General features: G+C 39.3%; 3 protein-coding genes across 3 annotated transcripts; 2 read left to right on the forward strand and 1 right to left on the reverse strand.

The window, feature by feature from the left end:
* Positions 1–50,322: 50,322 nt before the first annotated feature.
* PDC (phosducin) lies at positions 50,323–53,571 on the forward strand. The gene is made up of 3 exons (XM_074152287.1): positions 50,323–50,383; positions 52,183–52,343; positions 53,044–53,571. Exons 1-3 carry the CDS (start codon positions 50,323–50,325, stop codon positions 53,569–53,571), a joined length of 750 nt encoding a protein of 249 aa, XP_074008388.1.
* Positions 53,572–58,042: 4,471 nt separating this feature from the next.
* ODR4 (odr-4 GPCR localization factor homolog) lies at positions 58,043–76,605 on the reverse strand. Its single transcript, XM_074152007.1, has 13 exons — positions 76,481–76,605; positions 75,925–76,056; positions 75,564–75,659; positions 74,337–74,443; positions 73,583–73,619; positions 73,289–73,429; positions 72,111–72,206; positions 71,528–71,593; positions 70,010–70,138; positions 69,238–69,328; positions 67,415–67,600; positions 60,422–60,514; positions 58,043–59,206 (listed from the first exon to the last, which is right to left on the reverse strand). Exons 1-13 carry the CDS (start codon positions 76,577–76,579, stop codon positions 59,139–59,141), a joined length of 1,341 nt encoding a protein of 446 aa, XP_074008108.1. The 5' UTR covers positions 76,580–76,605; the 3' UTR covers positions 58,043–59,138.
* Positions 76,606–78,038: 1,433 nt separating this feature from the next.
* TPR (translocated promoter region, nuclear basket protein) lies at positions 78,039–120,771 on the forward strand. The gene is made up of 51 exons (XM_074151268.1): positions 78,039–78,241; positions 79,922–80,026; positions 80,499–80,572; positions 81,954–82,050; positions 82,414–82,517; positions 83,196–83,360; positions 84,001–84,093; positions 84,204–84,284; positions 85,746–85,833; positions 86,362–86,502; positions 87,267–87,358; positions 88,174–88,371; positions 88,796–88,903; positions 89,448–89,674; positions 90,535–90,698; positions 91,085–91,224; positions 91,310–91,458; positions 91,761–91,923; positions 92,351–92,485; positions 93,210–93,350; positions 93,520–93,688; positions 94,196–94,362; positions 94,944–95,096; positions 95,738–95,854; positions 97,334–97,537; positions 97,619–97,803; positions 98,257–98,404; positions 98,804–98,941; positions 99,641–99,772; positions 100,042–100,174; positions 100,545–100,753; positions 101,123–101,269; positions 101,668–101,866; positions 102,495–102,700; positions 103,780–103,841; positions 104,751–104,959; positions 105,259–105,531; positions 106,354–106,502; positions 107,349–107,432; positions 108,982–109,182; positions 110,455–110,586; positions 111,116–111,206; positions 111,673–111,857; positions 112,673–112,741; positions 113,911–114,005; positions 114,481–114,587; positions 115,386–115,481; positions 115,687–115,843; positions 117,400–117,518; positions 118,009–118,107; positions 119,040–120,771. The coding sequence occupies exons 1-51, from the start codon at positions 78,091–78,093 to the stop codon at positions 119,093–119,095; spliced, it is 7,107 nt and encodes a 2,368-aa protein (XP_074007369.1). The 5' UTR covers positions 78,039–78,090; the 3' UTR covers positions 119,096–120,771.
* The last annotated feature ends 14,367 nt before the right edge of the window (positions 120,772–135,138 follow it).

Below are 135,138 nucleotides of genomic sequence, written 5' to 3' on the forward strand. Positions count from 1 at the left end.
ATTAGAAGCAAAGCTGGCCAAAAAATGGGGATTTTGTCTTGTGAAAATAACACAAGGTTTTGACGTTCTTCCTGAATGTGTACATGTGCGTGTCCAGCTCTGCATGTGTGCCAGTGTAGCTGCCCCCTCAAAAGGCAATGCACCCACAACTGTGGGCACCTCCCAGTTGAGATGGTCCACTGGGTTGTTGGGAGGTCACTCTTCCTTTCGATTGGAAGTGGGGATAGGAACCTTCGTCTCTTCTATGTGCCAAGGGAAGGCAATGCACCTTCTAGTTGCCATCAATTGCATGCTATTGAAAAATAATATTTTTTTTTTACATTCCTACATAAACTTGCCACATCATCCAGCCCAGAGGGTCTGTCAGGAGCCACACGGCTTCTGCCTGTCCATTCACATGTTTCATCTCGGAGGAAGGCTTTTTTTCCTTCCCCCGCAGCTGCTCACAGAGAAAGATGGTACACGCTCCCAAAATCACCATCCAGCCCCTGTGCACATCTGGGGAGCAGGGCTGGATCTCACTTGACCCACAGGGCGCGTGTATAGTCATGGTCCCCCCACGGCGTGACCACAGGGTTCAGCTCACTCTTGAGGCACTTCCTGAGAAAGCTGCAAAGGGCACATTTATGAGAACTAAGCATCATTGAAAAAAAATCTCCCCCTTTTTTTTCCTCCAGAAGCCATGTGCTGCCTGCTCAGCTGTGCTCCACAAACAGTTGCTCACCAACACGTGGACAAATACTCAGGCGAAAGAGAGAGAAAGAGAAACTTCTCCAACTTGTCTGAGTTGAGCACAGTAATTCTTGTGAAAAAGGTGAATTTCTTATACAATGAGAAAGCTTTCCATGCCTAAGTTCTGAGAAGTGGTTATGAAGAAAATCTTTCTCAGAAAGATTTCCTTAGCAGTACTGCATTGTGGAGAAGCTAGGTGGAGGTCAGGGGTACGTGAAGCTTTTGTGCCACAAAACCTCCCTCGCACCCTAAAAGCCAGGATTGCTTTCCCAGCCTTAGTGCTGCTCTGCAGTGTAAATCCCCCCAAATCACTTCCTCCTCATTCCTCAGCTTTCAAGTTGTAACATGGAGAGACACCTGACTTCCTTGCGAACCTATGGGGACCTACACACTCGTGGTACCCAAGTGCCACCACACAAAGATGGATGGATGGATGGATGGAAATAGCTCTTGCATTTTCTGTAGGTCACAATGGCATTACACCATTCAGAAGATTTTAGCAGGCAGATAAAACTCAAAAAATCAGTTTTCCCCACAAAAACTCCTTTGGAGTTTTTTGCTTTGTGTTGTGGACTGTTCAAAACATCAGGGGTGGACAGGTTAAACACAGCAGAACCCAACATGTGCTGCACAGTCAGAGCTCTTTGGAAAGAGCTTAATTAATTTTTGTGTTTTTCCCTCAAAAGCCTCCATCAGAAGTGCAGCTGATCTGCAACAGCTTTATTCTGCTTTGTCAGACCCTTCTCCCAGAGGGAAGAGTGCAGGATATTGCTCTCATTAAATCCATTCCACTTGGTATTAGACTCTGGAAGTTATAACTTTCAGTTGTACTTTCAGCCTTCTGGCTAGTTATTTACCAGATGTATTTAACTTAAATCTGTTCCTAACCGTAGCTCTACCTGACCTTGCTGGTGATGTTACCGTGTCACGGTGAAAATGGGGGTTTGCACTGAGACACCCTCTTGATGTGAGAATTGTAAAAGCAACAGTCCAGAGGCCAATGACTGATGATTAATTTATATAGCACAAGGAATACAAGTGCTGCAACCCTCCTGTATCCCTCATCCTTAGCAGAACATGAGGAGGAACTTCTTCACTTTGAGGGTGGCAGAGCACTGGAACAGGCTGCCCAGGGAGGTGGTGGAGTCTCCTTCTCTGGAGACATTCAAAACCCACCTGGACAACTTCCTGTGCAACCTGCTTTAGGTGGACCTGCTTTGGCAGGTGGGTTGGACTAGATGATCTCCAGAGGTCCCTTCCAACCCCATATCATTCTGTGATGCTGTGACCAGCACTGGGGTGAGGTAAATTTTTCGTGTTCCCAGTCACCGCTTCCAAGTTACAACATTGCCCAAACTCTCCATCACTCTGCAGCACTGCAACTTGCGCCATTCATGTTGCTCAGAGGAACACACCTTATATACAAGGGATTTTGCACTAGCCTAATTAAAACTCTGAAAGTCAAATCGCAGAGTTACTGTTCATCCTGTTACAACTACGCCAACAATTATGGCATCTCTCGTCCCGCACTGGCTCTCCTTTGCTGGGGGTCACTGAATAACCCCTTGCTGTTACTAGCTGTTGGCTAAGAGATATGGCCGTGTGACACCTCATTGCATTGTGAAGCTGACCAAATGCTACAACAAACCAAACAGTAGTCATCCGGTCCGTGGAAAAATGCTTTTGTAACAGGACAAGCTGAAAACAAGGTCTGGGCGGGCTGTGTCAGACTCAGATGAGGCTGAGAGGTCAGCCTCAGACTTAGTACGAACCCTGTTATGAGCAGAGGTGACCACATGTTTAACTGGGCTACAAGAGCTCATAGGAGCAAAAGGCCCTTGCAGGAAATTCCCAATTAAAAATTCTCTCACTGACTCATTACCCAATGCTGTATTTAAAGGCCAGAGGGGAAAGGTGCTGGGGCTGTTCCCATCAGGCTTCATCTGCAATCAACAGAGGTCTTAAGAATTTCTGTTTCAGAGAAAACGTTGTTTTGCCCTTTCCAAATCAGAATAACAGAGACCCATTAAATACAGGCCTTATGTGGTTTGTTGTGTTTTGTATTTTAATATTTTATTATTTTAATCTTAATGATGCACGTTGAGTAGTATGTGATGTAACAAATCAGCCAGACACAAGGAGAAACTCTTCAGGTAGTAAAGATGCTCCAGTCTGTACTATTGGCTGCATTACTGCGTAAAACCGAACTAGATCAAAAAGGAGAGTATTAAAACACACGATCATAATAATGAGAGAAATAAAATTTCATTGCTGCCACTGACACATCGTACAGAAGATAAAAAATATGAATGTGAAGAATGAGTAAATTGAACTCCACCTTTTCAGTCATACATGAGAGTTATCTAAAACTTTTTTTTCTTCTGCAAATATTTTCCCCAGAGGAAAAATGCAAAAAATTTGCGATTTCACAGAAAAAAAAAAAAAGGAAAAATTAATCAAGACAACTTTCAACAAACCAATTATTTCAGTACTAACTTCTTGACTGGGTTTTGAGGTGGGATTGTTAGGAGCCCTAGCATTGCCTTGCTGGCACACGCACCCTGACGCTTTGCCATGGCTGCCCTGTGCCCTTCCCCGTAACGCTCCACACCATGGCCAACACACGCCAGCCCTGGCTCATCAGCCTCGCTGGCAGCGAGCATCGTTCGTGGGACCGGGCTGGTGGGGCACAGGGAAGAGGCAATCTCTGGACCACCTCGATCCCAGGTGTCTTCTTTCCTGTGCATTCACCACCCTCCGTGGCCTCTCTCCCTCCACTGACAACGTCCACGCGTGGGATGCAAGCCCTGCCAGAAAGCTGCGGGAGGGCAGGGTTAGCATCAGAAGCTATAATTAAACTTCAGAGCCCTGTGACACCACTCTCTAAGCATGTCTGACAAGAATGCCACTGCGGGTCCTCCAGTGTGGAGTGTCTGTAGACGGATATTTCCGACGGTGCCTTGGAGCACGACGAGGTTGTGTGGTGGAGAGCCCTGCTGACATACACGGCCCTTCAGCAAACGCCTGTCATTATGGGCTGCCGAGACTGTGAAGTCAGTGCAATGCCGTAGGGGGGTTATTTTATTTATTTATCCTACTATTTTACTTTTTCTTTTTTTTTCTTTGCAAAGGGAGAGTGTGAGTCTGTCAGAGAACAAAAGGTATGGTTTGCAAGCATGGAACAAGGGAGGACAGGCAACCCAAGTTAGCCCAGGACATGCCTCAAAACGCTTTGTAGAGATGTGTGAGGCCATTCATACTTGCAATTATGTTTTTTTTGCATTTATGTTTAGATCCCTTGTTGCTCTTTGTTTTTTTTACATGTCTTGGACCAGCTGGGCAGGTGGATGCAGCTCTTTGTATGCACAGTGCAAGGAAAATGTCAGACTTTGAGGGATATAAATAGACATCAGAGCTGGGTTTTGGTGTCTATAATGCTTGCCTGAAATACTAGCAGGGGAAAAAAGGCATCTGTCATCATGTTTCATTCATAAATGGCTCTCTTCTGGAGAGGGATGGCAGAGGAGTGAAACAGGTTCATGAAAAACACATATCAGTTTCTTTACTTTCTTCCACATAGCAAAGGCATTTTATGCATTGCCCTATTTTGACTCATTTTTAGTGCTTCTCTGAGCCTACGCAGCTCTTCCTAGTCAACCTGAATCAACCAGGAAATCTTGTCGAAAAATACCCATTCCTCGGAAGGTCTCAGCATTTCCCACGTTACACTGGACAAACATCATCCCACCCTGGCGCTTCTCTCTCCATCCCCCTTCACAGCCCCAGCAACAAGGAGAAGACTTGTGAAAATGCAAATAAGGCCATCAGGAAAGACAGTTTGTTTTCAGATCATGTTTTGTGTGAGGTTTGCAGTTTAAATTTACCCAATTTCTTCCTCTTGTAAGTGCTACCCTGCTAAAATTTGGAAATTATAATGTGCAGTCATTTGTAAGGGAGATAAAAATCACATCTAAAGGAGGTACTTTTTAGTAATGTAAGTGAAACAGAGGCAGGAAAGTGAGAGACTATAAAATATATACCAAAAAAAAAAAAAAAATCAATCTCAGTAGTTATTTTCTAGATTGAGATGGTCTAAATACTGGCCTAAGTACCTGGTGGCCTCAGAGGGTAGAGGTAACTGGGCAATTCAACACAAGAAATAAGACTCCACTGCAAATGCTGTGCCTCTCTGCACCATGCAGTCTGCAATCACTTGTACATACACCGTGTAGTCAGCACATCATCATCCCACCATGAAAGTACTTTTCCTTGTGTCCCTGTGGCCACACCGCACTATTTGGAAAGGCAGGCATCGGCGTAACAGCCAGGCATGTCATGGTGGCTCTAGGCTGGAGGCACATGGGCTTCTCTGCAAGGGGCAATGGCATTTCCCTCAAACCACAGGCTGGAGTCCGAGGGGACAATTATGAAAATGTTTTGTCATCCTCAGTTCTGCCCTAGGCTGGGAATAGCCCACATTACAGAACTGAAAGTGGATGATGGAAGAAAAATAATCAAAATCATCAATAACATTTTATCATTCTTAGGAGAGAGAGTATATTTTCAAAACAGCCTGCTGCCCCTGGCAATTGAGGCTCAGACTGAATAATTCCTATGACAGTTTATCTCTTCCCACCCACCTTATTTTTGCTGGTCAAGTTGCCTGGAGGACACAGGCATCCTGGAGGACCAAGGCAAGTACTCAGACTAGCAGCTGCCACACATTAAACGGTCTAGGGACTGTCTGATAGAGGCTCATAAGGAGATGAGAAGTTTTCTACTTTATTTTCTTTGTTGGAAGGACCATTCACACACTACCAAGTAGCACAAACTGATCAGAGAAGAGAGAAACTTCAGGATGCCAAAAAGCCAGGTTCCTAGAAGTCAGGCGAACAAGTATTTCCCTTTCTATATCGTGGCCACAGAAGAGAAGTTGTCTGGACAATGTTTTAGGGAAAGAAATGCCTCAGACTATGTAAGCCTCATGAGGTTTTGGATAGAGACTGTGCTACAGAGGTAGCACCAGAGTCCTTACGAAGATGTATTTTTCTGCAGACAACAGCAATTCTGGCTGTGATGTTCCACCCAACTCCTTTTCTCCCTTTCATACTTCAGCAACCATTGACTCTATTGCATTCTCTGACTTTCTCTCACTTGGGATACACCAGCTTTTGAACCGTCTCATCTCCTGGTATCTTCCCCCAGTGTAGCCTGCAATAAGCATCCATTAAATCAAGAAAACTAGCCCTCGAGCAGACTAGAAAGTTTCATAAATCCCTGCTTCTAGATGATTAGTCAAGAATCTGTAGCAAAAGAGTGAATTTGTTGCAGTCATGACCAAATTCTGCACTTGCGGAACGTGGTACAAACAGATTTCCAGGACCAGCTCCAGGTAGATGCTGGAGGGCCACCGGGGTGAGGAACATGGATTAAAGAAGACCTATGTGTCTCATAGGCATATGAAAAAGGTGTACTTGTCTCAGACTCCAGCTCGCTCCTCCCTACACCACTGTTCATGTTCCCAAATAGACAGGAAAGCATATATAAATGCTGCCTACGTGGAGACACAGTAAGCTATGGGAGTTGTTTCTCTGCTTTCTCTCCTTGCTCAAAAAAGGATCTTTGCTTCTTTCCCACCTTTCTTCCTTATTTCTTTACACTTTACGTTGCTCTGTGCAATGGTGGGGGGTGGGGAGGGTGTGAGAGCTCTTTGATTTCACTGTTCCTGAAAAACTAAGAATAGATATTCCTGCCCCTGATATGAACAAGAACCTGTTAAATCACATACATTTGAGTAATACAGTTGCAGGATCTGGTATCCATTTCCTAGGAACACAGGAAGCCTTTTTCTTAAAGCCTTCCAACATTTTATCTGTTAAACACGAGAATGCCACTCTTGAATCACACTGGAGTTGAGGCAAAATAAACAATCTCTTTCATAAAGTAAGAAAGTCCAGAGGGAAAGCTAGCGTGAGTAGAAAGTAAACTTCCTTGTTATGCAACTCATCTTGCCTAACTTTTTAAAGAAAACCTTAAGAACCGAAGTTAAAATGGCAGATGCAGAATGATCTTATTTCCTGTTTAACATTTACTCTCTCCAGCCACACAAGAGCTGTGTGTGGCTGATCATCAATGCAGACTGGTACCTCATGCACGCACAGCACTCAATAGCATACAGCCGTGTCAACATTGATTTAATGGTGTCACCATTTTAACACCTTTTTCTTGTCTCCTCCCAGAAAGTTGAGCAACTTCACTGTTTGTTTTGTTTGTTTTTTTTTCCTAAGTGAGGTACGTTGCTTGCACGCATCTCAGTAAGCCATTCGAGCAAATCCACTTACAAAGATAGCATTACTGCATCAAGTGTGAGGAGTGAAAGTCTCTTTTCAAAGCTGTTCAGCTGTCTGCGCGCCGGGTTTCTCGCCGGCAGACACATGCTTTCAATCACCACTCACCCACTACCAGAGCAGAGCCAGCACCCCCACTACAGACTGCCAAAAATAGACTGAAAGCACATTTTGAGTACCGCATGGCAGAGCTGGGTTAAAGTCAGGAGCAGCGTGGTATTTGTCTCAGTACAGGAGGATCTGTGAGAAGCAGGGCTGAGGCAATCCTGTTCCAGTCCAAAGCAAGGTGCTGCCTGTGCCTGGAAGCATCTTACCTGTTAGGATAGAGCATCTCCCTGGCCCTGCTGAGTTTCCAGCAGCACGCTTAGCCTCTAATTTGAGAAAGTAAAAATACAGTCTGGCACGCCACCCTTGAAATACAGCCCACCCATCTATTATGCCAAAGCCAGTACTTATAGTTTCCCTCAAAAAAGGTCACCGAGTACTCTGCAGCATTACACAGCGTGGGACTGTGTATCCACATGGGATGTCAGAAAACTCACTAAAATGAGAACTTAGTTCTATGCAGAAGAACCGTATTTCTGTAATTCACAAAACCTTCCTTAAAGCTATGGATTTCCTTCTTCATGCATTAAGCAATGATATGAGAAGTCCTCTAGATCTCCTGTGATGTCATCTACAACCCAGCCACCCTACTGAAGCTTGCAACTCATAACAAAGTCAAATGAAGCCCTTGTGATGGAATGACTTTAAAAAGCTACATGAAGAGTAAACCTTCTAACACCAGGTGAAGAGGAAAACAGCCTTCCTTGGTATTTTAATACCTATACAACCACAGCTAGAAACACACAGACTGCAGGTTATGTGCACGGCCTCACAAGCCAGCTGAAAAAATTTGATGTTTAATAATCAAAAAATTTAAACTTTGAATTTAAAGGGGTGAAATGGCAACAGTAATTTCCTAGAACAGTTCCAAGCTCCAATTTGGAAAATGCAATTTGCCTTTCACTGTGACTACAAAGAAATATAGTTGGATATATTTCTCCACAAGACTTTCATCGCTGTGCAAAATGTTCATCATAATCTTCTTCACTTGTCTCCTGTAACAGGTTGACGTGGAGTCCCCCTGGTTGGCTAGCCCAGAAAGCACCTTCCCATTAAAAGCTTTGGTCCAAGCCATTGAAGCGCATGAAAGTGAAGATCTATCTCAGACCATGTTTTACTGTCCAGAAAACTGGCCTTGGACTAGATAACAGAAATGGTGATAAGACCGCATTACAATTCCTGTAACATCTGTGTCTTATTGGGATCGTAATGGAGCTCATCCTCATGTTCCCAAGCTCCTCGAGGGACAGAAATGGCATGGTCTGTCTGCGCTGAAGTTTCCTAAATATTCCCCAACTCCTGCAGACCTTTGCCCACCTGTACCCCTCATGCTGGGGTACCCCCTTGTCGCCAGCCCCCAGGAAGAATTGTCATTTCCCATTTCATCTTGCTTAGAGAGTCCCTTTTCAACTAAATGTCAGCTTTTTTTCAGTCCCCGGCATCAATCAGCCCTTTCACTCTGAGAAACGAGGTCAGGAGAATAGAAAGGCTCCCAGCCACAACTCACCATTTCAGACCATAGTTGACTGCTTTGTGGGTTCTTCGGTTCCTCTGGCAGAAAACCACTGTAATTAAGTGTTAGGAGTCTGATGAGGAAACCTTTCCCCACACCAGAGGAAGGAGTCTTCACTGGCCTCTTTCTCTCACTGTTTGACAATGCACCAAAGTCACAACATAAAAAGCCTTGGAATTTTCCAACATTTCTGTATCCTTTAAAGGCAAGAAAAGAGCTTTTTAGGAAAAAAGATTACTTTAGTCCCCCGACATTCAAAATGCAGCTGGAGGAATAATTTTTAGCAGTTTCCTTCCAGCAAGCATCTTGTGCCAATGACGTTTTTGGAGGCAAAAAGGAGCATAGAAGATTAAATAGATATTAATTGAGATTAAATAGATATTACCTATTGTAACACTGGAAACCCAACCCTAACTTGCTGCCTCTTGTCTGGCTGCCTTATCACACTTATTTAGGCGATTATGCTGTAAAAAGTGGCTGAGGGAGGGGGCTTTCTTTCTGCTTTCTTTGGTGGTTGTTTTTGTTTGTTTGTTTTTTAATGTTCTCACTTTGGAGGCATTTCCAGAACTTTTTCTCAGCAACTGGGAATGGATTCCTAAACTCTTGGAAGAGAAAAGGTGGATGAGGGTCTGCCTAATTCATGGATGTCAGCAGTAACAGTTCTTCACACGTGGTGGCTTTTGTAGACAACTGTCAACCTGAAGAAACCCATGACTGCACTCCAACTTGTCACAATTCCCTTTTCATTTCATAGCACCCACGACAGAACAGCTTGACAAGTCGGGCTGTCACCAGCTCCTCAGTAAAAACGAGAAGACTTCTTGTGAAATTTTTTAACAGCTCTTAGAAATACATCCCCTCTTTGGTTTCTCTTCTGCCTTTTGAAGTTCCTTTTCTCAGTCTGAAAATTCAAGTTCATGTCAAATTCAGGTTTTATGCCAATATATTGACCTCAAGCCAGGAAGCGTGGCAGGGAGGATGGACGGTGTTACAGCACCATGACACTTTTAAATTTTCCAGATTTGGTTCAAAAGTGTAAAGAAGAGAAGCCTGCTTACAGTCTCTGACACCCTTGCTATCATACACACGTTAATCTTCAACAATAGTCTTCATATGAATTTGACAAAAGGTCCAAAAAATATCCATAAATGTGAACATAAAAATAACTGGAACATATTTAAAATTTCCCACCAGTTCCAACAGAAAAGCAACTTATCAAAGCAGTCTTTTAACCAAAATTTGCGAATCTTGGGGAGGGGGGAAGGAGTGGGAATCAGTTCTAAGTTAGCTTTAATGGCCAAAATAGCTTCCCCACCAGGGTTATTGTTCAAGCAACAGCCAGCTTTTAGGTATTCGCCTGTCAGTCTATCCCAAGCTTTCTGTAGGAGCTGTTCCAAAATGTTTCACTGCTTAAGCATCCTGTGAAGTAAGAATTATTCCTTTTGTACTGTGAATTTATACTTTCCATATTCCATGTAAGGACTGTAACTAATGGACTGTGTACTCACTCAGTTTTTCTTTAATCCACCCACTTTACCACAGACAGAGCCACATTAGAAGTAGAAATGACCCAAAAGATAGAGCACGTGTTTAGGATACAGAGATTTGACATTCAAGTCCATGCCTACATAACACTGGAAAATTCCAAAACTGGTTGTTGTATCCCTAGATGGAGGATGAAATTTTTCAAATGCAAAAATTTGCAAGAGATGGGAAAATGGACGCCTCTCTGCTGAATCTTCATGACCAGACACAGACACCTATAAAGATTCAGTCATATCCTCCATCTGAAATACAACGTACACAAATGACAAGCCTGAGAGAACAAAAACTTAGTGTTTCCACCCTGAGGTCATAGCTCAATTTGTTAATTAACACTGTGTTTGCATTCAGGGACTCTCTGCCACACTGCAGCTTTTTCTGTCTGAGTTGTTATCCCACTGATTGACAGTTCCTTTATGGTCCTTATTTTATCATGGAATATCTTTTACTGTTAATCACATATTGGCATGAAGCATACGCTACTGATTATAAATTGGGCTGTATTTAATAGGAGTGCTAATATTTGGTTTTGGTGAAATGCAATGAGCTTCCAGCCCCATCTATTGGTGCAAAAATGTTATTTAAGTGAAATTTGAGGGTTGACGTAAATACAAGGAGTGGAAGAACACATAGTGAAGGAATACAAGATGATCTTCAAGTTCCCTTCCAATACAAACCATTCTATCATTCTATGATTTGAGGTATTTATAAGTGACTTAGCTTCAAGTGTTGCTTGTTTACTTGGATTTAATTTTTTTTTCACAAACTTTAGTGAATCTATGAAAAAGAAACTTTTGGGAAACGTGTGCCCCAACACCTTTCACAATTGAAAATCCCAAGTTTCTCATTAGGCAATATTTTACTCCTATTTTATAAAGGTGAAAAGCAGGAAACAGAAGCATAAGAGGTATTTTAAGATTTTCCAAAAGTGACAAAACAAAAGAGTTAAGACAACTACATAGAAATTGTAAAAGGCCGGTGCTACCAAACTGATGGCACATTCAATGATCTGAGCACTTCAGCAGTCCATTCTGTTCAGCGAACACAATGTACTTGAATTAAGCTTTGGAAAACTTTTGAGAAATAAATATCTTTACCCCTAAGATGCTTTTCAAAGATGTCAAGTGGCTCACCAGAGGATGGAGCAGCAGATGTGAACAAAACCAAGCTCCACAGAAAACCAGCAGATCATTTCCCTGGACTTTCCTAAGAAAACAGCAGGATGATTGGTCTCAGGGTAGCAAGAGAGACATTCAGACTCACACAGTCACAGATTAGTTACAACAGGCTGTTTTGAAAATAACTATTCCACTAAGATTCCACTGCTATTGGAGAAAAGAAGGCTCCGGGAAGACCTTACAGGAGCCTTCCAATACCTGAAGGGGGCCTACGGGAAAGATGGAGAGGAACTCCTCTTCCTACAGGAGAGGAACTCTTTATCAGCGAGTGTAGGACAAAGGGGCGGAGGTTTTAAACTGAAAGAGGGGAAATTTAAATTAGATATTAGGAAGAAATTCTTTACACTGAAGGTGGTGAGACACTGGCCCAGGTTGCCCAGAGAAGTTGTGGATGCCCCATCCCTGGAGGTGTTCCAAGACCAGGCTGGATGGGGCTTTGAGTAATCTGGTCCAGTGGGAAGTCTTCCTGCCCATGGCAGAGGGGTTGGAACTAGATGATCTTTAAGGTCCCTTCAAACTCTAACCATTCTATGATTCTATGATTCCATAAGATTATATTTTACAGATTAAAGCATTTATTATTTATTAGTACAGAAAAAAGATAAAGTCAGGCTGCACACCAGTTGCCCCTCAGTTGTGATGTCCGGTACCCAGTGATGATGTTGGCCACATTAATTTTCAGTATGATTTGGAGTTCTAATAATAAAATCAGCTACCTTTAAACTGATAGTCTAGAGATTGCCTAGCTCTTATACCAGAAAAACTGAAGAAAAAAGGAAGCCATGGCTGCAATTGGTTAGGAATGCTTGGTAAAGCAAATTAGATACAGGCTTCATATAGAGGTTGTAGATGTCCCATCACTGGAAACATTCAAGGCCAGGTTGGATGGGACTCTGAGTAACCTGATCTAGTTGAAGATGTCCCTGCTCATTGCAGGGGGGTTGGACTAGATAACCTTTAAAGGTCCCTTCCAAACCAAGCCATTCTATGATTCTATGGATTTTTAAAATCTTTTTCTAGAATACACATTTCCACGCATGACACTTGTATCTTGCTTCTGAGGGGTACAAAAGAGCACCAGACTTTTTGCTGCTCTGTGGTCACAGCGATCTGTTATCCTGGAGAACAGCAGAGGCCACACCATGGAGAGAATATCAAAGCTGACATACACACACGTCCTGATAAAATTAACTAGTTCTTTCTCCCTGCAGAGACCTCAAGAGTACCAGTTCCTATTGCCACTCAAATAAATTTGTCCTCTGAAAGATCTTACATTGTATTTATCCTCCAAATATCCATCTGGAAACAGTGTTCTGCCCTCGACTTATTGACTTAATTTCATCACTATCAAACAACTTCTGGTTTGCGTTTTCAAAGCAGAAGTTCATTCCAATGGAACTTAAAAGTTCTTCAGGGTAAACCACTGAAAGTAACCTCTTTGCAAAACGACTTGCCCAAGATTTAATCTTCCTCTATTACAATTACTTTTGTTTCATGAGAAAAACCTCATAAAATTGTTACAATTGACGCTAGTTCAAACCACACATTAATTAAAAAAATGAAGGAATATTTCTATTAAATATGCTTTTGTAATGCAAGGTCTATCTCTTGAACCACAAGCAACTAAAAATAGCAAAACAAAAAACCTTTGGGGCAAGTTTTGCCTTTCAAGTATAAACATCTTCAGATTTTTATTCGACTCTCAAAATTCCTCTGCTCTAACCCCCTTCTGTTTATAAGGCAAGGAGCCAATAGAAAACAGATTTGTAATTAAAATCCTTGGGATTCATGCAGTCGAGCTATTTATTAATATCATCGTTAGACATTGAGTTAGCATAAGGATACCGCTGTTCAAGCTGTATCACCATATTTTTTAATTCTTCTGTTTGCATTTAACTCTTCCAACCATTTCAAAATTTACAAGCTAATGAGAATTGGTTTATTACTGGAGAATTAAGGTACCCACACAAATACTTTGTCTTAAAAGTCTAATTTTTTTGTACTTCTGAAGAGCTTCTTTTTTTCTATTTCTTTTATGTGTGGGAATTCCACAATTGCTTATTCAGTTTATTATTTTATTTCTCTTGGAATTCTTCTAAAAATTACAGCCCTTTCCAATAAAGACCTTATTTTTCTTTTCCTTTTTATTAAGAGATTTCCAACCAATTTGGAATCAGTATACCGATATATTGTTAACAAAGCGGAATCTGTTTCCAGCTACAAATACTAGCTAAAAATGAATAACAGAAAGGTAACTCTGCACAAATGAAAAGAGAAATTCATAAAATATAAAACTTTTCTGATCAGATAAAAATTAAGTTGAAAGGGAGTTAAGGCTGATATTCTAAAACCATAACTTTGTGTGAAAGTTGCTACCCCAAAAGTAAGCAAAATAAAATATGGAGATATAAATTAAATGCTTAAAATAAATACATAAATGAAATAAATTTCTTTATTATAAAGAAATAGTTTTAAAGTCCATTTTAACACAAAATTCACACATGGTAAAGTATAAAAAAACAATCTATCTCCTGAGAAATTTTACTTACGGCTGTGTTTGAGGCACAAAACCTCAGTCCCAAATCTCATAGACATATATGAAGTATTTTCCGCATTTTTCCCTCTTACAGCTTTGGGTTTTTTTGGTGTACAGACTTCCAGCTTTGGTATATAGAAAGTACTTCCAACAAATTTCCATCAGTCTCAAAGAAAAGTGCTACCAAGGAAACAAATTTGAAAATTTTACTTGCTATATGCTCAAGACATTATTGATACCCTATATAGACATCATATAGCAATAGCAGAAAAATAATGTAAAAAAAAATAATATCTACTGTTAAAAATGTTCTATAATTTAAGACAACCACAAATAGACTAGCAGTAGGTGAATCAAAATTTGATCCCAGTTCGCTATGCTTTACAAGTGTGAATGACATTTGGATTGAAGAATTCACACTGAAACCAAAGGAGGAATAAAGGCAGCTGTAGTGAAACTTCTGTTCTCAGTGATGCCCAGGGAAAGCCCTGTGTCAGAGTTTTAAGAAGAAAATTATCTCCCCATTTCTCTCTAGACTTCCTTCTGCATGTCTGTAGGGAACACATTAATAATCTCCCTCTGAAATTTTATCAGGAAATTATCAAAACAAATAGGAATACTTCTCAATGTTGTTTTCTCAGTGGTGTTTCTAGACAAAGTAATGATGCTCGAGCTGGCCTTAGCAGCTGTTACTACCAGGCTGTGAGATCTTTCCCATATATATATACACGGGCCATAAGGAAGGAAAGGAGTCATGAGGCAATGCCTGATGAAATACAGTGCAGCAAGGTTCGTTCCAAGTTACGTTCCCAGGAAACTGAGAGGAGATTAAATCTGTATGGGTTGTGACATGAGCAGACTTCCATTCAGGTAAGCTGGCATCTACACGTCGCCGTATCTTAAGGATATGGCAGATTTGCTGACTTGACACAGGGAACTCTCCAGGTAGGGGTGTCACAAATACCTACAAACAAAATACCCACCGCAGAGAGCAGCAGCCAGAGTAATATCGGTTGTGGGGAGTGGCTCTCTAACACCTGAAAAAGATTTGTGATTACAATGTTAAATATCTATAGTAAGACAAACATTAAAACAAATATTTGGGGAGGTTTACAGCCAGAGTAGCATAAATGTACTTTGCAACCTTTCCTCACTGAAAAATATAATTGGAGTAATTTGGTCTCATACTAAAATGGGATTTGCTGTATTTCAGGGAAGGGATTAGAGTATAAATTCTTCTAATTTACACAGGAAGATGAGCATCATGCTGCTTTATTCACGTCTTCTCTCACACTCCCTCTCTTTCTAGTTCTCCTAATTTGAGTTTCAGATTCAAATAGCTGAGATTATGGAACAATTCATTCACAGGATGAGGAAAAGAAAAAAAAAAAAACCCCACCGGAGTGTGGTTTGGCAGGGCATGTTCTGTCTTTAAAATGAGGAGGATTGTTCAAAATCAAATAAACTTATGCAAGCAATTAGTGCAAATTCCTATAATCTTAGATTATTTCTCTTTGTTACTGTTCAACTGCAACAGACTAGTCAGAACAGGAATTTTCCTTTTTATGGGTGTTGTTTAAGGCATCTCTACAGACACCTAGAAAACTCACTCATCAGAGTTACCAAAGCTGCGTTAGGATTTTAAGAACAATAAAACTAAATTTGCTGAACTGGCTGAAGTTTAGACTGAGAACCAATCTTAAAAACAGCAGGAAGCCTATTTTACGAGTTCTCTTGTGCAAAGTCAAGTGGAGATTAGAAGAATTTCATGAAATGAAATCTGATGTAGATGGAAATTATTAGGAGAAACAGATTTATCTTCATCTTATTTTCATAATGGCCAACAGCGCTCTGGCTGACATTTCAGAAAATTCAACCTGTAATCTCAAATTCCTTAAAATTTGAGACATGCTTTGGGAAACAGAGTGATTAAATCCAGGTTTCTTGTGTGAGTTGGATCCATTCAATCAGGACTGCAGTGCAGGGATTTCCAGGCATGGGCCACTGAGTTCAGAAACACTGCCCGTGGGCTCACCTTGGGCAAAGCATCAGGTGGCCAATATGATCCAGAAAGCTGATGCAGAGCTTTATACCTATAGAAGACCCCTGAAGATGCCACCATGTTATCAGTTTCCCTTGCCCTGCAGACAGGAAGAAGCAGCAGAACACCTACATGACATTCACCTATGTACCGATACCAAGGCAAATTGACAGTGTAATTTGGGGATCCTTCAGCCTCAGAACTGAAAGCTAGAAGCTGTAGTTACAGCTACACCTGCGCAATGTTTTCTAAATCAGGTACAGACACCCCAGCAGCAATGAAGAATCATAATTTCGTTTGGTTTCAGACATCTTACCGTAGCCTTTGATACAGAGTCATCAAAAATTAGTCTTGGCAACTAACTAATTGCTTAGAAGTATTCTATTAAATTAGTGTGAAATCTTTCAAATAGGTTGCCCTCATAATGTCTAAAATACATTAATATGGAATGGGTAGTCGGTAATAAAAAGGAACCTGTCACCTTGAGCTTAAGATTTTGTTTGCTGAAGGCGTTACTGTAAGCTGTGATTTGAGGTCAGGTTTCAGGTTAGGAACATGGGGTCAGAAAAAAACCCAAAACAGAAGCACCTGCATTATTTCTGTAATCTCTCTGACGATTATTGATGGACCTTGTTCAGCCTGCCTTGACTACAAATAAACACCCACCCCCCAAAACAAAAAAGAGGTCTGAAATCAAAAGGAATAACTAACCTACATTTTATTAAGATGTCACTCACCCAGCTATGCTTAGAGCTAAGACAAAAGTTAGACCTGGAAGTCCTAAGGGATGTCTATTAGCTATTAAGGCTTACATTGCAGAAGCCAGAAAGTGATTTGGCCACAGGAGGCACAACTAGAAAGCATCAGAGGTTGCCCAGTTACATCCCCATGAGACTAACAAGACTAGGACTTGGAACTGTGAAGCATCTCTCCAGGCAGTCAGAAACCTGATCATGAAAATGTTAGGGCACACATGGATTAACATTATTTGCATCAAACCTTTCATAAGAGATTTTCCCCTTCCTCTCTATCAGTTACCCTTCTGCTATCACACATTTAGAATTTTATTTTTTTTTAATAGCATCACTTGGCAGGTAATTTATAAAGCAAAATGAGCAACAGTAAACCATTTACTAAAACTGTTGCTGAACAGGGAACAAATTATCTGCTGTGCCACAGTAAGACAAACAAGTTGGACTGAGTGGCCCATGCATAAACACTAATCATCACATTAACTCAATCTATTTTATTAATTATTACTACAGTAAAGTCCACATGCTGCTTGTGTCCCCTTCTGCCTCTGGAGATATGTTCCTCTGAAATTAATGAGCTCAAATCTCTCCTCTTTAAAACCTGTTAATGGTCACCACCTGGCTTGTTCACATTAGACCCTTTTGAAAATTTGGAGAGATACTTCACCTATCACCCTACTAATTCCAAGAATTCAAGTAAGTCCCCGTTCTCTGAAAATGAGTCATCAGTTTTTCGTCCACCATCATTGTTTCCAGTCAAAACATTTGAGAAAGGAAATTACAGCAGCCAAGATAATCAAGCATTGAGTTCTTGGGGTGGATATTTTGACACCTTAAATTTTACCATGGAAATTTGTTCTGCTTGAATGAATCAGCAACCTGGAAAAACCCAAAATGAGTAAAAAAATACTACAATAGATTGTGATTCATGTTTTCACTCTTAAGTGGCTACGTGCATTCATGCCGTACTAAAGGACGCGCTGTGAAGAAAAGCACTGCAGCAAGCAGCTAGCAAGGAGAAGAAACCCAAACTAGCATATAGATCAGCAAATGAGTGTGACACATCCACCGGGTTTCAGAGCTCCAACGCTGAAGAAGTGCTTTGACACCATAATGATGAATCTTGTAGGAAAATAAGGGGACAAAGGAAGAAAGAGTAGCTGAAGTCATCTTTTCATGGCAGGACTCTCCTCCTAGACATTTGGCAACATGTTTTATTCCCCAGGACAATGTTAAACACTAAACATAATGAATAACAGAGTCTAGAGTTTTTGCAAGCCCCATTTAGCATTTAAAATGGTACATCCTTTCATTTCAAGCCTAGAACAGAGTAGTACAGGTAGACATTGACTTATCACCATGCAGAATCTTTGTGCTGGCCAGTAAGATGCTGGGAAGCGAAGAGGCATTGTATTGGTAGGGATGGCATAGCTGACTAATGGCACTACATCTGAAGAGAAAGGATTTACCATTTTCCCTATGATTTCCTAGTAGGGAAGGAGAATTTAGAGAATTGCTTTTGTCAGAAACACGCAATCACTCTAAACGTGCTTTGCTTATACCATCTTCAACCCACATATTTTAAAGTGCCTACTTGTGCAACAGAGGCTGGTTGTTTTATATCATGACATGAAAATACAGATCACACCTTTACTGCATGATGTAATACAACAACAGTTGGCAGCCAGCTCTTGCAAACATCCATCTTGCCAAAACGTCCAAGGTAATTGCATCAATCACTGGCTCCATATAAACAACAAGGTCATAATTGGTGGTGGCGTGGTCTGACAACCACCATGAATTAATTTACTTATGAGACAGTGTCTCTTAGTCTACAAACTACAGTCATATCTCCTGAAAATCTGCATAATTTCATTGACCTCATCAAAATTCCACCTATTTTGGGCTGAATTGGACCTGCAACTCAGGCTCACGCAGAGCAGGGAGATGTGACTCCCTCAGTTCAACCATCAGCCATCAAGAAGGCCTGGGCACGCAACTCACACATATGTGCCTCCCTCCTGCCTCCCAGTGCCTCCTGGGGACAGCAGCCAGCAGCTCTCCTCAGAGAAGGTCAGACCTCAAATGTCAGACAGAATTAAAAGAAAGTCAATAGGGAACAGGGTTGGGCCAAAAAAACATTCGTAGACTGCACGCATGGCAACATGAATTCCACCCTCCTCAGTTTCCCCCTGAGAAACAAAATATAAAATAACTTTAGGTTGAGGTGAGGATTAAAAATGCCCAGGATGTTGGGTTTGTTGATTATTTTCACTTGGTGGGGTAAAGGAGTTAGAAATTTCAGAACCATTTGGACATTTTTAACTGAAAAGTTTCACTTCAAACACAGCAAAATCGTTAAGATGTTTTTTTAGTTGGTCAAAATTAAAATGAAAAGATTGTCCAAAGGCATCAGTGATTTCAAAATTAAATAAGAGATCTTCATGTGGCACTGACTTAAGCCAAAATCGCTTTTTGATGTTTTCATTTCAACAAAAAGCATTGAAGATGTTTTGACTCAAAAAAGAAAAAGCTCTTTTTTCAAGTTTCAGTTGCCCTCCTGAACCATGTCTCTCTTCTACCCAACTCTATGGTAACAGGACCTGTGAAGTCCACACAGCATATCGATTGGAGCAACTAACATAGCAAGTGTAGTTTGGATCAGGGGTTTTTCCAGCAGGAAAAAAAAAAAAAAAAGGTAGTATTGTTTCCGTTTCAGAAGTCCACAATCAGCCTACTAGAACAGAGGAAAAAAGAGAATTAAATGTCCTTATTTTAAAAAATCATAAGTTCATAATGTTTCTTCAGGAATCCCTCTGGCATGCAAGACTGGATTCATAGCTAAGATGGTTGCATTGAATTTTATGAAGATACTCAATTTTACATGCACTCAGCTAACCTAGGAGATTAAAGTACTTTTTCTTAAAAAAAAAAAAAGAAAACCAAAAAACAAACAAATGAAAAAAAACCCAATACAAAACAAAAGATGTTTTCAGAGCACAATTGTTTCTTTTATTTCAGAGACCAAAGTCATAGCAGGTCAGTAAGAAGAGAAGCAAAAATAGAAATTGCTATTTTTCCTTGCACTGGATTCCTAAAGGTGCCGAGGTTTCACAAGCAAGCAAAAGATGAGGTTTCTTAATAAAAAGTGCACTCCTGGGCTGTTAAGTGTAAAGTTGCACCAATGTCCTTTATTGATCATTGGCAATATCTGCTCCAATGTTCGTGTACAAGAATTACAGGACTAACTGTTTCTAATTTTCTATCTGGAAAGTAACTCTTCCCCACAGAGTTTATAATAGTTCAGGCAATTTTAAATCCCTCAAGAGGCTCAGCCGGGAGGGCCACCGAGGGGAAGATGCTGCAGACACTGCTGTCCCCTTCCTCGTCCCCGCTCTCTCTGTTACTAACTGCGGCCCGATGCATCACGGCCAGGCAGACAAGCCACGCAGGCATGACTGTACTCTGATGTGCTCCAAGGTACGCACATTTTTGCACAGCTGTACATGTGTGGTACAGAAAGGCAAGGAAAAACCGTTCTGGCATTTGACATTTTGGGAGCGGGGAGGAAGGGCTGCGGTTTTACGGGTTTCTCCCCACCCCTTCACCATCACCCCCCGTGGTCAGACACCAAGCCTGTTTTCCTACCGTCTGGATATCAGGGCAGCAGACGCGAGTGCCAGACTGGTTTATGATTTTGCCTAGCAATTATCTTCTATCTTTTGATAACATGCTGTACCCTCCTCCTTCAGAGTCAAGAGCTTTCCTAACACAGACGTTCTCTGAAGCAGCTCTGGAAACTGCTATCCACTACAGTTTGGGGTTTCCGTCCTTTTTCTTTAAATATTTATATTGGAACAACCTGTTGAAATATGCAAGTATATACAGAAAAAGCCTTGAAACTGGAGAAGACAGCCAGTTCTACTTCCTTTCATCTACTTGTTTTCTTGCTGCAGCAGAGAGAAGCCAAACTACAGGGCTGGAAGGAGTTCAGGCTTAAAACATTGGAACATGGTTTTTTCCATTACTAGATAGAGTTTTATCTATCAGTTTGGAAAAGATTCTCCAACTCTACCAGTGAGGTTAGGAGAAGGTCAGTAAAAATGAAAGAAAGTCTCCTTCCAACAACGCCCTGCTTCAACTATTTCATTTTATGGAACTACATGACAAACTCTAAAGACAGAAAAAATTCAGGAAAAGATAATGACTGCAATCTTCAGTAACAGCTGCATAATGTATTTAACTTGGAGAGGGGTAATGTAGAAGAAGCTTTAAGCCATCTTCATGGTCCCCTAGGCCCAGGCCAGATGTTCCTGTTCAGTCGTGTAACGTAACTCATAGCATCCTGCTATAATTTAAGCCAGTTACTGGTGGACCCCAGGGGCTGCTGGAGACCATTGCAAGCAGCAGGTGTTCCCTTGCAGCATCTCTCTCTCTACCTGTTGCCAAGATGGAAAGAGAATGGAGGAAGATGATGATGTCTTTTTAAAGCATTTAATCTATTTTGAATTGCTTGTAAAACTGTGATTCTTTATTACATCTGGAAACAGTAAGATTTTCATTTCACCTCAAGCCTTCATTTCCCTTTCATCCTCCTTTGAGGGACTTGCATCAACTGCACAGCATTTCCTCATTAGCTACTTTTCACTTGGTACTTAGAAGTCCCATTACTTGAAAGGACTACATTTCTGCAACATCATTTCATTGATGTTTGTCTTGAGATAAAAATGATCACTGTTTCACATAAACCAAAAATTTACACAGTTTTCTGTCTCCATGTAGTTCCTTCAGTAAATCATTTGCAGGCTATCAGCACGCCCAATCCAAGGTGATTGCTGATACCTCCCATTCAGCTGACACGCTCTTCAGAAATCTGTTGATCATAGCTGTGAATATAGCTGAAATCTGACTTGATGCTTTCCTCTTGCTCCTGGTAGATGTCCAATAAGGGAACAGTGTGACAATAAACCCCCACCTCCCTGGATTTCTCCATTCAGAGCATCCCAGCATGGCTGTACAATGTTTTACATATTCAGCTTCTCCTTCACACACAAAATACAAGTGTATATCCTGGTGAGATTTCTCTGAATATATTCAGTTTACTTCAGATACTCTGGACTTCATGAGTCAGCTGCACTTCATGAACCACTATTTATTTTAAGAGGTTGATGACCTGAGGCATTAAGCATGTTCCTCTCTCATCTAGCAGTTGATGACAATGAACTTTTAGTTCATCCATTCAATTACACAGATCAGGATTTCTCAAAGGAGGCTAACAGAGTTAGGTGGCGAGATCAGTGGATTTCAATGGGTACTCAGCACCAATATTACACACACATCTTATATTCTTTGGTATGTCCTAACCAGAGTGCCGTCTTAGAAGTGAATTCATTGCTTGTGTCATAGGCTTCAGGTTCCTGTCTTAAAAAGGACACATGCGGCTACATAGATCATACACAGCACAGAATTCTAAAAAGGCAACTCCTCTTAATATCTAAATCTTGAGATGGGCAGGGGTCCAACTTTTCCTAAGCAAGCCAGTGTCAGGTGAAAGGTTGCCATAATAGACAATGCCATCACACTTGGGGATCCTACTCCAAACTAAGGGAGAGTCTTGACCATGTTATGTCCTTCTATCTTGTCAATCTGTATTTTAAGTTCTTTGGGCAAAAGATATGAAGATCAGATCTAACCTGGCAAGTTCAAAGCCACAAAAATCTAAGAAAAAATAATTCCTGCAGTTTACAACCTGGATGTTTCTTCCAGCTTTAAAAGCACTTTATTTTGCTAGAGGACGTCACTGGTGAATCAGGAAACTACTGTGCTAAGTACATATGAAGAGGAAAGCCCTCCAGATCCTTTCCCTCCTACTGGATAGTAAGTATCTTTTTTTTTTTATGGAAGAGAAACTGAGATTGTAATAGATCTGAGATTATCCAAGCAATCATTATTGATAAAAAGATGCATGATAATGTGATTGATGACGGAAGAAATATTGCCAAGATTGATTCCAATATGCATTTCTAAAGCCTCTTCAGGAAGTCATGTTAGAAGGACCCATGTCAGAGGTTGACAGGTCCGCTTATGAAAATCTATAAAACATTCATATGACCTCAGATTTTTAAGGAATTTAAGTGACTAAGGATACGGTTGGAAATTTACTTCAAATCATTCTCTTTCCTTGGATCCAGCATGTAACTGTTAATCTAAATAAACTGTCTTGATATAGTCTGCAGCTGAACACAGCCTGCTGCAATGGCACAGGGGAGGATTTCTGAACGGAGGAACACGCCACTCCCACCATTCCCACTATTCAGGAAATAAAACTTCGTGAGAGACATTCACAGACATTAATTCTCACATAGAAAAGCTAATGGCTGTAAGTGTCCTCCCTGGCCAGTGAAAACAAAGTAGCTGTTTTGTATTATTTTATGTAAAAGTTTTTTAGAACTGCAAGATTTTAAGACATAATTTTGATTAGGCTACAGGGCTGGTATAGCAAAGATCCAAACCAAACCCTTCGAGGTTTATGGAAAAAGGAAAGAGCCTTCAGCACAGACATGTTAACATCACATAAATCAGGCAAGAATCGGAGCCAACGCAAGTATGATTTCAGAAACACATTAGTTCAAATAACTGAGAAAGTGAAAGCCCCAGGACACAGAGAAAGCAATCTCTTTCCCTTAAAATTTTGAATCTGCCAGATTATAGCACTGTTTGGCTCAGTGCCATTTACACCATCCCAGACTAGGCAAGAATGCTCCTCCTCAGGCAATGATTGGCAGGTTCAATAAAGGAACTCTTTCAAAAGTCAAATGAGGTTAATATAAATACCCAAAGAAATCAGAAAAGACCAGCGGACTATTTATAGTCCATTCATGTATGTTTAAGTTTATGAATCTACCATACCAGTGAAACAAATTAAGTCAATTATGCTTTTACTTTAGCAGTACCTGAGCAAAGTCAAAGACTATGCCGAAATTTCTTGGACTGATCAAAACCTTAGTGCTACCTCTCGATAAACTGTTGTGCTCTCTACCAAAAACCACCAACTTTGAATTCCCAATGCAAAATTTAATTATATCTTGCCTCCTTCTCTCTTAGATTAAAACCAGTACATTTACACAAGATAACATCCAGCACATCTGACTCTTGTGCCAACTTCTCATTCTAACTGAAATAACTTATTGTGCTCCAGCATTTCATGAATAAATTCCCAAAATTGTCTTCTAACACAAATTTTGCTCTATAGTTTTTGCTATTATGAAAAAAAGAAATGTTGCATATCCATGAAAAGGGGTCAGTAAAAGAAACATTCCGGACCCATGTGAGGGGGAGAAAAGCTACCCAGAAGACAGTCACTCTGATGAGAAACAATTCACCCCAAGAAAGTCCAAAGGAAGTTTTCACTCAGAAAAGAGCGGAGTCACACTACAGCAACTAGAACATGATATTTTTTTTGTCTGTCTCAGCAAAGACAGCACAAAGTGGACATAACTAAGTTCTACTGCCTAGAGTAGCAGAAGAGGGCTGAGACAGTACTGAACCCTGTAAGACAGTGAGACCAGACCAAGAACTCAGGAACTAACATCATAACAACATCAAATCAAGTCCTGAAAATAGGCTACAGATGCCTGGATGCTAACGCAAAGACTACCAGCCAAATCTCTCCTCCATCATATGGCTCTATCTGCCAAAACTTAATAGATGGCAACAGTTCCCTTGGATGGTGCAAAAATGGGAATTTGGACACCCATGTCTGTCCTGGATTGAGGTAAAACAGAACCAGTTTTCTTTTAAGTAATCTTACTTTTCAGATAAGTCTCTTCTAGCTGAACTCTCTGAAATTAATGGCATATTTTTCAGACTGTGTCTGTTTCTAGCAGATGGCATCTGATGTTCATAGTTAATACCAAGGGATGGTATGCAGACAGGCTCCTGCTTATGCTTATTGCTATAACAGCCAAAGTCAGCTAACTTTCTTATGTACCAAGTTGGAGGGTCTGAATTGGAAGACAGTAGCAGGGTTGCACCTGTGGGGAGGAGCGGACAGGGCAGGTGACCCAAAACTGACCAACAGGGTATTCCATCCCATAGACTCCCTGGGATGCCTTGCCACTTGTGAACCCCACTCACAGTATGGCTGAAAGGTACAGATAGATGCAAACTCCTTTTGACTATATGATATACAAGATTTGAGCATAACCTTGTGCCCTAGTTAATCTGAGCAGGTTCAAACTTCTCCGTTATTAGCAAATTCAGAGATGTTACTGTCTGTATACGTGCACCTTTATTTTCTTCTCTCCATTTGGTAGGGATAGCATCCAACTATTGCTTTTTAAAACCCTCTCAATAGAAAAATGATCCCTAGAGGCCAAGAACCAATAATAGATTTTGTGGATGAAAGTGTCATTTTTAATCCAATATCATTTCACAAAGATGTCCAAGAAATGCCGTAAATCCATCAGACAGCCCATCACTAGCAAAAAGCATCATGAAATACTACTATCATTGCTAGGAAAGGTTAGGTGACATAATCAAGCTTAAAAGCTTTTTGAGGAAATCCCTGTCTATTCATGAGTGTTAAAAAAGAAAAGTGTGTTTAAAAAAAAAAGACAGGCAATAAAAACTTTCTTAAGATGTTTTGGTTTTAAGTTCTTCTCTGTTGAGACAATGAAAAATTAATTGATAAACCAATGCACTTAGCTTTCATAAAGACCTTTTCATTTTCAAGGTCTTTATCACAGAATCACGGAATTGCCCAGATTGGAAGGGACCTTTAAGATCATCAAGTCCAACCATCAACCTAACTCTGACAAAAACCATCACTAAACCATATCACTAAGCACTATGTCAACCCATCTTTTAAATACCTCCAGGGATGGTGCCTCAACCACTTCCCTGAGCAGCCCATTCCAATGTGCAATAACCCTTCCAGTGCAAAAATTTTTCCTAATATCCAATCTGAACCTCCCCTGCTCTAAGGCTTCTGTTTTGACCATAATGTGGGGAAAAAACACTTCCAACACTTGTTTCTGTTGAATGTAATAGAGCAATTGATCACTATTATCTTGAAAAGATCTAGAAAAGCATCATTTGGAACGTATGATTCAGGGCCAGTATTTATCTTTAACATTTACTCAATCTGCACTAATTTCATAATCCGGAAGCAGAGAACCAAAGCACACAATAAAAATGCCTGGTATTTGCCTTTAACAGAGTTAAAAATCAAGAAAAGGGATATGGTTATTTGAACTAAGAAAAACTAATAATCTGAACACGGTTACTCTGCATGTCCTTCACAGCAGAGTCTCATGGAGCATATGCGGTTGGAAAGCTTTGTGCAGCTTTTTTCTGTTTCTTTTCATAGAAACAGAATCGTATCAGCATCACGATGCTGGGCACAGGCGATGCCTCACCATGCCGCCAGTTGCCAGAAGTACGTTGGCATCAGCCAGTGAACATGTCTTGTGCTGTGTCTTCCCGACAGTGTCATTCCCGACTCGCGCAATCAAAGAGGAAATCAGATTTCCTTACTCAACCACATGCACAAAAAAGAAATTTGAATCTCAAATACCCAAAGCAAAGTTTGCACAAAGGACCTAAAAGTGCAAAAAATCTTTGCAAAACTTATCTAGGAGTCCACATGAATAAGGCACAGTCTGTTCACACAACTCACTGCACCAAAAGGGCAAATATTAACTGGAAAAGTAATTTTCAATGAACTACACACTTATTGTAATTTTTCAGTTCCTCCAAGGAATCAGAAACAACTCAAGAACTCACAGTCTGCTATGTCTAATATGTATGTGGAACATGAACATATGTAGGTGATATATATATATGACAACGTAAAACAGCATGTACGTCCGAGTCAGATATTCTTCAGTAAAAAGCTAATACAGAAAAAGCACATCCCAGCCAGAATTTCAACTCCCAGAGAACATTTTCCAGGACTCCTGTTCAGGAAACAAAATTATAGGTTTACTTATCCACTGAAAATACTTAGATGGAAGTTACTGAGAAGCAGTAACCATGGAGCCCAAATTATGCCATTTTTCACTGTCATTTCCCAGAGTTTAACAACATTATGCTGCAGTGCTTTTATTTCTAAGACATGGACAGTGCAGTAAGCTGCCAAGAAACATCTTTGCTGGACATAATGACTACTTGGCCTCCATCTGAGGGGGAGTGGCTTAGTGTAATTAAACTCTTCCATGACGCAGGGGACTGGACCTGATGACCAACAAAGGGTTCCTTCCAAATATTTTTCTGTGATTATATGCTGATTAAATACCTGTGTGTATCACTAGCTTATTTCCCCATTTTGCTCAAAATTCATCGGGCAGGCTTGGATCTGCATCACTTTATGACGTCCAGTATTATATCAGAACCTATGAATAACTGCCCACCTCCTTTCTGTGTCTGTCCCAGTTGCTTCTGGTTTGGTTTTTTTTTCCTTCCCCCTGGTTTTATAATAATTTATTTTTCCTGTGTTGTAACCATAGCCCTTGCACACAGACCTCCCACTCGGCCCTGCATGCAGAGAGCCAGCACAAGCAGCGTGCCATTCCCATGGTATATTCGCCAAAGATCTGCCAAAAAGACGCCTTTGATAAACTGCAAAAAACCCACAACATCACCACAGGCAATTAAAGTTTCACTGCTGCCTATGGCATTCAACTTTAAATAAACTTTGGAGGAGCAGCTGGCCATTGGAGAGAAATCTGACAAGGAGCTTGAGGAGACCAGCAAGCAAGCACTGCACTTCTCTTGCTGTTAGAAATGGCTTGTTTGGGTTTTCTTCAAAACACGCAAATGGAAGAGAGGTCCAAAAGACCTTTTCTGAGGTCTCAGTGACATTGGTCAGTGGGAGACTTATCGTACAGCCACTGTGGCTCTCTACCATGACACCCATGTGGACACTGATTCTTGGAGACAGCATCCAAAGCAAGGGGAGGCACATAGCCTGTCAGCAGGAAACAGCTGTTTCAGCTGCAAACTCTTTGGACCAGGAACTGCAACATCCTGTATTCAGACATCTACTTACTTATTGCCTGCAGCTAGCTGTCATCTTATCTATTGTCTACATGGCAAATAAATAGCTACATAAGATTACCTGCGTTGCCTGGGCTCTGTTAGGGGAAAACTTCCTATTTTCTTTTAAAGCTTTCACTGAACCGTGCATGCAGCTCTGGTTAATCCCTGGGAAGGAAAACAAACACGTGTAAGATGTCTGTATTTGCCTGCTGAAAGCTTTAGAATAATGGGGTGACTGATGGGTCAGTTTACTTGATTCAGTTTTGAACCTGACCCTTTTCTCTGTCCAAATATTTTAATCATGATACACATGTTCACAACAGATTTCTGGAATGCATCCTTTACAACTAGTCCATGGTGAATGAACTGGGACTCCCAAGTTAGTAACATCATTAATAATACCATATTGATCAGGTTCAAGACCATCTGAGGAACCTGAACATACAAAAATTTATGGGACCTTATGAGATGCATCCCAGGGTCCTGAGGAAGCTGGCAGATGTCCCTAAGTCACTCTCCATCATATTTGAAAAATCACAGCAGCCAGGTGAAGTCCCCCGTAACCAGAAAAAGAGCCATATCACACCCATTTTTAAAAAGGAGGACTCTGGGAACTAAAAACCACTCAGCCTCACCTCTGTGCCCAGTAAGATTATGGAACTGATCCTCCTGGAAGCTATATCATGACATATGGAAGGTAGGGAGGTGATTAGAGACAGCCATTGATTTTAAGCTGAAAGAGGGTAGATTTAGACTAGACATTAAAAAGAAATCCTTAACTATGAGGATAGCGAGACACTGGACCAGGAGGTCCAGAGAAGTCGTGGATGTCCACTCACTGGAAGTGTTCAAGGTCAGGTTGGACAGGGCTTCAAGCAACCTGATCTAGTGAAAGATGTCCCTACCCATGGTGGGAAGGCTGGAACTAGATGATCTTTAAAGTCCCTTCCAACCCAAACCACTCCATGATCATATTGAGGAGTGGCAATATGAGTGACATATATTACGGCTTTGGAAAAACATATATGGCAAATCCCTACAAGGAGACAATAGGAGAATTGCTTCATCTGGCTCCGAATTGTCGTTCTATTTTAGCAAGCAAACACTACCGCCAGTAAAGAGAGACAGAAGTTTTATTACGTGGCAACAAATTAGTATAGAGACTTAAGTGCATTGTTGAACGGTTCCCAGCCTCACCCTTTACCCATTGTTCTGGTGAAAGAATTTTCTTCCTACCTGCACCAAGACAGCAGAAATTAGGGGGCGAGGAACCATTGCCATGCCTTAGGTAAGAGTGCTCTCTTCTGGCTACACGTCTGAAAGAAGAAAATCACAACTAATCTTCATTTGCCGAGACGTAAATTGAGGAAGTCATGCATCATATTGTCCTACGCATTTCATTTAAAAAAAAAAAAAATAATAAAATGTTAGGACTTGCACTCATGCAAACAGGGTATTTCAACACGATGAGAACCCCTCACCCCACTGCCAAGACACTTAAGGAGGGAAAAAGAATATCAGAATAGATGTATAATCACTTTCAGCTGAACACTTCCACAAATACAGTTCCAAAAGCACTAGTTGCACCATGCTTTCCGCAAACATTTCATTAACAATCATATAAACTTCATATAAAGTTCATATAAACTTCACAACGAATGGAATACTGTCGAATTAAATCGTTTTGATTTTTGTAGAAAAATGGTCACTCTTCAAAGATGGATTAGGCCAACTTAATGGAACACACAGAACTATTAATGGTAGTTTTTCTTTTATCTACATGTGTGAAATACAAGAATTCAGACTATTTTGAAGCCAGGTATACTGCTCAAACCACTTCTAACCATCACACACTATGAAGCTAAGGAAAGCTTATTTTATTAAACAAAGTTTCTATGTCTTGATATGATAACCTAGGATTTTTATCCAATCTGTAAATTCATTTAACATTTCTGCTTAAAAAACATTTAGACAGTTCAGTAAACTGCAATGCACACAACCTAGGGGTACTTTACAATAGAGTTGAGGAGATAACTAGGGGTGGTGCAATCCACACGATTCTTACCTCAATTTCCATGTGAAAGCATGCAGAAACTAATTCAAAGTAACATTTTTTAAAGTTGTTTAGGTAACACTAGCTATGGTTCATTTAAAGAACATTTGAGAAGACAGTCTTTACAATATACAGCCTGCAGTCATGGTATTTTGAGTGACTGCTTTTATACTTTCCTCATCCAGCACTCATTCAAAACTACTCTACAGACTTTATTTCCCAAAGTATCTTCCATAATCTCAGGCAACTAGTTCATGTAATTACTTTCATAAAGCCACAAATGTTGCTGCCATTGACAAATAATGGTAAATAGGTCTCATGATAAAGAGGGAGGGTTTCATTCTACAAGCTAGTAAATGACTGCATAAAATATATGTAAGATGATAACTACAGATATAGTTCTCACTCTGAATGGTCCTCTGTATTCCTCTTTTAGATATGCAAATACTTTATGAAATGTCAAGTTGTTGGGTTTTTTTGAAATACAATGTTTGATCTTTTAAAATATATTAAAGATAGCAAAACCTAATGAAGTACCAAAATACCTACTAACATTTTCCTTTTCAGTTGCATCTTTAGAACCCCAAAAGAGATCAGTGTGCCATTATTAACCTAGGGAAATGTGTTGAAGCAGATAGGAAAGCCAGCTGCCTGTTATGTGACAGATATCACGGTGTTTCTGGAATACCACTCTCCTCCTTTTCGAAGGCAAACACTGACCTCTATGGGCAATACGTAATGGTGCAAAATAGATTTACTAAAGAAAGGCCAGATGCGTTTGCAAAAATATTTCAAAAATCTTTGTGCACCTTTCTGTAAGACAAAGCATTACACTGAAGTAGGATAAGGATAAGGGTCTTTTCTCTGGATGCAGTTATGAACTTCAGAAGCAGTTATATCCCTCACCAAAATGGCTGTCATCAGTTTTATATCGTCCATCTGTGGAATAGATTTTTCCTGTAAACAGACTTAATTCAACAAGCACTACTAATACCAAGGGAATGACTCACAAAAATACCCCCTCAAAGCTCGAACCGCTCCAGATTGCGGCCTCGCACACTGAAGGTGGTCCTGAGCCCCAGTACGATGAGGAAACACGGGCGTCCCAACTGCACGCCAACGTTTGAGATCTTCCATGCTAAGGTTGTGAAGGTGGTCCAGCCCTGGCCCCAGGGTTGCACCAAGAATGTAAGGATGGGCAACCAGGATGAGGGAGCAGATGTCATGGTGGCAGAGGATGGCCAGTTGGGAATATAGCTTCTCCTTGTCCCTCTTCAAAGACAGGGCACTGCATTCAGGTGCAGAATCACCTCTTTCTGTATGACGGAGACACCAGGAGAAAAACCAAGACACAAACTATGACATAAAACACAAAAAATAAGAAACAGCAGTGCATGAGCAGGAAGACGGAACAAGTCTTATCCCAACAGCACAAGGACAGAGCAGTCTGGCCTATTCCCCAGCACCTTCAGTACCATTGCCTGGTTGCAGGAGGCTGCTTTGAACTCCTCAAGGAAAAAAATAATTAAATGGGCCAAATTTTAAGGCTTGCTATGCCTCAGAGCTACAACAGGGCAAGACGCTACAGCTCCATGATGAACAGGACATGGGAAATACATTGCTCCTCTTTCTGCTCTTTATTTTAATCTTCCTTAAGCTAATGACAGGGATGCAAACAAATGGAGTTTTCCTAATTGGTTTAGGATCAGTTTCCATGTCAAGATTTAATCCACCTTTTTGCAACAAAGGGCTTTTTAAGCCAATGATGAACAACTGCAATTTCATAAATATTCTTGCAAGTACAAATTCTTCATCATTAGATAAAAAACTAACACAAAATAACACTAGTAATCAATTTTAAAATAGATTTTTTTCTGAAATCATGGCATATACAGTACAGCATGCTAGCAGGAAAAAAAAAAAAAGTAATTTTAAATTAAAGATATTAAGGGTATGTTTTAACCTAAAACTGTAGACATGATACTTCATCAAAAGTAAGGACGGGGGAAAAAAGGAAAAAATAAAAAGAGAAAACCTAAAAATGTACAAAAACTTACCTGCTGTACAACACTGTAAACTGTGTCAAAATGTCATTTTTAGGCCTCACAAAACTTTTTGGACATACTCATTTAACATGTTATCTCCACAAGGCATACTGGGCATACTATACGTTTTCATAGGGTATAAAATTTCTTGCTTTTGCCCTTTGGAACAGAGATAAGTGAGCTTCCCGATTTAATGGGATCTTCCATTAACATTAACAATTATCTCATTAAAAAGTTTTTAAATATTGCATAAGGAAGTGAAATAAATGAATTACCTGAAATCTCTGACAGCTAGTGCATGTCAGGTAGGAAATAGCTCAGGGCAGGCTTAGCAAATAGAGACATAGTCAAGCAGGAAACAAAAACAGGCAAAGAAAGAAAGAACAAATGTAAATAAACTTCTACATAAATGCTAGAAGTTGTGGGGAAAATATTACTGAAGTAGAATATCTAATTTACAGTGGAAATATCATTTCAGCTTCTCAAGATTGTGATTATTTTTTTTTAAATTGGGACACAATGCTTGGAGACCCGTGACCCTTACTCCTGGGTGCTGCTGGTACCACGATAATACCCCATCAAACCTAGGTTAGGAGTCCCAGCATGAGGACATTTTCTCCTGGGCAGCATTCCCACATTCTCCACCTCAGCTATACCAAATACACAGCCACTGTTCCAGCTGTCTGCAACTTAAATTTTGAGCTACAGAAAAAAAAATACAATAATGCATAGCTTTTTCTTTCATCGCAATAATCTCAGTGAAAAATTCTGGCAGGTCTCCAACACATTTACGATGTTATTTCTGAGGATAAACCAACCTTTAACATGAAATTGAGTTTATTGATACAGGGGAAAACCGATTTCTCTTATCCTTGTTTACAATCTTATTTGTAAGGAAATACCCTCCCCCCCATTTTTCAACTAATTTTCAACTGATCCTTAAACAACTGTTACAGTGTTAACAATTTAAAAAATTAATCAAAGACTGGCTGAGGTTGGAGGCACCTCTGGAGACCGTCCAAGTCCAACCCCCCTGCTCAAGCAGGGTCAGCTAGAGGAGGGTGGCCAGGACTGGCTAGTTGTGTTTTGAGTATCTCCAAGGAAATCCTCATAATCTGTCCTTTGCCAGTGTTCAACCACCTTCACGGTAAAAAAGCATTTTCTTATGTTCATGGGAATTTCCTGTGTTTCAGTTTGTGTCCATTGCCTCTTCTCCTGTCACTGGGCACCACTGCCCAGATTCAGTCTTCTTTATAACCACCCATCAGATATTCATAACCGTTGATAAGATCCCTTTGAGCCTTCTCCTCTCCAGGCTGAGAACTCCCAGCTCTTTTGGCCTCTCTTCATATAACGGATGTTCTGATCCTTTAATCATCCTTGTGGTCCTTCACTGGACTCACTCCAGTAAGCCCACATCTCTCCTGTACTGGGGAACCCATGACTGGACACAGCATTCCAGATGTGGCCTCGCAATGACATGGGCCAGCTCCCTCAGCAATCATGGGTGCACCCCACATCCCATGGACTTGACTACATCCAATTTGTTTAAATGTTCCTTAACCTGATCCTCCTTCACCACGAGAAGGAGGAGTCTTCCTTGTGCCAGACTTTCTGGGCTCAGGAGGATGGGGATTAATTAAGGCTGGTGTTAATGAGGACTCAGACCTCTGGCAAGCTTTCAGTTTTACCAAGGGTCGCTGCTGGGTGGATAAAAACAACTAGCAGTTAACTGAAAGCTCGTCGTTACTTTATCACTAATAGTAGTAACAAATTACACAAAACCTCAGTTAACCTAAGCTACCAGACAAGTGCTCCAGCAACCCCTTCAGAGCCAGGTTTCCAAATGCTCTTGGTACCCTGCAAGTCTTGCTCACCATATGCATGGGGCAAAACCCCTCACATTGCACCTACATAACATGTTCTCCCTCTATATATGTTTTTTTTTAACTGGGTCAAATTTGCTGATTTTGGTGCAACAATAAACTATCTCCATAAGTGCATAAGCACTTTGAAAGAGCTGAAAGCTAACAATGGACTAAAACTGGGAACCCATAAAAGGAATGCAGTTCACACTAATTTTTTTTATTAGCTTTACCCCATCAGACGTTATGAAATTTGCAGTGGGATAAGCCCACCAGCTAATTCAGGGTTTGAGTAGAGAGGAAGACCTCTAAAAGAAATGTGCCGTGAGACAGAGCAAACCACTTCAAGTACAACAGTTCCCAGCTTCCCATGGCACATCACTGGCAGCATTTCCCAGTTCTCCTTGACTGCAGAACCAAAATGAGAAACTAGTTCAAGGGGAGGAGGACTCTCAGTTAAGGTACCTCACTGCACTCTGGTCATTTCCACACTGCCTCACGAGGAGACGCCTGGCCATGGACACCAAAGTCAGGGTCCCCTCCCTTCCTCACCTCTGTTCATTACTTATCAATACTTCCACAGAGCCACTATCCTTAAGCTCATCTGAGCAACAGCGTGAGAGATGGGACCTCCTTGGTTGCAAAGCACCCAACTATGTGTAGGAGCCACAGCTGCAGATGTTCAAATACAAGTCTTCCATTTAAAGCTGCTCTGAACTTAACATTTCTTAATGCCACATAAGGCACTTACTGTTTTCCATAGAATAAAATTCTCCCTCTTTGTCATTTGCACTCTGTAAGTGCTTATTTTTTTAAATTAATGAGTAGCTAGGTATGACTGATTGATTTATTTAAATATTAGCATGATTTCCATAAACAGTTTTATCCTTTTTATAAACAGGAGTCCTATCACAATTCAGAAATATTTAAAAGGCCATCAGGGTTGTAAGGGTAGCTTTCCTGAGTACCGTAACGGGCTCTAATACCGTGCTTATAATCCATCTGTATATCTTCAGCATTTTTAATATGCCTTGCTCTGCAATACCAAGGTGCCATCTGCATCTCTTCTTCAGGCTCAGTTGTTTTTCTCCCTTCCCAATCATATCTATGCACTAAATCCTTTAAACCTCTATCCAGTCTGCAACTTCATTGGCTCAAACTAATAAACAGAATTTTCTAATTCCCTTTTGATAATCCTATTACCTGTCCAAAGCTATTTCTGCAAGGGTCATCACTACAGAGATGTAAATCTGAGACCAGGTCTATCTGTGGTCAGTTGTAATCCAGCTCCTCTCACGGAAACCACCAAGGACATTTGTCAGCACGCGGAAAAAGCAGAGCTGAGCGACTGAGCCTCTCAGGTAGTGATTTGTATGTTGATTGCCTTTCAAGTTTCATTTTAGTATGGGAATAGAATACGGTGTTTCAAAAATAGCCACACTTGCTAAGATTTATTAGCAGTGTATTAAGCATTCTAATAGATAAACTTAACTCATACGGTCTCTCAGAAAAACTTCACCTTTGGCCTCAGGCTGAAATGTAGGTTTTGAGATAAAAACTAATGCCAGATTTCCAGTTATTAATTTGTCAGGCTGTTTTGATTAAACTGAGAATAACAAGCTACAAGAGTCATTGTTATGCGTGCTTTAAATAAATAAAGGTTTTGCTCTAGTATAGACAGTAAGTGGTGCTTCACTCCAGATGCAGTAATTTTGGGGAAAAGGAAATATATTAGACATCTGACTGCTGAACAGCTGACAGTGCCCAGACTATTGGAAGTGACACCTATGTATAATTTAACAGAATTTATATATTCCTTGCATGGAATCCTCTCTCTCTTTATTTGACTTTGTCATTGATTTAATTCAAAATGGGATTTCTGCTCTTTTGTAACCTGTCTTTGAGTAGTAACCTGTATATAAGAATCTGCAAGAGAATATAAACAGGTCATTTCTTCTGCAAGTACTGGGATGAAGTTCTGTGCTCTGGTGAAGGGCGAGTGAAGGGTTCAAATGTCTGGGATGATCCCAAACAAATTTTCATTTGTGGGTCCATTGTTTTCAGAGCCTCCAAGAAACTCTAAACGCTAACTTTAGGATAAATCCTTCTTACCTGGATATCTAATTTCAGGCTCAGAATTGTTTTCTTGCAAAAGAATGTTTTGGTAAGTATAAATATTAGTGTGAAATAATAATAAACCAAATGTATTGGACAAGAAATTTCACTATGCAGCTGGTGTGACAGCAATGATTTTAGGCAGGTTGAGAGTACATAACTAAAGGTATAAATGATGTGTTACATGAAAAGATGAAGAAAGTGCCCCTGTCTAGCTGGTGAGCCTACCTACTTTGAGGGCATCCGCCATCAACAGCAATGGAAAAAATCACCAGGTCCACAGTTCAGTGGAGATGCAGGGACTGATTTACTTACATACCAGTACTTTACTGTTCTCAGTGGCACTTCTTTGTCATTTATACTCACATTTAGATTTGGCAGTGGACGTAAGAACAGGTTTTTTTTTTTTATATATATATATTTTTTTTTTTTTTTTTTTTTCAGTCCTGAGAAAATAACCATAACATGATCAAACGAAGAAAATTTAGTATATATAACAGCCCACTAACCCCCCACTTTTTGATACTAAGAGATTCCTTTCTACAGCTGAGACCCCCCAGAAGATGAGCATGTTGTGAACTGTACAGGTCTAAGTGGTCAAGAAACCTTGGGGCAAAATTGCATTTTGGATTCTTCCTTCCAACCTGCTTATACAAACAATATGATCTTCTCAATCAACAGCTTTACAAGTTTTCTGCAAGTACTTGAAACTTTTTTGATAGGAGGGAACAGTTGGAACATGAAGTCACTCTTCTGCAACTGATATATACCAGATTGCTAGAATTATACGTGAATACTTTATCCTATTTCAGAATAGGATTTTAAGCTGATCTATGTTATAAATATTAATGTCTAATCCTAGCAATTCTAATTGAAGCACAACTAAAATCATGGGAAAATGCATTAGGGAATGAAAGATAAAATCAAAATAATACAACTTGAGAGCAAATTGCATAGCTAAAGATGATTGTTGTATGCCAATATATGCAACTACTGGTATCTGGTGATAAAGGGAACTCATCACTAGCAGCAGTGGATCTTGAAGCATCCACGGGGTTCCCTTATTCCTAATTTACAAAGTGCAAAAACCCTGCAGGTATTTTACATCTTCAAAATGCTCGTGATGCCATCTGTTCACATCTTCATCTCAAATGCAAAGGTTTTTTTCCTGGTTGAATTACATTATTAAAGGACATCCCTGCTCCCTTCCAGGTCTCCAAAATAACAGAGCAAAGAGCACCAATTCAGAAAAAAGGGGTCTGACTGATACCATCAGTAGTCCTGCCTCAGTAGGGAAATAACTTTCAATAAACATTGAATATTCAATATGAATTCAATATGAATATTGAATAGACTGGATTACAGGGATTAGACAGATCAGTTGTGCAACTAACTGCAGGTACAGGAGGCTGAGATTCTCACTATATGCAAAAGCTTCAGAATAATCTTAAATGCAGAAGACGCAAGAACTTATAAAAAGTCTACATCACTCTTACATTTCCACCCTGTCACCCTGTCTTTTAGACCTATTGTCGTCTTAGACCACTTTCAGATAGCCAATGGTATAAAACCAGAATAACAAACCCATATTCCACAAGCTACCTCTGGACAGAAACTCCTCCTACAGCACTCTGGTTAGACACTGGTGAGCAACGAGAGAAAAGAAAAATCAGGTTGCCTCCATGATTTGGTATGTTTAACATGGCAAAAGGACGCAGGGAACTCAGCTGGAGAGTCTGGTAACTAGCTTTCAATGCCATCCCATCTTAAACTATATAATAGGATTCATTTTAAGTCATACGGCTTACCACAATTGGACTGAATTATAACCTTATGTACTGATACCATGTACAAGTAGAGTTGGTCAAAATTAGGGGAATAGCACTTCCTGGGTAAAAGAACAGAAATAAAAACGAAACAACACAAAAAAATCCCTTTCAACTATTTCAAGTGAAAGACTTTTTGAATTCATGACACCTCTTGTATTAATTCTTTTTTTTAAGCTGAAATTAAACATTTCAATTTTTCATTGGCATTTTCATTTCAGACAGACATGCCAGATAAGGGCAACAACAAGTAGAGGAAGTATGATAAGCCTGAAAAATAGCTCCATATATTTGCCTGCCAAAACAAGAAACTGGTTTTTATGACCCAGAATCCTTTCCACTCTTAACAGCTATAGATAATAGAAGAAAAATAAGGGAAGTACATTAAATCGCAGCAAGCAAATGCCATATAGTTTTTCTCAATGCATTCAATCAGAAGAAGGGATGACAATACTGCGGGAACGGTGGTTCCTGCAGAGAGCTAAGCTAAGCTTTAATGAGCCATCTCGGCTGCTCCAAGAAAAGTACCTGCTACCTTACAAAACTCCACATGGTCAAAGCCCCTCCAAGAAATTTGCAAATTACCATGCTTGTTGTCTAAGCCATCCATCCAAATAAGGCTCTGTGAACTGTAACAGCAGCAGAGACTTCAGCCTAAACTCAACCACGCTGGCTGGCAGATTCAGCTCTTGGTCTCTCTCAGCCTCATAGAAAACTGCTGGCTAACAGGTATTGCAGAGAGCCAGGTGAAATTGTGGTACCAAAGTTGTTCTTAACAAAAACTATTTTGCTGATTTTTTTTTAATTGTTTCAGTGTTGATGAGAACTTCCACAAAAGCAGTATCTTTGTTTTTAAAACATTAAAACAAGAATTTCAAATGCCAGCTTGAAATTAAATTTGTTTCTATTTGCATATCCTTGCCATTTCAGTAGTATAAGTCATTCATAATATGACATAATAATTAAAATATTCTGAAATTATTCCATTTATGCAATATCTTAAGGAGAGCTGCTTTGCATGGAACTAAACATTTTATCTTAATTTGAGATGAAAGCATATTATAATAAAGTCTTCTCATTTTGACACAAACTATCAAATAAAATAATTGCAGTTCTGAGTTTCTTCATAACTGTTGGAATCCTATTAAAATAGCTGCCTCCAGTGGTGTCCAAAGATAACCACACATTCCCATTCCTCCTTATAGCAGGGATGCTGTCTATGATTAAAGCAGTAAAGATACTAGCTATTCATTTTCTCAGAAATCCCTTCAGGAAGGTCTTTATAAATTTTGAATAAATTGAACTGAGGTTATTTTGAAAGAAATTATGAGATACAGCCTCAGATCTTGCCTCTTTGAAACTACACCAAATGATGAAATGACTTCACTGAAAATTTCAAGTTAAATCCAAGCAAATCAATGCTGTTGACCATTACGTTCAGTATTGTTGTCCTTTGAACTCTCATGATACGCAAAACTGGTCATGGGGAGACCTCATTTCTTTCTCAAGAAGAGATCCCAGAAGGTAGCATTTGGCAACTGCTCACCTTCAATCTCTTGTATGTTGGATGCTGTCCAGGTTTATTTTATTACTTATCACACGTGGTTGCAGGCAAGAGGCACATTTGAAAATACAGCCTAGCTAAAAACAAGCTTGCTAAGACTTAAGCCAAGCAGGATGAAGTAAACCCTCAGAAAGAGTTAGCAGAAGCCAGGCTATATCAAGAAGAGGAAACACGCCAGCCATTGACCATCTGAGGTCTAAACACAGTGCCTTTAGATCTTGGGGACTTCCTCGGGGCCCATGCTACAGCCACCTCCAGGCACTCCTTGCTCTTCAGTACACCGCCTCTCACAGTGAATGCAAATTTTTGTTTCCATTACCTGTGCCTTCATTCTCTCAAGATTAGTTAAGTAAGTCCTGTAGTCTTTCCAAAAACAGTTTCAGGCCACTGAACCAAGTTGTCAGTAATCCACAGTCTATGGTAAACACAACAGTAGAATGCATTTATTCAGATCTTACTTAGATGATGTAATAAATAATTTTTAAAAGTTGCTATTTATTTAAAATACAGTATCAGTCATTTTAGGACTTTATAATTTTATTATTCTCTTCTGGTTAGTATGAATATTGATGCATCATCCAAAACTCTCCTAAAATATTTAAAATATATGAATTAATATAGATTTGCTCTCATACAGACCACCTAGTGTTTATCGACTGCTAAATAGCTAAATGAATTATAATTTTATTTTCTTTAGGGAGCTTGTTGGAACACATCAATAAATGTGGCTCTTACAAACCGATTCACATTTGAACTGTTCTGTTGGGACAGTTAATGCTGTAACAGATATTTATCATTTAAATCCAAACAACTGACATCAGGCTAATCTGAAATAGCATGTTTTTTCCTCTGATTTATGATACTCTCTAGTTTTGTATCTGAGTCTAATTCTTCCAAAGGGAGAGCGAGCGCCCTCGCATGGATTCACATCCTATTCTTTAACACTGGAGAATCCACAAATACAGCTCCTTCAAGTGCTGAAGCCACAGCAAAAAGCTTTTAGATTTTTAGGAAAAAAGATCTTAGAAAAATCAAATTTCTTTACTTCTACCACTGACAGAATTCCTCCCCATTCCTAAATACAGCACACTGCTGCTCCCATCACCTCCCCTGTCTGCTCCAGCTAATTCCACAGCTGCAGAGTCTGGTTCCACAGCGGCTCAGGTTTAACCAAATGCTGCATTCTGCTGCAAAAACAAAACTGAAAGAAGGAGAAAAAAACCACCATCACAACACCTTCAGTATCTCTTGTTCTTACTTCTTTTAATCCTATGGCCAGATGCTGCAAACAGAAGAGGTCAGGACCTGGCTTATCACATCAGCCACAATAGCAATGAGACAGGGCGACTGACACTTCGCAGCAACTTCCCCCAATATAAGGAACGTTGTGTTCAGACACTTACCACTCATTTCCTATTTTGTTCACTAGAAACCCACGCTGTTGAGTATATTTTCCATTTACCCTTAAGATTAGCACTGAAGACCCAAAGGATACCTAGGACCACAATACCTTTCATACTGTTATTTCTTGGGTTTTGCATAAGCCTTTTCACATCATGCAGGTGCTAGTAATGCTTCACCTGGGCTTTGCTCCAAATTTTGGCTCTAGGAGGTAAATTAGCATTCGAGTGCTGTATTGGTGTGCATATCCTGCTGGTGTGCACATATGAAGCAGATTAAATGAATCAGAGGCACTTACAGTAAGATGTTTTCTGATAAGATCATTTTGTTCCCTTCATTTTACTTTTTCCCTTTCCCTTCTTTTCCCCTAACCCTCCCCTAAGCAACCAAGGTTCCTGGTACCTCCTGCTGCTTGTAAAAACAAGCTCTTTTCTGCTGATTCTCTTTTCTTGTGCTGAGATGAATGTTAGAAGCCCTCAAGAAAAGATCACTGTTAGATGGCTGCAGCCAGGTTGGCTTCTTGATACAACTGACCTATGGTAGCCTGATCATAGGGAAGGCTAAAATTTATGGAACTGATTTCAGGATAGAGGCATGGCAATGCCTGTGAAGGAGTCTTAAAAACAACTAGCTGTGCACAGAAAAGCTGGCCCTGAATTTGCGCTCCAGTTTCTACATAAACAAAAGCAAGTCCCAGGAAAACGATTTACTATGCTGTTTATCTGAGCTATGCTTTGGAGCGGGATAGGAAAAGCATGTGTTTTAAGCCATTGACCTTTTCTCCAAATTGTGACATTTTACACATTCAGAGAAACTTCTATAAATGTCTTAGGTGCTGCATAACTGCACTCCCAGTTTTCTCGGGTTTGGTCTGCAAAGGAAGCAAAACCATTAATTCTAATTTTATGCAGTTGTACAAGCCCCACATAAAGCTGTTTACAAGTTAGCTGGTGAAACTTCACCATTTATAATTAAGAGTCAGTCATAGGATCCAAAATAAAACATGAAGCCTCCGGAACGGTACCAATGGTTTAAAAGATCTGTGCAGGAAAGGGATGAAACCAGGAAGCCATGGACCCACTGCAGGAGCTACAGGTCTCCAGGGATTCTTCTTCTATTTTGAATATACTGACCTGACTCAAGATTGCCTGTGCCCTCTTCACAGTGGCTTTACTGCTTTTTGACAAATACAGATATACCAATGTTACATGTGCATCTTTCCATTTAAGATAAATATGGAAATTAACCTGCAAACTAGCAAGTTTCAGTTTCTGCATCCAATAGCTGCACACGTAGCTACTGTGTTAGTCTAAGTGTCAGGAGAGAAGAAAACCACTTTTTTATTCATATCCCTGCACGCATTAGAAACATTAGTGGATGGCTGGGAGGAGAGATCACAGAACTATAGAATCATCCCACATTTACGTAGTGCCCCTTCCCATATTAATAAGAGTGGCTGAAAGCTATTAATACACTATTAAGTGGATATTCATTCTGTAAGAGCCAGGAGAATGGGAGATACACACCAGCCTAACCCAATCACCTATGTTACGCAGCTAGTCTCTCCAGCTGAAAAAGGCAATACAGAACCATTTTCTGCAAAGCCATCTGGAAGGCTTACTCCCACATACTGCCTAGATAAAGTTGAGAAATAAGAGCTTCCCACTGTTGGTGCCTTAAGTTAAACGCCTGTAACAGGATGATGTAAACAACTGACACTGTCAACTCTTCTAAAACATGGAGATGTTCTCGGTGGAGTCTCAGGACACTTTGCCAGAAGGGTAAGAAAAGGAATGGAAGAACAACAAGCACCTGGCAGTCACAAGCAAGCCCTTTCTGCTTGGCTCTGCCAGTCATACAGGAACAGCTTCAAGGCAGCAAGCTGGAAGACAATAAATTCTTGAGAGCACAGGTTAAAGGCCTCTCCTTCATCAGTGTCTCTTTTCTTACCACAGTACAGTCTTACTTGGTCTGCTCTTCCTTACTTTACTCTTGAATCATCACCACAAGACATATGTAAATCTAATTAAACTGCCAAGAAGTTAATAAATACTCCCTGTCAAGAGCTACTGCCCTAGCTTGCCCAAAGCATTAGATGCTGCACTCTGTCCGACCAGGGTGAGTCGGTCCAGCTGCAGAGAAAGGTGCTGAATTACACTGAATTACAGTGTTAGAGTGTCAGAATCGGAAGATAATATAACTTTTCAAATGATGGGAAAGCAGCAAACAAAATCTTCACACATCTCAGAGGACGCATGTTAATGCCCAGAGAAAGCCAGGAATGAAGAACACGTGAATTTGAAAGCTGCCCTGAACAACTTTTTTTTTTTTTTTTTTTTTTTTTCAAATTGTTAATTTCTCTCAAATCTGAGAGAAAGACTGTTTAGGAGACCTTGCACTTACAGGGAGCCTGTTGGCTAGGTCAAGCCTGGCTTCTGCAGATAATGATAACAAAACGTAGATATGAAGAGAGCAAAAGCAAGAATTCCTACTAATTTACTTTTACAGTTACAAGTACACTTTTGAAAAAAAAACTTCAACGAAGTTAAGAAAAAAAACAACCAACCCACACCAGAATTAAATATTATAGTTTCTGAGACAAACCTATTTTGCTAACTGTTTTCTGTGGGCAATTTTTTGCACATATGCCTAGGAGGCATTCTTAGTCAAGCCCTACCCCAAGACAAGGGATGTTCTACCAACTTCACAAGTTTTGATTCCTCCCAGTCCTTCCCTGCAGGCACCATTTTATTTTTATTTTTTTGATGGAAAGGAGTAGTAAGAGTCTTTTAAAGTCCCTACAGGGTACTACCTCTTCTAGATCTTTAATTAACCTCACAACAAATTTTAGTTTCTTCCCTTTTCCATGAAATGCTGGCCATCACCCTCTCTAAACACCCGCCTCCAGTCACTTCTAGAGTTACAGCTCTGACATAAGTGATTTTTGACAAATTATAGGGATTATATGCACTACCAAACATCTGTTGAGCTTGGAAAAAAAAAAATTATATAAAATCTCTCCCCTGGGCTTCTGCTCTTCATCATGCCATTGCTAATTACAGCAATAAACTCAAACCAAAACTCTAAAGGACATGTCAATTCTAGCAGGTATACAGATGTTTACATAGAGTTTAGAAATTAAATATGTACTTAAACATCAACTGAAAAATCTGCCCTGACTTTCAGGGTACCGTGGTGAAATGCTCAGTCCATCTGCCAAATTGGGCCAGGCATTGAGGTTAAACATGGATTGAGGTTCATGCCCTTAAATATCTGCATTTGAAAACGCTGGCTGTTCTGCTTTTGCTTCAAACAGACATTTTCTTAGCATCCAACCATCCTCCTCTTCCACCCCACTTGATATATCCAAGTTTAGTTAAAAAGAAAATAAATGAATAATAGGTTTCCTGACAGAATAAAAAAAAAAACCCACCAGATGAATTCATCACAATAGTAACAGCTATGTAGTTGTTACTCCAACAAATACGTAACATCCTCCAAAAATTCAAAGCCTGAGTTTCAAAGGACATTCACCATTTAATATACAAAATTAAGCTCTCTCAAATAAAATATTTTGATAATGATATTTGACATTATTAATGTCAACTAATATTTTTTTCTGAAATAATAGAACAAGTCCTGTTTTGAAATATCTGCATTCTGTCTTTCCGTACAAAACATAGTGGTACTGTCGTAGAAGTGAAGCTGATTGATGCAAAAGACGTTAAGCTAACTCCCCATTTCAGAGTGAAATCCAGAAATAAATGTGCAATCTATAAAAGATGAATAATTTCTGATACACACCTATAGCCCAAATTTTGAAAGACTTAAAAAAAAAAAAAAGGGGGGTGGTGGGGGAGAAAGGGGTAGGGTTTTTAATCCTACGATTTTTTTTTTAACCTGACACAATGCTGAAGCTGCGGTGGTCACACAGGGAATTTCCTAATTGGCAAAGCCTTAAGGATAAATGAAACATTGGACTGCATCTATTTAAAATGTTTCCAGCTCACAAATAAAGAACAGCGTAACTCTCCTAAAGCGGATAGAATGAATAATCCAATCCCATAACCCTCTCATCAGTCACAGTGACTCGCAGCGAAGCTGACAGCTCTCTACGTCAGCCCGTTCTGCTTTAAGTTTTTCTCCTATCGTATGATCTCTTCTTTAAGCAAATAAAGTCCCGTTCTGGTGGTTTGAAATCATGTTTTTTTGCCCAAACACAGTCATCTAATCACTACACGATACACCATGCTTTTGCTTTAGGTAAGCCCAGGAAATTTCTATTTACCCATACAATAAGCCTGTCTTTGCACACCTGGGCAACACAGCGCCGGTGTGAGCAGTCAAAGCAGGTGACTGCGGCTCTGAAGGCTGGCTCTTAAATCTGTATTTACCCACCCACCTCAATGTAAGGGACCTGATTGTCTCTGAATGCAAAGGGAGCTGCAGGTACTCTGTATTTTCGACTAGCAGCTACGTGGCTTGGTGCCTGATGGTCATCATCGGGAGCAGATCACTAAAGGTGCTTAGGGCTTTTGGCACCCTCCGCGATGCTCTGGCAATGGGTCTAAAATTCTGACCTCCAACCTTGACAGTGATTTTGCTTACGTAAAGATGCTAATGCCTCTTGCAAATCTAAATGTATACATGACCAAGGATGGATAGCGCTCTAGCTTCTCCCCACCCCCTTTTCCAGGAACCAGCTGAAAAACACTTGGTTCATATCACACTGACGTTCTCCAACCCCCTAATCAAATGATGTCTTGTTCCAGATCCATGTTATTTTACCTGGCTCCCCCAAATTCCAGAAATCTGGACATTTAAATCCATAGTTTCTCCTTCACTTGGCTTGCTTGCTAAAGAAGCTGCCCGTCCGCTGGGTAATTTTGGTGGCCATAATCAGAGGGAACAAGAATAAACAGGGAAGGAATTCTGCAAATGGAAACCAGGAAAAACGAGCAGAGAAGCAAGGCTCAAATTAGCACTTGGGCAGAGGGAAATGGTGTTAAAATTCAGACACATTTCCTAAGAGCTCCAGGCACATGTACTGGCTGACCAACTGCCCACACATAGCTAGAAACATAAATGTGCAATCACATCTCGCTGACAAAGATCATTTACTTTTCATTCTTCCGTTTCCATGAGTCCCTAGATTTCACCCTTCCCAGTTCATAGGCAATGTCCCACCGATTACTGGGGATTAGCAGCATACGGCTGATTTATAGCCTTATGTAAACCCAGACACAGAACAGCATTTTTGGCAGGATCTGCACATATGGAGAGCAGCAAATTTTTGCCTAGAGCATGTTTATATTTTGAGAAAAATATTGCTCATGTTTATTTACTAGTAGGACTACTATGGACTAAGTAGCAAAAGCTCTTACTTTAGAAATCAAGTTTCATTTATTGGTTTTGCCCTTTACAGAATCCATCTCGTCTTTTACAGCTTGTACAGATATTAATTTTTTTTATTTCCCTCTCTTCTGTAACTATAATTTACCACTAGAAGACACTATTTTTGTATTTACAGCTGTAATATATTACAAGGAATAAGTAAGCCTTCATTACAAATACACAGGTACAGTGCTTTCTTCCTGAGCTACCTCACAAATTCAATATGCATAAGAGAAAATAGTTTTAAAACTCCCCAAAATTGCAATTTAGGGTAAATAGAAAACTGTCTGTGAAGGTCAAAGGCACAAAATACTTTCTAATAAGTAGAAAGCATTCTTTCACATTGGATGAAAAGCAACACTTTATTAAATGGTCATTTCTACCCTGTATTAAGGCTGGCCCATCTGTTCTAATGACAACAGAAGGATGAACATCAGTAATAGGAATTGCTACTCTTAAGCTACAACAGAGCAAAGCTCATAAAAATTAAATGTTAAATTCAGGCGCATATACTTAGAATTTGACTTTTCTTGCTGAAGAAGTGACTTTTGGGACACAAAAAGGTCTCAAATCTCCTCTATGAAGAAATGTAGTTTTTGCTTTCTTCACTCAGAAAGTCTGACATAAACACAGGAAAGTAAAGAAGTTATAGAATGATCAGTCTTTTAAAATATGTATGTGAAGTCACCATATGCATTACAAAATACGGTCTAATACATTGATGATCTGCTGACCTGATAAGGAAAATGAAAATGCAAAGTATCTTCTAAATCAGCAATTTTTCCCCCCGCAAAGATTGCTGTTCATCTGGCACGTCACGTGCTGTTAAAAAGGCACAAAGGGAAAACTTGAGATCAGTAGCAATGCAGCTGGTGTCCTGAAAGCTCTGTTGGTACTTTTTCAGAATTAACAGACACAAACAGCTTTAGCAATGACATTTGTTATCACTTTACCATCACTGCACATCATCCTGCGCTGTTGTTTGATTTTACTACCCTCTAAAAAGATATTCTGTTTTCACTGTGTCCTCTTACTATGAGCAAGTATTTAGCAGGATTGTGAGACTGCACATTTACATGGCGGGGGGGGGGAGCCAGATTTAAAGCAGTAAGGATTCTATAAGAGATGATTGCAATGGCCAGGGATGTACATTCTCCAGCACGCAAGCCCATCCCTATCGAATGCAACCATCGCCACACAGCTAAGTGCTGCCTCAGACCTCTGCGCTCCACAATGCTCGTAGGCTGACTCAGGTTTAAGGGGGTTGTATTAACAGATGACCTTAAATTTCTATAAGACAGCACCATCCATCAAGTAATTAGGACAGAGTTGCAGCTGGGTGTGCAAACACTAGCACTGTGGTCTGTAAGAGCAGCCGCTCTTACAAGAGCTGCTGTCTTGCGCAGAAGATGCCTCTGGCTGTTCCCGCTGATGGGCACACCAGAGCTCAGTGCTCCTGTAAAGCTGGGGAGGTGGCAACTTTAGATCTGAGACATCGTATGATGGGTTGTTACCAACAGCTGTGTTATGCTGTCTTTACTTTCTTAGCTTTACTGTCTCAGCATTACACATCGACATTTCCACATGGAGGCACTTGCACAACATGCTCCAGAGCCAGTAGCATCCACATTTCTCCAAATATCAGGAACCTAACATTGGAAAATGCTGCATACCCACCATATAAAAGACCACCACCATGCCCAAAGCCAAAGAAACCCATCCCAAACCCCCAAACAACCAGCAACAACAACAAAAAAAAGGCTTCACAAGGAAGTGGGAGAATTTCCTACCCTGGTGATTGCCCATTTTGCCCACGTACTAAAAACGCAAGAGCCTACACCTTTTTCCACCGCGCTTCTTGAAAGGAAGAGTTATGTACTACAGCAGAGCCAGCTCATCCTACAGCCCAGCTTCCCACAGATCACCTTGCAGCTACATGTTCATATGCCCTTGTCCTCAGGTGCCTAATTGGGAAACACCTGGCTTGGACGGCCTCATTCTCACAGCACAAAGATAAGAAGAATAAATATTTATAACTCGACTACGCAGAAAGGAGAACGGTTTGTGTGAGTTGCTCCAGGCTCACAGGCTGACTCAGCAGCAGGGCCAGGATTAGGTTTTAGGAGTTCCCCACTCCCAAGTCTATGGTCAGCTTACCAGCCTGTGCATCGTCAGGATTGTTGCCTCATGCCACGCTGCAGAAGAATGGTGAAACACAGCTTTCCGAGCTGTTATGATTCACCTAATCTTTTCAGATTTATTAGGTACAGCGGATCAGTAACATAAACTTTATGGAGAGCTTTCATTCGTTAAGCAATCAGTTCTCATCCCTAACGTTTCACCAAAAGCGTGTTCAGTTTTCTGGTTCAAGCCTGCAACTGCTTAAGTTTTATATCCTGTATTTTTAGTGCCTTTCAAGGCTAAAAACTACGACACAGCAAAGCATACAGAGAATCGAACCCCCTCTTTCCTCATGGAACAGAGAAAATCCTCAGCATCAGCAGAGAGAAGAGCTTTTTTTTTTGATGCCCATGTAAGTCACAGGAATGCCTTACAAGACTTAGACCCAGCATATCCACATAGCTGTCCATCCCTGACATGGCAAGGATTTTCAGTTTTGCCTATGTGATAAGGGATTAGTTTCATATTTCTATTTCAGAATTGACTCAACAGCAATAAGCTGTCAGCAATAAGCTGACAACAACATATGTACAGAAAGAATTTATACTAAAAATGTCTAATTCGTTACCTGCTTTTCTTCTGAACTTATTTGCAATGCTTCCTGTAAGTTTTCATTATTTGTCACAAGTACACGTGTGGAAAAATTTATTTGCACATTTAGTAAACAACTTTAGTCCCTGTACACAGAAGAATCAGATTCTTGCTCGGACATTATTCCACTTTATCCCTTGATGCTGGTATGTAAAAATGAAGGTGCACTTCCTCCTGTGCATATGTGCTACAACACTAGCATCACTCTATTCTAACACACCAGCAGCTTTTAAATATAGCATTCATGGCTTGATAGCATCTTAGCGTTTGCTTCAAGATGTGATTTACTGTGAAGTCAAATAAATCTGAACAGCTAAGACTAGTCTAGACTAAATGGGAGCACTCAAATCATTTGTCTTAAGACGCCTGTGGACAGCGATACTTTATCACATTAGAATTACAGTTTTTTACTAAAAAGGAAACTTGTGACTGGTGTGCAATATGAGAAAACACTCAGTACTGTATGGTGGCCGAGTTCATGCAGAAGGCGTACTCTATCAACAGTGCAGTAAAAATGCATGTGAAGAATCGGTACTTTTCTCCCCCAGTATATCCTCCTGAAACAGATAATTATCTTCTCAAGAAAGCTGCATGACTTCAAGAACATTTACTGTGACTTTCAGGAACCAGCAGAACATCAGCCTGACCTTGAGAGCTCAATGCTCTGGCCAAACTCTGCTGCACTGTAATGCTGCAACTGGGCTCATCTTGTTCATGGGAATAAACGAAGGGAAACTTCTCTTCCTGCAAAGACCAGTGATTCTACCTCACCCCTCAAAAACTCCACCATAACAGATAAAAAGGGTGTTGCTTGAGTACTCCTGTATCGCAGTGCCCTGTGATTGCCATCTGGCTCCTTGGGTTGCCATATTTATAGAATGGGTGGAACAGGAGAATGATTTTGATTTATAACGCCTGTAAATTTTTTTGTTTTGTAACAAACTCGACCCAACCAGTACAAGCAGTCTAGCTCCAGGATGTTCAGAGGTCTCTTGCCCAACAGGTTCAAATACTTGGGTCCATCTTTCTGTATGAGAAATCAGCAGTTCGGACAACCCTTGAAAATAAATACTTATAGCACCTGGAAAATTAATAGGTTCCCGATTCCAAGGGGGATTAACAAAAATAATAATAATAATAATAAAAAAATTACTCACTGCACATTCCCATTGCAAAAAGTTTTACAACCACTACTTCAGACCATGTTCCAAATACTCTCTGATGACTGAGAAGGAACAGTAAAATGAAGAATCTCTCGCCAAGGCACTTTCAGTAAGAATCTGGCCAGACATCTTTTTAAAGAGACTGACATATATCCTAATTGCTTTTTATGAGATGAGAAGCTCTACAATTATCATGTGTATTTTGATCTTCACTGACACCTAACAGCTGCAAGAACTTACACACTGCACCGTACCTGCTGTGAGAATATCCCTTTTCTATCTTACTATTAATCACTCTCCTTTTTGAACTTGCAGCGTCTCCTACTCCAGCCAGCAATATGGAAGAAAATGCCAACACCAGCTTCGAAGAAGATTTTGAAGGACAGGCGACACATACAGGCAAGGAAACTAACTGCATTTTTTTTTCTAAAAATAAGCTAAACTGTCCCTGTCCACTGGGGAAGCCCTGCCAAACCCCTTGCACGGAAACATAGGCTCCAAAGCCAATGAAAGTGTATTTTGGACTAAGTGACACCCCTCATGGAAGGGCGGGTAACACCAAACTGATCTTTATGCCAAACTTCCTCATAACTGAAGCAAATGGCAAACACAGAAGGCAACTGAAGAAGCCACCAATAGCCATGGCACAGTGCAGGTTGTCTCGGTTTATTGCTTCAGTCATGAACAATGGCCTGTCTTCTCCTGGGGAAAAGAAAAGAAAACAAAAGAGAAAAAAACCCACTCTCACGCTAGAACTAGGTTATAAGGTTTCACTATAAAGGCAGAATTATTTTTTCCTTCTTATAGAAGGAACATTCAGTGCTAAAAGTGAACCTATAAATCCTTTTGGCAAACACAGCATAGCATTTAAAAGCTTTAAAAGCATCCTTGCTCAGAAAGACAATTCTTTTTAATCCAGCACTCAATCACCATGATTTTTATGAGTACTGACATTGTATTCAGCTCTAAAGACTGGAATCACTTCATTCCACCCCACCAACAAGTAACTATATGGCAATCATTCCCTCCCTGTGCTCCAAGGGCTTCTTTTTCTTTGTGCTATAATAAATGTAGCTCTTGTAATAACTCTTTCTGGGCTTCTTTCCGAATGAGCCTTGCTGCTGTTGGCTGAGATTATTTTACATACATAAATATATATATTTTTTTTACATATATATATATATGGACCCAAATGTGAGGCACTACATCCACGCCTAGGCTCCAAAATAGTTTTGGAAATCAGGCTACTGTACTGTTATCACTATGCCAAGAGGTTCAGGCTAATTCTTGTTTTGGAATCTTGTTTGCAAAAAATCAGGTCACCTTCCCTTTCCACTGAAGGGGTGTAGTGCCCTTAGCCATCACTTCAAGATGTTGAAATTTAATCCAAAACAGAGTCTTGGCAACTGGCAACACCATATCTCTCTCACAAGAGGAAGAGCTGCTTACCTAGCATTTTCTAAATTTTCCACAGAAATAAACTTCAGTCTGAAAACACTAAAATATTCCTTGTTTTTGCTTTATAATCTAAGATGTGGATTAAAATGTTTCATTTTGAAAAACACCACTGGAATTTTGAAATTATTTTTTTTTCTCTCCATTTCAAAATTCAACTGCTTTAATCAACCAGCTCCAAAGACCAAGATTTGCATTACAATCAGAATTATCATAGCATTTCCTTACAGGTTATTCTTCCAGCAGAACACGTATGGGCTTAAAAAAAAAAACGTAACCAAAAACCCAAAACAAAACCTTGTGTCCTGTATTCTTGATTTTATTATAAGTCCTTAAGCACGTATTACATATTAAAATACACTGCCTATAGAGAAATGCAAATATACTTCTGCAAAACACTAGCTTTGGCCAACATGTCAGTTTTAACAAGGATAAGGATGTCGAAACCTGTTAACTACTCATGTAGTTCACCAAAATCCTTTTACAGGATTCTGACAGGAATCAGACCACCAAAGTGATCAAGGCTAGAAAAAAAACCCAAGCTCTCTTTCTTTCTTTCTTTCGGAATGTAATGTAACACATTGGTCCCAAAGCTCTCATTTTCAGCACTCCTGGAGAGTGCTCTGGAAGGAAGAGGGAAGACAGATAAACTGCGGCACAGAAGGACAAACCAGCAAAGAGCAGAAACTTCTTAAGACAGCTCCTGTGGCAGCCAGTTTCTCATCTAACTTCATCTCTCTTAGGGCCCAAAGGTGTGATCAATGACTGGCGGAAGTTTAAATTAGAAAGTGAAGATAGAGACTCCTTATCCTTGAGCAAGAAAGAAATTCTTAGACAAATGTCTTCACCGCACAGATCTTTCAGTAAAGATGATAAAGACACCAGAGAGAGATTCTGCCGTAAGGTAAGAGAAGAAAAGCAAAGTAAGTTAATTTTGATTCTATATAAAACATACCGGTTATAAGCTAGAAAATCCTGAATTTGCCCGACTCGCTTCCTTTGCAATTTAGCAGAGTTCACACAATATAGACAGAACAAATGCATGTCCAACCATCTATCTAGTCCTCTCTCAAGCAAAGTCTAACTTCAGTAAGATAAGCAGCATATTTCACAACAACATATCACACAACACAGAATTTGACCTTTCTTCCTCCCTTCCCTGTCTCAATGGTCTGTCCTAACTTGAGGCAATGGAAAAATTTTAACATGTTTAAAAACCTACTAGTCAGGACAGAGCTCTGAGCCTGAACGTCATTCATTACCATTTACCAGTTCTGAAAAGGGGGGACCCAAAATGCCAAAATCCACAGGAATTAAACTTGGACACCACTACAGTCACTGGCAAAATCCCCACTAACTCTGGAAGATCCAGAAGTTTTTTTTTCCAAATAAGGCAACTGTCTTCAGTACCATCAAGGCCACATGCAAGTGTTGAGACAGGATCTTCACCCATCTCTTGAAGAGACCTTCCAGAGTCACTGTAGGAAATGACTGCACTTCTGGCTAAGCTTTCCATGTGATGTTCTTTAGACAACTTAGTCTCTTCCTGTTTCATCGCTAACAGGTTACCACTTATTAATATAACATTCTCTCAATATTCACAGATGAGCATGCAGGAGTATGAATTAATTCACGATGAGCAAGAAGACGAAAGTTGCCTACAAAAATACCGCAAGCGCTGCATGCAGGATATGCACCAGAGGCTGAGTTTTGGGCCAAAATACGGTTATCTGTGTGAGCTGCAGAACGGGGAACAGTTCCTTGAAGCCATTGAAAAAGAACGTAAAACTACCACCGTCATCGTCCACATTTATGAAGATGGCATCAAGGGCTGTGATGCTCTTAACAACAGCTTGACCTGCCTGGCGGCTGAGTACGCCACTGTGAAGTTCTGCAAGATCAAGGCCTCCGACACAGGGGCTGGAGACCGCTTCTCAAATGAAGTGCTTCCCACTCTACTTGTCTATAAGGGTGGGGAGCTTCTGAGCAATTTCATTAGCATCTCTGAACAATTCAACGAGGAGTTTTTTGCTGTGGATGTGGAGTCCTTCCTAAATGAGTATGGGCTGCTACCTGAACGGGAGCTTCCAGCACTGGGAAATGGCAACACGGATGAGCAAGATGTTGAGTAATAAGAGAGCCATAGTCCTCACTGTCTCCCTTTCCTCTTCGTTATGTTGTAAATCAGTCTCAGTAACACCCATCTCATTTAGAGAAGGCCACCTTTGCTAACTTATTTGTAAGATATATATATATATAAAAACATCGCTTAACTGTTAGTACATGTATTTTACTTAAAACACATACAACAGGCAGTCCTGTAAATAATTACTTCTGCATCAGCCACAAGTAATAGGAAGAACAGGAGATGGTACTGGTGATCTCTAAGAAATTAAGGGAAAAAAAATAAATTAAAAATTGAGGGCCCACGTGTCTCCAATAAGCACAAGAAGAGCTTAACTTCAACAGTGACAGGACTGATCCATCTCTTTGCATACACAAAAAGCCACATCTGTGCTCTGGAATTACGGCGAGTCCTGGCTCCTCTGATTCACTTCTACTGACTTCAGTAGGAACAAGATTTCATCCAACAGTTTTAAGGACAAACAAATAGCCCAATGTCCTTGCACTCCTAAATGGCTTAGGTATCTAGGACATTATTTTATGCTTCTGCATTTAACTTCCAATATTCATGAAAATAAAGAAGTTAGCTCAGCGCTTCTATAAGTTTGTCATCCAAACAGCTAACACAGACGCATTACCAGCTAATTTCAGTTCATTGTTGCTCCATATTTTGAACAGTAATATTTAAAATGTCTGTGAGTTACTGAAAAAGTATATTATGCTTATGTAATAATTCTGAATAAACAGCTCTCAAAACCTGCCATTGGAAGCGTGAAATATATTTGTAGTATATAGCCATAACCTTAGAAACACATGAAATATTAGTAAGCACTCACTAGCCATTTACTAACTTAAAGTTTTAAGTTTTGCCGAAAGGATGCTGCTGAGAACTGCAGTTTAACAATTTATCTGAGAAGAAAACACAGGGTAAACTCACTATATACCTTCCTCTCTCTCTGTGGGTGTAAAAAAATCCACATCCTCTAGTTCTGATACAAGACAACAAAACATTAACTGGCAAAGCTGAAGGCTGAATTGTACTCTGAGGACAGAAATATCTGTATCTTACTCTGAGGATAGAAACATCTATATCTTAACCCCACACAATTTTGCTGATAACATTTGAGAGAATCAGAATGCTAAAGATTATTTTCAGTACTTATATGACTCGCCAGTTTTTATTTGATATGATAGTTTCACATTTTGCTCATATTGGAGTGCTTTGGGTCAGGATCCCACCATGGAAATGTCACCCTGCAAAATTCTGCATGTAGATCAGTAAAAATTCAGCATTGAGTGGCCAGCATCGAGCAACCATTGCTCCAGTGATATAATCCATACAATAAAAGCAAATTCTTATCACTCTTTTAAATACATTTTTTTCTCCACTTTTCACTCACTTGGAAAATTCACAGGGGTAGCTGAAAGTTACACTACTTTCCAACAGATCTGCACAACAAAATAATTCTACTCAAAAAGATTTCGGAAATATAACCCTGCAAAACATCACTCAAGGAGTCATGAGATACCCTTTCAAACAAAATGATTTAAATACAACTTATGCCTTGTTTTAAATAATGGTTAAATAATTTTTTTTTATTTGTCCAATTCTAAGGACTATTGAAATGCTACTGAATTTTTATTTTTAATATTGTTTTGCCATGGATTAATACAGAGCACCAGAAACCTCATCTCATTGTACACTAGGCAATACGAATGAAGTTCCTTAGTATCTCTTAACAATGTACAATCTTTTTCAACTTGTAAAACAATGCATGATTTTATTCCACCAAGAATTCAAATAGCATCTTCCCAAAATGTAATGACAGCAAGACTGTCATAAGTTTTTCTGACAGAAGTCCAGGTGGAATAAAGCTTTTCCCTTAGAGCAGTCCTTTTTTCCCCCCTTACAGCAGCATGATGTTTACCACTCAGCTAAGATCACCTTCATCTTAACACTTCATTTGCATCAGTAGGTCAACTCTTCAGAAAGCTACCATTTGCAGATATACCTAACATTATGAAAATCTCATGATCTTAAAACAGGTTATGTAGTAAATAATGAATTATCTTCTATTACAAGAATAACCAGCTCCTTAAGTAGCAAGACAGTTGTGCTGCATTTTTTGATGAGATGATTTAAAGAAGAGGCATGAAAAAATTTCTGTCCTCTACACACCAGAAAAACTCCATGTAACGGGCAGGAACTTAGCATTCTTGAGAACTTTCCTTCTTTGTCAAACTTCGTTCAAAAGTTATTAGATTGCACATCAGCAGCCTGATCACGTTAAGCTTCACTTCTTTGAAAAAGCAGGCTGAAAGCAAAAAAAACCCTAACAAACAATAACCACCATAGAAACTGCATTTATAGGTAGTTGTAAGAAATAAGCTGACACCCCAATTTAAGGACAGATTATGCATGCTTAAGCAGGATTTCCTTCAACCTGTAATTAAAAAAAAAAAAACCACAAAGAAAAAGAAAACACACATGTAACACCAAGCCTTAACAGAAGCTCATGACTAATGAAGTTGCAAATAAAGCTCTGATCTCTGCAGTCATCCATATTTCTACAGAAAAAAAACCACCTTAAAACAAAAACCAAAACTTAACTCAAACATCATCCTTCTGTTTGAAGACACTTGAATAACAAAAAGTAAATGCTTTAATAAGCACACGAGAGCAGCCTTCCTGCTACTCTCGGCTACAGTTACTCCTTTTGACTCAATGTCACAGAGACCCTGAGTGTCCTCAAATATTCTGATGCAGACAAAAATGGAGGAGAGAGAGGAACTAATTCTCAGTTGTGTCACTGCTGATCAAACTAAGAACAGAAGCTCTAGTAGATGCATGTATGTTATACTGAATGCTACCCTTGATATGCAAGGAATTATAAAACTCATTTTACAAGACCACTGAGGCTTTTTAAAAATACATTTTAAAACTATGCAGTTTTACTACATAGTTTATATAGTTTACTACATAGCACAGAAAGTAAGGTGTCTGTAAAATTATTCCATAACATCAATTTTAGAGCTACACCTAGAAGAGCCAGATTTTCAAATGTGGAAATCCCAATCATTCCTCTAGACTCTTACATATTAAAATAAAAATCTATTTGCAGTCATGTATACGTGTTAACAAAGCTCAATTCCAGCCACAATGGAGTTTTCACAAACTGAGACTCAGAAGATTACATAGGTAGTAGGAAAAGGATATATCTATATAAAACCTGAGCAAAAGTTAAGTAGCATTCTAGAAATACTTATAAAAGGATGTTTTCCTTTTTTTTTTCCTTACATGCATGTTTTTTGTTTTTGTTTTTTTTTTTTAATTACATAACTCATTTTCTCACATTATCAATGGCTACGAGTAGAAAAAGGATGGGAAACAAGACGACAATGAAATCCCCTCTTGATTAATTCTGTAATTCTTAGACAAGCGAGAACCTGCTTTCTTCTACATCCACTATTTCCTCACGGCTAGAAGTCTCAATCTGTAGATACAAGTCAAATTACTCACTTTTTCTCTGACAGAGTTAAATTATTTTCTTTTTGCAGAGATGGTGGTTAAATGCAGTCTCCCGTATGAAAGCAGAAATCTCATCCAAAGCAACTTCTTTCTTTGCCTTCTTCCAACCTCAAATTAGAAAATTAGACTGCCACAGATCCTTGACACCTAGTTAGTTATAAGCTGAAGGATTCATTTCACGGTCTAGAGTAACACCATAAAGAAAAGGACCATTTACCAAACATTGAATAACCTTGCATGGGGAGAAGAAAGACAGAGTTCTTTGCTAGGGAATCCATGGGATAATACCTCCAAAACAACCTCTACTTTTTACACCACAGGTGCCAAACAAGAAGAACTATTGGGAGAGCATTTCGTGACAATTTTCTTCTCTGGTGCAAGATATTTAGCATCTCAAATTTTGTACTTCATTTTGATGGTTGAGTTTCGAGTAACAGGCAACTACTGAATAATCATGTTTTATTTTACCTCCAAAAGCATAACCCCCAATCCCCACCCACTCCCCCCAAAAAAACCAACAGAAAAACACAAAAAGAGAAAAAAACAAAACTTATTTCTTCTCATTACTCCCCTGCTCCTTCTTCTAATAGAGACTTCAGCAGAACAATTTTTAAACCAACCATATTTTGAAGCACATTACAAAATTCATCTCATTTTCTAGATAGCACTCAACCTCCTCTGGAATGAACTGCTTCTGCATAATGCCATTTTGCCTATTGATTCCACCCATTTGCACAGAATAACATGCATCTATAAAACATGCAGCACCTGAAGGACTTACCTGAAAACAGTGCCTCCATTGCAACATTCACTTTCCTCTGAGAGGCCCCACTTGAGCAATACTGAGCGCAAAAGATCAATACTGTATTCCAAAATATAATTACAATACTAAAAGCAGATCTTTTTCCAAGCAAGTAAAAACAGAATACACAGATAAGGCAATGATATTTAAGACATCTTTCTCATAATTGCTTTTTATTAAAAGTATCCCATCTTAGTGTTCCAGTGCCTTTATACAAAAAAGACATCTGCAGTGGTATTAAAATGCCCTAAAATCTGGAATTCTTTTCTGTTATAGTTCAGATCCACATAAACATCACATTTCATACACAAACTATCTTTATTAACCTTACTAGAATTCTTCACTCCTTCTGCTCTCCTCATGGCAACTAAACAATAATGTTATAGCCTAACATACCCAGGAAAATATCTCATAATGGAAAGGTATCTGCTTACAGTCTAATAATCCTGATTAGCAAACGATTTTGACAAATTGCATGTATCTACAAGATAATCCACAAGGGCTGCCTAGGTGTAGCTGTTGCTGAAATAGTCAATATTCCAAGAGAATGATGACTGAATCAGAGCTGGACAGAGAAATCCTCATCAAGAGTCACTGAGTAAAAGGCAGCATAAACACATCTCAAAAGTTCTATGCATTTTATTGATGTCTTGAACCAAGGGATTCACAAGCTGAATCAGATTAGTCATTAAACTCCTAGAAACTATTTGTATATCTATTATGCTAGTTAATCAATATTACCCAAAACAATGCATATGGTGGAACGTTGGCTTCATTAAATCTAATTTCTCCCCAATAAACTTTAATGAGATAAGATTTCTCTTAGCAAAGGAACCCCTAAAGCAAGAATCGTCATACCACGTAACTACGCTAGTTTTACCAATAGCCTGAAAAACACCAGTAGTAGCATTTTGCATTAAAACAGCAAGTAGGAAGAAAATGATGGTTCTACATTTGTTTAAGAGATCTTTCCAGAAAATAATACTGTCATTCATTTATACAGAGAGACAGCGCTAGTTTCTTTGTAAACTTGATTCACCTTCTACTTGGTATTGTAACCGCATAATTCTACTTGATATAGGAAGTGCATGCTGGAACAAGGAAACTGAACCTATCATTACAATTTATGTTGCACATTTAACTGGTGATATTTAGGCAACCATTCTTAATTACTAATATATTAAACCCAGATGTTTCCATCTTGTAACTGGCCAATACTTCCATGAAGCTCTGCTTGCTTGAGTTTAATCACTGAAGTAATTGAAAGAGAAGATCGATGCAAAGACTGCAACAGCAGCTGCTATTACCACACCTAAAATAACAAAGGAAATGCATTCTGTAAGTGGCAAGGGCAGCAGAGTCAGCAGTAGCTAGGGTGTGGAGGGCAGGGTCAATGTGAATGACGAGCAGGAGGAGGAACAATAAGAGCCACCCCAAAAAACTATCTACCACTGCTAAGCCTAAATCTAAAGCCACTATGTCAGATAATTAAATTATTAAAGCTCCACATGACATTTCTAATCAGAGCAGGATCCTTCCAGAAATCCAGTTGACTGCATACTTCTGTAGTACCTTCGTCATGTCCTAGCCTATAACATAACGCACTGACTCTACACTACTGCTTAATTCTAGGAATCAGACTACAAAAAATATCAACAATTTTAAGCTTTAAGGAACAAAAGCTATTAAGTTTTTTCGTTTCTGTGTGGTACTACAGCTACTCTGTAAGTCTCTTTCTAACACAACAGTCATTTTTCTATTGATTAACATGCTTGGTACTGATTCAGTTAAGATGACAACACAAAAAAACCCAAAACACCTGAGCGACGATTCAAGGGAAAACATTTTTACATCCAAAGCAAACACATATTAAACACTACTAATCTTTAATCTTCCAGTTACCACGTTCTACTTCTAAGAATTAACAGAAAACAGAAGTTACTGTTTTGTTGACTAAAATGTAACTGTAAAAGACAGCCAAAGCTCACAGCAAAGAGAACTGTATTAAGTGCAGACAGACAGACAAGAGCCGGACAAAAGAGTATTACTGAAAAGTTGTATTTGAAAGAAGAGTTTTACAGCTGGTGTTACCTGCATTATTGAGGCTGACAATTAGCACCCAAGCCCATATGTATTTGTCAGCTTTGGAAGAGCAATAGTGAGTCACTAGCTGATTTATGAATGCCTACTTGACAATGCCATTCAACTGTGCTGTGCTTTTTTTTTTTTTTTTAAAGTACAGAATTATAGAAGCGGTGGCTCTCCAAAAAACAAATAAAGCTACATGAGCCTTTTATATTGACTTGTAGGGTGAATGAATGCAAACAGTGGTTTTGTTCCAACAGCAGGCTGTGATTGTTTCTTCCCCAGAAACACCCTGCACCTACAACACTGAAACAGGGACTCATTTTAGAAAAGTATTGCATTAATCTCACCAATTCAGTAATAATGCTGTGGAATCTTACAGTACTGAAAGGGCCCATTATAGCATCTGGATTGCCATAGCAAAATCAGGGAAATAACATACCCATATTTTGTTGAAGTTTCAACAGCAACGTTGCTTTTGTCACTTGCTTCTGTTGTGTGTCATCCACGTTGTCAGTAACTGGACAAATATCAACTGCATGGAAATCAAGTGAAGAAGTAAATACTAGGTGAAAAGCTAACAGTTGTGTTTTACAGTTGAATTAAACCAAAATGCCAAGAACTTCATATCAACTTTATAAGAAGTACATTTATGGCAGAAAAAAACTCAGTATTTCGCAGTAAAAACGGTACAGTAGCAACAGTATTGTACTATAGTGTTCTATATGGCTGGAAGAGTAAAAATAAAGAAAAAAAAAATACATTTGGGAAGGAGTTCCTCTTCCAAAAATCATTTCCCACACCCTGCTTCCAGAATAACATATCCAACCCGCATTATATAACCTGGGGAGAATTTGTCAGAATTTCCCTGGGGAGAGGGAGCCACCAAAATGAACGATTAACCACCTTCCAAGATGAAAGTTTTCACTTTAAAGACATTTGTCCAGAATTCAGGTTACACGCAAACCCCACTGCCACTAAAACAGTGAGCCCAGCATCATTCACTACTCAACTGTCATAAATGCTTCAAAGCACAGAAATTCCTTTTTGAAGATCCCTTAAAAATGCACTTTCAGAGCAGGAATAAAAGGAAATATTCCCTTTTGGAACAATTATTAAATCCTTAGACTTCTCAGCCAGGACGTGAGATAGCTTGACTCTGCTTCCAGAATGATGGGATTCAAACCCACATCTATTTCCTTTCCAAAGATTTCCCTAATCACTTGGTTATATCCAGCTTGATAGAGAAGGGGAGTAGAGAAAGAAGGGGGTTAATCTTGAGCTGAACTTGTTCATTTGTCGCACACAGAGCAAGCATGCTTTGGACTACACAGTTCAGCGATAAGACCTTTGGTGTACCACCATCAAGTAGCCTTATCTGCTTTCCTGTTCCCAGGACAGTTTGCTAAAGCACCACTTGTCATAAGTTCTGATTACAATTCAGTAGCTACTATTGCAGGTATCTTCTGGACAAGTAAACAGTAAGAGAAAGTGTTTGTGCTACTGCAGTGAGATCTAGATGTCTTCAGAAAGAACAGAATGAGCATGTTGAAGAAAAAAAAAAAAAAAAAAAAGACTAACACATTGCTCTTGTTCAGAAGTTGAAGAAGAAAAACCCACAGCAGTACCAAGATACCAAGTTTTAGCAGTCCATGGAATACTGATCTAAATAAAAACAGATTTCCCGTTTCCAGCGTGCAGTTGTCAACCTCCTATAAATTACAAATTAGATAGTTGAGTAATAAGGCACATCCCTTGCATGACTCATATGAAAATGATTCATGGAAAAGTACTTTCTCTATCATATCATTAGCTAAGAGGGAAATGTATAATCTAGATGTTTGATCAGAACGGTTGTTTCTGTCTGAGTCATAGGCATAATTGTCTTCAAAATCTTAAGTCAAACTTGCACAAGATCTGTTGTTACACAAATCAAAGTAGATATTTAGGACCTGTCTTTAGCCATTTTTATCTCTGAACCAACTGACTTCGTATAGGATGTAGCACAGCAGAACAATTAATAACTGTCCGATATGAAATTTACCAAGATAGCAAGATATATAGATAGAATTACAAGATCATAGAATTGCCTAGGTTGTAAGGGACCTTTCAGATCATCTAGTCCAGCCATCAACCGAACACTGATAAAAACCATCACTAAACCATACCATTAAGGACTACATCTACCTGTCTTTTAAATACCTCCAAGGATGGTGACTCAACCACTTCCCCGGGCAGCCCGTTCCAATGCTTAATAACCCTTTCAGTGTAAACATTTTTCCTAATATCCAATCTGAATCTCCCCTGGCGCAACTTGAGGCCATTTCCTCCTGTTCTGTTGCCTGTTACCCAGAAGAGACCAACGCCCACCTCTCTACATCCTCCTTTCAGGTAGTTGTAGAGAGTGATAAGGGCTCCCCTCAGCCTCCTTTTCTCCAGGCTAAACAACCCCAGCTCCCTCAGCTGCTCCTCACAAGACTTGTGCTCCACACCCCTCACCAGCTTCATTGCCCTTCTCTGGACTCGCCCCAGCATCTCAATATCTTTCTTGAAGTGAGGAATCCAAAACTGGACACAGTACTCAAGGTGGGGCCTCACCAGTGCCAAGTATAGGGGGGCAATCACTTCTCTAGTCTAACTTATCACTTATTCCTGATGCAGGACAGGATGCCGTTGGCCTTCTTGGCCACCTGGGCACGCTGCTGGCTCATATTCAGCCGGCTGTCAACCAACACCCCCAGGTCCTTTTCCACCAGGCAGCTCTCCAGCCACCCTTCCCCAAACTTTTAGTGTTCATGGGGTTGTTGTGACCCAAGTGTAGGACCCAGCACTTGGCCTTGTTGAACCTCGTATTATTTGCCTCGGCCCATTGACCCAGCCTGTCCAGATCCCTATGTAGAGCCTTCCTACCCTCAAGCAGGTCAACACTCCCATCTCACTTGGTGTAATCTTCAAACTTACTGAGGGTGCACTCGATCCCCTCGTCCACATCATTGATAAAGATGTTAAAGAGAACAGGCCCCAACACCGAGCCCTGGGGAATACCACTTGTGACTGGCCACCAACTGTATTTAACTCCATTCACCACCACTCTCTGGGCCCGGCCCTCCAGACAGTTTTTAACCCAGTGCAAAGTACTTCTGTCCAAGCCACGGGCAGCCAGTTTCTCTGGGAGAAAGCTGTGAGAAACCATATCAAAGGCCGTACTAAAGTCCAGGTAAACAACATCCACAGCCTTTCCCTCATTCCCCAAGCGGGTCACTTTGTCATAGAAGATCAGGTTTGTCAAGCAGGACCTGCCTTTTATGAACCCATGCTGACTGGGCCTGATTGCCTGGTTGTCCTGCATGTGCTGCTTGATGGCACTCAGGATGATCTGTTCCATAACCCTCCCAGGCACCGAGGTCAGACTGACAGGCCTGTAGCTCCCCAGATCATCCTTCCACCTGGTCATGTAGATGTGCGTCACATTTGCTAGATGCCAGTCAACTGGGACCTCCCCAGTTTGCCAGGACTGCTGGTAAATGATGGAAAGTGGCTCGGTGAGCACTTCTGCCAGCTCCCTCAGTACCCTTGGGCGGATCCCACCCGGTCCTAGACTTGTGTACGTCTAAGTGCTGGAGTAGGTCCTTCATCATCTCCCTTTGGATTACAGGGGGCTTCATTCTGCTCCCAACCCCCATCTGTTAGCTCAGGGGACTGGGTCCTCAGGGAAGAGCTGATTCTACTACTAAAGATTGAGGCAAAGAAGGCATTAAGTACCTCAGCCTTCTCCTCATCCATTGTCACCATGTTACCGCCAAACACACATACACACACACACACATGCTTACATTAAGCATAAACATTGCTTTGAGATCTCTCTGCAAGCTGAACGTATGTGTAAAATAAAAATAAAGACACAACATTTCAATGCAAGGGGTGTGTTTTTGAAAAGAACTTACCACATATCTCTGAAAACCAATGAGGCAGTAGTTTCATCATTATTTTTTCTGTGCAAAGGAAAACACACCCTCATCTGCCTAAAACATGAGCAGAAATCTTTAACTAAAGGAATTACTAATTGTTGCAAGATAGACTTTTAGGTACGTCAGCTAGCACACTAAGAACACCACATTCTCTCCAAACCACTTAATAAGAGTTTTCAATTCCCTAAAATAACATGAGACTTTTAGAGAAGCTGACCACATTTCTTGGGTCATCTTTGAAGTATAGATCCAGCAGGTTTCTTTCTTCTTTTAGTTTTTACGAGCAAGTAGGATAGTTAGTGCCCTCTAACTTTATGCTTCTTTGCACCTTCATATGAACCGCTGCACTTTTCCAAAGGTAACTTTTGAAGCTGCACATCAAGGCAGGAATGCTTGCTCACTCAGGTGGAAAAAAAAAAAAAAAAAGAAAGAGGAAGAAAGAAAAAAGAAACAAACTCGAGCTATTTAGTTACCATTTATGCCATTAAGTTATGGAAAACTTGCATTTGAAGCATCTGTAGTATAAATCACAGAGTTTTCAAAAGCAGGTCCTTTCTAGTACCAATTATATGAATCCTTAATTCTTCATTAATTCTTCAATTTGCTAACAAAGGTGGGGAAGTGATTACCACTACTGAAGTCTTATTTATGTTTATCCACTCAGGGTATTTAACACACCACCCCCACCTTCTGCACCAAGGAGGAGCAGGGATTTAGTAAAGCCAATCATAAACGCAAAGCTTTCTATTTCTTGTATTAAAGCACTAAATACCTTGAAACTACAGTGTTAGAGCTATTTATATCTTTCAATTATAAATAGGTTGGGTTTTACTTTCTATTTTCCATGCAACAATTTTAAAGCACGACCCAGTAGTGACCTCACTGCAGAGCTGTACAAGGAATCAAGAGAATAAAACTGTAGGAGACAGCAGCAGAGGCCATACTAAGTAAGCACATAAAACTGACCTTCTCAAAATACCTTTATTTCATATGCTTTGACTAAAAGCTGCTCAAAAATAAATCTTTTGGCTATACTGATTAGATTCTCTTCTTCTCAAGCACATATTTTAAAGAGCAAAAAAAAAAAAAAATTATTCTTAAAAGCCTGCTCATGTTCTTGAATTTTAAACAACTCTTTTTATCAGCAAACTTTCCCCAGAACTACACTAGGGATAGCATTTCCAGTTAATTCAAGGCTAGTGCCTAAACCACAGGAATTTTGATACAAAGAAAAAGGCTAATGTCAAAACTCACTACAAACCAGTTTTTATGCCACTACTGACTATTAACCATCATTAATAAAGATAGCTCTAAGCTTTGAGAAACAACAAATGCTACCCAAACTGGAATGACGCATTGAAAAAGCCTTTACCCAGGGGAAACCCCAAACTCTCATTGTGTCACAAAAACATGTTTACAGCAAAGCTTACAACACTTCATGCCCAAGTACCAATAAAAATCAAATTGCAAAATTAATGCTTTTTCTTACAAGGCAGAACACTTTTTTTTGTTTGTTTTGGTTTGTTTTTTTTTAAACAGTTAACAGGCCTAACGTCTAAAACAATCTTCCTGGCTTTAATAAAAGTGTATAAATAACTTGTGATTTTAATAAACCACATGTTAATAATGCCATAACAATAATTATCAGAATCAAATAGTGTTGTGCTGATAGCATTATTACTACCATTGCTATTAAAGGAATCCATTCTACAGACAAACCTTATGGTGTTCATGGGGATAAAGCCAGTCTTAAGTTTTTTTCCAAAACCCTCTTTCTTTGTTTTTCCCTTTCCACTGCTATGCACTTATTTCAATTTAGATTATAAAAAACAAAACAAAACAAAGAAATCCCATACACCTAACTATAACCAGCAAGCTACAAGAAAACAGAAATTCATTTTATGACATGGACATTTTGTGACCTGGACATCACTTTCCACGTATTAATGGCATCAAATCTTTGTAATGTGTTGCTCTTAGTCTAATCATGCTTTCTCCCTGCCTCCAGATCATACATCTTTACATAACGCAATAACGTTAAACTAAATCACCTTCTTTCTCCCTCCCATGCTTATCTCCACTGCTATAACATATTAATTTGCCTCCCTAAGTTATACTAATTCCTTAAAGCTCAGTAATGATTAGCTTTAAGATTATTACTCTTATAACGCAAGAGAGATTTTTATTGGCTTTCCTGTTTCTCTGGAGGTTCTTGAGCTGCGTACATTTTTTTGCTTTTCAAGATAATCCGGCAGTTTCACTCCTAAAAGGTTTAGTTAAAACTTTGGAAAACGGATTAATTTAGAAAGATGGAAGAATTTATGGTTACCGCTGAAATTAAGAAACTCAAAAAACCCTCCAAGTAAACAAGTAGGTCAAGTAGTTTACCCTATGCAGCAAGATCATGACTACATTTTCCATGTTTTGCCCCTAAATACCAACATCAAAAAGTGTCCAAAGTTCTTATCTGAGAATTAGTGTTTTTTTTATAAAACCTGTAGCTCATATTCACCTTGATGGGGGGAAAAATGGGAAGAAAAGAAAACTCTTCCATAAGATCACAGGAAGTATTACTAGATGCATTTCAGCTACAGATTTGACCCCAAAATTGAAATCAAAGCTGTACAGGGAAAAAACAAAACAAAACAGGAAACAATATAAATCAGATATTCAGAAAAAGAAAGTCACTAACTAAATTACAGCAAAATATCTGTATTAAGAGGAATGTAACAGTCACATAACCAGATCATAAACCTCCAAGATAGTCAGTAGAAAATGAAAAGCTCTCTCAATTTTCTTTCCATTTTGGGTGAAACACAAAAATTCAGTTTTGGGCACTGCATTTGATACACAAATTAAAATACACAGAACAAAGAGAGGAACTTTGTCTTTCTGAGAGAGTCAGGTTCTACCATGAGAACTTCCTGAAAGACGCACTAGACTATATACATATTTTCTTTTAAATATTTAGTGAAAAGTCAGTAGATTTGACTAACGCTCCCAACTTCTTATTCTAATTTATTCTAAGTAGTATCAGAACTATTCAGCTCTTAAGCGAACTGCTGAAAAAGTAACCGGAATACGAAGCTTTACAGGTTTTTCTTACGGTTTATTTACCAATGTAGGATCATCCATAATTCATGTGCAGAGTAAAGTATGCAAACCTTGTTCAACTGAACTGCAGTTCATAAGCTGCAACTATGCTTGCACAGATAATGCAGTGAAAGAGTAAAATATTTGAGGAGAGAGAGAGGTCTTTACAAGTCAAATACAAAAACTGCGAGAACCCTTATCACTTTTCTCAAATAAATTTAAACTGTAATTAGATTGATATAAACCCTTAGAGCTTGATATGAACTAAGCCAGCTTCAAGCATATCCATATCTGGATAAAACTGGCCTATGCTATTAGTCAACGTTTTCGTAATCCGTGATGCAGTCTATGCTGTTCTCAGATACTGTATTTACCTGTGTTAATTTCCTCTGCTATATGGATATCTTCAGCTTGCACAGCCTGATCCAACATCTCAACAAAACGTTCCTGAATTTCGGCATCAGCCTCATCACCAAACTTATAATCACTGAGCATCACACTGGATCCAGCAACAGGGACAAACAGTCTTTGAGGTAAGACATGATATTCCCTCTCAAAATCTAAAAGAAAAGGGGGAAAAACACCATCCAAATAAAAGCCTTGCCAGTTATGATAAAATTCCTTATTAATCTCTGACCATAAGATAAAGCTATTGCAAAAGAACTGCTAAAAGTTTCCATGTAAAAATTCCGTTTTCAGGCATGGCTTGTTTCGTTGTTACTGTTTTATGAAAGTTTTGGCTACTGTCACACTATTCTATGTTCTTACATTAGTCTCTCCAGAAATACCTGAGAGACCTCCAAAGCAGACCATAAAATGTTAAACAGACCTTTTTTCATGTTTAGAATGACTAGCAAAAGTACTCTGGGAAAGACTGCACGATAAGAGTGTAGGCAGAACAGCACATGATTTCACCACCACAAAGGATTGCAAACATTTGCAATGGCCATAAAGCCACAAAGCACGGCTGCCACCTACAGAGGAAACGGAAAACTGCATACAACTGAAAACAGCAAGTTTAAATCACACGGGTTGGATAAAGTTAGCTAACACCAAAACGAACCACATTATCCTAAAAGTAAATGGTAATTCTGAACATGAATCATTTTCCTTACACAATCAATATGTTTCCATTTCTTTTCTATTTTTTCTAAAATCACTACCAAAGATGGTATCTCTTAAAAGGCTTTCTTATATATAAGATCTTCAAATTGATATTTCAATCAACTAATAATATATGATTTGATTAAAAAAAAAAAATAATCAAACAACACAACAAGAAGATAATTTGATGCCATTGCACTGACTCAAAGAAGTTTAAAGAATCACCTACTGTCAGCTAGGAGATCTGGTCTCAGCATATACGCCCGGAGTTTTTAATATAATTACAATTGGCAGCTTTAGTTTCATTAGATCAATTTGCATTGTGTTCTGGTGGCTGCATGGTGCTCTGTTAAATTCAAGCGAATGCAATCCAGCAATTATTCATGGTGCTGAAATAAGATCTACTTCTTTAAAAGACACAAAGCTTGTAAAATAGTATTTGATGATGAGAAATAAGTTGAGGGGGCAAAGACAACACAAGTGATGTATTTGTACAGTTAGTTAAAAACAAAAAAATCAGTGTACTTCTTCACATCATCATCGCCACACACAATGCCATATTTAATTTAATGGAGATGAACTATCAAACCTCAGAGCTCATGTCCATTAGAATTCACCACATAGGTGATATAAGAATATGGAAGGCTATGTCCAGCTGGTTCTTTTAATCCTACCAAGTTTTAGCATACTTAAACATTAATGGGATAACCATAGAGTTATTTAAAAAAATAATAATAAACATTTAAAATGTGCAAGTTACAGTTAGAACTTCAGTGACAGAAGTTTTAACTACAGAATTTTTAGCAATTACAAAATTTCTGATCCACTGATCAGAAAGAACCTGAAATTGCATTTTGTGGTCACGAGAACTAAATACAAACTCAGTGTGAAAGCTGTGATGCCAAAGAACATATCTGAACTTGATAAAAATTCTCAGGATTCAAGAAAAGTCAAGGCTGCCAAACAGAAATTGTGCCATTTGCTTTTAATTCTGCTCTAACCATACTGGAACTTCAGTACAACAGCAGAACCTTCTAAGAACCACAATTCACTGCAAATGTAAACTGGTGGTTTTTTTTTTTTGAATGCCTACTTTTTTTGTGAGGTCCTTCATTTATAATCAGATCTTCAAATAGTATTTCACACCGATCACTCAATGTGTTTATTATGTCTCTTTTCAAAGCCTGCAAGGACAAAAGCAAAAATATCAGTAACATAAGAGCCATTTGCAAAGCTTTTGACTAGCAAGAAACAACAATAGTCCCTCATAGGCTTAACCCATGTTGAAAGAAAGTTTTTCCCAGAAAATAAAAATTTTAAAGAGAATTTTTGAAAGCCCAATAAAGAGAAGCCAACATGAAAAGAATTAAAATTAAAACCCAACAAAACAAAAATAAAAAGCTGAGGAAAATTTTAGTATTGTTAGAATAAGAACTAACAACTTCTAGACGTTACCGTTAAAAACCAACAATAATTATCAAAAGGTAACAATAATCACTCAATAAGGGGGGAAAAAATTCACTGCACAAATAAATCTGTATTTTCCCACTACACATCCAAAAATATAGTCTGTAACCTTTTCTTAACTTTAAGAAAATTCTTCAAAGCCTAATCACTTTGACAATTTGTGCAAAGATTCACCAGAGAACAGCCTTAGCAACAGGAGACATACCTGCTAGAAGTGAAAAAGCAACTGAATCCACCACATACGCACACATGTGGTTTCTAAAACAATCCCTGTGTTCAAGAGGATAAACATTTTGACGCCGGTTCAGACCATGATATTATGGCGAAGAAAAGCCAGTATGACAAATTTCATGTATTTCAGAAAAACGTTTCTGATGAACTAACAACCTTTTCACTACCTGAACAGCTTCTTTGACTTTTGGCTTGTTGTTATGGACGTAGGCTCTGCATTTCACAGCACCTTTGAGATTTATGGAACCACTGCAGACCTGGACTGTAGCTGTTGATCTATGACTTGAACCCTGGGACTGAAAAATAAACAAGTTTCAGTTTTATCTTGTTACCAAGGCACTTGCAGCATGAGTAACAAAAAACAGAACTAGGAAATTAATAGCATACCATAAGATGTTTACATATAACCTGGTTTCCCTTATAATTTATAACTCTAATTTATTTATTTTTTTAGTTTTGTTAGTTAAGACTGAAAATCTCTCCTTCTTCATTATGGAAAATGTATTTACTTTTCCAAACGTTCCATTTCTTGTGATTTAAATATTTGCATCTATAAGACTTCTAAAACTTTCCAGGCAAGTGGCTTGCAGCTAATATTAGTGTTGCAATCTTGAAATCTTTTTAAGATTTTTTTTTAAGCAGTGAAGTTTGTGTATTTACTATATAGCCAGCAAAGCCTACAGTATCCTGAGAGTCATCCCATTAGTTAGCACCAAATTATAAATGCGGTCACATTTAGAACTGTATCAAACTGTTGCGTAGAAACATTCACTGTAATTACCAAAATCATGAGTGTGTTGTATGAAGCACTCTAAGACAATACTTGGCAACACAGGGATGCATAACTTCCACAAGAACCACACAAACTACTTCTGCCAAAACAAGAAAAATTTCCTTTCTCTGAGGCAGTTAACCACTGGAACAATGTATCAACAAAATCTAACATTTCTAAAAGTTTTGCTGAACACAACTTTCCAGAAACCGGGAACTACCTGACAAAACAGGATGGTTTGTGCCGTGCAAGAAGCCTACAAAACAATGCCAGGATACCTTTGGACTTCAGGACCTAGACTGGGGCATTCAGAGCTCAAGTCAGCATAACCTCTGGTAGAGAGGAACCTCCTGACACAGACCCAACAGCTTCAGATTATGATTCACCTCACAGGATCCATACCTTAATCCAAAACTAGTGACTCAGCTTCTGACAAAAGCGTTCACATAAAGGTCCATAGCTAGCCACAGCAAGTTGAAGCATGGGGGTGATTCTGAACTTCAGAAGGATGCAAAGTCACCTTGAAATCAATGTATGCAGGTACTGACAGGTAACCTACTACCAAACAAATTAGTTTGCAGGATTTCTTTTCTATAACCAGTTTTTCGTATTTTCCTTGCAGCTGTACTGGCAATTCTTAGACAATGCAGTTACCACAGCATGAGAATTTCTAAAGACACGAAATATGCGTATCTGTCCAGAGTTTCATAGCCAATCTCGCAGGGCAATCAAAAGTCTTACAACAAAATAAACTGGATTTCTAGACAGTAATTCAGAATGTTCTTTTATTTTTTAATTCTATTTTATAAGATAACAAAGAGGTTATACAGTAATTCAGAATGTTCTTTTATTTTTTAATTCTATTTTATAAGATAACAAAGAGGTTATACTTCACAAACCACTAAATACTTACCAGCTGTGTCAGAACTTTGACATCAGAAAGCTGAGTACTGGACTGAGTATTTCCTCTTAACTTTTTCTGAGGGGAAAAAAATTCCAAGAGTTACGAAACAGGAAAATCTCCCTGAATCAAAATCTCCTCGCTATGGCACAAAATGTGCCCTAATTTATAGCTTTTAAGAGAGAAAAATAGCACATAGTAAACAGCCATGAGAATATCATTACAAAACTGAGAGATGAATGCATCAGCCAGACAAATGCGTTTCCGCTCCTTGTTAAACATTCAGACATATGTAGGTATTAGAAATCTCATCATCTACATTCACACCTTAGTCATGTTCTTTAATGAGGAGACAGGATATAGAAAAATATCTAGGCAGACTTCACATGCAATTGTTGTCTTCACATTACCAGAGGAAGAAGAGCAAATCTGCAATGAAGATGGGAACACAAGCAGTCCCGTGTATTAGTTACCTGAAACAGGCCGATTAGATCAACGAATATTGTACAGAAGACATCTAAGTCAATGCTTTATTATTTTGGAGATTCTAACCATGCACCTATTAGAGTTCAATTCCTTGCTGTTCAAGACTCACCTGCCCTTCCAGTAGTTCTGTATCACCATCTTTAACTTGTCCATTGATTAGACAAACACTGTCTTCTATTTGTTTCGACCATCGATTTAATCCATTCTTTAAAAAAAAAAAAAAGTGAAAACACAAAGATCTCGTAACAAACAGGAAAGAGAATTTCACTAAAGGAGTTGGACAGTATCATGCTGAAAATTACGGAAATACTCGTTTCAACAGTTACTTCAGAGAGTTTTAAAGTCTCTGAAAACTTTCTCTAAATGTTTTTCCAAAGCTAAATTTTAAAACCAACGTGTTCAGAATATATCCTCTACAAAGAAGCATTTCAAAATATTTAAGTGCTACCCCAGGGATTTTACTTTTGTAGAGCGAGATGCACGCAACTGAAAGTCAATCCATATTAAAAGCATCCCATGCCCCTGTTCTAATCAGATGTAATGTTTCACTAGGTGAAGCACAGGAGACTTTAGTTGGAATACTCCTGTTCAATGGGTCCAGCAGAGGGCCACGAAGATGATCAGAGGGATGGAGCACCTCTCCTATGAAGACAGGCTGAGAGAGCTGGGGTTGTTCAGCCTGGAGAAGAGAAGGCTCCAGGGAAGACCTCATAGCAGCCTTCCAATATCTGAAGGGAGCCTACAGGAGAGCCAGAGGGGGACTCTTTGTCAGGAGATGTAGTGACAGGATGAGGGGTGATGGTTTTAAATTGGAAGAAGGGAGATTTAGATTAGATATTAGGAAGAAATTCTTTCCTGTGAGAGTAGTGAAGCACTGGAACAGGTTGCCCAGGGAAGCTGTGGATGCCCCATCCCTGGAGGTGCTTAAGGCCAGGCTGGATGGGGCTTTGAGCACCCTGGTCTGGTGGGAGGTGTCCCTGCCCATGGCAGGGGGGTTGGAACTCGATGATCTTTAAGGTCCCTTCCAACTCTAACTGTTCTATGATTCTACTCATGACAACTGATAAATAAGTTTGAGCAAAGGAAATTGCCAACACTAAGCATAGCAGAAGAAAAGCTATCCTCATAGCAACTTCAAACTACATTTAGACGTGGAATAACTGCCAAACATTCTCCGCCGAATAGTCCTACTCCTCTATTCACACTATTCAAATCTTTCTCTCTCATTTAATTTTCAATAGAGTAGTGTAGAGACCAACTGCACAACTGGAGCAGCTGGTTAGTTACCTTGGTATTCTTCTCCAAGTCATGGTTTGGCGAAGTAGCAAGAAGTGGAATGTGAATATTAACATTTACGGTGCAGTCCAAAGCTAACCAGGTAGCAGACAGAGCACTCTGGTATTTCCAATCTGCTGGTTTAGCTGAACTCTGAGAGAAGAAATAAGCAATAAAGCATCTCTACAAAACACTGTATAACTCAGAGATAGTTTTGTTTTTTGTTTTTTTTTTTTGTTTTTTTTTTTGAAACATTACTTGTCATGCATTAAAAGCTGAATACAACACACAGGATGACGTGCTTACCTTCGGATCTTGCACATCATAGGTTCGGCAAACTACTCTTTGCTACTTAAAGAAAAAGATCGAGCAAAAACAAACAAAAAAAAAAACCAAACAAAAAAGAGCAATTCACAATTACTTTGTCCTTAACTTCTTTGTTGAGCTAATTTATGCTCTGAAGAAAGTTCTCACCTTTCATTAGTGTAAGAAAGTGGAAAAAAATTTGACTGTAAACTCCAACTACCACAGTGATGCTGTCCCATCTCTTACAAATACATTAAGATCAACAGGTATTCACAGCGAGAATCACCAATGCACCAATTTGCCCCTGTCTCTCTCATCTCTCTAAGGAAAAGCCTTGCTTTCTCTCCTTGTATTCGCTCATTATCAACAGATCCAGCATTCTTCTGCTGCACTAGTACAGATCCCATGTGCTGCTACTTGCCCACTTCCATGTAAGTATTACTGATAACGGCAAGCTCAAGAAGCTATACAGTATTTTAGATGTTTTCTCCAATTTATGCAAATCAAAACTGACTGGGGAAGGCATAATTTGATGCCACTACACACACAAATCTAACAGTAAGAAATGATGAAAATTTTGCAAGGATAAGAGGGTCAGTAGTCTTATGGGTAATGAGAAAACTTTATGACTTCAACTTATGCCTATCTGAACTCAAACAACTTCTTCCTCCCAATTTATGATTTATTCAGAAAAAATACAGAATGAGGTTGGGGGTAGCAGTCTCAATCAATAAACCTTGCTCATAAAGGATACTTTTTTGTAGCAGAACAAATTTGAAGAGCTGCTCTGTCTGACACCTCCTCCTCAGTAGGTTTCCAGAGCCTTCTTTTAGTCAAGGACTTTTCCACTGAGAAGATTATCTAAAGATGAAAAAAAGTATTCTAAATTTTTCCACAAAAACAATGCATTATAATTTCTGGAAAATAGTCTTGCACTAAAGTTCTAAGTCCAACTGATATCATAATTATGCCTAAATGGGAAATACAGCTTACATGCCACCAAAATGTCGCATTAAAAGAACATTCAACGAAGGTTCATAGGCAACTACTCCAAAGCGAAAAAGTTGCTTGTGAAATCTTAATTTATCTTCCTTATAAACTGAACCAAACAACACACATTCACATATTCAACTTGTATGCTTTTCTCCCTACAAAAATATTACAGCTTTATGCCTATTGGTTGAGGATCCAGAAAGACAGCTGTGAAAAACTATCAATTAAAAAAAAAAAAAATTCAGGGATCACTGATGACCTGGGCACAGCTCACCTTTTTTTCTTGGCTACTAGTTTCAGTAATCACAGCTGAGATGTGATTGCATTGCATTGCCAAACCTGAATCTTCCACCTTAGGCTCTGAAACCTATTCATGTTTAAATCACTTATGCTTACCTTATGAAAATGATAAAATGAACCTACGTCTACAGAACAGAACTAAACGTGGCACTAGATGCCCCAATACTGTAATGAAAATGTATTTTTTACTATCAGACAGTAGCACGCCCTAAGTAGTTTTTAAATATAAACCCACACACTTAAGTCAAATACCACTATTTGTGGTATTGTGTATACAAGATATTCCTTTTAATGGAATCAGAACTACAGATATTTCACTATTGTAACTATCTCTAATCTCAGCAATTAATTCAGACAAAAAAAGCTAACAGTTGTGCCACAAGGACTTAGCTTACTATAAACCTGGAAGATGTTTTCCTTAATGTTCACTTTCAGTAAATACAGAAAGATTTGCTATTGCAGTAACAAACACCACAAGAAGCAGAAAGTTAGCAAATACAAACTGTGGTACGGTTCCAAAAGACAGCAATTTCTGAGGTTTCAGTCTCAAAACCATACAGCAAATCAGAACATTTGTGCTTTTAGAAATAATGTAACAAAACAACCATTATACTCAAGAAAACGATATAAAATTATTCTGCTACACACCTGAAGATATTCCTGTCTTTCCACCAGGAAGGCTACTTACCCTGCGTAAAGTACTTTGACTGTCTTTTGACAGTTCTGGAGTTGCAATAATAAATACACCAAGAACTAGTAAGCCCCCAGGAAGCATTCTAGAAACCTTAAAAATAAAAATGAACATGTATTAATAGGAATCAGAGATCTGGCATCCATGTAACTTGATATAAACTTTAAAAACAATACAGATATTTTGTTTAAATATCTATGTATATGTATTTTGTTTTAAAATATCTGTGCCTAGCATGGCTAGGAAGGTTCTTTTACTTTGACAAAAAGGCTTGAGATTACACAAGTGATGAGACAGTTTTTGTAAGACATTTCCTTTCTGTTCCTCCCATCCCCTTCATTAACTCATACTGTGCTACCTGACTGGCATGCGTAGTTATCCATTCTTCATCAACAGATGCCAGTTTTGAAAGACTGATGTTGTCTTCCTTCTGCTCTTCCTTTGGTGGTGTTCGAACAGCCCGAATCACATAGTCTCTTTGTGGGGAACACTTTCAAAAACATCAAAAGAAGCAAATATGCTATGAGGTTGAAATTAAGTCTAAGAATACACTGTGTAGTATAGTAACTATAAGGTCTGCTTTACAGTAGTTATCATTAACTCTATAGGAATCTGTTACAAAATAATTCCTTCATGAATTTGCCTTTGCCTTAAAGACTTGTTTACTGCTAAGCTTTATGATTTTAATTTCTTTTCTGCCTGTCACATCTTTCACAAAATGATTTTAAAAGACTTGTGTAGTCAGTTGACGTTGCAAACCCTTTATAGAAGTCCCTCCTGATCATATTATCACTCTCCTGCGTTACACACACTCAACTTGATGTTAACAAACTTATCCCATATGATTAAGGCCAAGGGAGTTTTCCCCTATTAACATGAATGAATGGAACAGACTTCAGATATTACACACTCACCTGCCCTATTAACAGGCCAGTGACATAAGGCTTTAATTTTGTGCTGAGGTCTAAAAGATACTGTTCAATAGCTTCCTCAACAAAGTAAGTTCTACCCATTGCTGCAGGTTTAGGACTATTGTAGTTTCAACCTGTAAAACAAATAATGTATGAAGTCAAAGATATTATATATACTACACCTGTTACATGAGTCTCAATAAAAGATCCTGAATATGTTAATACTCTATCTGTCAATAAAGGCTAACTAAATAGCTTTACAATCTGCAAGTGTTTACATTATGAAAAATATAACTGTCTATACTAGAGGAAAAAGTATGCGATTGTTTTTTGAAATAAAACTATTTTAAATACCTGCCACTGAAACAATATGGCAGGTCATGCAAGCAAATGCTAGGAAAAACACGTCTCCAAGCAACAAGTCCTTGCTGCATCATGTTTTATCAGAGGCCAGAATGTAAAATGTTCATCTTTTGCATGCACACTCCCCTTTGAGGCATTTGCTAAATTCTATACTTTAACATGCTGTGCACAATTTTCTTTCCAATTCCTAACTCATTAAAAGTACAGGATCTGTGGACCATCTCAAAGGCCATCTTCACAGCTTCTATCAGTAGCCACATGCACCCAGAAGGCCAGGACGTGGGGACTGCCACAGACGCTCCTCCCTTCCATGCAGGCCTATTTTGAAAACGGCTTAATGCATTGGGGACTTTCTCAAAAATTAACTATGAAAACGCTAAAGCCAAAGAACACACGGTGAGGAAGCAAAGTGCGTTCCGAGTCCCCGCAAAGGTATCTGCCGGTGAAAGGTGCACGGGAATGGCGTGGGTGAAGCCCTGGACCCGGGCGAGGAGGATGGCTGTCACCCACCTCACCTCAGCCCACACGGCCGGGCCAAAAGCACCTCTGTACCCGCCTGCACCTGCACTTGAGCCCGGCCCACAACTCGGCGGTGGCTCCCGCACAGCTCTCCCACCGCCTCGGGGCGCGGGCCACCCCCAACGCTCCCCGCACTAGCCTGACGGGCGCGGCTACCGCCGGGTCCCCAAGTTCGACCACCGCCACCTCACCCCAGTGCCGCCGCCTCAGCCGAGCACTGAGGTGGCTAATGCGCGCGTCACTGGCGGGCGCCATTCGCGCCCCAGCGCAGGAAAATGACGCACCTCAACCCACAGCCGCGTCACGGCCTCCAGACCCGAGCGCGGGAAAAGGGCGCGCCGAGGGAGGGCGCCGCCATGTTCTGAGCGGCGGAAGCGGTGACGCCTCCTCCGGAATCTCCCGGCGGCGCAGAACGACTTAGAAAAGCGACAGACCCCGCGGCGAGCTTCGAGACGAAGCCTTGAAGACTCCTGCGTCGACTTCGGCGGCTTTCACGCCTTAACCAGCAGCTATGGCCTCACTCAACATGGCGGAAAAGCGTTGCCCCACCGGAAGGGGAAGTGCCCGTAGGCGCCCTGCTGCCCCTCTAGAAAACTACACTTCCCATGATTCCGCGTGACGCCGGCCTACCCGCTCGCGCGTGCGGCATTGCGGCGCCTGCGCCGTCGGGCGCGTGGCGGCCGGTGGCGGTTAGGCCGGAAAGCGCAGCGGCGCTCTGGCCTGCCTCCAAGATGGCGGCCGTGCTCCAGCAGGTCCTGGAGCGGGCCGAGCTCTCCAAGCTGCCCAAGCCGGTGCAGGGGAAGCTGGAGCGCTTCCTGGCCGACCAGCAGAGCGAGATCGACGGGCTCCGAGCCAGGCATGAGCGCTTCAAGGTGGACAGCGGTGAGTCTGGGGAGCGGGAAGACCGGAGGACGGGAACGGAGGCGAGGGGCAGCGGGAACGGGGCAGGCCCCGGGGTGCTCCGTGCGGAGGGGGCTGCTCTGCCCAAGGGTTGAGCGGTATCCGCTCGTCCCGGTGCCCGAGCAGGGGCAGTGGGCCGGCAGAGGACGGGTAGGCTAGGGTCGAGCTGGGTGCCTCATTGCCCCTCCGATGCGTTTTTAACGAGTAGGAATGTGGTGGTGGTCCCCTCTAGGAGTGAGGGAGGTAGGGCTGGGCCTGACGTGTCGTTGTGGTCTTCGAAACGCTTTCAGGGGGTAAGCTGGGGGCTGTGCGGTGGGTGTGTGCGTCCTCTGCCCGGGAAGGGGCCCTGAGCCGGGGGTGTGTGTCCTTTGGCTAGGAAAGGGCCTTTCGGTTGAGACACGATAGGATTTTTTCTCTCACTTTTGTTTGGCAAAAAGATATTTTTCTTTTTTCTTTTTTTCTTTTTTTTTCTTCCCTACAGGACTATTCAGGGTTAATACTGCATTCAAAATGGGCTTAAAATAGTTTTTCATCAGATTTTTAAGAAGCATTTTAGTCTGCTTTGATCCTTGCCTGGAAGAAAAATAATGATTTGTTTACCCAGCTCTCAGTTAGTTTTGGGGTTATACTTTTTCTGGGAAGTTCCATGTTGAATACCATAACATTTTCGTAAAATGCTCCTGATAGAATCAATGTATTTTTCTGATCACAGAAAAATAATACCAGTAGAGAATTGGAGTAAAAATGAGAAAAGAGCGTAGATGAGTGTAAGCACTGGGCAGAGTTGTGAATATGAGTTAATTTATCAGATAGGTGACATACTTCTGATGTCAACTCTGTTTACATCTTTTCTTCAACCTTTCTATCTCTTTCATGGTAAAAATCTTGCTAAAGTAAATTCATAAAGTGTAGCATAAATTCAGATAAATAACAAATTTTAGCAAGTTAATCTCTTTCAAGTCTCTTCATATGGGCTGGAAATTTGAAAATGTAAGATATGATAGGAACCATAAGATAAATAAAAAACCCTTAGAAGCCTGCTATGCCTGAGGGTGAGAGTAGTTCTGCATTTACTAAGTATTTTACAGGTATGCTCTGTGACGCAGTTACTGTTTCAGATAACCAAAATTTAGATCTAATTTGGGGTTTTTTTCAGTGCTATGATATATGCAGGATAAAACATATGTAAAGAGTTCACTTTAACAAGTGTTCATTACAAATTTTCTAAATCAAATCTCTTCATTCGTAGGGTTATGTGGATTTTATTTTATGTGTATAGAAATATGCTACAGATAAAAGAAGCTTTAAATTGATTTAACTGAGACCACACTCTGTAATTGTGCTGATGAAATGTTCTCTAGCTACATCAAAAATGTTAAAGATCAGGCTGTTACTTTATGGATGATTTCCAGAAAGGTATCCTTTTCCATGCTAACGAAGTATTTTTAACAGTATTAATTCAATGTGGAAATGCATCTTTTTGCATTCAGAAAGACTTTTTTTTCTTCAAATTCTACTGTAGTCTCAATACTTTTAGGTAGTTTCTTTATAAGTACCATTATTTAATGAAGATGTCCGTTAATAAAGATCCTTGATAAAGGTGAGAAAGAAAAAGAAATGTTTATTATAAAGTGAAATTGAGAGAACATTGTTATTTTGCAGAACAACAGTACTTTGAAGTAGAAAAACGTCTGGCTCAAAGTCAGGAGAGACTTGTAAATGAGACACAAGAATGTCAAACTCTCCGTGAGGAGCTTAAAAAACTTCGTAAGTATAACTGAACATTGTTAAGATTGGAGAGAATATTAATTCTTCGGTTCACTGTTATGCTGAAATGCTTTAAATTTTAAATAGGGGTTGAAAATCCATCCGTTAACTACATTTGTTATTTCCGCATGTTTTGCTTTTGCATTCAAGTCTGCTTTTTTAAAATGGAATTTTTGTTCTAATGGAAAAAATAAAGTTGCTTTCTGGTTTTGTAGTAATAGTAATGCAGAGGGTTATGTATTGATCTTCACAATAAATGCTTCTGGTCTAAGGATTGCATTAGTTTGCCACAATACTACCTAGTCCATCTGTAGCAAAATCTTGAATTCTTCTCTTTCTCTTTTTTTTTTTCCTCTTTTTTTTTTTAATTCATGTTGTTAAAGGAAATTTAGGCTTAATTGCATTTGGAGAGTGAATTCTGTCATTATGTTACAGGGGAGATACCTCACTACTCTTCCTTCTTATCCCACAGATGAACAGTTGAAGTCACTGAATGAGAAAAATAAAGAACTTGAAGCTGCTCAGGATCGTAATGCAGCCATTCAGGTATTGGAAGAACTTGACAATAAGTTGAAAGATTTTGGTTGAGTTGTCTCATTGCAGCAAAGCATGCAGTCAACTTCCAAACTGGACTGTATCAGTACAAAGGTGTATATTTGTATGTCCGTACGGTCGTGTATACAGTAAAATTGTGTGGGGTTTTTAAGGAAGTGCTGGTCTTTTAGCAAACTGTACAGGGGAATGTATGTCAGAGCAGACGCTTTTGTTTCAGTTTGGATAGATTGTTTCATTCTGTCAGAAACCTGTTCTGAAGTGACTTTGAACCTCAAAAATTGAACAAAAGTGTAAAGAGGAATTCTGGATTTCCCCCATCCTTTCCCATACCCTGGCACAGTTTTCCTTGCATTGTGCCCAAAAGTCATGGGGTTGCAGGATGAGTCACTTCAGCTGACTGGTCCAGCAGAACACTAATTTTGGAGCAGGAAGTGGAAACATTATTATTAGATGTTTTTATCCACAATGAGAAGATGGATCTGATTGTTTCCCCAGAGGGCCTTACCTGGGCCTAGCTGAGGTGGTTTGTATTGACGTCTTACGAGACAGAGGCAGTACTGTAGCCTATAAATGATCCAAGACCACTGATTTTTATTTGATTTTGCTTTTGATTTTTTGCATGTGTTCATTCTTTGGTTACTCTTTTATGTGTTTTGTTTAACCAAATAAAACTGTTTAAATGGAGTCTATCAAACTATCAAACTATCAAAGCTGTCTTTCAAAGGATATTAAAATCAGATGCATTTTTGAACAGTTCCCATTCTTTGTTTTGGATTTCTGTTAGGCCTTTAGTTAATTTCATCGGCTCTAAGTTCAACAATTTTCATTCTGATCTTCATTCGAATACAGCTGGAAGCAGAGGGAGTCTTCTGGTAGTCTGGACCGCTCTATGCCAATTGAAAAGCAAAAGCATGAAAACTACATATTCACTGTGCCAATCTTGAAAGCTGCATGATACTTCTCTCATCTTTGCTGTCTAATCTTATGTGATAGTGGCATTTTGCATTCAAGCACAAAGGATCAGCTAGACATTAGTTATCAGAGTGATCTATGGGGAAAAAAAACATTAATTGAAATGTGTTGGCTATTAGGCATTAGAAGAAAGAGGTACATTAACCTGCATTTATTTGAATTGTATATCCTAACATGATAGGAAAAATGAAAGCAGCCATGCTTTCATACTGTGTAGTTTAGACTGATTCATCTGCCCGCACTAAAAGCCTCTTATCCCAGTTTTCAGTCACTGTAGTTGGCTGGGGTAACTTACTGTTGTTTAGCATGCTTCTCTGTGATGGTAACTGTAAATAGTGACTATAAATTGTTACAGAAAACTGATCAGATTTCTTTCCTGCTCTTTTGCAATATTTTTCAGAGCCATTTAAGTAGAGAAAAAGAAGAACTGGAAGCTGAAAAGAGAGATTTGGTTCGAACAAGTGAAAGACGATCTCAGGAAGTTGAACATTTAAATGGTATAGCCAAGAACGTAATAACAAAATGCTTCACATAATTTTGCTAAATGAAAGACATGCTTGAACAGTTGAACTGGCATGGAGTATCCAGTTTGTGTAGGCAGCACCAAATAATGGATTAGCAGGAAACAGTTATTTAGAGAAGAGGAAACAAGGCAGGAAATTACATGTTAATTGCAGAAAAACACAGCAGTTTGATGCTTGGTTTTTTAGATATAAAATCATACATTATAGAAGATCTTATTGCACAGTTACATATTTTGTATCTTGCCTGTTCTCATTCTTTGCAATTTAGTTAAGTAGAGTAATTAAGAGTGTTGGTTCTACAATTAGCTTTTCTTAACACTGTTTTCCTTCCCTCAGAGGATGTTAAACGCTTAAATGAAAAGCTTACAGAAGCAAACACAGAAAAGGTGAAACTTCAGTTAAAGTTGGATGAACTTCAAACATCAGATGTTTCTGTGAAGGTGAGTACTACTTTATGTGCATAATATGTGTTAATCTTCTAATAAGTAGTTGTTTACGTATGATGTAATCATCATTTTGTCATTTTTTACTCTGAAAGTAGGTCAAGTGTACTCCTGTTACATATATCAAATTATATTATTATAAAATTGGTGGCTGTGACTGGGAGAGAGACTTACATTTTTAGAAGGCAAGGTCGGGCAAGCGTGTTGAAGCCTCATTGGTGGCGGTGGTGGCTGCTTCTGCTTACTAGGAAGAAGGACTCCAGATCCATGAAGTTAGGTAGAAAGGAGAAAAATAATTATTTGTGAACCTGCGCCGTTTCTCTGTGGGCTGAAGAAACTCCATAAAGAACTGAAAGAGAGGAGAAGAGGAGAAAAGAGGGGGGGAAAATTTGATACTTTAATTTATTTCTTTTAAATAGATATTATCTAGTCAATGTTCCCAGCTAACATAAACTTTGAGGAAAGTTTGAGGAAACTCAAGTTTCAAAAAGTTCTTTGTAGCTTGAGACTAGTAAATTAGTATTACCAATGTAATAAGGAGCACTGCCTGTCATTTGGTGCTATTTGCCAAATTATGGTGTGTTTTTGTTACTCCTACTCTGATCGTAGCACTTTGATTAGCTGCTTTAATTTCTGTGGAAGCAGTACAATTACACTATGCAATTTTCTTTTTAGTACCGTGAAAAAAGGTTGGAGCAAGAAAAAGAACTACTACAGAATCAAAACACATGGCTGAACACTGAGTTGAAAGCCAAAACAGATGAACTTCTGCATACTGCCAGGGAGAAAGGCAATGAAATCTTGGAGCTTAAGTGTAACCTGGAGAACAAGAAGGAGGAGGTAGTGTAATCACTGAGTGCTTTTGCCATTTTTTATAAGCTATATCTCCTGATTATCTGTATTAAACAAAACCAAGTACTTTATTCACTATATTGGAGTAAAAATTTTAAAAATGTAGATTTTGCAATTAATAATGAGGTGTTCGTTCTTTTAACTTCTGATTTTTAAGGAATATATATAAACACCATTATCTAAAATAAAAAAAGTCAAAGATTTTAATTATAAGCTAGAAGTTTTGGAGTCACTGATAACAAAAGTATATAATGGTATTAAAATGTATGGGAATACAATTCTTAATAAGGGGAAGGTGCAGAAGGATCTGGCTTAACATTGTTTGCAGAGTGGTGTGATGATATTTTTGTTTTCCTTTAACTGTGACAATTGGTTGGGTTTTCTGTGGCACTTAGCAGCACTGAGGCTCATGGGTTTATTTGGTTATACATAATTGGAGCAATCTGGGGAATCTCACTTTTTCATTTAGCTGAATGCGTGAGAGCAAAGACTGTTAGAAAATGTAACCATTTATGCTCTTATTGGAACTTTTTTTTTTTTTTTGAGACATTGAGATGGGTATTTTCCACAATAAAGTGGGTCGGAAAGACAACTTTATACATGGTGTTCTCATTTGTTCTTTGAATAGGTTTCCAGAATGGAGGAACAGGTAAACAGCTTAAAACAGTCAAATGAAAATCTTCAGAGGCACGTGGAAGACCTTTTGAATAAACTGAAGGAGGTAAGACAACTTGAAATATATGTGTAACAGCATTACAGTTAAAAAAACAAAACATAAGAAATAGAAATAGTGGAATGCTCCCCTACTCTCTCTCTTCTTTAATTTACTAGGCAAAAGAGCAGCAAGCTAGTATGGAGGAAAGATTCCACAATGAACTGAATGCCCACATAAAATTATCCAACTTGTATAAGGTGAGTTTAGTGATTCTGTTATAAGCATATATTAGCATTACTTGGGGCTGAATCTTAGCTTTAAATGTATTGCAGGCCAGGCTTTTTGTTTTGGTGGTGTTTTTTTTTTCCCCACAAAGTATAAGATGTGGGAAAGACTGACTTCCATTGGAAAACATTGTGAAACATCCAAAATGTAGTTTTCTTTGCTGCTGTCTTAGGCAGCATTTAAAATCTTACATTACCTGGATCGTTTTGTAGATTAAGCAAAATGGGAGTTAAAATAGTAATTTTATGCTTGCTGGTTTGAGGCTTCATATTGTATGAAAGTGGCTATGTCTTAGAATGTTGTATTGGGAGGAAAAGGTGCGTATGTAAAACATGACTGTGCAAGAGATTTTTCTACGCTTGGTTAGTAGAAGTTCATTTCAAATAACACTGTAAGCATTAGTCATCTGATTAAGACACAGCTAAATGTCATCTGTTGTGTCAAATAAGCACCATGTAAACAAATACTTTTGTTTGGTCAGCTCAAAGACTGAAAACTATCCTGTAGCATATTGACTAACACAAAGTCGGCTAAAGAGGACAACTAATTACTCTTTATGCATATTAGATTGACAGGTTAATGAGTTCTGTTTCCTGAGTTTTCTTGCATAGGTACCCATAGAATTAAGTGGAGTGGAATGCTTGAGTTCTACATTAATATTTTGTCTGATTACATGTAAACTGATGTCCCTTCATTGAATAGCAAGTGAATAGGTAACTTTCCAGGAGCATAATGCATTACCATTTACCTTTTCGGTTGGGTTTTTTTTTTTCACTTCATTCATGCTTTTATTATAGAATTATTGGTTTGAAGGGGCTTAAAGGTTTGTCTTCTGCTTAACATAGGGTTTGCTGTATACTTGCAACTGCTGACATATTTGGCTGACTCAATACTAAAAACATGGAAATTGAGTGCCCTCCCATGGGAGCCTATTTTGAAACTTTGCTGTTTAGCAAAAGTTGAATCAACTTTATTTCAGTTTCCTCTAATTGGCGTGCAGAATTGCTGAAGTATTGTACAGTCTTGCACTCGTGAGATCTCTAACTGGAAGCAAGGAAACATAAACTGTTTATATAAGATTCCCTAAAAATACCACGTTTTTTAGAATTATTAAAATTGAGTACTCAAATTTTCTCCAAATTTTCTTTGGTGAAGAGAAGGAACAAAGCCAGTGCCAGCTATAGAGCAGCTAAAGGGCATACGTTTTATTTGGATTTGTCATATCCAGTCAGTGCCTGACACTTCTTACTCTCAGATGGGCAGTTTGCATCAAAGCGCAACTTAAACCAAGTGGAAAAAGAATTGTCCAGTTTAGGTGTATCTTTTAGCATTTTATTCAAAAACTGCATGTTCGTGAGTTTTGGTCAGTTTCTTATAAAAATATAGGTGCTATTACTACGTAATAAAAGGTTATATAAAATGCTTTTGTTTAGAGTGCTGCTGATGACTCGGAGGCAAAGAGCAATGAACTGACAGGAGCAGTGGAAGAGCTGCACAAGCTCCTGAAGGAGGCAGGTGAAGGTAAGGTGTGAGTGAGAAATAGCAAATGGAATAGAGCAGTTACGCTCCTTCGTAACTGTCGTGACACATTGAAAAATAGGTATTGAGTACTTATGAGAGGAGCTTCATTAGGCTTTTGGGACGGTGGAGACATCAGTCACTTCGTAACAAAAATTTTATGTGAATTTGAGTTTACTTGTGGGAGCGCGTGCGTGGGAGAACTATCTTCAAATATATCTGGAATTTTACTTTGGATCTGGATGAGAGGATCTAATTTTGCAAGATATGTCTCCATTTTAGTTTCTGGTTTTAGATTCCTTTTCACTGATAAAAGGACACTTCATATTTTAACCCCCTTCTAAGCAAAGGTGATAGGCAGCAGTTCATGCTTCCGTCATGCTACTGAGTTTTCTTATCAGCATGAGCTTCTGCAGATCATACAAAGTTAAAGTAAAATTTAAGGCAGATGTGCAAATTTTGGCCTTTTTGAAAGGAAAAAAAATAAAACCAACCACACCACAACAAACTGCTTGTCTGTTTTCATTTTAGCTAATAAAGCAACCCAGGAGCATTTGGCTGAGGTGGAAAAGTCAAAAGCAGTAATGGAAAAAGAACTGAGAGAGAAGATCAGTAAACTGGAAAAGGAGCTGGAGAATGCTAATGATTTACTGTCGGCTACAAAGCGTAAAGGTAGGGGTAACATTGGGAACTAAAATACATAAAGCCTCAGGCTTTCTATCATAAGTTGTCTTGCATGAAATACTATGCTGAATTTCTATAGGAAGTAAGCGCATTAACCTCAATTCATCTTTGATGATTTCTAATGAGTTTCAGAAACCTTTTCACGTATATATGTATGAAAATATACTTCATATGTATGTATACATAAAATATAGTTTTCCCCCACCAGAAAACTCATTTCTATCAAAATGTTTTTTGAATTTCTTTTGTTAAGCTGATTTACCTTATCAAAGAAAAGAGAGAGGAGACATTTCTAAAGCAAAGAGAGCACGTCAGGAAGGAAAAGAGACATGAAGTATATTTGCTATCTCCCTGTATTAATTTAATGAAAGTAAACAAGTCCTTTGCCACTGTAAATCTCCTGCAGTTTGCTAAGAAATCTACTATTTCAGTTGGTTGTGTTCAGAAATGATCTAAATTTTAAGAGTCTGATACCAAAAACTTTTCAGTATTTCAAATTACACTAGTCAGAGACCTTGATAATGCTGATGTGGAATATTGTATATAATAGCATTCACTTGCATGTGTATATGTATAATATAGATTACAGAAAACTCTTGAACCAGTAACTTTAAGGACTTAAAATAGTAATTTAAAATACAGTAGTTTTAAAGCACCAAGGTGCGTGAAGACATTCTTTATATTAATAAAGAACATTTATGATGGGAATTACTGCAGCTTTTTAATGGTAATTGGTGTGATTATGTCTTCAGGAGCCATATTGTCTGAGGAGGAACTGGCAGCTATGTCTCCCACTGCTGCAGCAGTAGCTAAAGTAGTCAAGCCTGGTATGAAATTAACTGAGGTGAGTGAGAAGAAACTCTTCAATTTCAAGGCCTTTGAAATGCCAGCAGAAATATGTTGAAAATATAAGGATGCAGACTTGATTCACTGTTTTAGACTTGGTGTAATGCCTGACTGAAGTCAATGAAAATTTTTTCATGTGTTTGAGATAGACTTTACTAGTGAAGTTACTGGGATTTTTTTTTTTCAACATACCTTTCAGTTTTTCTCTATTAGGTTAAAACATTTGTAAGGTCTTTTTCGTTCTTTTTCTGAAATACATATTTTCTTTTGTGCACATAAACTTATTTTCTGTATGCATTTTTGGCAGGAGTATTTCTTTTTTTTTTTTTCTTATTTACATAAGTTTTTAATCCATACTGCTGCGCATTTGTCTTACACTTGCAGAAAAAATTAACTTAATGGCAGACTGTACATCTTCTAGGTTGATTATTTTTTTTTACACTTCTATTTACGCAATTATAATTTTCATGTCGTTTGTTGTTGGTCATTCTGTCCACCCATGAAATTACTTTCTTCCGTGCTTGCTGGTTTCTTTTGCGAAACTAGTTTTATATTTCTGTTGTCTTAAACTTGCTTAGGATTTATCCATTTTACTTAGAACTCTTTTATTGCATACAGTGGCACTATAGAAGTTTGACATTTTTAAATTAATAGGGATAACTGCTTTGCCATGGTATGAGTCATAAAACCATTTTTTTTAAAAACCCAACTTGTTTCTCTGAATTAATTAGTTGTATAAAATTATACTACCTTAAGGTACGAATCGTGTGGTTGATAGACATATTAAAAAAAATTTAAAAACTTTTCTTGCAGCTGTATAATGCATATGTAGAAACTCAGGACCAGTTGCTTTTGGAAAAGTTGGAGAATAAGAGAATCAATAAGTATCTGGATGAAATAGTGCAGGAAGTAGAAGCCAAAGCACCAATCTTAAAACGTCAGCGTGAAGAATTTGAGCGTTCCCAAAAAGCTGTCGCTAGTCTGTCTGCAAAGCTTGAACAAGCTATGAAGGTCAGTATAAAATAAAAGAGCATGTAAAATTTGGGGGAAAAAAATGGATTTTTAATTCCTTAATCCTAATGATTGTTAGTAAATGTATAAAATGGATCTTTTAGTCAATTTTTATTGTGGGAAAATATCTATTGGACTGTCCACAGTATTTTACAGAAACAACATTTTACAGATATTTATTTTTTATATAAATTGGACTTCAGTGCCCACTTCCCATGATTTTTAATACATACACTAATACAGCATGAAAGAGTGTGGCTTTTGATTCCTCAATGTGTGGAGTTTAACCTTTGTAGTGTAACTTAAAAGAAGTAAAGCATAGTTTGATTCACAAGGCATGTCTCCCTAGATTACATTATCTGTCTGGAAAGAAATGCGTCTGAGTTTAATAGCTATGCGTTTCTTAATGTTTGTATGCTTGCAGGAAATCCAGCGATTGCAGGAGGATGCTGATAAAGCCAATAAGCATGCCTCTCTGCTTGAAAGAGAAAACCAGAGACTGGAAATACAAGTAAAAGACCTTTCACAGCAGGTATAACAAATATTGCTATGGTTAAATGTGATATTTACAATTTATTTATTAATATGGTGCTGTATTTCTAAAGTTTACTTGAAAGTTGTGTTCAGCCACAGTCATGTAGACTTTGGTTATCATAAAAGCCTTAGCGAAGTTATAAGTGTCTCCTCTAGGACAATGGATATTTGTATTTCTGCTTACAAAATTGGAATAAGTTTAACTGGATAGGAGTGATGCACTTTAGGATAATGTTGTTAAACATCTAACATTGAAAATTCGTATATATGTAACTTCTGTATTTGTTTGATTGGTTTGTCCTGTAGTTTGTTTGCAAAAGTGAATGCAGAATATCTATTTCTCATTTTTATGGGGTTTTCTTTTGTCAAACTTTTTTTTTTCTACAATGTACTTATCTTACAAAAATTTATTGATTGTAATAGTTTGTATGTTGTAGGAAAAATTTTACTTAGAAAAAAAGTAATTGGAAAGTAATATATTATTTTTCAGAATGAACTTTTGAATCTCTTTGCAAGTCTTACGCTAGAATGTTGTCTTTCAGATTCGTGTGCTTTTAATGGAACTTGAGGAAGCTAGAGGCAATCATGTGATTCGTGATGAAGAAGTGAGCTCCGCTGACATCAGTAGCTCTTCTGAAGTGATATCTCAACATCTAGTCTCTTACAGAAACATTGAAGAACTTCAGCAGCAGAATCAGCGTCTCTTGGTGGCTCTTCGGGAGCTGGGAGAGGCTAGAGAAAAAGAGGAGCAAGAAACAACATCATCTAAGTAAATTATCTGTTCCTTCTACCAAATTGTTTATACTAACTAGTAATAGGAATTTATTCAGACTCTCTTCAGTTTTTTGCTTCTGATTGTTAGTGATTGTGTGAATATGTGTATGTAAGTGTGCATATGCTCATGAGGAGCTCTGTAATTCATAAAGGGAAATCATTATTAGGGAACATTGTCTTCAGCCTTTAGGTTAAAATGGCTTTATAGCTATATATCTTGTAATTTCTCTTCATCATTTTTTATTCAGCTAATGTAAATAATCTCTTCCAAAACCTCTTCCTAAACAAAGTTTCTTAATCCAGAGGGGCACAGAGGTATGAGAGCCCACAATGAAACACTATACTTTTATAATCAGAATAGATTTCTGTGAAAATCTTTCAAACTTGTGACATTCAGTAAAACTAATTGTCGATCTTTCAGTGAATTTGATTTCACACAGCAGAGCTGTTTTTTGAAAAAGAAGATCAAGTTTTCATTCCTGTTCGCTGAACATAAAATTGAATATGTGCATATCTAATTGTCTAGCTGTAAAACTCACAGAAAATGTAATTCTGTATTAAAAGTTCTTAGCTTGATTCTCTGTTCATGCTACTGACTTTTTTGAAGTTATTCACATGAATAGAATTACTTCTGTTCTGCTTTTAATCAAAGAGGCCTACTTTCTTTGTCATCTACAAAATGGCAAGCCCCAAGACCGATTTTCCTATAAGTTTGCTCAAAAACCTCAGTGGTGTTTAACTTCCAAAGAGGCAGTAAATGCACACTAAAAGATTTGCGACAAAATGTGAAGGTTGTGTCATCATGGTGCACCTCACTGTGCGTGTTACTGAAAAAAAACCTGTTGTTGGTTTCAGAATTTCTGAACTTCAGAGTCAGCTTGAGGAGGCTCTCAATGAGCTAGAAAAACTGCGCGAATCACGTCATCATCAGTTGCAGCTTGTTGAGTCTATAGTTCGTCAGCGTGATATGTTCCGCATATTGTTGGCACAGACCACAGGAGCTATCATTCCTTTGCAAGGTAAGCTTCACATTTCTGCGCCATTGAAAAAATAACGTCATTTGTTATGAGCTTTCAGTAATGGTGCTGTGGTGATACCAGTAACTTCTGTCAATCTGATATTCAACTTTTGCCTTTACTCACTGGAAAACCTATGAATTTGGATTTATACACGTGATTCTGCTTTTACAGTGTAATAACTTGCTGCATAATAACTGTCGTGTAGTGGTGACTAAATGTGTTCTGGTAGATTATTGTAGGTATAAAGAACGGGCAATCATTCACTTGCTCAGGAGCACCAAGACTTTCTTAACAACACAGTGTTGTTCTTTTAGCCATATTTCAATGTGGTTATATTTAGCATTCATTTAGTTGTTGCCTTTAAAACCCCCTTTATCTTTTTTTAGGTTCAGGTATATTACCAGAGGAGATTTCTCTTACATCTACTCCAAAGCGCCCAAGTTTACCTCAAGCCATGTCGACTCCTGCTCCAGTGTCAATGACTGAGTCAATGGAGACTGTGGAGGCTAAGGCTGCACTTAAACAGGTATATTTTTCAATAAACACCGTAGAAGGCTATCACCGTTTCTTTTTACTTTGGTAAGCACTTTAAAGTCTGGTCTTTGATGTAGTTGCAGGAAGTTTTTGAGAACTATAAAAAAGAAAAGGCAGAGAATGACAAGTTGCTGAACGAACAAAATGAAAAGCTTCAGGAGCAGGTCACAGACTTGAGGTCACAAAATGCAAAGATATCCACACAGCTGGAGTTTGCCTCCAAACGGTAAGTCAGCTGTTTAATTTCATTGCCTTATGTATGTATTCTCTGTCAATAAGATGTTGACTGCTTGATATCATTTGCTCAGGAAGATTTGCCAGTTAAATATTAATATTGTCTATTCTGTTGACACTAAGGAAATAGGGAAGGTGGGATCAAGAATATACCTGCTAGTTGAGTGAGTCACGTATGTGAAAATTCACACACAAGAACACGAAACATATAGTTGTGTACATATACCTCTTGCAATTAAGGTCAAACAATTTAATGTGGCAAACATATGCTTTGCTTTGTTGTTCCACATGAAGTTACGAAATGCTGCAGGATAATGTTGAAGGCTATCGTAGAGAAATAACATCTCTGCATGAAAGAACCCAGAAACTCACAGCAACAACTCAGAAGCAAGAGCAGATAATCAACACTATGACTCAAGACCTCAGGGGAGCTAATGAAAAACTGGCAGTGGCAGAGGTTAGTAATACAGTGTATTATACTCTTAGATATTCCAAGTTAGCACAAGAGTTATTCTTATGATTGTCTGGAAGGCTGTCAGATTTTGAATGTATGGCTTTTTGAGTGCATCAGCCATTAAATTTGTAAAAGCTTGTGTGCATGTATATTCGGTGCTTGTAACATTCCACAAAATACCTCAACTACTGAGTGAAGATGGAACACCATTCTGAACGTGTTTCAGTTTATAGAGAAAGCAGAATGTGATTGGTCAAACAGTTGTGTTCTTGCTGTTCTTGGCTTAATTTGCATGAATTTTAATTTGCAATCTTTAAAAGTTCTTTTTTAAAAGATAATATTAACTGATCAATAATTTTGTCCAAATTAAAATCACTGGACGGATTTGGGATTGATAACAGAGTTTTTGGTATTATTTGCTGTCTTAAAGGTGAGAGCAGAAAACTTAAAAAAAGAGAAAGATATATTGAAGATGTCAGATGTGCGTTTGACTCAGCAACGTGAGTCTTTACTAGTTGAACAAAGAGGACAGAACTTGCTGCTTACTAATTTGCGAACTATTCAGGTAAGTGGTGTTATTCTTACGTCCAGGTCTGGTCTGTCTTTCAGAGTTTTCAGTAAATACCTGTCAAAATCAACTTGAACCATCATGGGATTGGATCTTAAAGTGGATTTTTTGTTACAAATGGACACTGAACATAAAATACTTGAGCACCTTGCTTAAGCAAGTTTGTTATCCCTGTCCTAAATTATGATAGTACTATTTACCTGGACAAAGTCCTGAGAATTTTGAGTTGATGAGAAGGGTTTTCACAATAAAATGGAAATTAAACAGAAAGGAAGAAAAATCTGTATATTATGTTTTGTGATAGCAAAATTTACCAGTGCCTGCCTTGGCAGTTTATTTTCCTATTCTTTTAAGGTATATTTACTTTTATACTTTAAATCTTCTATTATAAGGTATATTGACTCTTAGAGTATAAATATTTGCGCATTTTGTCATGTGGCTGAATTCTTTTGGGTTTTTTTGATCCCTGGAATTAAACTGCATAGATAATAGATTTTCCCCTAATAATACTTATTGTATCAATATTTTTAAAAAATTCTTTCAAAATTAAGTCATACATTATAAGTGCTACTCTTCACAATTTTTTGTATCTACCTATTATTGCTTGCTCCCTGCAGTAATTATTTTGTGGATGGGAGAAGTGTTGTGATAACTTTGTACAAAGTACTGCTGTAATTATTAAAGTATATTGTAAGCATAATGTGTTACGCTCTTTTATCAGGGAATACTGGAGAGATCTGAGACAGAAACAAAACAAAGACTCAATAATCAGATAGAAAAGCTGGAGCGTGAGATATCTCAGCTGAAGAAGAAACTAGAAAGTGAGGTGGAACAAAGACATTCACTTACCAAAAATCAAGAGGTAAATGTAATTATAAATATGCTAAGCTTGTTTTAGTGAAAGTTAAGCCACGGTTGCGTGGCTTCTGCCAGCTTGCAGTGCGTTGTTTTTTAGATGTGAAATTTATAAACCTATTTGGTCTTTGTGCCATTTGTGAATAATTAAAAGTTTAAAAACCTTGTGTTTTCAGGTTCATATCCTGGATCTTAAGAGGCAACTTGAGACTGAGACAAACCGTCACATAAACACAAAGGAACTTTTAAAGAACGCCCAGAAAGAAACTGCAATGTTGAAACAGCAGCTTAACAATACAGAGGCTCAGCTAGCATCTCAGTCCTCACAGAGGGCTCCAGGGAAAGGTAAGATATTTTTCTACATTGGATTTCTCTTCATGTTAAACCTTGCTGTCTGAAGAATGATAAAATTCCTAATTTATAATAATTTAGAATTAGGAGGATAGTACACTAAATTATAGACCTCTTCATTATTACAATCACATATTCAAATGAATGCTAACCAGGATGATTTTTTAAATTAAAGTTACTTTTAACAAGCAGTCCAAGCAGTCTTTGACAAGGGGAAAAATAAAGCCAAATTTATTAAGGGATCCCTTTTATTTTTATTTGAGAGAACTTAAGTCTTCTAGGTTACTTATTTTTAAATAGCCATTTTTTTTTGTCCGAATCAACAATGTTTATTGTAAGCCACTGTTGATTAGGACTGACAATTTTATTTAGGGAAACTTTGTGAGGGTGATTGTTTTTTCCATGTTACAATGCTAAAAAGACTTCAGTTTTTCAACAGAACAGTGGTTTTAAAAATTGAATTAAATGTGGTTGGTTAATTACTGTGTTTTAATATTATAGGTCAGCCTAGTACAAGTGAAGACGTGGATGATCTTGTAAGTCGATTAAGACAAGCTGATGAACAAGTTAATGACCTGAGAGAAAGACTCAAGACTAGTTCTAGTAACGTGGAACAGTACAGGGCCATGGTTCTTAGTCTCGAGGAATCCCTTAATAAGGAAAAACAAGTAAGTGGTTGCCATTCATTGTTCGTTAGAGCAAAAACAGAAACAAAAGATGGTTTGGTTGTAGGGGTTTTTTTTTTGTACTGTAGTCTGTAGGATTATGGGAGGAATTATAAAAAAAACTCCCGTTAGAAGGCATTAGAATATAACGTAGTAGACAATATTTTAGGTAATTTTATTAAAAACACATCCAGTAGGTGGTGGAGCGCTGTTTGTCTGGTATCTGTGTTCTCTACCTGTCTGTGTTCTGTTACTGTAAGAACTTCATTGCGGCTTGATATGCTTTAGCAATATTGCTGACTAGCATGTAATAAAAAGATATGCTGGTTGCTGCACACTTAAGTGCAGTTGCCTAGCACTTTTCTTAGATGTGCTTCATGAGGTATTGCAGCTTTAAAGGGAAAAAAAAAAAAAGAAAATATTTTCAATTCTATTTGTAATTTTCAACATTTTCAGCATTGCTCTAAATGAGATGCTGAGAATACCTGTTCTGACTTTAAACTGTTAACAAAATACTGATTTCACATCAGAATACCATATTTAAATGGAAAAAAATTGATCTATTATGATGGATTTCAATGAAGGTGACAGAGGAAGTTCGTGCAACAGTGGAAGCTCGACTGAAGGAATCTTCAGAGTATCAAGCACAGCTGGAGAAAAAGCTGATGGAGTCAGAGAAAGAAAAACAAGAACTGCAAGAGGAGAAGCGTAAAGCTGTGGAGAATATGGAACAACAGGTATGCGCTGAATGCCCCCTCCCTTAAATTCCCATGTAGAGAGTCCACGAGAATGCACTTTTACGTAATTCCCTAAACTTCAATTTGTGTCCAAACCGTAATCTCTTAGGATGTACAAACGGCTAACTAAACTTGAGAGGTTTCCAAACATGAGTAGTACATTAACCTTATCGCTTCGTTAGGGTGATTGTGTGTTAAAAGCCATATCTTCCTGAACTTTGAGCGCTGTTGCAGAAAAACATGAGTAAAAGCCTTTGAGAAGGGTTTCAGAAGACTTTTTTTTGGACTGTGAGCCAAACCCAAATTTGTAGCATGCATGCATTTCAAAACCAGAGTGGTCTATTTGTCTGGTTTCTAGTTGGGCTCTTATTGGGGTTGAAAGAAACAAGATCACCGCAACTAGAATTACTGCAGGCCTGACTCTGAAAGAACAGTAATACATTTTTACCAGGAAAGAGCTCTGTATATTTCCTTTAGATTAAAATTAGTGTTAGAAAACAAATAAACAAATCACCCTTTGGTTCTGCATATTTACGACTGTCTACATTCAAAGCCTTGCTGCATTCAATACTCTGTAAAATACTTTGCCATTTACTCTTGGTTTTGTTTTATTGTTGTTGTTGTTGTCCCCATCTCTATAGCTGTCAGAACTAAAGAAGAGTCTGTCAACTGTGCAATCGGAAGTTCAGGAAGCTCTTCAGAGAGCCAGCACAGCTCTAAGTAATGAACAACAAGCCAGACGTGACTGCCAGGAACAAGTATGTTACAGTATTTGTCTATTTTAGCCAGAGGTTGTAAACTTAATGTTAGTTTTTCATTGTTTTGTTCAGTTGAACTTAAAACATTTTCTTAAAGGTTGTGCTGCTAATCAGACTTGCAGAGACAAGAGAAGCGCTTAAGCGCTTCTTTAAGAGCACTTTAATTTGTGAACAGTTGCTTATTTAGTGCCTCACTTTACCACAATGATTAGGTGGAAATATCAACTAAACTGACTTTGAATATCAAGTTGTGCTGTAAGCACAGTTTGTGTCACATTTAAAAAACAACAGATGCAAAGGATTACTGTTTCTAAAGTCTGATTCATTATGTAAAAAAAAAAATTTATTGGAGACTGTAAGTAACTGTTACTAATTTATTGCTACTTCACTGTCCTGAGTGGGGAGCAAAAAAGAAAACTAAACTCTCACAACAAGACAGTGGGGAAAATATCATTCTAACCTGAAACAGAATTGTCATCTTTTAAAAATGGGGCCATGTGTTATTTAGCAGCAACCGATGCTGATGAAAGCAGCAACTGATGGATGAAAAGCTGGACATGAGCAGGCAGTGTGCACTTGCAGCCCAGAAGGCCAGTCGCATCCTGGGCTGCATCAGGAGATGTGATGCCAGCAGATCCAGAGAAGTGATTCTGCCACTTTACACTGCTCTGGTGAGACCTCACCTGGAGTACTGTGTGCAGGTCTGGAGCCCTCAATATAAGAAGGACATGGACCTGATAGAGAAGGTCCAGAGGAGGGCCACGAAAATGATCAGGGGGTTGGAGCACCTCTGCTACGAGGACAGGCTGAGGGAGCTGGGGTTGTTCAGCCTGGAGAAGAGGAGGCTCTGGGGAGACCTAATAGCGGCCTTCCAGTACCTGAAGGGGGCCTACAGGAAGGCTGGAGACAGTCTGTTTACAAAGGCCGGCAATGACAGAACAAGGGGTAATGGCTTTAAACTGGAAAAAAGCAGATTTAGATTAGACGTTAGGAATAAGTTCTTTACTATGAGGGTGGTGGAGCACTGGAATAGGTTGCCAAGGGAGGTGGTTGAGGCCCCTTCCCTGGAGACATTCAAGGTCAGGCTCGACGAGGCCCTGGGCAACCTGGTCTAGTTGGGGGTGTCCCCACTGACTGCGGGGGGGGGTCGGACTAGATGACCTTTGAAGGTCCCTTCCGGCCCAGATGATTCTATGATTCTGTAACTGATATGATTGTCTTGTTACTGACTTTTTAAAAGAGAATCTACATTTCTGCAGGTGAGAATTGCAGCAAAGCTGGTTGTGTAAAAGATGTAGAAAAAATTTTGGCTGTTGTTTAATCCAGTCCAAAATTTTATAGCCAATCATTTCCTTTTTTCTTTTTTTTTTTTTTCAGCTAATACTATGACCATAGTCTGTCACTTGAGAATCTCTGTACCTGTTTAACATAAAACTTTAAAGGTAGTAGAATGCATTTTGGTATATTTTTTTTCTGCAGGCAAAGATGGCTTCTGAAGCTCAAAATAAATACGAAAGGGAATTAATGCTCCATGCTGCTGACGTCGAAGCATTACAGGCTATTAAAGAGCAAGTTGCCAAGAATGCAGCGGTAAGGCAGCAGCTAGAGGAAGCAGCTCAGAAAGCTGAGTCTGAATTGTTAGAGTGCAAAGCCTCCTGGGAAGAGAGAGAGAGAATGATCAAGGTATGACTGTTTTACGGTTTCAGTGGGTTTTTTCAGTTACCAGCCTTCACAGAATTAAGTCATTGAATGATTTTGTTGTAGGATGAAGCTTCAAAACTTGCATCCCGCTGTGAAGACTTGGAAAAACAAAATCGATTATTACATGAACAGCTGGAAAGTCTAAGTGATAAGATGGTAACCTCTATGAAAGAAGCTATGCCAAGTGCAGTGAACGTTTCTCTCAATGAGGAAGGCAAATCCCAGGAACAAATCTTAGAAATTCTTAGGTAAATTTAGCTCTGGGCTCCTTCTCTTGGTGGTTATAAATTCAGTTGCGAGATTGAAGAGTTGTGTATTACTTTATATTTGAAGGCTAATGTATAAAATTTAAGTGATTTAAGTGCTTTTCTGCTAGGTAGGAGGTGGTTGCTCTACATCAGTAACTAATTGAAGAGATTTCTTTCTACTCCTAGGAAAAAACTGTGAGTCGGTTATGACAGGAAGCTAAATCAGATTTGAGTGAATGTGATTAGCAAGAAAGTTTTAGAGGTGATTTTTTCTCATTGTGGTTCGTAGGGGGTTTATGTAGATTTTTAAGGTTTTCATCTAGGATTTCCTTTTTGATATTTCTGAACCAATTTCTATACCTAGTAGGCCTTCAGATATAGGATGTTTCAAGTTAAAATGCTTTATTTTGCATTTTCATTGATGTGATGTGTTGTTCATTTTTTTTATTTCAGATTTATACGTCGAGAAAAGGAGATCGCTGAAACTAGATTTGAGGTGGCCCAGGTGGAGAGTTTGCGTTACCGTCAGAGAGTGGAGCACCTGGAAAGAGAACTCCAGGAACTGCAGGACAGTCTCAATGCTGAGAGAGAGAAGGTGCAGGTATGGTGCGATATTATTGCTTATGATTTCAATAAGTAGAGAGGGCTGTTTTGTATGTTCTACTCTTTGTCTTTGCTGCCTGTGCCCAAAAATGAAGTTTTGGAAGAATCAGGAGCTTTTAAACTGAGGTTGCTATGTAGCCAAATGGAGGCTCTTGTTTTGAGTCCTGTTAAGCAGTGTGGCAATTCCAAAATCACTTAAACAGGGGAAATAAAGCTAACTGCTCTAATTATTTTTTTCCCTATCTCCCATTTCTTAAGTGATAATTACTTGTTTTGAATGTACATGTGAGATAATGAATGCCATGATAGCTTTATAAGACAGTGTTAATGCCAGATCCAGGTAAGTACATATACATGTGCAAGCAAAACAAATGACTGACTTAAATCTTTTCAAAAGGTAACAGCAAAAACCATTGCACAGCATGAAGAATTAATGAAAAAAACTGAGACCATGAACGTACTGATAGAAACCAACAAGATGCTAAGAGAAGAGAAGGAGAGGCTAGAACAAGAGCTGCAACAAATTCAAGCAAAGGTTAGTACTGAGGTTCATATAAATCTTTCAGTTGCTCAAGCTGATGAGTTACTGTCCGGATATACCGTTGCTAGTTACAATAAATACATGGTTTAGATAGTGATTATTCCTTTACATCATATACAAATGAATAAGGAAACTTTCCCCTTAGAATTTTAGAAGACATTGGTCCACCTAGAACATTGGGAAGTTTGAGGTTCAGTTTCATTTAAATGAAACTGAAAATCGGCATTTATCCAGTAGCAAGGATGTTATCAGCAGATAACACAGAAAAATTGCACAGGAATACATATAAAGCAACCACTGCTTTATTAAGAGTTTGAGGGAGATACGCGCCTCATTCCATTTCTACACACCAGTTATTTTAATGGAATCCAGTGCGGTGTTGTTTGGCTTCTAACATGTAATTAATAATCTGTTTTCTGTACCAAAGTACAAAGAGTAACAGTCATAGATTGTAAAGTCATACCTGTGTTATATTTTTTTTTTTTTCCCCCTCTGTTGGATCATCACCTGCTCTTGCCCCCTGCTGACCACTGGGAGAGAGAGAGTTAGAAAAGAAGATATATCATGATTTCTTCAGGGTGTTGGTTTTGCTTTCTGTGTCCCTCTTACTGTCATTGTTCCAATCCTACCATATTCCATTTCCTTCAGTCTCGTAAGATCCGGAGAGTTTAATCCCCGATTGTGTTTTTTCAGGTACGCAAGCTTGAGGCAGACATTTTGCCTCTACAAGAGTCTAATGCTGAACTGAGTGAGAAAAGTGGAATGTTGCAGGCGGAGAAAAAGCTGTTGGAAGAAGATGTGAAACGCTGGAAAGCCCGGACTCAGGTGGGGAATGCATGTTTTCAAAGATGTTGGCGGGGGTGGGGGCAGAGGGTTGAAGAACTGAAAAAAAGTTCTAAATGTTCTTAACAACAACAACTTAGAAATGTATTTGAATTATAAAGCATTGCTTATGCAGCTTCAAAATAAGCTATTCTAATTCATAGGCATTCCAAATCAAAATGCAGAAGCAGTAGCTCTAATTCAAAGAGATTTTCTGGATATAATTGTATAACTATCTTACGAAAATGCAAACTATTTTCTCAACTTTTCAGCATTTATTGAGTCAACAGAAGGACACTGATCTTGAAGAGTATCGGAAGCTCCTTTCAGAGAAGGAGGCAAACACCAAGCGTATACAACAAATGAGTGAAGAAACAGGCAGGCTTAAAGCAGAAATAGCCAGGTGTGGTATAAGTCAATTAGTAAAAAGTTTTGTGCAAAGCAAAATATTTTAAATAAAGCTGTATCTGGAAGTGTAATTTCTTAACTGTCTCTATGTAACTAGGAAACCTTTGGTATTCCTAACTGCAGCTTGATAATGCACAGGTAAAATGAAGTGAGAATTGTTTTGGAAGTTGTCTGTTAGCTGAACTTACTCTAAATTGATTTTGTGGAATAATTTGTATTCTACAAATACCTGTTTGCATTGCAAAATTCTAGAAAACAATTTACTACAGATAATGCCTGTGTTATTACATAAATGAACAACATTGAAATATATTAATTATTTCAAACATCTCATTTGCATCTTCCTCCAATTACTTGTTATTTAGAGCTAATGCGTCCTTAACTACAAGCCAGAATCTTGTTCAGAGCCTGAAGGATGAAGTAACTAAAATAAGAACGGAAAAGGATACTTTGCAGAAAGAACTAGATGCTAAAGTGGCTGACATACAAGAAAAAGTGAAAACTATAACACAGGTCAAGAAAATTGGGCGCAGATACAAGACTCAGTATGAGGAGCTGAAAGCACAGCATGATAAGGTAGATATGTTTTTCCTTTGTTTGCAAAGAAATTCTATTTTAAAGTATGTTTTCATCTAGAGTCATGTATAATCTAGCTAGTGATCTTCACGGTCTCTTAGTATAATACTGTGTGAATACTTACCTGTGAAGAGAAAAGCAGAAAATCACATTGTTTATTCTGCTGTTAGCTCAAACTGCCACAAAGCATGAGCTGCATATCACTAAATACTTTGCAGCACTCTTAACGAACTTCAGAGTTCATTAGAATTCCTGGGTTTTGCCCAGAACTTTTTAAACTATCAGTTTGCACGCAGAAGCAATTTGTGAAAGTAGTGACATACTAATCAGATAGTACCCTTTAGCCTGATACCGTTTGACGTGTTTCAGATGGTTGCCGAAGCATCAACTCAACCTTTAGTAGAACAACAAGAAGAGCAAGTTTCTGTCCAGGAAGTACAAGAGCTGAAAGACACCCTCAGTCAAGCTGAAGTGAAGACAAAGTCTTTGGAGGCTCAGGTTGAAAGTTTACAAAAGGTAAGAACAGTGAACTGCTTCAGAGTACTAGACTCTAGTGCAGTCTTAAATGCCTAACTGTGAAGAATGTGAGGGTGGTCTTGTGTGTGCGTGTGCGCACATATGTACAGAGATATGTGAAGTGACCCATTTGTGCCTTACTTTCTTGGGAAAGGGAACTTAACCCTGGTGAAGTAATAGTAATGTATCTCATGCTGTTTCTTGGAATAAATAAGTGGGAAAGAGAATGCTATTCTATCAACTATTGCATTCAGAGAGGACTGGACTCCTCTACTGTTGATTGGAAGCTCTTTAACCTTAATACAGTGGTCAGCTAATATTAGGTCCTTGGAATTTGTTAGGCTATATATTTCCCAAAGTAGCTGGTTATGGACAATAGCTGCAATCTCTCTCTCCAGACTGTAGCAGAAAAGGAAACTGAACTTAGAAATCTTCAGGAGCAGATAACGCAGCTACAATCAGAACTTGCTCGTTTGCATCAAGATCTGCAAGAGAAGACTACACAGGAAGAACAACTCAGGCAACAGATCACTGAGAAGGAAGAGAAAACTAGGAAGACCTTGCTTGCGGCCAAGCAGAAAATTGCACAGTTAGCTGGTATTATAATATTTTTTTCTGTCCTTAGGGAAAAGGGGTTTTGCTTATTCCTATGGAAAAGCGTTTAGACAGGATGCTTGGGAAAATATGGCCTACTTCATGTTTTACTTAAAAGTTTTTTTTCTGGATTAGATATTACAGGAATTGTTCTTAAATTGTAGTCCTTTGGGAGATGATAAAAGTATATAACTAGCCGTACGCTGGGGGGGGAATAAGTTTTGGCCAGCCAAGTTGATCCTTTTGTTGATTAGAGCAGATTGACCCTAACAACTTGGGTAATTCTCCCCTTCCTTCTTCCCTCCCTAAGTGTGCAGCTGCAAAACATACTGCTTCCTCTGTTTAACTGATGTTGAGAGGAATGATGGTGCAAGAGCTTGCTAAAAAGTGTTGTTCTTTTGTGACTACTTTTTAATTTAAATTTTCATTTATATATATTTATTAGATATTTTTAATCAGAAAAATGGCATGTGAAAGTTAAAATTACCTCTAAGAGCTCTGTCAATAATAGCTCAGCATTTTTAAGGTTTCAAAATACTTCAGTAACCTATTAAGAGAGACAAGCATTCAGCACACAGACTTAGTAGGCAGCTTTACAGTGGTAAGACTGGATTCTTTCCTATTCGATTAGGTACAAAAGAACAGCTAACAAAAGAAAATGAGGAGTGGAAGCAAAAGAGCAGCTCATTAGAAGAGCAGAAGACTGAATTGGAGGTGAGGATGAGTGCACTCAAATCACAGTATGAAGGTCGAATCTGCCGTCTGGAAAGAGAGCTTAGAGAGCAGCAAGAGCGACACCATGAACAGCGAGATGAGCCACCGGAATCTACAAATAAGGTACAAAATCCTTTTAGCTGGCTGTGGGAGGGGAAACAAACAGCTTGCATGTCTCATGACTGAACGAGAGCAACAGCTCTCAGTATGAGCACCATTGTCCAACTTGGTTTGGTTTTGTGTACACAGTAGTTAATACCCAGGACTACTTTATGTGAAGATGTTTTTTCTAAACATCCTAAATAGAAGATGGAAATTCTTGTCATAGGTTTCCTATACTTTAAACAAAAAACAACAACAACAAATAAACCCAACCAATGAGGCCAACAAACTCAGCACTGCGAACAGAGCAGGCAGACAGAACATACCGTGTCAGCCATGGTGTGGCATGTGAGTTTGTGTGGCAGGGCATGCAGGAAGGGTGCGTCTTTGAAGGAGGGGCATTCCGCTGGCTGAGTGGGAGACTTGAAAGACCCATAATCAAGAAACCAGGCACTGTTCTGTGACCATCTGCACAGGTCAAGGGTACTCATCCTACCTGACCTTCAAGACAGAATGGTGGGCACCCTTTCCCCACCATAGAGGGTGTTGCTCTCTAGTCATTGACTAGGTGGAGTGCATGGACCTCCACCTGGGAATAGATGAGGAGCTGATTGAGAGTTTTATTGGTCAGCATTAAAGGGAGGACAGGAACAGTCGCACTGTTCCCTGGTTTTGGAAATACACAAGTTGGCTTTAGTAAGGATTCAGAACTTAAATTAAAACTTAATTCTTGCCATAGTCAGAATTCCCAGTGCTAACAAGCATACAGTTATATCATTCACTGTGAATCAGCCAATGAACTGTTTGCGCTCTGCTCTCTATTTTTGTATTTTTATCCATGTGTTCAGTATAATGGGTTCTAGCTTGTATTGTTCCAGTAGCTTCAGAAGATACCTGAGAAATTTCTGAATTGGTTTACGTACTTGGTATGACTGGTATGATTTGTCTTGGAGAATCTGCAGTAATCATGGAGTCTAAGTAGATACGCTAATAAGTCTGTTAGAGAAATGATTGTTAATAGAGATCTATCTGCTGAGGTATTTTTAGCAAATTGCTCTGTTTCGTATGTACATGGTATGATACTGTTTCTTATTTAATAGGTCCCAGAACAGCAGAGGCAAATCTCACTCAAGTCTACTCCAGCTTCAGGTGAAAGAGGAATGTGAGTTGAAGGGTTTGGGGATTTTGCTGAGTTCCTGTGGTTGCTGTTTCTCGGATTTGTCTTTGTCTAGTTGCTCTTCTTTTTAGTAAACCACTGGCTATTCACAATTTTTCTTAAGCAACTTTGAAGATATTGATTGATGTAATATGTTCCTCCTGTTTTCTCAGCTACATTTAATCAGTAAAGCTTTTAAGCTGTTAAATTGTCCTATTAGCTACCAGGGACATGGTATCTGGGGAGCATAGAAGGTTTTTAAAATGTTTTCAGACTTCAAGATTCTTGAAGTTGTACAGTTTTGATTGTTACCTTTAAGCTTGGTTTTGGGAGGGATCTTTGTGCAAAAATCTCAAACGTGAGAAACAGACTAAATAGACAGTAACTCTAATAGCAGATATATCAATAAATAATCGAATGACTAAGCTCTAAAATGGGAAATATTACTGTATTACGAAGTTTAGATAACAAACTCCCTTTCAGTTTTTATGACAGCATCCTTTTGAAAGCAAGGCTTTCAGAAATGCCTCTTAAAATTTGGCTGAACCAAGAGACGATGTAGCTCTGTAGTGAGTGAATCACTTAGTTTTAATGTAATAAAGACCCAGCACAGCTCATAGTGAAATCTATGCACTGCTCCTTTTGATCTGCTTACAGATCTCTAGTTGATTACCTTTGAAAAAACCTGTCAAATCTCTAAACTGGACAAAATACTACTGATGGCATAGTGGATATATCTTGGGATTTTTTTAACGATAAGCAAATTTTGGAAGACAACTCATTATGCCCTTGTAAGGCTTTTGAATTTTAAACCTTTAAAAATTAGTATTTCTGGATATGATAATTATTTACACTTGGTGTTTTTAAAATCTGATTTCTGCGTTACCATGATGAAACCAATATCCTGTTTTTCAGTGCTAGCACTTCAGATCCACCAACAGCAAATATTAAACCAACTCCTGTTGTGTCAACTCCAAGTAAAGTGACTGCTGCTGCAATAGCTGGGAATAAGTCAACTCCAAGAGCCAGTATCCGTCCAATGGTTACGCCTGCTACAGTCACTAATCCTACCACTACTCCAACAGCCACAGTTATGCCTACAACACAGGTGGAGACTCAGGAAGGTAAGCATTTTAGTGTAGTATAAGGATCTACAGTAGTCATTAATGCTCTCTTTGCCTTGAGATCTTGGCAATTATTAATTTCAAAGTATCTCAAATAGTTTTATTGTTCCTGCATCTCTTTCAATATTGCATGTTTGTGACCACTTCTGTTGCAACAAAGTTCACGACTCCTCAACTGAAGATGTGTTAATCTGCAAAACATTGAATCTGCTTATTTAGGGCATTGAGAAATGGAGAATGTGAACTGTATTAGATAATATGAATCATGACAGTTGAATGTGCTACTGTTTGCCTTTCAGCTATGCAATCAGAAGGACCTGTGGAGCATGTTCCAGTCTTTGGAAGCACTAGTGGGTCTGTACGTTCCACTAGTCCTAACGTTCAGACGTCTCTCTCTCAGCCCATCTTGACTGTTCAGCAGCAGACACAAGCAACAGCTTTTGTGCAGCCCACTCAACAAAGTCATCCTCAGATTGAGCCCGCTAATCAGGAGCCATCCCCTACCATTGTAGAAGTTGTACAGAGCTCTCAAATAGAGAGGCCGTCCACTTCTACGGCAGTGTTTGGCACAGGTTGGTTTTATTTATAAGCCTACATTTTTTAATAGTTCCTTTTATGTAGCTCCATTTGGACCCTTGTCAAACCAGGCTTAACTTTGGTATAAGAATTGGGAATTGGTGCTTTTTCCTTTTTTTTTTTTTTCTGCTTTAGTTTATTGCACCTTTTACAAACTTGCTGAGGTTAGGCTGCTTTCTTGAACCTTCAGAAATGGTATCTCTGAAATGCTGTTGTCACTCATTCCTTCAAGTAGAAAGTAAAACCTGAGTTTGTTTATGTATTCAGAGCAGCATAGAGGTTTAATACATTAAACCTTGCTGACTCTTGTTTCCATGGTACTGTTGGAGCAACATTAGTTTTAGGAGTCATGAGTGAACCGTTTAAGCTGGAATATAAAATTCAGAGAAGAACTCTAAAGCTGCTCAGTGTGATACATTGTTGCACATCTGTTTGCCCTGCATAGTGTTGCGTAATGGTGATGAGCATTTTCCCCAAAGTACGCTTTTGTAAACTAGTTTTTTTGTTTTGTTTTGTTTCCCAGCTGTTAAACTTTTAGGTGTACTTGTCAAAAGCAAAGATGTTGGAAGAAATATTTCAGTTGTACCCAGAAGCTTACATTAGGTGTCAATTAGGTTGTGGATGTAGGTCCAAGAACATAAGACTTGTAGCAAAAAGGGCTAATGGTTTTCACATTCCTAGGAAATGGCACAAGGTGATTCTATCTGATTCTGTTTGTTACGATGCAATGTAGAAAAAGAGGTGATCTTCCAGATTAAAAGAGAAAAGCTTTTGATTTTCTGTTGTTGCTCTGAAAATAAGTGAGAGGCTCTTTTAAGTTTCAGCTACCCCAAGTTCTTCACTGTCCAAACGTCCACGAGAGGAAGAGGAGGATAACACTGTGGAAAACTCAGACCAGATTTCAGAGGAAACAGTGGATGTACCTCTTCCAAAGAAACTGAGAAGCATACAGAGAGTTGGACCTGAGGTTTGCAAGAACATAAAATGCTGCTACTTAATCTGTCCCTTTGGAAGATTTTAATGGAAAGAGCAAGTATATTACTTCAGAGCAAGTCAGTTAATTCTTAACATGACTTCTCAATCTGTCAGGGAGGAAGCAGTTATATTTGGATATCCTAAAAGGCAGAGATTGTACCAGTTGCAGTGAATGATACAAATGTTAGTGAACCATCAGATGAAAGAGAAAGGGCCATATCCTAGCATTGAGGAGGAATAAGTTAAGACATTTTTTCAGTATGGTCTGGAAGGTCATTGCCTACAGTTATTCTGGAATAAAATACAGTGTACTTGAGGAGATGCCAGGAAAGCAAAGATGAGTTCAATGGAAAAGCTTACAGGAGATGCATGTGAAATATTGGTGTGAGGGAACTGGGATGTCCTGCAAAAAAAGGAATGAACTTGAGACAGAACCTCAGAGCAGACAACTGATGAGTAATGTTAAGGAAGTCAAAAATTTTTTTTGCATAACAGAAAAGGGCAAGATTGCATAAGAACATTATCACTTAATTAGCTGAAAGATGGAGGTGTAATGGGAAACCTTGCGGTTCTTTTTTGGTCCTGAAAAGATTTAGGGACGCTGAGGTCCAGTGGACTGCAGTAGGGAAATCTTATTTCTCCAGAGCAGAGAAATAGGGTGCTAGATAAAAGCAGAGCTAAGGAATAAGAGTAAAAGGGGAACAAAATGTTGCCCATGATCTTTATGGGAAAAGATAATTTCTTTTAAAAAGTAAAAAAAAAAAATCTCAAACATGTTAAAGAACCAAACCTTAAGGCTATGATGTGTTTTAAATAAGAAAAATATATGTTCTTTCAGGAGGAAGTGACAGCAGAAGAGAGCACTGATGGTGAGGTAGAAACTCAAACATACAATCAAGACTCACAAGACTCAATTGGAGAAGTAAGCATACTTGAAAAGAAAAAAAAATTTCATTTCAGCAGAAATAGCTATCTTCTCTTTTTTTTTTTCCCAAACACTTAATATTTTTAGAAGTGCAATACCAAATCAAATCCTGCAGATTTCCAGTGGAAACCATTTATAGCCTTTTAATGTTTAGACTTGAAATGTTCAGGGATAGATACTCAATTTTTATTGCACTCTACATTTACCTTTATAAGTAACATTCAGAACATTAATGAAACTTTGCTATTTTGAATTGTGATTTGATGCGTTGTTTTAGAAATCCTTGTATCCTTAACCCCAGTTTTATATAGTAAAACTGAGATGTAGAGGTTAAATGAGACAGTCTTAAAATGGAATTGGAGTTTTCAGTTCTTCGCTTACTCCTTTGGAGTACTTTTTTGCTTTCTGGTTTTTCTTTTACATAAAGATTTGACAAATCCTTGAGCGATCTTAGAGTTAGATGGGTCATGATGCGATAAAGGGAAAAAGAAGTTGGTTTTGTTTTAGTTCTGTAAAATGCCTGTTGTAGCTGTGTTAGGAAAGCCAAATACAAGTGAAGACCATGAATTTAATCTCCTTTTACCTCAGAAACGAGCAAAAGTTAAGGTAGTTCTCTAACTTGGCAAAACCTCATGTTGTGTTGTGGAATCTGTTTTCTTTAAGCATTGGTGGGTACTGAGTCTTTAGTCAGTCATTTTTTCCCTCATAATCTTCAAATGTTTAAAAGGTATGACAAACATTTATCTCCCCATTAAATCCCAGCTGTGTCCTTTCTATTTCACAGGTATCTTTAAACGTTCTTTAATTAACAGTTCTGGTACTCACTATCTTTATTTGAATTCTGCTGCAAGACAACCATTTATAACATTAAAGTGACATGTTCAGAAAATAACAGAACCTAGTTATCATACCTAAATCAAAAGTCTTGAATGCTACAGCATGTATGTGGTAGAATCCCAAATTATGCTTTTTAGTTTTTAAGAGGTTATGGAGGACTCTCCCTGATGCTTTTTTTTTTTTTTTTTCTGAACACTTCAAGTCATGCTTGTCAGATTTGGTTCAGATTTTTTTTCAATATGCATACGAGCTGAATGGAAAGAGAACTTTTTTGCTACCTCTGTGTCTGGCTATCATGTGAATTGAGTTACTGTTCCCCGAGACCAAAAGGACTCTAAACCAGCAGCTCAGAGTTCATGCTTAGGAGGGAGAGATGGTTGTTCTTTGATCCTGGGTAGACTTTTAGTTGTCTGTAGGTGATTGGTGGCAATCATCTGTAGTATTCTCTTTTGTCTGCTCCTGTCTTGGTTAGTTATTATTGAACAGTAGTAACTAGTGTTTCTCTGGTAAGCATCACAGAATGATATGGGGTTGGAAGGGACCTCTTAGACATCATCTAGTCCAACCTCCCTGCCAGAGCAGGTCCACCTAGAGCAGGTTGCACAGGAGTCTGTTTCTCTTCTTATTGTCCCATCACCAGTCTTGTACACTAACAGTAACTGCAGCGTTGGTGGAGTGCTCAGAGTATGCCTTTTTTTATCTTTTACAGGGTGTTACACAGGGAGAGTACACTCCCATGGAGGATAGTGAAGAAACTTCCCAGTCTATCCCAATAGATCTTGGACCTCTTCAGTCAGATCAACAAAATACTTCTTCATCTCAGGATGGTCAGTCCAAGAGAGATGATGTCATTGTAATCGACAGTGATGATGAAGATGATGATGATGAAGAAAACGAAGGCGAGCAGGAAGTATGTATATCATGGAATTACTTTATTTATGATTTTGTCTTTGATCAGATAATAAAGCTCACTTGGCAGGGCTGATTTAATCAAAAATATTTTTTTTACTGTGTTTATGTAGCCTGAACTTCTAGTGTTCTAAAGGTTCTCACTAATTCAGCTTGATTTTTTTGAAGTCATAAAATTTCATAGTACCTCTAGATTATCTATGACTATTCAACATACAAGGGCGGTGTCTGTGAGGAGAGACTGGGGGCTGCCCTGTGCTGGGAATAGCCTGTTCCAGCTGGCTCTGCAGTGACACAGCTGAACCCATCAGCTGGTGAAAACTTATTAATAAAGGGCAAAATGCTGCATGGGAGTGTTAGTGTGAGGAGGGGGGGGAAAAATGGGAGAAACAATCCTGCGAACACCAAAGTCAAAGAAGAATGAGGTGCTCCAGGCACTGGGTCAGATATTCCTTCTAGCCCGTGGAAGACACCACAGTGGAGCAGATATTTCCCTGCAGCCTGTGGAGAGGAGGATATTCCCTGGAGGAAACTGCAGCCCATGGGGGAATAGGCCCTACTGCAACGAGCCGTGGCAGTAGAGAAGAGAAGCCAGTGCAGGAGCGGGTTTATGCTGATGAATGGCAGCCCTTCAGTGGGAAGGACTCACTGGAGTAGTTCTTGAAAGACTGCAGTCTGTGGAGGCCACCCACGCTGGAGGAGAGGGAAAAAGTGTGAGCAGGAAGGAGTAGCAGAAAGAAACTTTAACGGACTCTCATAATCTCCCATTCCTCATCCCCTGTGCCCTGCTTGGGGTGGGGGGAGGAGGAAGAGGAGTTGGCAATGAAGGAGTGAAGTTGAGCCTGGGAAGAAGGGAGTGGCTGGAAGGTGTTCTAATTTTTGCCTCTTTCTCACCATCCAACTCTATTTTTAACTGGCAACAAATTAAATTAATTTTGCCTGAGTTAAGACTGTTTTGCCCGTAATGGTAATTGGTAAGTGATCTGCCTGGCTTTATCTTGACACTCAAGCTTTTCCACCTTATTTTCTACTCTTACTCTGTTGAAGAGCAGTGAGGGAGTGGCTGGGTGGGTGTCTGGCAGCCAGCCGAGGTAACCTACCACTGCAGTCAAAAAATAAATACATCTACTCTGGGGATAACAAATGCACAACATCTTCAGTAAGAGATCCACAGACAGAGGTACTGTAAAGTGAGATGTACCACTTCAGGATTTGAAATTGCTCCACTGGCCTTTCCACACTTCCTTAAGGCTTTTTTATGGTCTTGTCGTAGGACTATGAGGATGAGGAAGAGGAAGATGAGGATGATGATGAAGACACAGGGATGGGAGATGAAGGTGATGACAGTAATGAAGGAACTGGTAGCGCTGATGGTAATGATGGCTATGAAGCAGATGATGCTGAGGTGAGATTTGTACCTTTTTTATAGCCTGTTAAATTTCATGGAATAAATTGGTGTTGTAATGCACCTACACAGATTTGAACCCTTGAAAGAGAAAATCTTAGTATGAATTCATTGCAGAAAATTGAGGCTGCTAGTAGGTGATGGTAATTTCTGTTATAACTGGTGTTTTCACAAGAAAAGACAACCTTGAATGTTTAAGAGGGCTGAATGAAAATGCAGAGTACAAAAGCCAGCAGCAAATGCTGTAGTTGCAAAGCTAGTAAGGCAATTCTGTCAAAAGCTGCGTACTTAATTGTCTATTATTATTAAATGATAGTGGCTACATTGTTCATGGTTGTATATGTACAGAAAGGCAAAGCTTCTGAAATTTCATGCAGTTGTATACGTTTATGTAACTTTGTAGATACTTACAGAAATATTTTAAGATTTTCATATGTCTTTTGTTTACTTTGCTTTTTTTACTACTTTTATATTCTCTTTACACCCTACAAGTTGCTTAGTGCTCAGACATATTTATGTGGGTTTTTAGGGTGCTGATGGTACAGATCCTGGAACAGAAACTGAGGAAAGCATGGGAGGAGGTGAAAGCAACCAGAGAGCTGCGGATTCTCAAAACAGTGGTATGGTTATTCCATGTTTCTTCAAAGTCTATGTCTGTAAGGGGGAGACACGTAGAAGCAGTTTTGCTTGTGTTAAAATATGTGCTTAAAATACACACTGAAGACCATTTTAACCTGAAATGTAGTTTCTTTTGAAGTGTTCTTTTCTTGATGTATTATACGTTTCTTTGAAAAGCCGACAAGCTCTGGCTGGTATGGAAACTGCTGTTGATGTCTCAGTACATGAATCCTCCTTTCTCTAAATCAGCACTTGAATCATGAATAGTTTGTTTCGGTGCTGGTCTTGACGTAGCTTGCACAAGTCTTGTTTTAAGTAATTTTAAATAACGGTACTGACCTGTCCCTGCTCCTGCAAGGGTAAAAGTATCTGTATTAATGTGGTACCAGAATTTGAAGACTTGCCTTCATGTTTTCAGCTCAGTTTGGAGGGCGTGGGTTTACTCCTGTATACTTCTGTACGTTTTAGGAGAAGGGAGCACAAGTGCTGCAGAGTCCACTTTTCCTCATGAAAGTTCAAGAGAACAGCAGCCATCATCTGCCTCAGAGAGACAGACCCCTCGACCCCCCCAGTCACCACGCAGACCACCACATCCACTGCCCCCACGACTAACTATTCATGCTCCTCCTCAAGAACTGGGTCCCCCAGTACAGGTATAAACTATCTCTAGTGGTTCAGAAGACTTTTTTAAAAAAATACTGTATAATTTCTTCTAAATAAAACCTAAGTACTCTGTCTATTATAAAAATAGACAGCATCCTAAAAATGGTAGCTGAACAAACTGACTTAACATGGCTCATACTGTAGATTATGGCTGGACAGGGAACTTTAGAAGCAGCAAGGCACTTACTTGAAATTCTTAATACCGGTGGTGTTTCAGTCAGTGACTGCTGATATTCCCGCTACAGCGGCTGTTCCTGAACAGGTTGTAACTCAGACAAATTGGCAGGGGGTTTATTGTCTCTGCCCCAATGCAGATGGGGCAGAGGAACGTTGCCATTCATTTTCTAAGCTAAACCTTTCATAGTCAGTGATTATGATAAACTGATTCACAACCCATAATTATGCTTTGACATAGACCTATAGATTTTGTAAATTAAAACATCACAACTCAAATTTTGCAAAAATACCCTGACTGAAATTATCCTTTGCCATTAACTTTTTCTGAGGCTTGGGGCCGCAGTATTTCTGTGTTGAAGTTTTATGTCCTCAGTACAAAGTTGAGTAAGATAGTAATGTCAATTCCCCAGAATTTAAACCTACATGATTCTCTTTCATGGTTAGACCCGGCAGCAGATATGAGATGTGGCGTAGCTACTGCTATGGTCTATTCTTTAAGAAGGTATGAAGCTGTACCTAGCAGTGTTGTACACTTACTCGTTTAGCCGCTGTCCTTGGCTCCGATTGAATAATTGTATGTTATTAGAATTCAGGAGAGCATTCATGCTGTTTTTCCTTTACTCTAAAGAGAATCCAGATGACTCGAAGACAGTCCGTGGGACGTGGACTTCAGCTAACTCCTGGTTTAGGTGGGATGGTAAGTATATGAGAGTCTACTACTACGTTAAGGGAACATTCATAACTCTTGGGTTTTATTCTGTTTTTTAAAGAAATCTGGCTACTGACTTCAGGGGTGGGATGGTTTCTGTAGCCTTGCAGATAATATCTTGGTCCTCATAATTTCTGTATAAATGGAGGGCAAATACCAGAAAAGTCCCAGGAAGCTAAACCTCTTCAAAAGAGATTGAATTGGTTTTGTCCAAGGTGGTTTAAATTACTTGGTTTTAGAGTCAGTCTTTTAAAGTGGATATGTTACTAGAAAAAATAATACGAATGTTCTCAGCCTTATCATAAAGGAACAAGGCTAATATATGCTTTCTGTCTGTCTCCTTCAGCTAATTTTGAAGTCTTTATTCAACTTCAGCTGTATTTGACAGAACGAATGCCAGGTTCAGGGAGGGATGGGAGAGAGACTGACTGACTGAAAAAGTATCTTTTCTGACATCAAAGACATCAGCTCAGATTTTTTGATTCTGCTTGGCTTGCATGTACCTGCCATTCCATTTCTCATTAGAACTGGCCCTGGTACCTACTGCTTTTTGCCTGGACAGTAACTGAGCACATGAGAGGGACCTCACAGGTACTTTAGGGAGAAAGGTTTGAAAGATACCGAAGGAAGACAGGGAGATGAAGAGAGTGCCTTGTGGAGGATGAGGGAAGAGGGAGCTGAGGTTTCTGGCTTTTTAGGCAATGCAGGAACAAAGGACACAACTTCATAGGGAACAGATTATTTGATTCACATTTTGAAAAATCCCATACGCTAGGTACATTACAGCAATCCAGATTAAGACCGATAGTTCCTATCTTATTTATGAATGTGTCACCCTAAGATTCCTTTGTAGTCAACAGGGAGGTGTGTCACTTCGATGGTAGAATGATCTCATAGAGTTGATGTCTAAAAATCTTTTGAAAGATGAGTGCCAGGCAAGTGTATAGTTTTTATTTTGGTTTGGGTTGGGTTTTCTTTGTATTGCTTGGAAGGGTGATCTACCTAACGAGCTGAGATTTAGATGTCTAAAATTAGACAAGAGTTTTGTTGGAGCTACATGTGTCTTTGTTTTGCTGGACAATGTGGAAAAAGCAAACTCGGCTTGGTAGAAACTGGAAAGACATTGTAGGCTCTCATATCAGTCTCTCTTTTTCCAGCAGCAACACTTCTTTGATGATGAGGACAGAACAGTTCCAAGCACACCAACTCTTGTAGTTCCACATCGTACAGATGGGTTTGCAGAAGCCATTCAGTAAGTAGATGTAAAGGAAAAAAAGGGAACTATTTCTTTCTATTTTTCATTGTAACGAAGATAAATTCAAATTAAATGAACTTGTGATTGGAGTGACATGCTAAGATGTGCTAAGTACCCCAAATATTACCAATAAAAGTAGGACAACTTGCCTCCATTTTTGGATGTGTGACGGTTCTGGACGTGTTCAGCAGTCCACTTAAAATTGTGAGAATTCATAAGATGAATAAGTAAAGACTATTCTCTTCACTATTTTGCTGATTTCAGATGCAGTGCAAAGAAGTTTGCAAAAGTATTTGCTATTTAATTAGCAGTAGTTTAGCTGAGTTTTATGGTCGGTTCCAATTTTGTCTCATGCATAATTTTTTCTCTTGTTTTGGTCAGAAAGTTGCATTTGTTTTTCTTCTCCTTCTCCCCCTCCCCATTCCCGAGCATTGAAAAAATTGCAGAATTCCTTAAATTTTTATTTTGATAGTTCCCCCCAGGTAGCTGGAGTTCCTAGATTCAGATTTGGACCCCCTGAAGATATGCCACAAACTAGCTCAAGTCACTCTGATCTTGGTCAGCTTGCATCACAAGGAGGTAAACCATTTCTGGTCTCTCTTTTCCATGGTGATTCAAGTGAAAAACAAATAATGCAGTCAATAAAGTACAGATCTACTTTTGTACTTGTTGAAGTGTGGAAACCTGCAAGTCTTAAATAATTGTCAGCAGAGAGAGACTAATGGAAAGTAAAAAGGTGTTTCCTTCAAGTTACTGCACTTGTGTTTGTAATATGGTTTAAAAAGTAGAATGCTTCTGTGGGTGGGAACAACAGGCTTGTGAACCGCAGAAGCTGAAATTTTACGTAGGACAAATTGCCTGCTGGGCACAAGAAACTTCATTTGACAAGAAATGAAATATTGAAGGAATGGTTGTTTTGTGGGTTTTTTCTTTTGTTTTGTTTTGTTTTTTACTGTTGATTGTAGCTTTCCTGTAGTAAAATAATAGGGAGAAACAACAAATGCAAAGAAACCCTTGGGGTATTTCTTTACCTGCTAGGAGGTGGCCAGGCAATTTGTCTAATGCTGTCCTGAATCAGTCCCTTTCCCCTGCGTCCCTGTCAGCATGGAATCGTACGCTGTTCTTTGAGGAAAGCTCACGGCAAAATAATGGCATAAGAAAAGGATGAAAGTAAAACAAGTAGTAACATTTTCATCAAGGTTTTACCTTTCAATAAATTACAATTAGCTCTGGCAGTAAGTCAGAAAAACTTAAAACACAAAAATGTCCATATTTACATACAAGTCACTGCATTTCCTCAAGTGTACAGAGAGGAGACAGCAGTTAATCTGTTTTTTAGCTGGCTTTTTTAATCGTCACTAAAACTTTGTGTTGCAGGTTTAGGAATGTATGAAACCCCACTATTCCTTGCTCATGAGGAAGAATCAGGTGGTCGCAGTGTTCCAACAACACCATTACAAGTAGCGGCACCAGGTAAATGGCAAGAAATTTGCAGGCTGAAGCAAAAGCTGGAAACCTTGACTTTCCAGAAAACAATTTGATTATTGTTGTTATAGTGCTTCTTGCTCCATCAGGAGTATTCCAGTAGCCCTTTCCCTGGCATGCCAAAGATTTCTGTAAATTTTCTGTAGGAAATTCAAACTAACTTTATGTTTATTAAACTACTTTTCTTGTGCAGTGACAGTTTTTACTGAAAGTGCATCAGCTGACGCTTCGGAGCATGCTTCTCAGTCCGTTCCCATGGTTACAACGTCTACTGGCAATCTGTCCACCACGACAGAGGCTGGAGCTGGTGATGATGGAGATGAAGTTTTTGCAGAGGCGGAATCTGAAGGGTAAACTGTGACTTGTTTGGTTCGCTAAGATTTGATGTCATGTTAGTTTTAATGATTTTCATTTTCTTTTTTTTTTTTTTCATCCAAGTGTGCCTGTAATTCATTTTTAATTTAACTTGTTCTGCTAGGAAGGACAGCTCAAACAGGATTTGGTAATTTTGTGAAGTAGTGCAATCTGACCTTTTTGTCTAAAACCAAAGATTTTCTTCCAATTTTTTTCCTGATTTAACATAGCTAATACAAAAGTCACCCAAAAAAAAAACTTTGGTGTTTTTCCAGAATGCAAAAGGCTCTGGACTAGTCACATACTGATGGTAAAGGCCCCAGTGGGGTTTGTAGAATAAAGGCTAAAGCATTCCTGTTTGTTCATAGAGAAAAATCACTCCTTGTTACAAAGCAGGCATATACAATGAGGTCGTTCAGTAAAGGCAGTGCGAAAGTATGAAAGATGTAGCACGAGAGAGGAATAAGCAGTTCTTCAGAACTTGATAGACAAATGATTTTGTCTCGCAGTTTGTGATAGCATAAAATGCACTTTTTTGATTTTTATTGGTTGCATAATAATAAAAGATGTGTAGTTTACAGTTTACCTAAACTTTTATCTACTGATTGCAGGAGGTAGGAGGTGTTAATAAATATAAGATAAAAATAAAATATTTAATTTAAATTAATTAATAATAAAAATAAAAAATTTAAATGTTACTGCTGCGAGTTAAATAAGCCACACAATTTTCTTCATGCAGCACCAACTTGGGTTGCAGTAGTCTGCCTACAAGTAGGTAGAGCATAGGATGGTTTTTCTAACATTAAAGTCTCAAATTTGTTTTTTATAAAACCATCTAGTATATACTTCTTTCCCTTAGTGATTAGAAGTATATACATAGAGGAACTAAATGGTTCACAGAACAATCTGTAGTTCTGAACAGGCTTTTAGTTTGATAGGAGAGTGAGTCAATCTGTTGCTGGTAGAGAACAGATGGTTGCCACAATTTAAGAATTTTAGTTATCATCAACAGTTTTTGTTTACTAATCAAAGTAAATATATACCAAAAAGTGAGCTGCATTTAAAATACATCAAATGTTCACCTTTTTTTTTCCAGTCCTATAATGCCTTTTTGGTTTTGTCTTTTGAAGATGGAGTTCGAATAACTTAGGTATTGCACCAAGTAATCTTTAGGCATAACCGGTCAGTGGTGGTCTCTCCACTTCATTCTTCCCCTGCCTAAACATACACACCACCGTCACATTAGGCTTTTTAGTTATTATTATTATCAAATAGCTTCTATGACCTTCTCTGAAAGACAATTAATATGTTGAATATGCATCTAGAGTTGGGCTGCATATCAAGGAAATTACATTGTTATTTTTCTAAAAGCCAGATAAATCTGTCACGATTGGGGTGGGGGTAAATGACAAAACAGAGTAAAACTCATGAAAATTTCTGGGGAAAGACATTTGTATAGGAATCTTTCTACTCCAAGATGATGCTTTTTTTCCTGAGCTTTTTGACACTATGTAAATATACATATATGTTTTTCTTCCCCCTTCTCTTGTAGAATCACTTCAGAGGCAGGCCTAGAAATTGATAGCCAGCAAGAAGAAGAATCTGTTCAAGCATCTGATGAGTCAGATCTTCCTTCGACTAGTCAAGATCCTCCTTCTAGTTCATCTGCAGGTGCGGGTTAATTACTGGAAATAGTTGTTTCATACAATTTCATTAAATGGGAAGTTTTTGGACCAGCATTATGCACTGCTGATAGCCAAGATACAAAAAAATAAGACAGAACTCTTAGAGCAAGGTCACGTTTTGTTTACCATTAAGGCTATAGGCATCAAATTTTCTTGGACCGCAGTAACTAGAGTAGGCCATAGTAAGAATAATGCTTCAAGGAGCAAAAGGTACTGATACTTTGGTGATAAATCATCAAAGAACAGTAAGTAAATCACTGTTATCGATTTACCACTTAGCATAGGTGATGAAAGAAGTCCCAGACTTGTTTGTTTTGAGGCTTTTATTTATATCAGAGATGTCAGTGAAATAAGGATGCACCTTCATAATTTTAAAGTAAATTCAGAGCATAATGCATATCAAATCATGTAAACATAAACACTGAGAAACTGTACTACACACAGACAGTCTTTCCTGCATTTCCACTTATTCACAGACACAAGCAGTAACCAGCCTAAGCCATTTCGACGTGTCAGACTTCAGCCACCGACATTAAGAACTGGTGTTCGTGGTCGTCAGTTCAACAGGCAAAGGGGTAAGTGTTCATGGTTGCTCAGATTCAGACTCTTTAGAACATATTTTTAGCACTCTCTTCCTATGGGGACCATATATGAAGTACTACTTTATAAGCCTGTCTTTGCTTGTAAGGCATTAAATAATACAGCATCCCTACCCTATCTTTCAATATGTTACCCTAAGAGCTCTGTAGTTTTGTTTTAGTATGTTAGTTTGAGCACTTTAACTTTTAGATAGGCAAACTTTCTTCTTAGATGGCACTTGGTTCTTATCAGTGGAGAGAGAGTAAAGTGCAGTTGATCCTAAACTAAGCAAAGTTTTAAGAAGATTAAAAAAAATAATGTGAGTACATAAGTTTAGAAATCTTTGGTTTTAACATTACATATCAGTTTCCCGTAGGGTATGTAGGGAGTCCAGTTACTATCTCATTCAACAGAAGAGGTTTGTAGAAGTGTTACAGATTTTTGTAATGCAATATAGAGTTAAACCATGACAATAAATTATTGTTTGCAACTTCTGTATTAAGAAAAATATTTATATGAATTGTATTCAGTTTGGCATTATTTTAACATTGTGGAAGATTTGATACTAGCAATGAAATACAGGTATCTGGTATTTTTAAGGAAAAAAGAAAGTGAGGAGGTGGACCTACAATAGATTTTCTTTCAAGTCTATCACCATTTCTTTAATAACAAAAGGGGGGACTAACTGATTTCAAATACGGTAAGAATGCTTTTGGCACAAGTCAACAACATTCTTTTAAATGATGGAAGTGCAGTGTGTCCGTATCACCAGGCTTTTGGGGAGGGGAAGCTTGGATTTTATCAGAAAGGAAGTGCTTCACTGCAGTAGCAATTCCCTACAGAAGGATGAAGTATTAAATGTACCAATGGCTTACTAAAATGGTGAAAAGGATTTTTGTTAATGCATTTGTTTTCTTTCCCAACACAGGTGTAACTCATGCAATGGGAGGCAGAGGAGGCCTGAACAGAGGAAATATTAGTTAAATGATCTGTAAAGTAATTACAGCTGTGTATACAAAAGTGCCAGTTTGCCCGTGGTTCTTTTAGTGTAATGAAGCCAGAGCTTAAAGCAGCATTTTATACTTAGATTTGTGTGCACACATTTCAATGTCCTTATTAATAAAATTAGACAAAATGTCAACATTCAAATGGCATCTTTTTTTCAAAATCCTCTGCTGTGCATCACTTGGTAGGACAGTTGTACCAGTCTTTGGATACAGTCTTTCCTGTGAGTGCAGTAACAGGTCTTGCTATTCTTTTGCCAACATCCAAACTGTAGTACCGATCTGAAATGAAGATACGTCAGAATTAAATTCTAGAATTTACATTTAGTACCTGGAAAGAATCTTGAAGTTAAAGACTTCCTTTTAATTTCATTTAGGCATAAATAACAGATTTTTCATTCCACATACATATGTGGAGTTGAGGGGCCATAACAATGAAGTTTTGTCCTCGACTTTTTCTTTTACGTGTCCTTCTTTGTGTTTAGCTAAGTTTTATAGTACTGCTAATAATTAAAACTGTCCCAAGAACAGGGAGTGGGGAAGAATACTCTTATACTGCTAGAACACAGAAATAGCGTTAAGAATTTGGAAATAAAACAAACCAAAACCAAAACAATCCTGCACTGACTACAAAAGTGGGAACTCTCTGGTTCCCGAGTGTGAATTGGCCTGTGTTAAGGTTAGGAATTAGATAACACTAGCAGAGACTTAACTTTAGCTGTATCCCCATACTGGATACTAGTTCTCAGAGGCTTTTTTCTGAATAATCCAGAAAATTCTGAGGAATGCTTTTGCATGATCGTGACTAGAGGGAAAGGATTTACCTAATCTGGAATCATAAATAATTATTTTCTGTGAAGCAAAATGATTCTTCTTCTTCCCTTTTATGTTTTGTTTTGTCAGAAACATAGTTCTATGGAAGCCAGTGAAAAAGGGAGCAATGTGCAGTGGTCCAAGGATTTCAATCTATCATTAGTATAATTCTGCATTTAAGTGTCAAGGTTTTTTGTCACTTTATAAACCTGAACTCTTATGGCAATGTATTCCACGACTGGCTAGCTTGAATCATTGTACCTCGTTGCTGCTAGTTGTCCTGTAACTATTGAATTGTTTTACTAGAAACATCTCGCAGTTGAAGGCAACGTTTTAATTCTCAGGACTTTTTAGTAGAGCTTAAAATCAGTCTTGCAGAATCACAAGTGGTAATCTCATGCTTTGGAAAGCTCTGAGATACATGGGCTGCTTTCTTTCCCTGTCCCTTAGTCTTTTGAGATATATAGTAACTTGCATTAGCTTTAACTTACTGTAAGAGAAGGCATAATAATCGTAGCCATCTGGCTTATTGTGGTTGGGTAGTGATATAGTTGAATGAATTACTTTCGGGAGCCCTCTCCAGTAGGTAGTCATTTTGATTTCCTTACGCAAAACTCCTGCAAGCAAAAGAAAACTTAAGTTAGGAGTTAAGTATCACAGTGTGTTTGCTGTAAGCTATCGTTTGCTTGTGTAATCTACAGCAAGCAAGATCTATTGGATTAAAAAATTTTAAAAGTAGTATATTTAAAAAAAAAAAGGGGGAACAGAATGTTGTGTTTCAGAAACTACTAAGTTTAAAATGGTTGTATAAAAGAAACTTAATAAACGTAAGTTACCAGATGGATATGGATTGATTCTGACACTCTGAATAACACCTGGCATTCTTGCTGCACGTTGGAAGCGTCTCCTTATTACAAGTCTTGGAACAAAAGCTGGGTATCTTATGGTAACCTGGGTTCTTCTTCTTTGACACTGCTTGGCTGGTTCTTGTCTGTACACGTACTGTTGCATGTTGCCATCTAAAACAGACATTTGTTTCATTTCGTTAAAAAAAAAAAAACAACCAAAAGCAACCAAATTAACAAAAAACCCCAAACTACCAGCTAGATCAGATATGAAAATGTTATTGATATCCCTATTACACACAAGAAATCAATAGCATCATTTTAATACAACTGTGGCAGCCTTCAACTTTTCATATCCAATCCACATTTTGAGATAAAAAAAAAAAGCCTTGCTCTCTAAATCCAATGTACGCTTCTAAAGATGTAGTTAGCAGCACTTCTGCAGCCTTATTACAGTTATTGTAGTAAGTACAATTCCAGGGGAACTGCTTTTGCTGCCACCAACCCTGTTTTATCAAGGAGAGGGTAAGACCATTTTTTTAGGCTGCATGAGAGGGGGGCTAGAGTCCAGAAAAGGATTTGCATTTTCTTAACCTGTGTTTTTTAAATTCAGATAACAATTCTTATGTTGGCAGTACATCATTCATATAAGATAAGGAAATTACATTAATTTAAGAAATAGGAAATAGAGAAATTTCCATGCACAGTTATGAACTAGTAAGATTAAAGCCTTCCCGTCTCTAATTAACTTGAGAATTAAACGTTTTTGCCACCAGATAAAACTTACTTTAATCTGCAACAATGCTGGATTCTGTCCCTTACAGCCCTATTTTAAAATGCACTTACGGACCTGTAAGTACTAACACAAATTTTTTAAGCTTCGGGGTATTTTTTGAGCACCTAGCACACTGACATCATGTATGTTTCTGTTTTTGAAAGAAATATGTCTTCCAGTCAAGAGAAACTGTTTTATTCCTGACTAAGGCAATTCAAGCATTTTTTGATCATCTGTGAACTTCTGAAATATGACACATACCTTTTTTGATAAAATAAACAGATTCTGGTCTGTTGTTGTATCTTGCCACAGGAAGGGTTGCTACTATTTTCCCACTTAGCCCTGCAAATCCATTCGCAAGAGGCTTGGGATAGCCTTTATCCATAACACCGTTAGTGAAACGCCAGTATAGGGGACCCTAATAATTTAAGGAAGATAGGAGCTTTAGAGGAAACTCATTCTTGGTGATTCAGCTTCAACGCAGACCTGAAAAATACTATTATCAGTAGCATTTTGATAACTACATGACAAAAGCTGACTGGAAGCACTTCTCCTACATCCATTAAAACCAAGAAAAAAATATTACAACATCATAAAAATACCTTCTTGAAGTCTTTTAACACGGCCTTTGAATCGGGATACATTATCTTACAAATGAACGGTAAGAGTGGTTACTGAACAAGGCCTCGCTAAATCTGGACATCTTCACAGGTAGGAAAAAACTGCTTGAGTTCCAGAACTGAATGATTAATTGGGAAATAACTATCTTAATATCTTTAATGAGGTGTTTGCACTTCACTGTAGTCTTTCAGGGATGGAAATGTATCAGGAACAAATTTAGGCCACGTTTGGGCAAGGGAAAGAAGTGCTAAAGTACAGATATTTTAAACATATTTTAAAGAGTTGGGTTTTTTTGAAGTGTGGCTCACATGTAAATACTACCTGGTTCTCAGTTACCCTGTCAATGTTTTGTCCCCTAGCTAACCACAGGGGGGAAAAAAACACTGAATTTGAGGTTTTTCCTGCGAAGCAGCATCTCAGTGCAGAGGAGGCTGGGGAAGAGGCTCTCGGCTCCACCCACAGAGCTTCAAACCCACCACGCTGTTTGAAAAAAACCATATGTTCTATAGAAAGAGCAATGCAGCCCCAGAGCAACGCAAAGCCCCCCTTCTGTAAGCAATGCTGTGGGCCTGCATTTCAAAACCCAGACCTTTTTTTTTTTTTTTGCTGACCCGCCCCTCACACTCCCTCCCCAGGGGGAGGGCTCCCCACCTTGATGAAGAAGGTCTTGCCATCGCAGTTGCACCTGGAGAAGACTGAGTCAATGGGGGATGGGATGCCCCAGCCATCGCTGATCCGGCGAGGGCTGGTCGTCGGCGGGCTCCTGCCATTCAGCAGCCAGTAGTAATGACCTGCATGGCGGGAGGAAACACGGTGAAACGCGTGTGGACGGACAGACGGAGAGAGGCAGGGACTTGGCACTGGTGAGGCCCCACCGTGAGTACTGTTTCCAGTTTTGGGCCCCTCACTACGAGAAAGACATTGAGGTGCTAGAGCAGGTCCAGAGAAGGGTAACCCAGCTGGTGAGGGGTGTGGAGCACAAGTCTTGTGAGGAGAAGCTGAGGGAGCTGGGGGTGTTCAGCCTGGAGAAAAGGAGGCTGAGGGGAGACCTCGCTCTCTACAACTGCCTGAAAGGAGGGTGTAGCCAGGGGGGGTCAGTCTCTTCTCCCAAGTCACAGGCGACAGGAGAAGAGGAAATGGCCGCAAGGTGCGCCAGGGAAGGTTTTGACTGGATATTTGGCAAAATTTTTACACTGAAAGGGTTATTAAGCATTGGAACGGGCTGCCCAGGGAAGTGATGAAGCCACCATCCCTGGAGGTATTTAAAAGACAGGTAGACGTAGTGCTTAGAGACATGGTTTAGTGGTGGTTTTTATCAGTGTTGGGTTAATGGTTGGACTAGATGATCTGAAAGGTCCCTTCCCACCTAGGGAATTCTATGATTCTATGCAAGGCACTGGGAATGGGCCGTGCCTGGCTGGGGGAAGAAGAGAGGGATGGCTGGGGCCAGCCTACCTCGGAAGACGGCCAGGGTGCCGTTCTGCAGGGCCACCATGCCGTCCGCCGGCTTCCCGCTGCACAGGTCCTTGTCCGCTGCAAAACACCAGTGGTTTGGGTTTAACATTCACCAGAAAGCGTGTTACCTCCCCTGCCCACCGCCGGTAGCACTGCGGTTGTTAACTGTGATGGCTTGTGTTGGGCCTTGTTCAGGCCTCTCTGCCTGGCACTTGTCGTGCAAAGGGTTTAATTACTCATTTGAGAGAGTTTCTTGGAAAGGCTGGCTCTCCTGTTTTAGTCCCAGGAGTGTAAGACCAGCAGTTTACCTGTTTGGGTACGGATATCACCACATATTGCTTACCTGAGTACCTGTAATTCAGAAAAAGATCTATAAATGCATCGCATGCTACACTCATTTAATTCTTCATGCTCTGGGATGTTTACTTGATGTTTCTCCAAGCTGCTCCAGTGCGTTCCCCTACTACATTTACTTTCAGTTAAATACAAAGGAAGGATGAATCTGTTTTGGACCAAAACCCAAGTATTTTCTATCTAAAAAACTTTTTTTTTTTTCCAAAATGTATGTCAATATATGATTGAAAAATTGCCCAAGAACCTAGGGGCTATATCTGATTAAAATAAATTGTGAGGACATGAAAAATGCTGTGGCAAAAATCACAGAGGAAAAAGAATACAAGGAAAAGACTTCTTGTCTGTCTTACATGATAGACAAGAAGTTTTTTTTGTATATGACTACAAAATGGCAGTAGTAATTTTGTACATGTGAGTAACTGTGGATATCCAGCCTGACTCCCTAGCAACGTTTTCATGGGACTTAGGAATGTATCTTCTTTGTCCTTGACTTTCTGTGTTTGCATCTTTCACAGTACTTACAGCAAACATTTTTCAGCTGAACCGATTACTGAAACAGGATCACACTCTAAACTACCTGGAAAATTTCCATACAAACACAACTGAAAAACTGAGGTACCAGTATTCGGGTCATAGCTGACCAACATAGTTGGGCACAGGAGTGCCATGTTCTGGCATCAGATAGAAAAGTCTCGCATGTCCTTTACTCACGTGTTTTGCTGTGCTCTCTGGTTGAGTTACTGGTGCTTTTGTACCTACTGGAATGCAATTACCTTGTGTTTCTCCAGTTGAAACTGGCAAGTCCGCAGTTTGTATTAAAGGCTTGTTGATTATCTCAGGCTCTTCTTTTACTTGCAGAGTTTCAGGGCCAGATGGATGAGGCTCATCTCTCGTGTCAGTAACTTCCTGGAAATGTATAGTTGGCTTGGCTGTCCCTTTAGAAACAATAAACATTTCTTCTATCGTGTCTTTTTTCTCTCTTGTAGTGGTTTCTTTGGTAACTGTAGTTTCCTCTCCCTTGTCAATATTAGGGTCCTTTTCAGTGGCATCTTCCATTTCTTTTTCAGGTATGAGGCTAGTTTCTTTGATGGTCATTACTTCTTTTTCACCACCTGTTATTGTCTCTACACCACCACAAGTCTCCCTGGGTTTAGGCGTTGAATCTCTTTTGTCGGTTGCTGTCAACACAGTGGGCTTGGGCATGGGAGTTGTAGCTGCTGCAACTGCGGTTGTTACCGTCGCTGCTCCCACAGGGCTTTCTTCTTTTTCAGTTGTTAAAGTCTCTTTTGGTATGGGAGTCTTGTCTTGTTTAGATGGGGTTACTTCTTTTTCTGCAGCTGTTGTTGCAGTCTTTTTGTCCACAGTAGTTGCTTCTGATTCAGCTGCTGTAGTGACAGCTGGCTTGGCTGTAGGAGGTGTATTTGGAATATTGTCCTTACCTTTAGGAGATTCATCTGGTTTAGCTGTTATCACTGTAGTTACAGTAGTTGTGTCTTTTCTGCTTGTAAAAATGTCTTTAAGTACAGTAGTTTTGTCTTTCCTGGGTGTTGTTATCTCTTTGTTCATTGTGGTTGTCTCTATTGCAGTTGTCGGCTCTTCAGTTATAGGAGTAGTAACAGTTTTAGCTGTTGTTTTGTCTTTATCAGTTGTTGCTACAATCTCAGTAGTACTAGCTGCGGTTACTACTGTCCTTTCCACTTCTGTAGTTGTCTCTTTTGCAGTTGTGCTGGTTGCTACTTTGGGTGCAGGAGTTGTAATTTCCTTTTCTGCTGTTGTTTCTGAAACAGTTGTGTCTGCTTCAGGTCTGGCTGTTTCCTTTGTTGTTGCTGTGACTGCCTCACTGCTTCGAGTGGTTATGTCTTCTTTAGCAGTTGTTACTAATCCAGGGACAGTCGTCGTCAGTTCAATAGGTGTTGTACTCTGTATGGCAGTGGTGTCAGCCTCAGTGGCTACCGGGAGAGTCCCCTTGGCTAAAGGAGTGGTGGGAGACTGTGTCTCCTCCTCCAATTTAAGGGTGATGGGAGAGTCGGCCTTGGTCGTTGGTGCCTCTGGGGTTGTGTCTTCAGGTTTGGGGGTGGTGGGAGAGTCGGCCTTGGTCGTTGGTGCCTCTGGTGTTATGTCTTCAGGTTTGGGGGTGGTGGGAGAGTCGGCCTTGGTCGTTGGTGCCTCTGGGGTTGTGTCTTCAGGTTTGGGGGTGGTGGGAGAGTCGGCCTTGGTCGTTGGTGCCTCTGGTGTTATGTCTTCAGGTTTGGGGGTGGTGGGAGAGTCGGCCTTGGTCGTTGGTGCCTCTGGGGTTGTGTCTTCAGGTTTGGGGGTGGTGGGAGAGTCGGCCTTGGTCGTTGGTGCCTCTGGGGTTGTGTCTTCAGGTTTGGGGGTGGTGGGAGAGTCGGCCTTGGTCGTTGGTGCCTCTGGGGTTGTGTCTTCAGGTTTGGGGGTGGTGGGAGAGTCGGCCTTGGTCGTTGGTGCCTCTGGGGTTGTGTCTTCAGGTTTGGGTGTGGTGGGAGAGTCGGCCTTGGTCGTTGGTGCCTCTGGGGTTGTGTCTTCAGGTTTGGGGGTGGTGGGAGAGTCGGCCTTGGTCGTTGGTGCCTCTGGGGTTGTGTCTTCAGGTTTGGGGGTGGTGGGAGAGTCGGCCTTGGTCGTTGGTGCCTCTGGGGTTGTGTCTTCAGGTTTGGGGGTGGTGGGAGAGTCGGCCTTGGTCGTTGGTGCCTCTGGAGTTGTGTCTTCAGGTTTGGGGGTGGTGGGAGAGTCGGCCTTGGTCGTTGGTGCCTCTGGGGTTGTGTCTTCAGGTTTGGGGGTGGTGGGAGAGTCGGCCTTGGTCGTTGGTGCCTCTGTGGCCTCTGGGGTTGTGTCTTCAGGTTTGGGGGTGGTGGGAGAGTCGGCCTTGGTCGTTGGTGCCTCTGGGGTTGTGTCTTCAGGTTTGGGGGTGGTGGGAGAGTCGGCCTTGGTCGTTGGTGCCTCTGGGGTTGTGTCTTCAGGTTTGGGAGTGGTGGGAGAATCTGGTTTGGTGGTTGGTGCCTCTGTGGCCTCAGGGGTTGTGTCTTCAGGTTTGGGTGTGGTGGGAGAGTCAGCCATGGTCGTTGGTTCCTCTGTCGCCTCAGGGGTTGTGTCTTCAGGTTTGGGGGTGGTGGGAGAGTCTGCCTCGGTCGTTGGTGCCTCTGGGGTTGTTTCTTCAGGTTTAGGAGTCGTGGGAGACTCTGCTTCGGTGGTTGGTGCCTCTGTGGCCTCAGGGGTTGTGTCTTCAGGTTTGGGAGTAGTGGAAGAGTCTGCTAAGGTGGTTGGGGCCTCCGTGACCTCAGGGGTTGTGTCTTCAGGTTTGGGGGTGGTGGGAGAGTCTGCTTCAGTCATTGGTGGCTCTGTGACCTCAGGGGTTGTTTCTTCAGGTTTGGGGGTGGTGGGAGAGTCGGCCTTGGTCGTTGGTGCCTCTGGGGTTGTGTCTTCAGGTTCGGGAGTGGTGGGAGAGTCTGCTTCGGTCGTTGGTGCCTCTGTGGCTTCTGGAGTTGTGTCTTCAGGTTTGGGGGTGGTGGGAGTGTCAGCCTTGGTCGTTGGTGCCTCTGGGGTTGTGTCTTCAGGTTTGGGGGTGGTGGGAGAGTCTGCATCGGTGGTTCGTGCCTCTGTGGCCTCAGGGGTTGTGTCTTCAGGTTTGGGGGTGGTGGGAGAGTCGGCCTCGGTTGTTGGTGCCTCTGGGGTTGTTTCTTCAGGTTTGGGGGTGGTGGGAGTGTCTGCTTCGGTCGTTGGTGCCTCTGTGGCCTCAGGGGTTGTGTCTTCAGGTTTGGGGGTGGTGGGAGAGTCTGCTTCAGTTGTTGGTGCCTCTGTGGCCTCAGGGGTTGTGTCTTCAGGTTTGGGGGTGGTGGGAGAATGTGGCTTGGTCGTTGGTGCCTCTGTGGCCTCTGTGGTTGTGTCTTCATCTTTGTGAGTGATAGGAGAGTCATCATCGGTTATTGGTGCCTCTGTGGTCACAGCAGTTTTCTCTTCATCTTCAAGGGGGTCGGTGGGAGAATCTGCCTCAGTTATTGGTTCCTCTGTGGCTTCAGGGGTTGTCTCTTCAGCTTTTGGCGTGGTAGTAGAGTCAGTCTTGGTCATTGGTGCCTCTGTGGCTTCAGGGGTTGTGTCTTCAGGTTTGGGTGTGGTGGGAGAATCTGCATAAAATTGCACTTAATTAGCTTTATAGTGGTTGAAACATATATTTAAGCTGCCAAAAAAAAAAAAAATTGTGGAAACATAAGCTAAATTGTTAAGTTGCCAGTTTATGGACTCAGGTAACTGTTAAAACATAAGTAAGTTAGAAGAGCCAAACGAAGCTGGATTGGGCTAAATGTGAATTCCTTTTGTCTGCCTGGGACTTTGCAGCAGCTTAGCTAAGTTCTGTGAAATCCTTTTGGCTAACCCGTCGCAAATCCAAGCGCAGCATGGAAGATTTTAGTTTGGTGTTTGTAGGTAAGGCCAACTGGGTTTTCCATCCTTTTGCTCGGAAGCGGAACCTCTCTATAAAATATAGTCCTTCTAATAAGACACTTCCCTTCTTAGTCTGTTCTTTTGATTTATTCCTTTGATCTTAATTGTAATATAGCCTGCACCGATGACCTGGACTTGAATGAAAGAGGTAGGGGAATGGGAGGAAAACAAATTTTCTGAATACAGACACCTGACTGCATCTCCTACTGTATCTTTTTATATCTTGGAAGTTTTTCCCCTTTGTGATGTACGATTTTAAGAATTTCTTTACTTGTATATATAATTACATTGACTTGAGTCAAATTGTTAATATAGCTTTATTCAGCAAAAAGTAACAGTAACTGCTTCTCTGTTTTAATCTCTCACTAACTGTTCTCTCACTGAAGTTTTCCCATTTAGTTCTGTTTTCACATAGGTTTTGTGTTTTGATTTAAATTTTTTTTTCTGTGATTCCTGCTGTGTTGCTGTCCACCATTACAAATGAATTGGCATTTGTTTGTTGAAAACCTGAAAAAACTAAGTGTTGTGTCATGTGGTTTGGGGACATGTTGTTCAGCTTTTGATCAAATATAAAAATATAAAAATATCTGTGCTATTGCTGATGGTCGTGGCCTGAAGACTGTTAGCAGCACCAATGCAGTGTCTCTCCCAGCAGACTGGAAGAACTTACAATCCTACAGTGTGAGAAATAATCACTGTGTAAATGTACTGTAGAAAAAGTGCAGTATGAGCAGAGTGTTACAGAATAGGTTTTCCTCCCATCCAATGTGTCTGAAATACCATAAGCCAAGTGGGATCCCATTAATGGTTATTTTAATTTCCTTAATTTTGTTTCATTTTACCTGCTATGTTGATTTTTGTAATATGAAATTTCCACAGCAGAAAGGTAAGTACTCCAAATTTAAAATAAAAATTAAAATATGTAAGGATTAGAATATTGGCCAAAATTGACTTCTAGTCTCATTTCATGCTTGTTACTTCGGGTTTCAAGTTCAAACTGATCTCCCAAGTTATCACTTAAAATGCTGGAACAGAATATAAAACAACACAGGAAAGCAACATATTTTCCATTCAGAAAAAAAATAAATGATATGTGTTTTCTGACGCTGCATGAGGCCTGGCTTGGTTAAAGCTCCAGAAGCCTGCTAGGAGACTTTCCTGTCCTGGTCCTGCCATTTCATCACTGTCTCAAAATACAACACCCTTCCTGTTCCAGCTGTGGACTTAGTCCAAGACTGACAATGGGCATGTAAGATATTTTTGGAAGATGTGTGAAAATCCAATAGAGACGAAGGAGACATCACCACACTCCAAAATCTGTTAAGTGAATTCTTCAAAGTCAGTATCCTGAGGTCTAGGTGAGGTAATTAGTTTATAAACGGAGCAGTTCCAAGCTTGGTAACTGTCTGGTAATGTCTTGCATCGGCTTTCTATTTCTAGAGCAGGAAAATGGTCTTTAATGTTCCTTCAGGTAACACCCATCCTGTTTCATTCGTACGCTTTCCTACCTTCCATAACTTCATGGGGCTGTGTTACTTCCTCTGGCTCCTTTTCCTCATTTGTGGATGACCTTTTAGATGTTGATTTGTTTGGTGGAGTAGTCTTAGGTGCTGGCTTTTCTGTGTGTGCTGAAAGAAATAATATAACCTGTTATATACATAGCAAGTAGTGCTATCCCAATGCAGGGTATAGGTATTCTCCACTTTTGGATGGGTTGGGGAATTTAAGGGAGTTGGACCTTCTTTTGTTGCTACTTTTTTTCTAAGATAAACTAGACATTTTACTGCAATGTGTCATTCATTCCCTCCAGCTTCTGTCCTTGAATTCTATTATTGATGTAAATTAAGCAGCATGAGTGGAAGTTCACATGTAAAATCATGTTACTCCACCTGGACTACTGCATCCAGCTCTGGAGCCCTCAACATAAGAGGGACAGGGACCTGCTGGAGCAAGTCCAGAGGAGGACCCCAAAGATGATCAGAGGGCTGGAGCACCTCTGCTATGAAGACAGGCTGAGAGAGTTGGGGTTTTTCAGCCTGGAGAAGAGAAGGCTCCGGAGAGACCTTACAGCAGCCTTCCAGAATCTAAAGGGTCTCCCTCACAGGAGAGATGGGGAGGGACTCTTTATCAGGGAGTGTAGTGATAGGACGAGGGGTAATGGTTTTAAACTGAAAAAGGGGAGATTTAGATTAGATATTATGAAGAAATTATTTACTGTAAGGATGGTGAGGCACTGGAACAGGTTGCCCAGAGAAGCTGTGGATGCCCCATCCCTGGAGGTGTTCAAGGCCAGGCTGGATGGGGCTTTGAGCAGCCTGGTCTAGTGGGAGGAGTCCCTGCCCATGGCAGAAGGGTTGGAACTAGATGATCCTCACACATATTCTGGGTGACCCTTCTGATAGTAAATTAAAGTATGGCTAGTGCCAAAAGAAGCTAATGCAAAATAAAACTTTACCCTCAGAATTCCTATCTTGGTGATGACTTCCAGTATATCTACCTTATGCATCTGTAAAGTGATAATGCTTGAGAAAATGCCCAATTTATTTTTGAAATTAGGTTTTGTTATTTTTGTTTTGTTTTTTGTTCAGTAGCTAACTTCTTGTGTTCTAAGAAGCCTGCACAGTTAATGTTTTATGATAATGCAAAGCATCTATATTTAAATACATGTAGGAAAAACATAGCGATAAAGAAATTTCTTACCCTCTTTACAGTGTGCTGCGTAGTCTGGGCAACATTTGCCATATCTTTCACAGTCTGCATCACAGTCACACTCTCTTCCTCTTTCAAAGGCTTCAAAGCAACGTCCTTTGCAGGAGACTGCTGCATGAGGCAGAACAAGAGAGTTAGTATTTTTGGCTGGCTCACATTTGACTCTGAGACCTTTCTACAGTGAAGTCACTGGCTTAAGCTGATGTAAAGAACAGCTTCATAAAATCAAGTGGTTATTCTGGGCTGATCCAGAACTTGTTTGTGTAATTGTGGGGTTTGGATCAGGCTGTACAACCATGGCTGCTCTTTGCCATTGCAGTATATTGAGACCACATAGAATTGGTAGTAGGATAAACTGTGACCTCAAAGTTCACTTAAGCTACATCCCATCATAGAAAGCTTCCATTTCTCTAATCAAATAGTTGTTATCTCAAGAATAGTATTTTAATTCTGGGTTGGGTTTTCAAAGAGGTATTCATCAGGGTACCCCTTTGCATTAAAAATTATGTGTTTACCAAAGCATTTCTGAAAAATAATTTACCTAAATAGGTCATTACCAAGCGTACCTGGTGTCTTTGGTCAAATAATGCAACTTAATTGTGTGAATGAGTAAATAAAGTCACAGAGTGACTATTTTTGAAATGTTATGCCAGTCTGTTTAATACAGTTCTTACATTATTAGTACTAAAGGAGTATCTACCATGTTTTGATGTGATTGATAACCACATGCTTTTAATATTTCATTATTGTTTGACTTCTGACAACTTCAGTGCCTACAGTAGTTCTGTTTCATATGAAATAATGACCAAATTGTTTTGGAAAGTGTGTGCACAGCTATTACAGACTTCAGCAAAGCATGCTTGCTGTATTTTTCAAGGACAAAATTTGATCCTAAGTATTTACATTACAAACTAATATTTATTACCATTCAGTAATACCTTTAATGTGTACTTAGTTAACTGTTGAATTGAAATGATTATGTAGACCTGAAGTGGATATTTTTTGAGAATGCTTAGCATCTCACAGAATTGAGTCAGCAATTAACTATCACTTGGTTTTTCCAGAATTTATCATATGATCTGTTATTCTTGTCCTGTATCTTTTTGGTACATACATCTCTATTGAAGTCATTGTCTTCGTGGCACATGGGACATAAAATCATATTTTACAATTAAATCGCTCTCTAGCAAAATAAGGATTTCTGTATGGGCGGATTCTGAACACCTTTTGACCAGTGTAGATGTTGAGTGAGTCTGTTGATGCCAGGGGATTCATTTCACATGCCTAGGTGAAAATTGGTTTTATTTTATGATGTTAGGGCAGTTTTCATTCATAAACAATGCTTGACGTTGCTCTGATTTAGTCAGCATTGATCACACACTAACTGGGCAACAGCCCTTAGTCAGACTGCCTTCATCCTGTGAGGATGGTGCCTACTGCGCTCGCATGAGTTCGGTGATTTAGGGTAGAACAGGGAAGACTTCCTCTAGCCTTAATCATTTCATTAAATGTTATGTAGATGCCACAATAACTTTAGAATCTGGCCCACAATAAATAAATAGCCTACAGAATTAAAATGCCTCAGTCTGTACTTTCAGTTATGAAAAATGCTGATGACCCCTCACAAATCAAAATCAGGAAGGGGAAGACAGAAGTGAGAGTGTTTCCAGTGCGTGTCAGAATTAGCACTTTAGGAAGCACTGCATCTGCATTTTGAACAACACTCGGCCTGTGTTGCTGGATCTAAGAGGTCTTGTCTTACACCTGTAATCTTATTAGCACTACAGTGTAGTGTAGCAAACTGCAGTTATCTAAATCACTGATACTTTTGATGTTGGTGATTCATAGGAAATTATTGTTCAACTCTCAGTAAGACAGTTTGAAACACTTGTATTTATTTACACTATACAATTTTGCATATAAATAAAGCATATAAAATATTACTCAACCAACCATCTTTTCCATCAGACTCTGGATGTGGCTGTGATCCAGAGTCAATTTCTGTCCATGGAAGGACACCATCTGATTTGCATTATACCCTACAGACTCCACACTTCTTAAATCTGAGTTGGAATGTCCCAGAATTTCCTCCTGGAAAATCTTGAATTTGCTTTTACCAATTTTTTTGTATGAGAGACAAACAGGTACAGTACAAATGCACTAAGGAGAAGAAAACAAGCAGTAGGTTGCTCTGCTGTTATGTAAAGCAAAATCCTTTTCTCAGTGATAACCTGTGGATACGCAATTTTGTCTGAATGGGTTGAGAGTGGTTATCACTGCGTTTTTGAGGGGGAGAACAATACACGGATGAGAAGAGAACAAGGACACAGTGAACTAAAAGAGACATTCAAGCATTCAGAGGAGAGACGCTGGTGCGGTAGGGATTTGGAACAAATGGGAGGGGAAATCTTGCTGATAGGAACTGGCCGTGCTTGGGAACTTACCCACTGTGCAGACTTTGTTGAAGTCAGGGCAGCACTCCATGTAGTGTTGACAGCTAAAATCACAGTGGCAGTCATGCTCTCTAGAATACCCTTCCCCACATCTCCCTGTACAGCTTGATAAATCTAAAATCACACAACACTGGTGTAAACATTGCCAGACCAAAATGATACATAAGGAAATGCTGAACGGCAAAGTAGTAACATTTATCTTTTTTTTTTTTTTTCTACAGAATGCCATTTCTTTGCTCAGTATTGCAGAAACTGTGGGCCCAGTGTAAGCCCTCCTGAAGGCATGAGGATTGCTCTGAGCCAGCCTGAAGACCGGCAGCAGACCGCTCAGGTTAGAGGCTAACTTATTCTCTTTCTCCTGAAGATTAATGAATCCCCGAGGACTGGTTTAGTAATATGGCCACACCAGTTCTGGCATAAAACTGTCCCATGCAGATTTATCTTGAGCAGCTAGGCACTATATTGTTTTGCAGACTTATTCTCCATCTTAATTCACCCTTCATATGGTTATAGATATGTGCCCACACCACCATACCTGACAGACTCATTTTACTTTTTGTAATGTTCTACATAATAACCATATAAAACCAGTTTAGCTTGCAAACAGTTGGGTTCTAGTCCTACAATCTTCTGCAATGTACTTTCTGTTTGTTAATTAGGAGATTACTTACTAGCAGAGTAACGTAAAAGCTCATCCCACAATGGCTTTACTGCTAGACTGCTGTAGTGCTGGAAAATGCTAGATAATAATAAGTGGTGCAGGTTACAGGTGGTAAGCAAGACGTCGGGAGGTCTGCTTTCAAACTGCACACATTCAAGCTTGGCAGCGGTTTGTTACCTTCTACTGCCAGATTAGATATTCACCCTGGAACAACACCCCTTCCTACATGAAATCTCTAATAATGTAACTTGCTACCAGCTTCTTCTGCAAATGAAACATTCAGGACCACAAGTGAAGTGCCCCTAAATACAAACAAAGAAGCTGAACAATCAGCAAGCTAAAACAGAGTTAAGATCATCAGCTGAAACATTGAGGAACAACAAGAAAATAACAAGAAATAACATGTAACACAAGACAACACTAAAGACAACTTCTAATAGCACACACTCCACATGTGTGCGTATGAAGGAAGACTATGGGATAACAAATAATTATATGTATTGTGATTTTTCAGCAGTTAGATGTAAAGTTTGTTACCATTTCTTTACAAATAATGAACTGGGACTAGGGAATAAATGGAGAAGTTAATGGGCTCTTAATAGGGGAGTTGAAAAGAGAGGCTAGGTATCTTCCTTTATAGATATGTGGCCAGTATATTTCACCCTTCTTCCCTTATGGGAAGAAAATATAGGTAAGTCCAAAAAGCACCACCTTTTCATTCATTTATTTGTTTTAGGTTTATGACTTGTAAGTTATGAAGTTATAATTCCAGTTGCTGTTGGCAAGAGTCTTGATTTATGCTAAAAATATCAGGAAGGCTCCCATCAACTACAGAGGGTGCAGTGTCAGACTGAAGGTCTGAAGGTCTGACCCTGACAGTCAATC

This window comes from Numenius arquata, chromosome 8 (assembly GCF_964106895.1).
Source record: "Numenius arquata chromosome 8, bNumArq3.hap1.1, whole genome shotgun sequence".
NCBI classification, from domain to species: domain Eukaryota; kingdom Metazoa; phylum Chordata; class Aves; order Charadriiformes; family Scolopacidae; genus Numenius; species Numenius arquata.

Coding starts and splice junctions, on each gene's coding strand:
- PDC (XM_074152287.1), top strand. CDS start 50,323: ATGGAAGAAAATGCCAACACCAGCTTCGAAGAAGATTTTGAAGGACAG. Junction 50,384..52,182: donor AGGACAGGCGACACATACAG/GCAAGGAAACTA, acceptor CATCTCTCTTAG/GGCCCAAAGGTGTGATCAAT. Junction 52,344..53,043: donor GAGAGAGATTCTGCCGTAAG/GTAAGAGAAGAA, acceptor CAATATTCACAG/ATGAGCATGCAGGAGTATGA.
- TPR (XM_074151268.1), top strand. CDS start 78,091: ATGGCGGCCGTGCTCCAGCAGGTCCTGGAGCGGGCCGAGCTCTCCAAG. Junction 80,027..80,498: donor TGAGGAGCTTAAAAAACTTC/GTAAGTATAACT, acceptor CTTATCCCACAG/ATGAACAGTTGAAGTCACTG. Junction 87,359..88,173: donor CTGGTATGAAATTAACTGAG/GTGAGTGAGAAG, acceptor CTTTTCTTGCAG/CTGTATAATGCATATGTAGA.
- ODR4 (XM_074152007.1), bottom strand. CDS start 76,579: ATGGGTAGAACTTACTTTGTTGAGGAAGCTATTGAACAGTATCTTTTA. Junction 76,057..76,480: donor CTGGCCTGTTAATAGGGCAG/GTGAGTGTGTAA, acceptor TGTTTTTGAAAG/TGTTCCCCACAAAGAGACTA. Junction 71,594..72,110: donor CAGAACTACTGGAAGGGCAG/GTGAGTCTTGAA, acceptor TTTTCCCCTCAG/AAAAAGTTAAGAGGAAATAC.